We start from the raw sequence: 144,179 nt of genomic DNA, 5'->3' as shown, positions 1-144,179 counted from the left end.
TTCCTAACTCGTAAAATAGGTTTAATGGTATTATCTACCATATAAGGTTGATGTGTGTGGATTCAATGAAATATTGCATGTCAGGCACTTAGAACAAAAGTTAAAATATCTTAATAGATAGTAAAGGGAACTATAGTCAATATTTTGTAGTAACCTGTAAGGGAAAAGAATCTGAAAAACTATATATACATATATATGTATGTGTATATATATAATATATATAATATATATATTTTTTAAATACATATATATATAAAGCTGGATCCCTTTACTGTACACCTGAAACTAACACAGCATTGTAAATCAACTATACTGCTAACTAAAACATATGTACTCTTGCTCAATAAATGTTAGTTATTATGAAATTAAAAAAAAATGAGCGGAACAGAATCTGACTAGTGCCCATGAGGAAGCAGGTTTGGTCCCTAGCCTCACTCAGTGGGTTAAGGATTTGGTGTTGCCATGAGCTGTAGGCCACAGACTCAGCTCAGATCCTGCATTGCTGTGGCTGAGGCATAGGCCAGTGGCTAAAGCCCCAATTAGACCCCTAGTCTGGGAATTTCCATATGCCACAAGTGCGATCCTAAGAAAGAAAGACGGAAAGAAAGAAAGAGGGACGGAGGGAGGGAGGAAGGCAGGCAGGAAGGAAGGAAGGAAGGGAAAAGAAAAAGAAAGAAAAAAAGAAAATGAGCTGATGGAGTGGGTGGGGAGATGAAACACTCCTACGCTGTTGGTGGGACTGTAAATTGGTGCAACTAGTATGGGAAACAGTATGGAAGTTCCTCAAAAATCTAAAAATAGAATTACCATATGATTCAGCAGTCCCACTCCTGAGCATATATCTGGCCAAAACCATAATTCAAAAAGCTAAATTCACCCCAGTGTTCACTGCAGCATCATGTACATTAGCAAAGACATGGAAGCAAGCCAAATGTCCATCAACAGAGGATTGGATAAAGAAGATGTGGTACATATATATAATGGAATAATTCTCAACCATAAAAATAATGAAATATTGCCATTTTTAGCAACATGGATGACCTAGAGATTATCATAATAAGTGAAGTCAGAAAAAGACAAACACCACATGAAGTCATTACATGTGGAATATAAAAAAATATACACACACAAAAAAAAAAGAAAAGAAAAAAGGAGTTCCCGTCGTGGTGCAGTGGTTAACGAATCCGACGAGGAACCATGAGGTTGTGGGTTCGATCCCTGGCCTTGCTCAGTGGGTTAAGGATCCGGCGTTGCCGTGAGCTGTGGTGTAGGTCACAGACACGGCTTGGATCCCGAGTTGCTGTGGAAAGATACAAATGAACTTATTTACAAAAGAGAATCAGACTTACAGACTTCAAAAACAAATTTATGGTTACCGAAGTCGAAAGGTGGGAGAGGGACAGATGGGGAGTTTGGGACTGGAATCTGCACACTATTGTATGTGGAGTGAATGGTCAACAGGGACCTGCTGTGTAGCACAGGGAATTCTACTCAACATTCTGTGATAACCTATGTGGAAATGGATATGTGTATAACTGAATCACTTTGATGTACAGCAGAAATTAACACAACATTGTAAGTAACAATACTTCAGTAAAACATTTTAAAGTGAAAAAAAAAAAGCAGAAACAGACTCATAGACTTTGAAAACAAATTGATGGTTACCAAAGGGCAGAGGGGAGTGGAGGGATAAACTAGGAGTTTGGAATTAACATACATATACTACCATACATAAAAGAGATAACCAACAAGGACCAACTGTACAGCATAGGGAGCTATACCCAATATGTTTTAACAACCTGTAAGAGAAAAGAATGAAAAGGAAAAGATATGTATGACCGAATCGCTTTGTTGTACACCTGAAACTAACACAGCATTGTAAATCAACTATACTTAAATAGAATTTTTTTTCTTTTTTTTTAAACAGAATTTTTTTAAGTACAAAAAAAAAAAGAAAATGAGCTAATTTAAATCAGGATTTATCATCTTTGGTACTGCTGACATTGTAGGCCAGGTGATTCTTTGTGGGAGGCTGTGCTGTGTAGTGTAGGATGTTTTAGCAGCACCCCTGCCCTCTATCCACTAGGTGCCAGTAGCACCCAATTATGACAGATAAAAATGTCTTCAGACACTGCTAAATGTTCTAGGAGCAAAGTCATCCTTGGTCGAGAACCACTGATTTAGAGAGAAATATTAGATAAAAAATGTATTTAGATATGACAAACATATAAATGTGTAATGGGAAAACCTGAAGTTTAGGAAATAAATACTACTCTAGGACAGCATTATTTGAAATTTAATTCTAAATATCAGAAATTACCTTTTTTTTTTTTCCATTTTACAGCCACACCTGCAGCATATAGAAGTTCCTGAGATAGGGGTCACATCAGAGCTGCAGCTGCTGTCCTATGCCACAGCCACAGCTATGCTGGATCTAAGCGCATTTGTGACACGGGATCCTTAACCCACTGAGCTGCAATGGGAACTCCAGAAATTACCCATTTTTATTTTCAAGTTGATTATTACTATGTTTTAAGAGTCCTATGATAGCTAAAATTTTCAAACATTTTTAGAAGGAGGTAAGTACATGAAATTCATCTTTATTTTTGTTTGACCTCTTTTTTCTTCTCCTGCCTTCTCTTCCAGGCTGCCACCCAACACCTCCCTCTGCGTACATATCCATGAGCTGACAGGGTATCATCCAAACTTCTACGGGAACTCCCCTAAATATATTTGTAAAGGAACAAAATCATCCTCTAACCTGGCATTGGTTAATGGATCTGAGTAGGAACCATGAGGGTTTGATCCCTGGCCTCGCTCAGTGGATTAAGGGTCCTGCGCTGCCGTGAACTGTAGTGTAGGTCGCAGATGCGGCTTGGATCTGGTGTTGCTGTGGCTGTGGTGTAGGCCAGCAGCTATAGCTCTGATTAGACCCCTAACCTGGGAACCTCCATATGCTGAGGGTATGGCCCTAAACAGCAAATATATATATATATATATATATATTTAGGAATTCCCTAATGGCTCAGAGGGTTAAAGATCTAGCATTGTCACTGCTGTGGCAGTGTTCAATCCCTGACCCAGGAATTTCCATATGCTGTGGGTATGACCCACAAAAATAAATAAAATAAAGTAAAAAATTGAAAAAAATAAGGAGTTCCCACTGTGGTGTAATGGCATCGCCAGCATCTTGGGAGCTCTGGGATGGCAGATTCCATACCCAGCACAGCACAGAGGGTTAAGGGTCCTGTGTTGCCTCAGCTGCAGCTTAGGTCATGACTGTGGCTTGGATCTGATCCCTGGCCTGGCAACTCCATATGCCTCGGGGTGGCCAAAAAAAGAAAAAACAACAACAACAAAAAAAACTAGCTTCCACATATATTTTCTTAGTTGATTTTTGTTAAAATCATGTGTGGCAATCCAGGTAATGCGTTTCAGAGAGATTGAGTCACTTTCCTAAGATTATGTGACAGGATATATAAGTGGTAATAATTATATAATATTAACAAAAGTAACATTTACTCAATACCTACTATGTCCAAATGCTGAGGGTTTTTTTTGGGGGGGTGCGGGGGTGTATCCACAGCACATGGAAGTTCCCAGTCTAGGGTCTAATAGGAGTTACAGCTGCCGACCTACACCACAGCCACAGCAACATGGGATCCAAGCCCCATCTGCGACACACACCACAGCTCATGGCAAAGCCAGATCCTTAACCCACTGAGTGAGGCCAGGGATCGAACCCACATCCTCAGGGATACTGAGGATTCGTTTCCACTGCGCCATTATGGGAACTCCCTGTTTGTTTGTCTTTACACTCCCTATATCTAATGCAATCCTTTCCACCACTGTACTGTTATTATCGTGGTTACGTGGATGGAGAAAATGAAATCACCAGATAGTAAATTGTAAAGCTGAACTTGAACTATTGAAATGGAATGAGTGCCCCAAATCATTATGCTACTCTGGTAATTTTACTACAACCCCCCCCCCCGCCCCCCACTGCTCTTAATGGCCATACTTATGGCTTTGTAGAGCTTCTTTTCTTGCCATTTTCATGCATTGCCATCTTGCTGTTGCTGCTAACTCACTGTTTCTTATCTGTGCTGGAAACTAGGTGAATAAATGTATTGGTATTGTGTCTAAAATTAGGAGTTCTCTGTGGCTCAGTGGGTTAAGGACCTGGTGTTGTCACTGCAGCGGCTTGGGTCACTGCTGTGGCCTGGGTCACTGCTGTGGCCTGGGTTTGATCCTAGTATAGGCTTCAAGTCCCTTCAAGGATTTTAAACCCAAAAGCCTCTGGCCATGTCTTATTGTAATGCCCCTTCCCCCACCTTGTACAGCCTGGTAGGGAAGGAGTGTAGCCCATTCCTCACCCGCCTCTATACAACCTGTCCCCCTGCCTGAAACCAATCAGAACATCAAATATGCCCCATCCAGAGATCACACGGCACTGAGCCCTTACACACACTAGGGGGCTTGTGGGCAGGAGAAATCACATCCCCATTCAGGTTCACAGAGTGAGGAGAGAAAACAATGTTACCTATGCTCCCTCACACCTCATGAAAATGTACCTTCACTTTAATAAATTTGTAAAATGCCCACTGTTTCAGTACTCTGCTATGGCAGAACAGAGACCAAGGAAGCTGCAATTCTACCAATCCAGGCCATGGGTGCAGCCAGAAATATTTTAAAAAATTAGGAGGAGGAAATCGTTAGGTCTGCCAAGGGAGGAACATGCAAGGCCACGCTGGTAAAGCAGGAGAGATTTATTAAGGCATCAGAGGAGGACAGGCTGAGCACAAGATGATGCCAGCCGGGACCGTGAGGAGGGGCTTGGCTTATAAAGACCTGTGGTGGGAATCTGTGGCTGGAGATCATGGAAGGAACTTGTGACAGGAACAACAAAGAAGGAGGAGGGGAAGGTCAAGGGAGGAGTAGGGGGTTGAGTCTCATGATAGAGGGCAGTCAATCCTTGTAGGAGGCTAATCTATTCAAGCAGTTGTTTTCTGCAGGCCAGTGTTTCCAGCTGCCCAACCAGAGCATCCACATTCTGGGAAAGGGTGTCCACAGCAGGTCTCCAAGGTGAACAGCCACATTTGGGGGTTCGGGAGGGGTCTGTCTCCATCCTCCTGGGAACCTATCAGAAATGAATGGATGTCCATGGTTTTGGGAACTGGAGTTTGGCACTTACCATCAGCCTGTACATGAAGTAAAAGTGCTCTAGCAAAACTGGAAGAGCACGTCTTCAGACAGATATTTTTAGGGGAAGATTTTGTGAGTCCAATTCTTGCATCTCTTCATATCTAGAAAAACACTAAAATCCTTCATGATGACTGACTCTGTGGCTAGTAGTGACCTTCTTGAGACCAGCAGCAGACTTTGTAAAATGCGTGCCTGGCTGGGCACCTCCCCCTCCCCTTTATCACTTATATCTTGATATTCCCCCTTTTCACTTGGGGGCGGTATTTCAGAGCTGTCTGAAACACTGCCTCCTGGGCTGTAGTTAGTGGACAAAACAAAAGATGTCGCTGTCATCTGCAAGAACAGCCATTCCCAAGGGTGGGTGGGCATCCCTGAGGGAACTCAGGAAAGAAACAAAGACTGGACCACAGCTGAGGGGCCGCTCAAAGGAGTGATTCCTGGAAGCCCAGACCTTCACATCTTCCTATAGAAACTGGTTTTCTGTAAATCTTTTGTTCTATTTGTTGCAAAATCTCCTATATCCTAACTTCCCCCCCTTGCCTCCACCGAGCAGTTTCTCAGGGCTACCTGAGCTGCTGTCTCCAGGGCTCAAGTCCTAATTTCACTCCAAATAAAACTTAACTCTCAACTTTCAGGTCATGCCAGTTTTTCTAAGTCAACAGTTTCTAGAACATCTTCTACAAGAAAAACTTTGTTGTTCACTTCTTGATTCTCCATCATACTGTTTAGTCAAAGTCTCAGAAAAGAGCCTCTTCTCAAATTGCTTTGAGTTAATTTATGCAACTGACCTGAGCACAAGGTTCTCTAAGAAGTCAATTGTCACTTCCAGATGGAGTGAAAATCATCTGGAAGCCACAGTCTGTTTTGCAGCACTTGAGCTCATCCACCCGAAGGAGAGAGACACTGACTGGCTCAGCAAACCCACCAGAGTGTCTATACTCTAAACTGCTTCAACAGAGTTAAGTGGCTGCAATGATAAGTGGATTCACCTTGCCAAAGGAGCAGTGCTCACAGTTTCAGAAAAGCTACTAATCTTGAGAACACTTGTTAGTAATTGTCCTTTGTTAATTTATTTTTTCATTAAAGTATATTTTTCTTTACTACAACTTCTTTTCTTTTTGTCATTTTTTCTTGCATATGTGTGTAACACACACACACAGAGGCCAGAGAGCTCAAATTTGCCTACATCACCAACAGTAGATAAGAGCCCACTTTTGTATATGTACTAATTAAAACAGTATAATAACGTGTAATTACCCATGCACAGGTATTCATGTAGTGTCTTTCAGAAAAATGTTTAAGAATCTAGTATCACTCCTTCAGTTTATTTCATGCACATTACCATGTGCCCAGCACTTTCTAGGTATAAGATGGTCAGTAGTGAATAAAATTAGCATGGTTCCTACCCGTGACATCACGTCTCTCGGTGTGTGGCTTCATTATATAATCAACTTTTATTTTTAACTTATAGTAACCCAAGGTCATTATAAAATATTATCTGTATAATTTTTAATAGCAATGTGAAACTTCCTATACTCCCTCAAAACACACGGTGTCCAGATATTATCATTGGATTTTAGTGCCGAAATACATTTTAAAATAGGCATGCTTTTCTAGTGTGCCTTAAATTCCATTAGCTATTATATTAAGTTCCTATTACTGCTGTAACAAATTGCCACAAGCTTTGGCAGCCTGAAAGAAGACAAATTTAGTATTTTACAATCTGGAGGTCAGAAATCCAAAATGGGTCTCACTGGGCTAAAATCAAGTTATTAAGGCTGTGTTCCATCTGGAGCCTCTAGGAGAGAGGTCATTTCTTTGTGTTTTCTAGCTTCTAGAGGCTGCCCACATGCCTTGATGTGTAGCTTTATTTTTCCAAAGTACGATACCACTTTGTTTACTATGGTGAGATTATGGAAATTATTTTAATTTTTTCTTTTCAGTATTTTCTGATGGATCATGTTTTCTTTCTTACAATACAAAAAAAAAGAAAGAAAAGAAAAAAAGAACATTATAACAAGAAAATTCTGCTTAGAGAACACTTTAAAGCTCTGTACACCTGGAGCCTAAGTGCACTGAACAGATCAGTAGGAATTGAGGCTAATTCAGATTTGGTTGGAACCAGACCAAGACCAATTTTGTAGCCTGGATAATGAGCTGAGCTTGACATGATGAGCAGTGGAGAACTACAGGGATTTTTTAAGCAGATGATTACCAATCAAATTTGTAATTTAAAAACAAGCTATAATTTTAGGTTTTATTAAAATAAGATAAGCTTTACTACTATTTCATGACCTCCCTCCTTATTTTTTCTTTTCTTTATTTTTTTTTCTTTTTAGGGCTGTACCCATGGCATATGGAAGTTCCCAGGCTAGGGGTCCAAATCAGAGCTGTAGCCGCTGGTCTACACCACAGCCACAGAAACACCAGAGCCGAGCTGCATCTGCAACCTACACCTCAGCCCATGGCAACGCCCGATGCTTAACCCACTGAGTGAGGCCAGTGATTATTCCTGTGTCCTCATGGATACTAGTCGGGTTCATTACCTCTGAGCCACGACGGGAACCCCCCCTTTAGAGTCACAAAGTATAATTTAATTGTTTCTATTGTTAATTTAGGCCATTCCTTCAGGGTTGAGAGCAATTTTTAATTCACTTTGCTATGAAGAGGAAGCATTTGCTTTGTACTCCTGTGGATAAATAGCTGCATTGTTCATTTTTTACCTAAGACATAAGCACAGATAACGAAGGATATCTGGTTGGCATTCAAACACTACTGTTTCAGGTGAACCAGATTTTCTCAATAGACAGTGGAAATGGAGTGGGAAATTTTTTCAGATAATTTCTATTATTCATTAGCCCCGATACTCCATCGCATGATACAGTATCTCTTGGCCTTTGGCCAGGGGAAAAATAGTAGTGCTGAACTGGTAGGTTTGGTTCTTATAGGTGGAGTCTGGAGAACTGATTTTCAGAAGCACTGTTGTGGAGATCAACAGAAGCTGCTGGTGAAAGAACCCACTGGAACTGCCTCGGTCCCTAACCCCAGACACTGATGGAACCACAAAGGTAAACTCCTTGTTCACCTTTTTTTATAGTACTTGTTTTGTTTTGTGTGAGATTAATTTGAAAGAAAAGCCCTGGTTTTGAAAATCTTGGAATACACTACACTAGCCCCTTTTGTCAGGTGGCATTAGAAGCTATGGCTCTATGTTCAACTTATGAAATAACGGGTGCCCTGCTCGTGCACCTGTGGATCTACCCAGATCATCCCCTGTGTCTCTAAGGTGACAGCCTGCCAGGAGGATAAGAATTTAAAATTTCATTTCAAGAGCAAAGCAGCTATTTCAAATACTTAACCGCTAAGGGAAATTAATCAAAGATTTCTTCATTATTGCCCTAATTATCTGAATAAATATTGTCTCTTAGAAGAGGCTCATTTCTACTGAGAGCAGTTTACTGTCATGACCTAGCTCAGCAAACACGAATCATTATACTTGCTTTGAACGAAATGTATAGTTTATGGTTGCTAGTTTTAAAAATTACCCAATATGTTATATTTTCTTTAAAAAAAACCCTGAAGTATAGTTGACTTACAATGCTGTATTAGTTTCAGGTTACAACAGAATGACTTGATATTTTTATACACAATGATCACAATAAGTCTGGTTGTTGTCTGTCACCACACAAAATTATTGCTATAATGTTGACTCTACTCCCTGTGCTGTGACATTTATGGTCTAAGTGGAAATTTGTACCTCTTACTGAACTACTTCATCCATTTCATTCTTCCTCCCACCTTCCCATATTCTTTCTTGAATGTAAATAACAAAGCAAGACAAAACAAAACTGATTTATTTCTCAATTCTGACAAAAGCAGTCATCTTATCAAACAGGACATGAACAGAGAAAAGCAGATCAATTACTTTTCAATATACTAATAGAATTCTATTTACTTGCCGAAGAGTTTATTTTGTAGTTAAATCTATTCTGTATGTGAGTTTTGCTTTTTAAAAAAAATTGATCAGAGACTGTCAAGCAATAATTAACTGAGTTCTATCTACTTAGGATTAACACCCCTGAAAACTGGTCTCAAGTTTACTTTCCTAGGGAATTTTCTGGTGGCTCAGCCAGTTAAGGATCTGGCATTGTCACTGGTGAGGCTCAGGCTCAATCCCTGGCCTAGGAACTTCTGCATGCTGTGGGCACAGGCAAAAACAAAAACAGAAACAAACAAAAAGCAAGTTTACTTTTCTATAATGGCTTAGTAATCCAGTGAAAAATCTGGTCCAGAGTTAGTATTAAATATGAAACTGTCTTTAGCTACATGAATGAAGCAGCACTTTAATTTCTTTAATGAAATGGCATTGTTATCAGTTAATATCAGCTTACCTTCATGAAATCTCACATTGTACTGATAGATTACATCAACATTACTGCAACTCAAACTCTGCATTTTATTCAGGTCTGGGCAAATGAAGCCAAAAATCAAACAGAAAATTTTGCATTTCTAAAAATGCTGACATAGGAGTTTCCGTCGTGGCGCAGTGGTTAACAAATCTGACTAGGAACCATGAGGTTGCGGGTTGGATCCCTGGCCTTGCTCAGTGGGTTAACAATCCGGCGTTGCCGTGAGCTGTGGTGTAGGTCACAGACACAGTTTGGATCCTGAGTTGCTGTGGCTGTGGTGTAGGCCAGTGGCTACAGCTCCAATTAAACCCCTAGCCTTGGAACTCCATATGCTGTGGGAGTGGCCCTAGAAAAGCCTAAATAAATAAATAAATAAATAAATAAATAAATAAATAAAAATACTGACATAGCAGTCAGATGACAAAGAAGGAGGGGCAAGTGAATAAATGATAATTGCCAACATCCAAATAGGGAACTATGAATTTTCAAGCCTTTTTCATAGATATGATGCTCATAGGCACTGATTAAACTTTGCAATAATTATTATCACATTGCTCCTTGATTACATTGAAGAACAGAAAATATGAAGAGGTAAACACTGCAAAAGTATTTATGAAATTCCAAATGCATATTAAATCAGAAAGTTTAAAAGTTCTTGAAGACCTATTTTAACTATTTTCATTATCCTTCTATGCATATCCCTTTTAAGAATAAAATTACACCATGCAATACTAGAGCAATTTATATTCTGGGAAGAGAATAAAGAACACAATGCCGTTTGTTAGACTGTGCAATGGTGTAAAAAGAACTAATTTTAGGAGTTCCCGTCGTGGCGCAGTGGTTAACAAATCCGACTAGGAACCATGAGGTTGCGGGTTCGATCCCTGCCCTTGCTCAGTGGGTCAAGGTTCCGGCGTTGCTGTGGGCTGTGGTGTAGGTCGCAGACGCGGCTCGGATCCTGCGTTGCTGTGGCTCTGGCGTAGGCTGGCAGCTACAGCTTCAATTCGACCCCTAGCCCGGGAACCTCCATATGCTGAAGGAGCGGCCCAAGAAATGGCAAAAAGACAAAAAAAAAAAAAAGAACTAATTTTAGAATGAGAAATCTGGCTTAAGACCTTGCTCTATGCTACCGGCCATGGGGCTGGGCCATATCACTTAATTTCCTTGTATCTCAGTTTTCCAATTTAACGAACAGGACTAATATTTAGCTCGTGGTTTGTTGTGAGGGTAAATGCACAGTAATAATGGTAACTGTTATTATAAATATACAGACAGAGTGCTGGTTTTTTCTTTGGTTCCCCAAAGTTTCCTTTCCCAAGGTTCCCAAAGAAGTGCTTTAAAGAAAAATGTTCTCTGGGAGTTCCCTGGTGGCACATCAGGTTAAGTATCTAGCGTTGTCACTGCTGTGGTGTGGGTTTGATCTTTGGCCTGAGAACTTCCATATGCCACAGGCATGGCCAAAAAAAATAAAAAAGGAAAGAAAATGCTTTCCAATTTTCCTACTTTCTTTCTAGTTTTGATAATATTCTGAAAGTGTTCACATCTAAAAAGATGCCTATACCAACATTAAGAAGAAAAAATTCCACCTATAAAGCGTTATCTGTTGGGCAGTAAAATAAGGATTAGGGAGAGCCTGCAGAAGACAAATGAGTTTTGGAGAATGACAGAGGATTATTAGAAACCTAATCAGATAATGATTCTCACTGTAGTTGCTGTCCAGATGTGGTGTGGTTGCTAGAGCAAATAAAAATTGAGCCCTTTATATAGAAGCATTCCCTGAGGGGGATCTGTCACTCGAAAGGGAGAAGGATCATTTGGTGGATCACTTCTATCATGGGAAGAGCAGTATTTTGTTCTCAGTGGTATGGACGCTCTGCATGTAGACTTGCCTTCTCTACACGTAAAGTTGATGCCCAAACCACCATCCATGATCTTACAGAGTAGCTGACCCACTCTCATGGTACTTACATACAGCACTTCTGACGAAGGAATTTTTGTATGAAAATGAATTGTGGCAATGAGACTATGACCCCAGAATTTGCCAATCTTACCTTGCCCCTCTCTTCCTAAAGTCACTGGCGGATATAATGGTGGGATGGCTTTTGAAAAATCATTTATGGCACCAGCTATGTGGCATGTGACATAGCTTGTGCAGCTGAGGCAACATCCTCCAGAAGGCAGTATATGCTCTAAATCAGATAATAATATAGATGGTGTTCTTTCTTCATAATCAGGATTCCTGGGTCTGGAAATTACGAGAGTGAATTGAGGGATGGCTTTTTTTCATTATTCTCCATAGTGATCCACTAGCAAACTTTTGCTTCCTATTCCTGTGACTTTAGGTTCTGTAAGTGCAGTGGTCTGGGAGGAAAGCTCCCACTAGAAGAAGCAATATTAAGCTGGAAGTGAAGACTGCCCCCTGGCTGTGCTGGGCTTCTCATATTAATGAACTAGCAGGCAAAGCCGGTGATTACTGCATTTATGTGTTGATGGAAAGGGGTTACTACTGCACAGTGGGGATAAGGGAGAGTATGTCTAAATTGTGGGAGACCCTCCAAAGTAGCTCTGCCACTCCCATGTCCTGTAATTTAAGTCAAGGGAAAAACTACAACAACCCAATGTAGGGAGAACTGCTGATGACCCAGACAGTTTAGAAGTGAAGGTTTGGGTCACCATACCAGGCAAGGAACCAGGGCAAATGAACTATGAACTCAATATTGGTTATAAATATCAGCTACAGTCACATGACCAGGGGTGAAAAGGAGGTCTGTAACAGTTATAAGTATTAAACTGAGAAAACTGCTCTAGCCACATCAGTGATTACACAAACTTCCGAAATGCTTTATAGTATTTATCTATTGTTTGAGTCTACTCTGGAATTACCAATTCAGAAGGAAAATAATATTTTTTATTTTTTTCCTTTCATTTTTATTGAGGCACTACTGGCAATTATAAAGTATATATATTTCAGGTATATAACTTGATTTGATATAGGTGTATGTTGTGAAATATGCACCACAATTAAGTTTATTAACATACCCATCGCCTTTCACAGTCCCCATTCTCTCTGTCTCTCTGTAGGAAAACAATTTTTTAAAAGTCTCTATATTTTGTTAATTTTATGGCCACATCCACAGCATATGGAAGTTGCTAGGCTAGGAGTTGAATCCGAGCTGCAGCTGTGACCTGTGCCAAAGCTGCGGCAACACCAGATCTTTAACCCACTGCACCAGACTAGGGATCAAACCTGTGCCTCCACAGAGACCTGAGCCACTTGCAGTTGGATTCTTAACCCACTGCGCCACAGCAGGAACTCCTTTAAAAGTCTATGTTTAAAAGTTACCTTTAAGAGAGTTCCCCTTATGGCTCAGCAGTTAACGAATCTGACTAGTATCCATGAGGTCGCAGGTTCAATCCCTGACCTCACTCAGTAGGTTAAGGATCTGGTGTTGCTGTGAGCTGTGGTGTAGGTCGAAGATGTGGCTCAATCTGGTGTTGCTGTGGCTGTGATGTGGGCCAGCAGCTGAAGCTCTGATTTGACTCCTAGCCTGGGAACCTCCATATGCCGTGGGTGCAACCCTAAAAGGACCAAAAAAAAAAAAATTTTTACCTTTAAGCACATAATATTAAATAAACCAACTAAGTGTCTTACACCAAAGTTTTGATTTTATAGTTTATATATTCAAAATTAGCACACAAAAGCATGGCTAAGGCAGTGGTGGCTTCCTATTAGTTGCAAAGAAATTTGTGGCTATTCCTAAGCAGTATTCATACTTTACATCCTAGTTATGTGTTCACTGACACAGTTCCCAGGCTAGCCAGCAAACTCTAGACAGGGATATTTATTCTCCTTTTTATATCTAGTACCCAGCTAATATCCAGGTCCTAGAAATACGTTATCTGGGAAAAAAATTTTTTGCAGTATGTATGGCTGTACAAATGAATGCATGTATATAAATGAGTATTTCTTTTTTCTTTTTTCTTTTTTAGGGCTGAACCTGTGGCATATGGAAGTTCCCAGGCTAGGGGTCCAATTGGAGCTGCAGCTGCCAACCTATACCACAACCACAGCAACGCCAGCTCCAATCCTCATCTGTGACCTATGCTGCAGCTTGTGGCAACACCAGATCCTTAACCCACTGAGAGAAGCCAGGGATTGAACCTGCATCCTCATGGATAGTAGTTGGGTTCTTAAGCCACTGAGCCACAACAGGAACTCCTAAATGAGTATTTCTAAAGTGACTAAAAATTGGTGACTGTAAATAAACTTCCTTATAATCATTTAAGAAAGCTATAAGGAAAAGAAGTTTGGAATCAGAAAGATGGGCGTTTGCTGGCTTTGCAACTTGTTAGTTATTAAGCTCTGGGCTCCTCACTTAACCTCTCTGAGTCTGCTGTTTCCTTTTATGCAAAATAAGATAGCTTTTTTTTTTTTTTTTTAAATGACCACTTCCGCGGCATATGGAGGTTCCCAGTCTAGGGGTCTAATTGGAGCCACAGCTGCCGGCCTACACCACAGCCACAGCAATGCTGGATCTTTAACCCCACTAAGCGAGGCCAGAGATCGAACCCGAAACCTCATGGTTCCTGGTTGGATTCGTTTCTGCTGGGCCACAACAGGAACTCCAGTAAGATAGCATCTTAACATCTTGCATATTGCTATGAGAGTTAGAGATAAATCATACACCTGGTGCAATATTCAGCTCAGAGTCAGTACTTAGTAAAAGAGAGTTCTATTTTTATTTACTACATGTGTCCAGGAGTAATTGTCTTTGTATAAATTATTAAAATTTCTGAATTAACATACTGAGGACTAGAATTATTTAGAAAACAGAAAACAATGTATGACATTCTGCCTCATAGAAGGATTTTTTTTTTTTTTTAAACTTAGGGGAGTTCCTGTCGTGGCTCAGTGGTTAACGAATCTGATTAAGAACCATGAGGTTGCGGGTTCAATCCCTGACCTTAGCTCAGTGGGATAAGGATCCAGCGTAGCCATGAGCTGTGGTGTAGGTCTCAGACACTGCGCTCGGATCCCGCATTGCTGTGGCTCTGGTGTAGACCAGTGGCTACGGCTCTGATTAGACCCCTAGGCTGGGAACCTCCATATGCTGCGGGAGTGGCCCTAGAAAAGGCAAAAAGACAAAAATAAATAAATAAATAAATAAATAAAACTTAGGATACTCTTCTAAACCTTGGGAAAATTCCTCAAACTTTGAGTCTTGGGAAATCTTCACCTATAAAATTGGTATCCCAACCCCTATCCTTACCTATGTTAGAGAATTCTTAGAAGAATCAAATATGTGAATGAATTTTGTAAATTGTAAAGTGCTAAACAAATGCTAATTATCCTTCCTATATATATTTGATCTGAGTGCTTCAGCTATAACTGTCAGAACATTTTTTTTTCCTGCACTATTATAACAATGCATTTTTACCTCCTTGTCATTTTAAGAAAAAAACAGAGCTAAAACTTGCCACTTCGAAAGCTATTGTGAGCTAATGAGCTAATGTTTGACACAAATTCATAAAACCGTTGAGACAGATACTACAAAAGACAGAAGTTTTAAAGGCAAAATGTTATGTATCATTCTGTACTCATTGCCATAGTTCCCCTCATTGAAAACCTACTGTTGTTGAAGTAGCCATAGAAACTTTAAAAAAAAGTCAGGCACCAAATGTGCCATTGAGTCTCATGACCTTTCCCTTAGAAATTTAGAACAAGAGTTTTGTATGAACAAACCAAGATGGCCCTCAGCAGAAGAGGAACATTGACTTTGTGTGTTTATGAGACGACGGTCACACAGTTTGAGTTTATAAATGTGGCTTCACAGTTAGTAGTTCTTAAATTTAGCTGCATATCAGAATTGCCCAGAAATCCACGCCACATCCATGTGACAAATAGTACGAGGAGTCCTAGAAACAAAATTTTGAACACTTTCCAGGTTTTTCTTATGCAATTAAGCAAGTATCTCTGTCTATGGACCCCTGGGAACCTCAGGCTCTCTTGCCATAGAGTTGTTTTTCTCTTCTCCATTTTTAGTGCTCTTTCCTTTGCTAGTGGTTCTGTACTTTTCAGGGTTGCCAATGTCAGGATGAAATCTACCTGATATGTCACTAACATCCTAGTGTGACTTAGCTTAGTGTGCCATTTCTTCAGAAATGCTAATGGTGGGACTTGGAACTCTATGATAGCTTGGGGCGGGGGTGGTTGAGGGAGGGGAAGCTTTGCTTCCTGGCCCCCAAAATGACGTTACTTAGGGAATAGCTTCCTTGTATTACCTTCCCATAAATTCAGCCCTATATATAAATTATGCATCATTACACAGAGATGAAATTCAGGAAGAGAGTGCAAGCGAAGGCAATGGAAAATCTGGATAGCACCTAGCATCCTGGGAACAAGCCCCTACAAAGCTTCCTGTTTTTTCTTTTTAAAATGAGAGTAAATATTTGTGACCTTTCTTAGGGAATAGTGGATTGTTCTCCCTGGCGTTATTTATTTAATATGGGCTAGATCCCCACTTGGCAGGGATGTTGTAAGGGAATTCAAACACTGGGTTAGAATCTCTCAATAACTGTATCTTATTTTTTTTATTCCCAAAGACTTTACAGTCCTCTGACATTAGGAAGAATGACTCTTTTGGTCTGATATTTCCCCAGTTTGTGACAAGTGGGGATAAAGACTCTAGTTCTGCTATATGTCTGTTAGCTCCTTCAGCTTGACTTTTCTCTGGCAGCCTCTGCTCAGGGCTGCCCTAAGCCTTATAGAGGATGCTCTCAGGATAGTAAGATTGCCGTAGAGTCCAAACAGCTCTTGAAGGTGCTCTCATGACCTAAGCATTTATCTCTCCTGTGAATTATTGCATTAGCCTCCTAATTACGTCTGGTCTCTTGTCCTTCTACAATTCATCTTCCAAATTATCGCCAGATCCTAATTTCAGTGGGGACCCTGATATCTCCCAGATAAAGTTTAAGCTCCTTTCAATGCATGTATAAGGCTTTTTAATGATCTGACCTATGTGAATCTTTTCAACATTCCCACTATGTTAGTATTCTTGCCACAAGCCATTTGCAATTCCTTAGATTTCTCTACATCATATGCTTCTGGGGTTGTGTAAAAAATGCCCCCTCGGCCTAGAGCAGGTTCCTTTCATTTTGCTAATCTTTATTGGTTCCTTCAAGATCCAACTTTGGTGTCAACTCCCTTGAAATGGACTTTGATCCATAAAAGTGTGAAAATGTCCCTCTTTTGAAGTCCAATGGTATCCTGATATACCTCATTTTTGCAGTAAATGCAGTGTGTTGCAACTGATGATTTTCTTATCAATCTTCCTTACTAGATTGTGAAAGCCTTGAAAATAGGAACCACTTTCATTATATATTTCTCTGTATCCAGTACAAAAAAAAGTGTTAATAAGTATTTCTAAAATCAATGACTCTCACAAAAAAAAAAATCACTCCTAATTCCATCATCTTATCGCTCTCTGGCCTTGCTCAGTGGGTTAAGGATATGGCATTGCCATGAGCTGTGTAGGTCACAGACGTGGCTCCTGCGTTGCTGTGGCTGTGGTGTAGGCTGGCAGGTGTAGCTCCGATTCGATCCCTAGCCTGGGAACCTCCATATGACACGAATGCGGCCTTAAAAAGCAAAACAAATAAAATAAAAATAACAATAAAAATAAAAAATAACAAACAAAAACTGTAGGGGATGCCGTTGAAATACTGTCCAGCATACAAGTTCTGAATAGAGAAGAGACCTGGAAACTCAGAAAGATGTCCACGAAGTTGTAAGAAGGGAATAGGAATAGAATTCGGGGGAGGAGGAAATGTAATTACTTTGTTGAGTTTTTTCAGGGATAGTTCTTATGATGGCTTAGACTTTAACTAGCCACATTCTCACCTGAAGAAAAAAACCTAGAGAGCAGGCCTCATGGATAAGTTGACTGTTTTTTCCCCTTGAAATCTTGAGGATGAATTTGTAATTACATTAGTAGGTATAATAATTAATATTGTGTAAATGAAATATAACAAATGATCACAGTAAAATTATATACAAGGTAAGTCATTTCTGATGCTACCCTCCAAATAATAATGGTTATGTTTACTTAAGTGACCTCAACATAAATTAGGTACCACATGTGTACTTATAGCAACCTTTAGTAAGTGCTTGTTATACATATGGAGCAGAGTTCCCGTCATGGCTCAGTGGTTAACGGATCTGACTAGGAACCATGAGGTTTCGGGTTCCATCCCTGGCTTTGCTTAGTGGGTTAGGGATCCAGAGTTACCATGAGCTGAAGTGTAGGATGTAGACATGGCTCGGATCCCACATTGCTGTGGCTCTGGCTTAGGCCGAAGGCTACAGCTCCGATTGGACCCCTAGCCTGGGAACCTCCACATGTCGCGGGATCAGCCCAAGAAATGGCGAAAAGACAAAAAAAAAAAAAAGAAGAATACAAATGGAGGTCTCTTGTGGCACAGCAGGTTAAGGATATGGTACTGTCACTCTAGTGGCTTGGATCCCTGCTGTGGTGAAGGTTTGATCCCTGGCCCAGGAACTTCCACATGCCTTGGACATGGCCCCTCCCACCAAATTAAAAATACACATGAAGATTAGAAAATATATGTTCCTATATTTACTGGCAAAATGTCTTACCCAATATCCAATTTACCACTGGCTTTTTCATTTTTGTTACTTCTTGGTCAAACAGAAATATTACTTATAAAACCGGCATTATATTCCTTAACTCAGACATACATATAAAAATAGTCTACTGATTTTAACTCAATAAACATTATTGAATAGTGATTATGAACAAAAAGTTGTGTAGAACTCTGTATACATCTGTATGTTATATATATGTACACATATATACATACATAAATAGTATATATAGTACATATATATATGTAGTATAAATAGTTGTGTGGGCACATAGGCAGATAGATACAGGATCTTGTTTTTTTTCTTTTTTTAATTGATATATCATTGCTCTACATTGTTGTGCCAATGTTGTGATACAGACCCTTGTTTTACTTTTTAAAATTTTTCTTAATGTATTTACAGTGTTCCTTTGGTTTCTGCTGCACAGCAAAGGGACCCAGCCAAATATGTTCAGGCCCTGGTTTTAAATGCAGTGGGGAAAACAGACTAAAGCGCATATATAAGAAGCAGGGACCTCCAAGATCTCCTTACAGTGATGAGTCTCAGCCCCCTGCTGTCCTCTGACCAGTGGAGATATATCTGCCCTAGACCCTGGGATTTGCTTGAACAGGTCTCTTAGAGCTGAGACTTCAGCTTGGTGTTTTCTAATTCCATCGAGTTTATTCTGAAGAAAAAATTATTTTGTGGGGGACCAAGCTGCCTTAAAGCCTTGGATATGTTATTAACAAATAAATACTAATGTGGCTATATGCCAATTATATTACACCTAAAAAAATAAATACTGAGATGGAATCAGAGGGAAGAAACAGAATTAAATAAAATACAAGAGTAGCCATTTCCTTTAAACGAAGTCTAAGAAAACAGTGAAATTGCCACTTGCTAGTTTCTTTCTATGTGCCCGGTAACTCACAATTCTATGTGGTAGTTAATATTATCTCTGTTTTTTAATTTAGGAAAACACAGCTCCCGAGAGATTAAGTAATGGCCAAAGTCACATAGCTCAACAGTGACATAGCTAGGGTTTTATCAGACTGACTCTGAAGTCTTATGTTTTTCCTAAGCCAGCTATTGTTAAAGAGGAAAAAAAATTATTCTCCCAAATATCACAGCAGGTCTACTTTTCTTTCAAGTCTTCTTTCCCCAGTGTCCTTTGGTTCTTGTGACACAGGATCTCATTTGTCTACTCTGCTTCCTTTTCCTTTTGCTCTCAGTTTAGAAACAGACCGTCTTCAGAACATCCTTTCATAGCAGGTGGAAAACCAGTTAAAACCCCAGTTATAGCACTTGACATTTATTAAACACTAAGTTCAGGCATTGCCTCTTTTAAAGAGATGACTATTCAGAATAAGGCCTATTAACAAAAGATTCTAGGGTTTTTTTTTTTTTTGGTTTTGTTTTTTGCCTTTTTGAGGGCCGCTCCCACAGCATAGGGAGGTTCCCAGGTTAGGGGTTGAATCAGAGCTGTAGCCACCGGCCTATGCCAGAGCCACAGCAACGTGGGATCTGGGCCCAGTCTGCAACCTACACCACAGCTCATGGCAATGCCCGCCATGAGCAAGGCCAGGGATCGAACCCGCAACCTCATGGTTCCTAGTTGGATTCGTTAACCACTGAGTCAGGACAGGAACTCCTCTAGGGGTTTTTTGTACCTTGAGTCAATTGATGCTCAGAGCCTTGGTTCTGTTCCTACCTAGCTTTTGCCCTCCAAGGAAAAGCTTGTTGATGTGACTACTTCTGAGTAGCTGACTAGTCAAATGCACTAATACCTGATCTTTGTAAGTATGGTCAGAGGATGTCATAGGCCACCATTCCACTTTTCGGATATCCTCAATATGAGCTTTATACTCTAGTACCAACTCAGCATCCATAGAGAATTTAGTTTTGGGGCTGCCTCATATATTTGGAGTAAATCAGTTCCTTGTGATAATCGTGTTGACACGTATTCTGAGAATTCCCTCAGGCATATAGTCCACGTTTCCAATCTTGTTCATTTAAAAATATTTGCCATGGAGAAAAAAATGGACTACTCATATAAAATGATCCTTTCATTTTTAATTAAATTACTATTTCATGGAGTTCCCATTGTGGCTCAGTGGGTTATGAACCCGACTAGTATCCATGAGGATGCAGGTTTGATCCCTGGCCTTGCTCAGTGGGTTAAGGATCCAGCGTTGCTGTGGCTGTGGTGTAGGTTGCAGCTGCACCTCCTATTCGACCCCTAGCCTAAGAACTTCTGTATGCTGCAGGCACAGCCCTAAAAAGCAAAAAAAAAGAAAAAAAGAAAAAAAAACAAAAAATTACTATTTCTTGACAGTATATATATATATATATTTTTTTTTTTGTCTTTTCTAGGGCTACACCCACAGCATATGGAGGTTCCCAGGCTAGGGGTCTAATCGGAGCTGTAGCAGTCAGCCTACACCACAGCCACAGCAATGACAGATCCAAACCGCGTCTGCGACCTACACCACAGCTCATGGCAATACCAGACCCTTAACCCACTGAGCGAAACCAGGGATCAAACCCGAAACCTCATGGTTCCTAGTCAGATTCGTTAACCACTGAGCCACAATGGGAACTCCTTGACAATATATTTTAATTAAATAAATAAGCCACTCTTTCCCAGAGGCCTATTTTAACAAGCTAATATTAATAAGTGAAGAAGCTGCAGTATTTAGAGGTTTATTGGTCTGTTCTGTGTCAACATAAATATTACGATTATTATTTTTATTCCATCACAGAAGTGTTATCCAAACGCAACCTGTAGGAGAGACATAAAAATTGGTTAGCACGGACTTAATAGTGAATACAGACTGAGACAAAGCTAACCTAAGAAATGCCTCACTGCAGCAAAAACCAATCTTTGAGCTGTGCCTCCAATGGATCAATTTTTCTTGTTGGATAAAAGAATGAAGCAGAGATCATGGTGATAAAATTCACCTCTTTGTTTTTCCTTGAAAATAACTGGTAGCTCCAGTTCCTGAAGTTCTCTTGTATCTACTCAATGTAATAAACTTCTTCCTTTAATCTTGGATGATGAATAGCACCTTAATCACAGGTTACACAAATGGGCACCACTTCTTTATGGTACTTGACTTCAAATCCTTTTCCTTTTGCCACCCTAGGCTTATTGACATCCAAGGTTCATGATTTTTTGTTTCTTTCAAATGCAAAGGCAGCTGTGGGGTGGGATCCTTTGACATTAACTCGACCTCATTGCATATCAGAAGAAAAGTATGTTCAAGCTCTAAGAATTGAGGGGCACAGACAATAAAATGAGTTCCTTCATTTATTAGTAATCAGAACAATGGTCCCCTGCCAGCTCCTCTCCCAGCTCTTAATAATGTGCTCTTTAGAGCTAAGAGGGCTTCTTTTGAACATCCTTTCCCAGCAATGGGAGGGGGTTGTTCTTCTCCTTCCTTCTCCTTTCTGTCAATCAGTTTCATTCCACCAGTTTAGATAGTTCTGCCTCAGAAATTCTGGTCAGAGAAGCAGGCTGACATTCTGTCAGTGCTACTTCGTATTAAGTACTATAGGTGCTACATGATCAGACCAGAACAAGATGCTTTGTGATTCATCATAAGAAAGGTGGAGGAGTTCTCTCCTATCCCAAGCTAATCTCTGCCTCTGAGCTTCCATGCCTCTCGCTTTCACCTTTCTAGGAACCCACACATCAATTGTGCCTATTTTCTTCAGCTTTATTCAATTAAGTCTTTATCACCTGAATTCTTCCCAACATCATTTCAACGTGTTCTACTCTCACCTAATCTAATGCAAACCCTGCAAAACAACATTCACTTCTGACCTATACTTCTTTTACTACCTTATCCTTTTTTCACCTACAAAATCAAACTTCTTTTGTACTTCCATCTCCATTTCCTCACCTCTGCTTCATTCGGGTGTCTGCTATCACTACCCCAAACAATCGTGGCTAAGAATACTGAAGCCTTAGAGTTCCCGTCGTGGCGCAGTGGTTAACGAATCCGACTAGGAACCATGAGCTTGTGGGTTCGATCCTTGGCCTCCATCAGTGGGTTAAGGATCCCGCATTGCTGTGGCTCTGGAGCAGGCCGGTGGCTACAGCTCCGATTAGACCCCTAGCCTGGGAACCTCCATATGCCGTGGGAGCAGCCCTAGAAAAGGCAAAAAGACAAAAAAAAAAAAAAAGAATACTGAAGCCTTCCCGCATCGATAAATCTAAGACATATTTTCTTGTTCTCATCTTGCTTGATGAGCAAATACTGATTTTAGTAAGGGCTTGATACTGTTTGAGGCCCCCTACTTTCTTCCAGAAACATTGTTGGCTCTCCTTAATTTGCTCTTAACTTTCTTACTGCTCTTTTCTCTCCTTGCAAGTTCATTTTCTTCTGCAGGCCATTCAGTGTTGTAGGACCTCAAGCCTTTTTTTTAGGCCTTCTCTTCTCATTTAAATTTGGTTCTAGCAATCTCATTCAAACCAGCAGCTTCATTTATACTGACAACTCCCAATGAATATTTCTAGTGGGGTTGATTTGCTTATGGTATATCTAAATGACAATAAAATAACACTAAAAACTATCCCCCTTTCTAATCTTGCCTCAAATCCTGTTCATTCTGGCTGCTAGGAAAATCTCTCATATATTCCCTCTTCCTCTCCATTGTCATCGCCCTACTCAAAAAGTCACTCAATGTAATTTTTTTGGTCCATAATAAAATTTAGCACTAAAGATGGCTTATTACAGCTATTTGGGTTTAAAATAATATTTATTCATACAACTTTTAAAACTTGGTGTTCCATAAGCCATTGGCTTCAATTTACAAAATTTGCTATTCTCTTTTCTATAAAACCTAAACACATATAAATCTAAACATTATTTTACTATTTAGTCTACAAACCTATTATTACATCCCTGAATGCACAGAGCATAGCACAGTGCCTGGAACATAAAAAGCACTTAAATGTTTGTTATATGAATTAATAATTGTTCAAAGTTCATTTCTTTTCTGTCATATTCTCCCAACTTCCTCTAAATAAAAATGAAAACTTCCTGTTCCCTTGTGGTACAAGGGAAAATCTGGCATTGTCATTGCAATGGCTTGGGTGGCTGCTGTGGTATGGGTTCAATCCCTGGCCCAGGAACTTCTACATGACATGGGCAAGGCCAAAAAAAATTTAAAGCTTTTCATTTTGATAGGTGTTTCTCCTAATTATAATCTCCAAGATCTTATTCTATGTATTTAGGTTTCTAATCCATTCAGGTTTCCACAATATGGATGATGGCTTTGGTTTTTAAGATGAAGGCAAGAGTAAATATCGGCAGAATCCCTTAGATGTCTACAAACTGTGATTTGTAGCAATAATCTATTAGAAAGGGCTAAACTGTTTTCCTTCTTGAATGGGAGATTTAAGAAAAAACAATCTTTAGGATTCCTAAATCTTTCAGAGAAAGTTCCCTTTTCTTTGATATTCCAGGTCCATAGAGCCAAACCAGTCACATTTTTTTTTTTTAAATGAGGTAAGGGTTTTCTAGGGAACACTGAACTTTCCTAAATGTATTAGGCCAGAGTAAACAACTCAATTTTTTTCTTTCTTTTTTTTTCCTTTTTAGGGCAGCACCTGAGGCATATGGAGGTTCCCAGGCTAGGGATCGAATAGGAGCTGTAGCTGCCAGCCTATGCCAGAGCCACAGCAATGCCAGATCCAAGCCACGTCTGTGACCTACACACAGCTCACCGAAACGCTGGATCCTTAACCCACTGAACAAGGTCAGGGATCGAATTCATAACCTCATGGTTCCTAGTCGGATTCGCTTCCACTGTGCCATGATGGGAACGCCATAACTCAAATTTAAATGCAATAATCTTACATACTTTAAACCAACTGTTGAAAACAAGGAGACAGGTCCAAAATGGAGTCACTAATGCTAAGCCTTGCATCACCAAACCTAATTACACTTTTGGGCTTTCCCAGAAATGGAATCTTAAACTAGTCAATCAAGAATTACCTGGTCAGCAGTAGTGAGGTAATCTTCCTGATAGACCTCTACCATCCCCTAAGGGAAAGTAACCTTGACAAAACCAAGCCACTTTTTGTTAGTATGACTTCCTTAGTCCACATCTTCTGTCTATAAAAGTCTTTCATTTTGTACAGTTCCTGGGAGCGCCTTTTTACCTGTTAGATGGGACACTGCCAAATTAAAAAACTGTTGAATAAAGCCAATAAAATCCTTAAATTTCACTCGGTTGAATTTTGTTTTTTAGTGCAACTCATCTCAATGTCTTTTTTTTTTTTTGTCTTTTTCAGGGCCACACCCGAGGCACATGGAGGTTCCCAGGCTAGGGGTCAAATCGGAGTTGCAGCTGCTGACCTACGCCACAACCACAGCCACACCAGATCCGAGCCTCGTCTGAGACCTACACCACAGCTCACGGCAACACCAGATCCTTAACCCACTGAGCGAGGCCAGGGATCGAAGCTGCAACCTCGTGGCTCCTAGTTGGATTTGTTTCTGCTGAGCCACGATGAGAACCCCCATTTTTTAAAAGTCATTATCACTTTAAGATGGATACTGAAAAGGTGATTGACATGATCTTTGGGGTTTCCTTTAAAATATTCCAGTAAAGGAAAAAAATGGGGGGATGGTGGTGGTGGTGAGGACAAATGAAACCAGAATGAAAAATGTTGATAATTTCTGAAATTTATTAAAGTTAATTCATTATACTTTTCTTTGAGAATTTCCACAACAGAAAATCTAAATTTTTTAGCTTTTTCTATTTTTCAGTCTCTGAACTCTCTTTTGCCTACTAACTTGAGCCAGGTCCTCCACACATGAGGAGGGAAACTGCACAACCAGTCCTTGGACAGACCTCTGCCTGTCCACTTGTGAATACACGAAATCCTCATGGGAGGCTTTAGTCGTTGTTACACAGGTTTCACCCCCTATCTGAAAGCAGAGAGTTCCTAAGAAACCTTTTGGAGCCAAAATGGCATAAGATGAGGAAGCAGTTATCCCAGAACACAGGTTGCCAAGGAGATAAAGCACAGCTGCTCAAAAACACAGTTCAAAGCCATGGCAGGGAGACACTGAGTACAGCTTCCCAGGAGGGAGCTCGGTGGGACCACCTCAGCTTCGACCACCGCTGCTACAAAACAAACACAATGCTATTTTCAATTTTTGCCTTTCCCCATCAAAGTGAAAATCACATATTTCTTTCCAGTAGCGAAAACGGGTACTAATACGGATTTTTCATGAAGTGGTCTAGAGTGAACTTTCCAACAGCGGGAGGCTACCTTTAGATCTTATTAGCACAGAACGAGTATCTATATATTTCATTTTAAAACAAAGTTGGGAGTTCCCATCGTGGCGCAGTGGTTAACGAATCCGACTAGGAACCATGAAATTGAGGGTTCAATCCCTGCCCTTGCTCAGTGGGTTAAGGATCTGGCGTTGCAGCGAGCTGTGGTGTAGGTTGCAGACGCGGCTCGGATCCCACTCTGGTGTAGGCTGGCGGCTACAGCTCCGATTGGACCCCTAGCCTGGGAACCTCCATATGCCGCGGGAGCGGCCCAAGAAATGGCAAAAAGACAAAAAAAAACAAAAAACAAAAAACAAAGTTGGCCTTCAGCACCGCACTCAAGCTGAGGGGGGGGGGGCAGGGGGCGTTATTCAATCTTCGCCGATGTTATCAGCCCAACCTCTTTTTACAATTGGCGTACCTCAGTTCCTTCCAGAAAGAGCCCTTTCGCCCCCCCTCCCACGTCAAAGGACTGGGGGTAAATTGCGGGGCGTCGGTAGCTCCGTGTTCCAGGTTTCAGCCCGCCCAGAGCGGGAAGATTCGTCGCCTTCAGGACTGTTTCCACCAGGGGAAATACCAGCCAGGCGGTCGAGGCAGCGCCCCAGCCCCACCCGGCTCGCGGGCAGCACCGCCCCGAGGGCGGAGCCCGGGCGGAGCCGCGAGCTCTCCTCCGCCTCCTCCCGACTCGCCGCTGCCCCCGGTACCCGCGGCGCATGTGCCCGGCAACCCCTCCCCGGCCCTGGATTCCGCTTCCCCTTCGCTCGCGCTGCAGCCGCAGCCGCCTTCAGGCCCTGCGCCGCCTCCAGAGTCCATGGCCGGGACGCGCTGGGTGCTCGGGGCGCTGCTCCGGGGCTGCGGCTGCAACTGCAGTAGCTGCCGGCGCACCGGCGCCGCCTGCCTGCCCTTTTATTCGACCGCCGGCTCCTTCCCGTCGGGCGTCTCGGGCCGTCGCCGCCTGCTGTTGCTGCTCGGTGCCGCGGCGGCTGCCGCCTCGCACACGCGGGGCCTCCAGATTGGGCCTGCCCCCGCCGGGAGGCTGGCGGGGCCTCCCCCCGCGGCCGCCTCCGCCGCCGCGGCGGCTGCCGCCTCCTACCCGGCCCTGCGCGCCCCTCTACTATCGCCGTCTTTGACGGCGGCCGCGGGTCCGGCGCGGGGCTACTGCCAGGTACGTGGACGCCGAGCAGGGCCGCGCGCGGGACCCTTCCCCGGCCACGCGCACGCGCCCCGGCGCCCCCCGCGTGCGCCTCACGTGCGCGCCCGGGGATCCGCGGCACGCGCCGCACCCCCCTCCCCCCGCCCGCCCAGTCCTCCTATTGGGCCCCAGAACAAGGGACGCTCTCCCAGGCCTCGGGTGTTCTCCTTGTTTTGTTCTCTTCTCGGGTCTCTGGTCGGTTGGGCAGTGTAAGTGTGGCTGGGGGTGAATGTTGAGGCCTTGTTTCCCGCCGGCCCATGGTAGGTTTTGTGAGGCTGCTGACGTCCCCACCGCGCATCCCTGTCGCTGTGTGCCCGCTGGTTGTGAAGTTGGGAGGCTGGACCCCGCGGAGGGCTGGGACTTTGCGTGCCGCCCGAGCACCAGGCCTAGCGGCCTGGGCGAGCCTCTCGGCCCGCTGATGCTTAGGTTCACGCACATACTTGTGTGGGCTGGGTTTGTGGGGAAGGAGCCAGGTCCCCAGCGCTGTCCTCTTGCTCGTGTCCCCGGGGAAAGGCGGGCTGCCCCAATTACTGAAGGTCACCGTTGCACCTCCACTTACTCTTGACAGAAGGTCCTTTAGGACCGCGGGTCGCCGCCGCCGCTGGGAAGGACAGTTTGGGCGGCTGTGAAAATGGGGGAGGGGGACCGAGGAGAGGCGGCGTCTGGGGCAAAGGCCATGGTTTGGGGACCTGGGAGTAAGTCTACAGTATTTTTTTTAAGTCAGTGTTGTGTTTAACTACTCAGATTGCAAATATTATGGTGCCTCTTAAGAAGCTTTCTGCTTGTTACGTGGCATCTGGGAAATGTCAGGACACTTTATCAAGGTTCCTGATGCCTTGGGTCATGTTCCTCTTAATCCATTTTGTACTTATTCTTGAATTTAGGGAAACTGGGAAGCTAATCTGCATGGCTGCTGTCTGCCAGTGGCTGAGCTAATTGATTTGAATCCTGGCCCAATACTTTCTGTTGCCCTTTCCTGTAGAAGCTTGTGATGCTTATGGAATTCTGGGAAAATGGGGAATGTTAGCTTTATCAAAAAACATGCTATCTCTAATAAGCCTTTGTGAGCTGGCTATTCTCTCTCCTGGATTTTTCTTTTCTGTGAACTTGACTAGAATAATGATATCTGCTGAGCCTCTACTAGTGTTATACTGTGTTTACATTTATTATTGCTTCCATAAAATTGTGTCTTCACAGAAATGATGGAAACATACAAAGGAGTGAAGTCTCTCTCTCCTTAGCCCAGTAGAATTCAAATCACTTGAGTTAAAGCCTAAATTGTCTTCCCATATTGATAATTGTAGTGCTTGTTGCATTCTTATCAAATATGTATTAGACCCTGTTAGAGGTTTATGTTTATCATTGACTCCTTAAAATTAGATGTAAGTATTAATGTAAATGAAGCCTGGTGGAGTGCAAATCAGAGTTGTCTTCCCTGGTCATGATTGTGGTGCTTGTTGGAATCTTAGTACATTCCAGTTTTTGTGTAGCTTTGTGAAATAGAGTTCTTTGGATCTGGTTCCAGCTCCTGTTAGCTCACACTATTGCTATTGCTTTTTATGCTCTTTGCCTTATTCAACTGGTCTGATTTACCAGTTGACAGATTCATCTTTCCAAGCCTCCTGCTGACTTATTGATTTACACACTCCTAAATGCCTTTTATTAACTCCCCTTTGCCTGCTGGGTTAAGGACATACATTGAGCTTAACACTCAAGTCCTTCTGATATGTGGTACCTTTTTTTTTTTTTTTTTTGCCAGCTCATCTTCTTTGGCTCCTAATTGTACTCTACAGTGTAGCCAAATGGAATTATTGCTGTTTTGCAAATGGGCTTCTGTTCATACTGCCTCTTCCTCTCACTTCTCAAACGGGAAGCCTGTCCTTTGTATATCACTGTCAGAATTCTAGCCTTCCTCCAAGGCTCATCTCATCTCATGTCTTGATTCTTCTATTAATGCTCTGTTTTGAATTTCTATAATGTCTTGTATCTTATAGCACTTAAAAGTATTTTGCCTTATGTGATTGTCTTAGTCTAGCTGGTGAGCTTTTTGAGATGAGGCCCTCATTATGGCCTCCTGAGATTAGGCAGTATTCACATATTTGTCATATTGAAAAGACCCTGGAGTTCCTATTGTGGTGCAGTGAAAACGAATCAGACTAGGAACCCTGAGGTTGTGGGTTTGATCCTTGGCCTCGCTTAGTGGGTTAAGGATCCCGCATGAGCTGTGGTGTAGGTCACAGGCAGGGCTCAGATCCCACGTTGCTGTGGCGTAGGCTAGCAGCTGTAGCTCCAATTTGACCCCTAGCCTGGGAACCTCCATATGCCATGGGTGCAGCCCTAAAAAGCAAAAAAAAAAAAAAAAAAATTGAAGAGACCCCCTCTTGTTCTGCCTTAAGTAAAACACTATTATTAGGTGTGATTTGGGACTGATGAATTTGAAAACAAACCTGGAATAAAATGTATGCGCTGCTAAACCTTTAGGATATACCTGCTTTTTACTTGAGGATATACAATTAAAGCCCAAACAGGATGAGTTAGATTTGTGAATTTTACTTCTGAAATTGTAAAATTTCAATTGTAATAGCTTCTGAAATGCTAACTGTCTGCAACGAATAACATCCAGAGCGTTAGTTTGTAGAAATAAGCACTTTCTATATAGGTTGTTCAAGAAATATTTCTACCTTCATTTTTCTTGGAAGGAGTCCAAAACTACCTACCTGGAAGACCTGCCACCTCTCCCTGAGTATGAACTGCCTCCGTCCAAGTTAGGAGAGGAAGTGGATGATGTTTATCTCATTCGAGCTCAAGGATTACCGTGGTCGTGCACAGTGGAAGATGTGCTTAGCTTTTTCTCAGGTATATTTAATGTGTTTTAAATATGTAATTTCATCTGAGTAAAAAGTAGTCCCAAACAGTCCAAGTTAAGTGTTGGTATAGACCTCTTATTTGATAGTAGGGTATTGTCTCATTCTGGCTGGTTACCTAAGCATATTGACACCGTTATATCAATTGTCATGGAAACCAGGCTTAAAGACCTCAAATATAGGAGTTCCCGTCGTGGCGAAGCGGAAACGAATCCAACTAGGAACCATGAGGTTGCGGGTTCGGTCCCTGCCCTTGCTCAGTGGGTTAATGATCCGGCGTTGCCGTGAGCTGTGGTGTAGATTGCAGACACGGCTCGGATCCCGAGTTGCTGTGGCCCTGGTGTAGGCCGGCAGCTACAGCTCCGATTTGACCCCTAGCCTGGGAACCTCCATATGCCAAGGGTGCGGCCCTAAAAAGGCAAAAAAAAAAAAAAAAAGACCTCAAATATAGCAAAATTTTTAATGTTAAAGGTACATGGCTTAAAATAGGTTTTCTCTGAAGAGAAACCTCTTAGAAATGTGTTAGGATATAGGTTTGAGTAGCTTTTATTTTTATTTACCTTTTCCCCCCTTTTTGGCTGCTCTGTGGCATATGGAGTTTCCAGGCCAGGGATCAAATCCAAGCCAGAGCTGTGACTGACACCATAGCTACAGCAGTGCCAGATCCTTAACCCGCTGTGCTGGGCTGGGATTGAACTGACGTCCCTCTGCTATAGAGACACCATTGGTCATGTGCCACAGTGGAACTTCTGAATAGCTGTTGATGTAATGCATACCTTTAGAATACTAGATCACCTAGTAGCAAGTGATACCATTCTCTTTGTAACATGTTTGGAAGGTTTGTGTATCTGTGGTTAGTTTTAAGTTTCCATATCTGCCTATAATTTTTAATTTTCCTCTCTGCTAAGAGGCTTTGTTTGTTTGTTTTGGCTGTATCCCAGCATGTGGAACTTCCTGGGCCAGAATCCTCAACGCAGTTGCGGCCTCTGCTATAACTGCAGCAGTTGGGCTCCTTAACACATGAGAAGTTCCTTAAGAGGCTTTTAGAACATGCTGCCTTAAGTGTTAGGAAACTATGTTAACACTGTATTAAGTACCTTAATGTGCATTGTGTGGATCAAATAGTTTATAAAGCCACTTAACATCTTGGGCTTGCTCCCCGTCTAAGAGGTGTGCAGTGTGGGGATGTCTTTCTTTGGTAATGAAAAGGGAGAAAATTCTGTTGCAGGATTATTCTTGTAGAAGATGTATTGGAGTTCTTTTGCTTATGATTATAACCAAAGAAGACACTTGTGTGTAAACCTAACCATATTTTAATTTGAGACTGATTGTAGACGTGTTTGGGAGGACATACTGCATTTGTGTAGAGCCTGGCCTGATAAGCCACTTAATGATCAGAAGTCATAAGCTTATGTGCTCAAGTTTGCATATCTTTTCTTTTTTCTTTTTTTTTTAAGGGTCACACTCACAGCATATGGAAATTCCCAGGCAAGGGGTCAAATCAGAGCTATAGCTCCTGCCTACGCCACAGCCACAGCAACGCTGGATCCTTAATCCTCTGAGCAAGGCCAGAGATTGAACCTGTGTCCATGAGGATACAAGTTGGGTTCATTACTGCTGAGCCACAATGGGAGCTGCTGCTTATCTTTTCCACATGGAACATTTTATTTCATTTTAATTTTTTTGGGGGGGCTACACCCTTGGCATGTGAAAGTTCCTAGGTCAGGCATCAAAACTGTGCCACTGCAGTGACAACACCAGATCCTTAATCCTCTGACCCACCAGGGAACTCCCACATTTTAAAGACTACCACCTTGTTGGCATTTGGATGGCTTCAGAGATGGGTGTTCTTGTAAGGAAAATGACAGGCATTTTGGATCCTACTTTGTTTTGTTGTTGGGAGATTGCTCTTCTAGTGACTTGAATAATTGAGCTAAAACTTTGGTTTCTGGTTTTGATTGCTTCTACTCACTTTCAGACTGCAGAATTCGAAATGGCGAGAATGGAATCCACTTCCTTTTAAATAGAGATGGGAAACGAAGAGGTGATGCCTTAATTGAAATGGAGTCAGAGCAGGATGTGCAAAAAGCCTTAGAAAAACACCGTATGTACATGGGACAGCGGTATGTGGAAGGTATGTTAAGTCATGTTCTAGCTTTTAAGGATCATTACATTATGCTTTCCAAGGCAGTTTAATTTGCTCCTAGGTTAGACATTAATTGTAAGGTAGTTAGTTATTATGAATACACCCTTTTCCAGGGTGTGTAACGAAGCAGACAGAGAGAATCTCAGTTTATTATCCATAAAATGAGGATGTTGACCGAAAAAATTGTGATGTTACCCCTGAACATTTGATGATCGTCATTATTAGTTCCTCCAGATAAGTATATAAGGATTAAAAATACTACTTTTTAGATTCTAATCCACCCAGTGTGATTATTTTTTTAATGGCTTTTTCCTTTGTTATGTAAGTTTTGAATGCCTTGTGTGGTCTTTTTCTTAGTATATGAGATAAATAATGAAGATGTGGATGCCTTAATGAAGAACCTGCATGTCAAATCTACACCCGTGGTGAATGATGGTGTGGTTCGTTTGAGAGGACTTCCTTATAGTTGCAATGAAAAAGATATTGTAGACTTCTTCGCAGGTACTTGGCAGTTACATCTTGTTTGGGGCCTCGTGTCTGACACCCCACCCCCACCATTGTCACCTTCTTATCTTAGGTGAACCTTTTCCTTGGTTGCTTAGGGGAGAACTCTTCACTTTAGATTTTCAATATTTATAGATTATATGAATGTTTTGACCTATCATGCTCATCTTTGGGGGGGGTCAGATTTCAAAATGATTTCATGTGGGTTTATTTTACTATTGAAGAAAATGTCTTCTTTTACAAGTTACTCTATGGATCTAAGACAATAGTGATTTATATGATTTAGAAGCATTATCATCTAATTCTTAGCTGTAAAATATGTGCCGGTAGTGATGTTAGTTTAAATCTCTTTTTCCCCTACCATACAATTAACGACAAAAAAAAGAATTCTGTGTTTTAGATGAACTGCTTGGACCCTAAACATTCTGGGAATCTGTGGGTGTTGTTAGATTTTGGCTGCATAATAATTTTCTTCCCATTATACATGTACTCGGCTTTGGGACTAGCAAAGGAGCCTCACAATTTTACTAATAAAATTTTAAAAATTCTTAATATGTGAATGAATGTGTTCATTTTAGGAATAGAAAAGCTCTTATTAGTGGCACTAATTTGTAATGACTTTCGGACATCCTAGGGCTGCATATAGTAGACATTACGTTTGTCATGGATTACAGAGGGAGAAGAAAAACAGGAGAAGCCTACGTGCAGTTTGAAGAACCAGAAATGGCCAACCAAGCCCTGTTGAAACACAGGGAAGAAATTGGTAACCGGTGAGTGAAGCAGATCAGAGGGAAGATCAGACATTGGGTCACTTTGATGAATGCACTGGAACGTGACTAAAGTATCTAAACACAGAAAAAGTAGAGATCGTAGTGTGGTGAGCTGTCAAATACCTGTCACTTAGGTGAACAGATTACCATGTGTTATATTTGCTGCATCTGTTTTTTCAGTATGCATCTTTAAAAAACTTTTACATGATCCCAGTATTATCACATTTAACAAGATTAGCAATAATTTATTATCTAATGCCAGTCAGTCCATAATCATATTTTACACCTGAAATTTTTTTTCCAGTAGCTTATTTTTTTTACATCACAAGATAGACATGGCGCACATATTCCTTTTGATTGTTATGCCTCCACTTCTCTTAAATTAGAGCAAACCTCATTTTCCTGTATTTTTAAAAATTTCTCCTTCCTCTTTTATCCCCCCCTTTATCTTTATTATTTTTATTTAAAAAAAATTTTTTTTTTCTTTTTGCCATTTCTTGGGCTGCTCCCGCAGCGTATGGAGGCTAGGGGTTGAATTGGAACTGTGGCCACTGGCCTACGCCAGAGCCATAGTAACGCGGGATCCGAGCCGCGTCTGCCACCTACACTACAGCTCACGGCAATGCTGGAGCCTTAACCCACTGAGCAAGGCCAGGGATCGAACCTACAACCTCATGGTTCCTAGTCGGATTCATTAACCACTGAGCCATGATGGGAACGCCTATTAAAAAAATTTTTTCTTTGCTACACCCATGGCATGCAAAAGTTCCTGAGCCGGGGATTAAATCCATGCTGCGGCAGCGACCCAAACCACTACGGTGACATATTTTCCTCCTTTTAAAATGCAATTGGGGAGTTCCCGTCGTGGCGCAGTGGTTAACGAATCATACTAGAAACCATGAGCTTGCGGGTTCAATCCCTGGCCTCCATCAGTGGGTTAAGGATTCAGCATTGCCGTGAGCTGTGGTGTAGGTTGCAGACGCGGCTTGGATCCCGAGTTGCTGTGGCTCCGGTGTAGGCTGGCGGCTATGGCTCCTATTTGACCCCTAGCCTGGGAACCTCCATATACCATGGGAGCAGCTCTAGAAAAGGCAAAAAGACAAAAAAAAATGCAATTGCCTTTTGAGAAAACATAAAAATAAAAAAATAAAGACACTGCAGTATGGGTCATGTGGCTTGGATCCAGTGTTGCTGTGGCCTAGGCTGCAGCTGCAGCCCCCATTTCACCCGGTGCAGGTATGGCCATAAAAAGAAAAATAAATTGCAATTGGCTTTTGAAGAAATGGAGTCAGTTGTCCTGTACAGTGCGTTAAGTTTTACATTTATCCTTTTGCATCATCATGGGTTCATGGTTCTTTGTAGTCTCTGTTCTTGAAAATAGGAAGTTAAGCTAAAGTCTTGGATTGATTTGGGTTAACATTTTGATGTGGATCCTCTGTCGGTGATAGTGTCCACTGCCCAGCGCATCGCATTAGGACACACGTAGTGATAGGTTGGGTTAATTTTTTGTTGTTGTTGTTGTCTTTTCTAGGGCTGCTTCCCGCGGCATATGGAGGTTCCCAGGCTAGGGGTCCAATCAGAGCTGTAGCCGCCGGCCTATGCCAGAGCCACAGCAACGCAGGATCCAAGCTGCGTCTGCAACCTACACCACAGCTCACGGCAACGCCAGATCTTTAACCCACAGAGCAAGGGCAGGGATCGAACCCACAACCTCAAAGTTCCTAGTCGGATTCGTTAACCACTGCGCCACGACGGGAACTCCAGCCTCATGGTTCCTACCTAGTTGGATTCATTAACCAGTGTGCCACAACTGGAACTCCAGGTTGGGTTAATTTGTCTTTTAACTTTAGAGTAATACTCAAAAGTAGCAAGTTTTAATTAATTGTTTTGTTGCTTTCTGGCCTTTTTACTTCTTTGCAGTTTAATATATATTTTTTAGGAGTTCCCATTGTGGCTCACGGGTAACAAACCCAACTAATAACCATAAGGATGCAGGTTCGAACCATGGCCTCACTCAATGGGTTAAAGTTCCAGTGTTGCTGTGAGCTGTGGTGTAGTTCAGAAATGCGGTTTTGGTCTGGCATGGCTATGGCTGTGGCTGTAGCGCAGGCTGGCAGCTGTAGCTCCGATTTGACCCCCATCTGGGAACTTCGGTATTTCTCGGGTTCTGCCCTAAAAAAAGAAAAAAAGTTTTTTTTAAAGCCATTCAAAATCATTGTCTTTCAGGATGTACTTACAGAATTGGTTCAAAGGTCATTATTAAAAATCTTTTTAAAGAAGAAAGCTTATACAAAGCTTATACAAAGAAAGCTTAATTTTCTTTCAGTATTCTTTATAGAATTTTCTTATAACTTGGAATACATCAGTATTATATTTTTATGTGGGAACATTAAGACAGTGTACAGATCTCTTCAATAAGTAAGTTAAGAAATGTTGCCCATCTAGTCTTTATGGTATGTAAATGCAAGTGGTTTTTATAGTTCAAGCTTAGTGGTCTAATTTGGAAGGGCAGTGAAAATGAAAACTGGTTCCAGAAGCTTAGATTTAATAGATAGTTCCACAGCCAAACAGGTAGCAAGACAGAACTGACATTTAGTTAGTGAGTTCTCATTAGCCTCTTAGTGAAGGCCTGGGGGAAGTTGGCTCCTCATATGCTGTGACTTTTAATATCTTAAGCAGATATGATTAATTTTCACAGAATTAAGTTGTAAGGCTTTAAGAGATTGTTAGTCACTTGTACACAGTTAATCTTTGCACATACTTATCCTTGTGAAGCAAAATAGGATAGAAAACATTGTTAAAATTTATATGAAGAAAACTGTCATCTTGAGGTGGAATTAATCAGTGATGTGGGAGTTCCTTGGTAATGAGGGGGTTAGAATCTGGCATCACTGCTGTGTGGCACAGGTTCAGTCCCTGGCCTGGGATTTTATGCATGCTGTGGGTGTGGCCAAAAAAGGGAAACAAAACAAACAAAAAAAAGTGCCCTGTTCTGTTGAGAGTACTTTTTCATGGGCTTGAATCTATATCCATTCTTACTTTTTGCCCCACCTGTTATATCTTTGGACACTTGTGTGTGTTAGCTGTTGGAAATGTTATATATGCATATTATATTTATATTATATACTCTTAGAGTTCAGTATAAAGTTACTTCGTCCCTTTGTGCCTGTTCACTCTTGCTTTGACATAGATATATAGAGATATTTCCAAGCAGAAGGAATGAAGTTCGAACACATGTTGGTTCTCATAAGGGAAAGAAAATGGCCTCTTCTCCCACTGCTAAGTACATAACTGAGCCAGAAATGGCCTTTGAAGAAAATGAAGTAAATGAGGATGTCCGACCCATGACAGCTTTTGAAAGTGAAAAGGAAATAGGTAAGGACTTGCCTCTTATTGAGACTCCTTGAGTCTGCCTTGGCTTTGATACTTGTTAAAAACATTTTTTATGACTATGTTGTAGGAAATTGTTAGATTATAGGACAAGGGGATTGAGTTCAATATTTACTGTCTTTGAGTGTAATATGTACTATGAGTACAGTCGTCCCTCGGTATCCCCAAGGCGTTGGTTCTAGGACCTGCCACGGATTCCAGAATCCATGAATACCCATGTTCCACAGTCAGCCCTCCATAGTCATGAGCTCCACGTTCACAGATACGGAGGGTTGACTGTGTATGCAGAAGGGCTCAATTATTATTTATACTTATTTTATAGGCTTTTTAGTATAATTTTTTGTAGATTCTATGTCCAAAAGCTGGGTGGAACATATATACCAAAAAGAAGTAAAATGTCAACATTTAAACCTAAGGTGGGATTTCAGATGTGTAGGGAAGAGGGATGTTGACAAAAGAAATTGTTCTTTCTTTTTTTGTGTGTGTGGCCGCATCCATGGTATTTGGGAGTTCCCTGCCCAAGGGATTGAATCCAAGCTGCAGCCACAATGTATGCTTCAGCTGTGACCACACTGGATCCTCTAACCTATTGTGCCACAGGGGTAACTCCAAAGCAGCTTTTTTTTTTGTCTTCTTGCCATTCTTTGGGCCGCTCCTGCGGCATATGGAGGTTCCCAGGCTAGGGGTCAAATTGGAGCTGTAGCCACTGGCCTACATCAGGGCCACAGCAGCATGGGATCTGAGCCGTGTCTGCAATGCTGGATCCTTAACCCACTGAGCAAGGCCAGGGATCGAACCCACAACCTCATGGTTCCTAGTCGGATTTGTTAACCACTGAGCCACGATGGAAACTCCTTTTTTTAACCTCTGTATTAATTACTCTTTGGATTCCTAATCCTAAAGCAACATTTGGAATCTCTGAAGTTTGATAAAGCCCTTTTTTAAGTTTGTGCCCTACAGTTAACCGGTTAGCAAATTTCTTTCTTTCTTTTTTCTTTAGAGACTGTAACCTGGAAAGTTTCTCTTTCCTTTATTTTTTCATTCAAAATCATTTTTCCTTCTCTCTGTTGTTACAGAAAGATACTTTCTTTTATAATCTGGTAATTTGAGACACTAAATCCTTGAGTATTCAGGTGGTATTTGTTAGGCGGCAGGAATTTCCGATCAATTTGGCTGTTAATTGAGGATTTTGACATAACGGTCAGACCTAATTATAATTTGCTAATAACTCTTGAAGCTTTTTATGTTCTTGACAGTGCTTTTTTGTTCCACTTCTCAGAATTGCCTAAGGAGATGTCAGAAAAGCTTCCAGAGGCTGTTGATTTTGGAACTACATCTTCATTACATTTTGTCCACATGAGAGGATTGCCTTTCCAAGCCAATGCCCAAGACATTATAAATGTGTGTGGCAGTAAGATGTCCAGTTTCAGTAGCTTTGAACAAAAAGCTCTAAAGTTTTGAACTTTATTAATTTGGGGAAGGGAGAGAAGAAAAATAGAGTACTTTTGTAGACTCTCTGCATGGTAAGATGGCATCTCCAACGTGGTGGAGGCTTGCTTTATTTTCTTTGGCTGAGAAGTATGGGTTTTATTACATTTTAAGGTCAGTGTATAATGGATAAGAGGATTTTATTTATTTTTTTGCTTTTTAGGGCTGTGTCTGTGGCATATGGAGGTTCCCAGGCTCGGGGTCCAGTCGGAGGTGTAGCTGATGGCCTGCACCACAGCCACAGCAACGTCAGATCTGAGTTGCATCTGCGACCAACACCATCGCCCAAGGCAACACCAGATCCCCAAACCACTGAGCAAGGCCAGGGATCGAACCTGTGTCCTCATGTGTTTTTTTGTTTGTTTGTTTTTTTGAGGACTTTTTAGATGAAAAATAATATGGTGTAGGTTTAATTTTAAAAAGCTTGGTTTTTCTCTAAATTCAACTATTTTTTTTTTTTGGCTGGTCCCACGGCCTGCGGATGCTCCTGAGCCAGGCATTGACCCCGAACCACAGCAGCACCCAGAGCCACTGAAGTGACAATGCTGTATCCTTAACCCACTGAGCCAGTCGGGAACTCCCACCCATTCATTTCTGAGTTAAGAAAATGAGACTGAGAGAGCATTTGTCATATAGCAGTTATATACTAGATGTGGGTCTAGTATTCCTAAATGCCTGGAGCTTTCACTAAACCATGTAACCTTCTTCCATCTAGTTTCCTTGATTTCTGAGAAAAGAATTTTTAAAATATTTTGATTTTATGGTAGATACTGTTTGAAATGAAAAGATAAAATAACAACACCCTTATTGACTTCCTGAACTTGATGTTTGCTTAAGGTAGATCTAGACCTAGAGTCTTCAGTTACTAATGGCCTTAGAATTGTCTTCATTATTTCAGAGAGTCTAATAGGAATTATATCTTTACCCAAATGAAGGTTGTACAGTGCTCATGAAAGAATTGCTTTCTGTTGCTTTGGCTTGGAATATTAACCACGTAGTGTGGTAGCTGTTTAGCTGCTGCTGCTAAGAAACATTACCCAAATACATGTCTAATTGAAAAAGGTTTTAAAAGGAATTATTATTAAGAAATTAAGTGTGTTCGATGAACAGTTTTTAGAAACGGGAGGATATGTGGGGGGAGAAGAGTAAAAGTGGTCGTTATTGGTAAGAATAAGAAGTTTGAGAACTCTGTATAGTATTGTATTTTATAGTTTAAGTTCTCTGTGAATAAATCTGAAATGTAACTTTGAGTTCTAAGAAAATTAGAAAAGCCAGAAGAGATGGTAGGTGCGTGATGATGTTGTCGCTTAAAGAGATTTCCTAAAAGTAAGTTTATCAGGTGTATGAATCAATGTCTGAAAGGAAAATGCAGAGCCACTAGACTTCTAGAAATTGAACCTAGTACCATTGTGTTCCTTTTGGCTTTCTTTGTTGTTTAGTTTTTTGCTCCACTGAAGCCTGTTAGAATCACCATGGAATATAGCTCCAGTGGGAAGGCCACTGGAGAAGCTGATGTGCACTTCGAGACCCATGAGGATGCTGTGGCAGCTATGCTCAAGGATCGGTCCCATGTTCGTAAGTGCTGCCCATAGTTTTCGTGGTCAGTTTTGATGTCTGTCTTTGTTTACAGATGCCTTTCTCTATTTTAGAGTTGGCCTACAGTTATTCCTTGGAGAAATTGTACTCTGTTAATCCTACTAAATAAATGTAAACTATATTATAATGAAAAGCATTTATTTGTTTATTATTCTGCATATTTCTATCCTTAGGGTTTTGAGGGTTTGGTTTCTTTGTTTTGTTTTGTTTTAATTTTTAATTAGGGAAAAGATAGAGGAACGTGTTCGAGTTGCTGTCTGAACTATGAGAAAAATGGCTACAATATTCTACCTTTTAAATTATTTCTTTTCTTTTTTTTTGTTTTTTTTTTTTAGGGCTGCACCCACAGCATATGGAGGTTCCCAGGCTAGGGGTCCAATTGAAGCTGTAGCTGCTGGCCTATACCAAAGCCACAGCAACGCTGGATCCTTAACCCACTGAGTGAGGCCAGTGATCGAACCTGCGTGGTTTGCTAACTGCTGAGCCACAACAGGAACTCCTACCTTTTTAACTTTTTAAAATGCATCCTTTTTTGTCATTCTCAGACCATAGGTATATTGAATTGTTCCTGAATTCATGTCCAAAAGGAAAATAAGACTTACAGGGATTCCAGATAATAAGGTAAATTTAAGAGGAGTAATTGTGGAATAAATTAATAATTAATTGAGTCGATAAGTTAATTAATAATTGAGTTGATAAATTAATCATTAACTCACTGATTTGTAATATGGTTGAACCCATTCTCTTTAATAAAGATCAGAGTAATCATGATGATTGAAGCATCACAATAAGGAATGAAATTCTCCTGGGAAATAGAATTCATTATGTTTGAACAATGACTTTGAGTATTTTCCCATTAGAATCTTTTTGCATCATTTGCAGCATTTGTCATGCTGTGTGCCCAAAAAGAACTTTTCACCTCTAGTAGCTGTGTATCATAACACATGGAAGCTGCACCTTGTATTGGGTTGTTTTCCTGTGACCTTTGCACACGTCTCCTCAGTGCTAGTATTGTTAAGATGTTTTAAGTGATGCATTTGAAATCAGGGATATATATATTTAAAGCACTACTGCTTCTTTTCCTGAAGTGATATCATGAAAATGTACTTCCTAGGAAGCACATAGAGTTCAGAGTTACCTTAGCTGTGACAAAGCAGCTAAATATGTCTTGATGACCCTTCCCTGACTCAATGCTATATGGTGTCTTTTTCCCCCATAAAATCTTTTAATGTATTTAATAATTTTTCTACATGGAGTGGTGCATTCCTTTGAGACACTTAACTAATAACGATTCTTGAAAACACATGGGGCATTTTCTAACTGTAGATGTCAGGGGCTATTTTGGGATATAAAGTCCCACAATCTTGTGATGTTAAAGATTTACATTAGCTAAAATCTATGTAAAATATATTCTGTCCTCAACTCTGAAAATCTGCTATCTTTATACCAAGCTGCAAACACTAACTCCTAATTAATTAATTTTCTTCACCTTAACTTGATTGGTTCGTCAGATAACTTGTACTAAATCAGAAAGAAAGTTATTGAATATGTCATTTTAACTGGTATGGGAACATGTACAACATTTTTTCATTTTGAATAAATCTGCGACATTTTTTGTTTTGTTTTCAGGATGAAGCAAGAAGCATTTCATTTGCACATCTTTCTTGGACATGGGATATTATTATAAAGTTCCGGTTTTTCAGCAGCAACTGCTAGAGAAACGATTTGGGGGTTTTGAGTTAATTGCTTATAAGAAAAATTCCATAGTGGACTGTTTAGAAAGCAAAAGAAAAGATTCAGTTTGGGATTATGAAATAAACCACAAATTTAATTTTTTTGTTTATAAACTGTCCAGGATCTGATTTAAAAAAAAATCTAGTCTTTATTTTATATGATTAAACAGTTTGTTTTCATAGAGCATATGTGACCCAGTGTAAAGACTGCATATTTTTATTCAGCACTGTCCTTTAAAATCTTTCTCCCATTTTAAAAATGATCTGTTTGAGATTTTGTTTTGCCTGTGAATTAAGAGCTCTGATGTAAAACCTCTCATGGAATAAAAATTCTGATGTATTTTAACCAAATACTCACCAAAGCAAGGAAAGATTTCAGACCTTTGAACCATTATGGTTTGGTAGAGTAGTTTTAATTTTAGGTGTATTCCATTATTTAGATAGAGGTAGGAATTTTAAAAAAACAATCAAAAATAAATACCACAAGTTAGTGAGTGCAAATGACAACAGTTTGGCAGTTTTATGTCTTTAGAGATGTTTTGCCTTTCTAAGCCTTGTGCTAAAGGCATTTAACATTAGTGCCTGCATAATTAAGGAGGGAATTATATATAATCTCAACTTAAAAGTTGTCTGAACACCCTCCCCCATCACCTTTTTCTGATTTTTAGGTAAACCTTAAGGTGCGTGCTTAGTCTCCAAACTGTGAAGTGACAGGTCGTGACAGCCTTGACCAGTAGGGATATTAATGGCTTCACTTGAATTTAAACCAGCTCTCGATAGGAAAGAATCTAAGTCTCCTCATCTGCTTTTTCAGTGGGGTAGCACATCCCATATTTTAGAACAAGTAGGGGTGCCTTGCTTAAATTAAATAGCATTTAATGTATAATCGTGTGAAGGGTTTATGGAAAAGCTGTATTTCTGTCACATTGTGGCAGTACCTTCTGCTTTAATATTAAACAGCTTGTTATTTAAACATTGGATCAAAATGGCTGGCTTCAAAATGTAGTCCTTAATAAACTAATTTTATGTGCACCTGTGTAGAAGAATCAAAGTCCTGTATACTTTCTTTGCCTCTTCCTGTTCTCAAGGTGACAATTGTCATGTGGTTACCAGGAGATGCAATTCTAGTTCTTAAAATTGAATTAGCCCAGATATCTGAGAGGTGATGTCTGGAGGAGAGATTATGTCTTCTCTCACTTAATGCATAACCATCTTTGATTACCAACTAAGATACGAAATCACCGTACCATAAGTAGTCAATAAATGAAGATGGGTTTCAGGCTGAAGATTACCTAAGAGTATTTATTTTGAATCAACCTAATGTGATTTTTTGTATTAAGTCCTGGTATAACAGTATAAGAAGAAATGGTTAATTTTTAGTTGCGTTTGTTTTTATCATCCTGTAAGGACATGATTTAATCAATCAGCTTGTCATCTTCCATATTGCTCCCTAGATAAAAATATATTTTCAAAGGTAGTTGAGTGTACTGAGCAATGAGAACTGGTGTCTGTAGCTGTATGAGCTATTAGAATGCGATCTTTTCTTTCTCTCTCCTTAGCACTAGGTTGGTTTCTAATTTGCTGTGGAAAAAAATCTGCAGGGTCCTTTGGGATTGGGGTTAGTGAGGAATTAATTCACTAGCAGTTAACTCTATTTTATTATTATTACTTTTTTAATAGTTATTTTAAAGCTAATGAGTTTCACTTGTACATCTGGAAATGCATGAGAACAAATGCAGTAAGATGTGTGGTGGGTAAGTTTGAAGAGTATCTTTTTGTCACACCATGGCTGAGTTCTCAGTACAGTAGGTGGGCTTTTTGGAAAGGCATCTAATGAATTCATATACTTTCCTATATCCCCTTTAATTTGGAATATTGCTCATAATTTAGGCTAGTAAATGAATAATTGCCGACAAGGCAAATGTACTAACTGGAAAGGAAAGAAAAGCACATAAAAGACTAAAAGTAATCTTTTATTTCTATCCAATCAAAAGAAATACTTCTCTCTCTCGCAATTGGACAGAACTGAGTTGTGCATCATTTGCTATTGAAAGAAATAATGACAGTGAAATTTTGCTCTTCTGTTTGGGTCCTTTATGTCTTTATAAGCCCCTTTGTGGTAGAGCTATCAAGAACAGTCACTCATATCCTGCTTTGGCTAGCTTGAAAGAATTGCAGGAGAGGACATTCCTAAGGAGCATGTAGACGCTAAGAAAATTGGCTGAAGGTCGTGACCTAATCTGTTGTTCTCACTGATACCAGAAAGGGAAGCAGAACCATTTTTGTTTGTCCGTCTCTTCTTGCATGAATGAGGCTTCTGCCAGGTGGGAAGGGAGACCGAGTCTGCTATGGAGCAGAAGGCTCTAAATCCTTCTCACAACTCCTGAAGTATGGAGAGAAGCCAGAGGAAACCACTTCCATCTCAGTGACGTTTTTTGAGGCAGCGACCCTGCTCATTATTAGTTAACTTGCTTTCTTGGCATCTTCTGCCCTTAGCAGTCCTTTAGCAGATTCTCATTTGGTGATTTTTCTCTGAGTAACATCCTATTCATTTTATAATTTAAAACATTGCATTATTTTCAGAGTGTCCCCCAAATTCTGTGAAAGCATTCACATTCAATTGGTAGGACCTGTATTAGAGAGTAGAAAGGTGTATCTCAGGAGTAAAGTGCCTAAGTTCTAGAGGTTTGGGGGGAGAAATTGCTGTAAATGTTGTATGGAGACATTTTTCCTGCCTGGATTTAGCAGATTAGAAAATAAATCTCTGGAGTTTGTATGAAGAGATTAAAGCTGCTATAAATGTTGTGTGTAGCTTTTTGTGTATACATAAGATTTCAGCTCATTTGGGTAAATAACCAAGAAGTGTGCTTGCTGGATCATATGGTGAGACTATGTTTAGTTTTGTAAGAACGTGCCAGACTGTCTTCCAACGTGGCTGTACCATTTTGCATTTCTAACAGCAATGAAGGAGAGTTCCTGTCTTAACTCATCCTTGCTAGCATTTGGTGTCATCAGTGTTTTTTAATTTTAGCTATTCCAATAGGTGTGTGGTGATAATCTAGTTTTAATTTGCAGTTCCATGATTACATAAGATGTTGATATCTTTTTGTATATTTATTTGCATCTGCATAGTTTCTTTGGTGAGGTGTCTCTTCAGATCTTTTGCCCAGGTTTTTAGTTGTTTTCTATTGAATTTTAGGAAGGGGATATAGGAGGGTTTAATTTGGTTCTTAAGCCTTGATGATATGAAAATAAATAGGATAATTTTTTGTTTATATTTTTTGAAGGAAATAAAATTCAAGGGATAAGAAGGAGAGTACAGTGAACAGTCTTATCATCCTATACTTCAGCATATTTCCCCTTCTTAAGCAACCTTATCATCAGTTTCTAATGTAAACTTCCAGTGATTTTACTGTAGGGATAGCAAATATTAATGGGCATTTTCATTTATTTTAAAAATATAAATTGTAGTGTACTATGCATCCTCTTCTGTACCTTTTTTCCCATTTAGTACATCCTAAATATAAGTATATAAAATCCTTTCTCACATTTTTTAAACAATTTTACAGTATGGATGTACATAATTTAACCTGTCATTACTAATGAACATGTACATTATTTCCAATCTTTTGTTATGTAATGCTGAAATGAATTACCTTCTATAAATTTGTTGTTTTGTACATACATAAACTTCTCTGTAGGATACATGGTCAAAGTATGTGCAGCTGTAATTTATATCTAAAATTAAATTTATATCCATAATTTATTTTTTCTTAGTTTGCACCTGCAATGCAAATGCCTATTTCCTGTAGCCTCCCAGCACAGTTTTTTAGCAATCTTTTCTTTGCCAATCTGCCAAGGTTAAAAAAAACCGGGAGTTTCCTAGTGGCACAGTGGGGTAAGGATCCATCATTGTCACTGCTGTGGTGTGGGTTTGATCCTTGGCCCAGAACTTCTGCATGCTGTGGGCATGGCCAAAAACCAAATGCGCAGTGGTATGTTATTCTCCTGTAATGTAGCATTTCTTCACATTAAGTAAGAGCTTTTGAATTTCATTTTCTATGAATTTGTTTTCATATCCTCTCTCCATTTTTTTTCTTACAATCTCCATCTATTTATCCTCATTAATTTTAAAGCAAATTCAAGACAGTATCATTTTATCTGGATGTATTTCAATATACATCTTTTTTAAAAAGGACTTTAAAAATACTTTCTTACCAAATATCTATATGAAATGTCAGTGTTTTTTTGATGTTTTTGTGTTTTTTGCCACCTGGGTCATGTGGAAGTTTCCTGGCCAGGGACTAAGCCCATGCCACAGCAGTGACAATGCCCGCTGCTTAACCTGCTGAGCCACCGGAAACCCCCCAGAGTTTATATTCTTGAAGCAGGATCTGAACAACAGTCACACATTGCAATGGTTATTATGTCTCTTTTTCCCCTGCAATATTTTAATAAAAAAACTCAAGTATTTGAAAACATTGAATTAAAAACATGCCTATATCTACCACATCGATTTTACAAGTAACATTTTGCCATATTTTCTTCATCATGTATCTGTGCAGCCATCAGTCTATCTTTATTTCTTTATGTTAAAGTCATAGACATCTGTACTTGATTCTTAAGCTTTTAGCATCCGTATTATTAAGCAGACTCCTTGTTCTTGAAGTAAAATGTACAGTGAAAGTGAACAAATGTAAAGTGTACCACTTGATGAATTTTGATATCCAGCTGTGTAACCCAAGCTATGGAACATTTGACACATCAGAAGATTTCTTTAGTAATTCTTGCACCTCTCCCATCCCTTCTTGTTAGGATTTTGTTTTCACCATAGGTTAGCTTGGCCTATTCTAGAACTTTGTATAAATGGAATCAGTATGTGTTCTTGTATAAATTTGTACTCAGCATGTATTGAGATTCATCTATGTGTTTAAGCTCTTTGTTCCTTTTCATTGCTGAGTAGTACTCCATTGTGTCGGTAGGCCACAGTTTACTCTTTCACTTGTTGGGTGAACAACTGATGGGCACTGGGCTGTTCCAGTTTTTGGCTATTATGAATAAAGTTGCTATGACTCTTGTGCAAGGCTTGTTGTGGACCTACTTTTAATTTCTTTTGGGCAAGTACTTGGTAGAAAATCCTGAGTGGCAGAGTTAGTATATTTTAAATTTTACAGAAACTGACATACCCCTTTCCAAGGTGGTTGTCCTGTTTACATACCCACAAACAATATAAGCGTTCCAGTTGGTCCACATCCTCACCATTTGATATTTTCAGCCTGTAATTTATCTGTACAAATATCTTCAGTGAAACTAAAGTGGTTGTTTCTTCTTTTAATCTATGTTTCCCCTTCCATTTCTTTTTCCTTCTTATTTGTTGAAGAAATGTGCTTAATCTTTAGAGGGTTTCAGTCTTTTTTTTTTTTTTTTTTTAAATCAAACCCTTGAGAGGGTTTCAGTCTTAACTTCACTGATGGCCTTCCAATGTTGTTAATTGACCACAGTTTTCTATTGTGTTTGGTCTAGTTCTTAGTTAACTGGCAGGGGCCCTTCTTGCAATAAGCTAGCTTTATTTTTTTATTTTTTATTTTTTGCTTTTTAGGGCTGCACCCGCAGCATATGGAGGGTTCCAAGCTATGGGTTAAATTGGAGCTAGAGCTGCCAGCCTGCACCACAGTCAGAACACCACCAGATCCAAGTGGTGTCGGCAAACCACCACAGCTCATGGCAACATAGGATCCTAAACCCACCGAGCAAGGCCAGGGATCGAACCTGCATCCTCATGGATACTAATATGATTTGTTTCTGCCACACCACAACAGGAACGCCTGTGATAAGCTAGCTTTAAATAGCTCACCTGCTTTGTCACCTTGTTTGCATATCATGGCAGAAACTATTTCATGTGATGGATTTCCTAGATCTCCCCTTTTATGGCTTCTAGGTTCTGTGTCAGAATTAGGACATGCCAGTGAAATGATTTTGAAAACCCCTGGTGATAAAACGTGAAGGTATGTAGCCATATGGACAGTGAAACTCATAAGGATTACCAAGGTATATTTAAGAATGAGCTTTTCAAATGATCCAGACGAAAACTGCGAAATTTCACAAGTATATTCAAGACTTGTGACTCCCAAAACATAGCTGGTTCTAATGGAAGTAAAGAGACTCTCAGTCTCTCTCTCTCTGCCACTTGATAGGCTTTGAGCCCAAGAGCTACCGAGAAAGTAAGTTACTCAGGGTTTCTGATTGGCTGTAATTCCATCCATTTCTGCCCCCTCCAGGGATCAGGGCAGGGAGTTTGAGGCTATTTTTTAACTTGTTCTAACAAGAATAAACTATTTGTGATAGATAGATCTTGTAATTGACTATGATACTGTTGTGCTGGAAAGCAGCCCCCCAGGTGGCATGGCAGCATTGCCACCTGGAGATGTGTGCTGTGTTTTTCTACCCTACCTGCCCAGTAGGGGCCAGAGGCCTTTCTCTTAGTTACAAACTCAGGAATTTGACATCCTCAGCAATGCTTACAGCTGGTCCCTGCTTTGATTTTTAACTAGGTTTACATTGCAAAATGATATGCTGTCTGTGAATAAAGCTTGTCTTTTATTTTTATTTTTTATTTTTATGGCCGCACCTGAGGTATATATATGGAAGTTCCTGGGCTAGCGATCGAATCTGAGCTACAGCTGCCCGGCAGTGCCACAGCCATAGCAACGCAGGATCTGAGCCACCTCTGAGACCTACACCACAGCTCATGACAATGGCAAATCCCTGACCCACTGAGTGAAGGCAGGGCTTGAACCTGTATCCTCATGGATACTAGTTGGATTCTTTTCCACTGTGCTGCAAAGGGAACTCCCTGAATAAAGCTTGTCTTTTATTCTAGGTGTAGAGATTGTGCTTGTCAGATATTTGATTTGGTAGAGTAACACGCTTACAAAACTTTTTATACATAAGTAATTAAGGTGTCTACCACAAAATCAGCTGTCCTCAGGAATGTTGAGAGTAAAACAGAGGACCTTAATAATTAACCATCTCCGAGCCAACAAACATCTAAGAATCCTTAAGATTTCACTTGGGAGGACATTTTGGGGATGATTAGGTTAAATTATTAGAAAGATGCTTTACTATAAATCAAAACATACCACTTACTTCTGAAATACATTTTTTTTTAAAAGGCCTAGTGATCTGTTGGACAAAGCTGAAATGAGGCTGTAATATAAACAGTGGCCCTGAAAGTTATTTCAAAATCGCAAGGCTATATACCTGGAGTCCTTTCATAGAATGGTAGAATTCCCTTTGGGGGAATTTTATGTACATCATACATTTGGTATAAATAAATTGACTAAATAATGAATGTACCAAGGACCTTGTGATGAGCTATAAATCTGATTTAAAATCCCTAAGCTGAGAAAAAATCCTCAGATTCTATTTGGAAATCAACAACCCTTAGGGAGTTGAGTCAAATTCTGTTAGGTTAGATCTATAGTTGCTTTGAGTGTGAAAACACAATTTTTCAAATTTAAATAAATTTGGGAGTTCCTCTGTGGCTCAGCAGGTTAAGAACCCAGCATTTTCATTGCTGTGGCTTGGGTTACTGCTAGGGCGGGTACAGTCCCTAGCCTGGGAACTTCCATATGACACAGGCACAGCCAAAGGGAAAAAAGGATTGAAATAAACTATTTTGGAAGAGTTTGAAATACAAAGAAATGTTGTAGAAATAGTAGAATTCCTGCCTGATTTCCCTGTTGTTTACATCTTACATCTTATTTGTCACAACTAATGTAAGTAACCCATTAACTAAATTCCATACTTCTTTCAGATTTTTAGCCTTTTCCCTTTTTCTTTCATTCCAGTATGCCAAGTTACGTTTGGTCATTGTGTCTGCTTAACCTCAGTTTTTTTGATTTTTGATGACCCTGACAGTTTTAAGGAGCACTGGTCAGGTATTTTATTGGCGTCCCTCGTTGGAGTTTTCCGAGGTTTCTGTCATGGTTAGACTGGGCTTACTGTTTTGGGGGGGAGGAAGAACACAGGTGTCATTCTCACTCTGTTCATCTTATCAAGGATTTATGTTAACATGCCTCACCACTGACCATGTGGGTTTTGATCACCTGGCCAAAATAGTGTTTCCTAGGGTACTCTAAAGTTCCTTTTATCGGAGTTCCTGTCGTGGCTCAGTGGTTAACGAATCCAACTAGAAACCATGAGGGTGCGGGCCTAAAAGGACAAAAGATGAAAGAAGAAAAGAAAAGAAAAGAGAAGAGAAGAGAAGAGAAAAGAAAAGAAAAAGAAAAAAATGAAAGAAAGAAAAAATCCTTTGGCCATATATGTGAGTTTATTTTTATGTTCCTAATTCTAGTCAATTGGTCAATGTGTATTTATGCTAGTACCATACTATTTAGGTCACTGTTGCCTTTTTTTTTGGCTTGTTTTTTCATTACCTTCACCTGTTTCTTTTTCTTTACCTTTTTTCTTTTTTGGCCACCCTGAGGTTTATGGAGTTCCCTGGCCAGGGATCAGATCTGAGCTACAGTTTCAACCTGTGCCATAGCTGCAGCAATGCCAGATCCTTTAACCCACTGTGCTGGGCCTGGGATCGAACCTGTATCCTGGTGCTTCAGAGACACTGCAGATTACGTTGTGCCACAGTGGTAACTCTGATCACTGTAGCTTTGTAATAGGTTTTGAAATCAGAATAGACATTCAACTTTGTTCTTTTTCAATATTGTTTCAGCTATTTAGGCATCCCTTTTAAGTTCCACATGAATACTTCTACTTAGGCACAATATATTGGGATTTTTGAGAGATTACATTGATTCCGTAGATGGTTTTTGGTAGTAGTGACTTTTTTTTTTTTTTTTGTCTTTTGTCTTTATAGGACCGCACCCTTGGCATATGGAGGTTCTCAGGCTAGGGGTCTAATTGGAGCTGTAGCCATCGGCCTATGCCAGGGCCACAGCAGAATGGGATCCGAGCTGCGTCTGAGACCTACACCACAGCTCACGGCAATGCCGGATCCTTAACCCACTGAACAAGGCCAGGGATTGAACCCGCAACCTCATGGTTCCTAGTCTGATTCGTTTCCGTTGAGACACAATGGGAACTCTGTAGTGACCTTTTAAAGGTAATAATAAGTCTAACAATTCATGAAGTGTCTTTCCATGTATTGGTATCTTTAGTTTCTTTTGGCAGTGTTTCATCATTTTCAGTGTACAAGTCTTTTGCTTCTGTGGTTACATTTATTCCTAAGTATGTTATTCTTGGTGACGCAATTTTAAATGGTAGAAAGCACGATTTTTAAGGATGAAAGGCTTAACATTAAGTCAAGGTATTCACGACTTGGTCTCCTTGCTTTTGTGGACAGCTGCACTAATAACAGATCTTTGGAATTCTGGTTTTAAAAGAAAAAATGGCAAATAGCTTGTGTGCACCTCAAAATCAAATCTCAAGTGGCTAAGTAGTTACTCCTCCTTACATTCCATGTGCAGAGCAGCCTCTCTTCAATTTAATTCAAAATGAATTATAAAATAACTTGCTAATTTAGGATAATTCCCCACATTATCTCTAGTACCTAGAATAGTGCTGGCATATTACATTTGGTCAGTGATGAGAATGAAAAATCACAAAATAAATACTTAAAGGGAAAAAAAGACAATCAACAAAAGAGGTGAGAATTATTAGGATTTTATTTTTCTGTAGACTCTTAAAACTCAGTTTCACCAAGTAACAACTCTTTAAACTCAGCTCACCAAGTAATGTCAGACTTCAGAAATAACAAGTCTTTTCTGGACTGTAACCCTTTTAGAGAATTTATCAAAAACCACAGAGTTCCAGGATGTCTCCACTCATAATTCTAAACCAGTTACAGAATTCTATCTTCTTAGGTCTTAACTGGAATCAAACAATCTAGACACATGTAACATAATCAGAAGAGCAGGTACCATTTTCTTCTTTCCCCAGCCGAATGAACTCTCCTACCTCCCACCCCCGCTCAGGGTTTGTTACTAAGAGATGCTTGAGTATCTTACTTTCCAAGACACCTGCCTATCAGTTCTGATTCTTAGCTTGGATTAAGGGAGCTCTTAGTCACAAAAGAATTTGATAAATATTCCGAGTGAATTATTCTCAGCTGTGGACAAATTACATTTCTTTTTCCTTTACAGCTGACATAGTTTTGCTTCAATACTCCCTGTGTGCAGAAGCCAAACCTTTTGTTAAAACCCCTTATAATTTCCATGATGATTCAGAGGAGGGGAGGACAAGTGAAGAGAGTTGGCTTGTTCTGTAGAAGGTTCTGAAAAGGGCAGGTGACTTTTGAAGTCATCAAGTGGAGAAACCGCAAATGTTCCTCCTCCTTATTCTGATAATGAAAACACTTGTAGGCCAGAACTAGAAAGTTCTGGTTCTGAAATTATAATATATTATAATATTAAGTACATTCAGAATTTATATTACTCTGTAATTTCTTTTCCCTGAGTTTGGGTTCACAGTTTGGTAGATATTTAAAGAAGAGGTAGTTAGTGGGGGTAAAGAGGAAACAATGTTTATGTCAAGCAGCACCTGGGAAAATATGTAACATCTGTCATTTCAATCTCAGTTACCAATTATCATCCCCCCTTAATCTGCAAATGTAATAGAAGGATGGTCACTTTCCTTTTTATTCTTATCTACTAAGGACCTTCTCTCCTGTAACATCCACCCCAGTCTTAGGACTATTCATAAAAATGAACAGCCCTTCCAAAGACATACTACGAAATAAAAGCTTCAAAGTGGGGTCGTTTAGATTTAGCAGAGAGAGGCTCAACTGAGTAACTTTTATTCATAAAGTCGTTAGAGAAAGCGAGCAAAATTTGCAGCATCACCAGCCACTGCCTTTTCTCCCTGGACCTGGTTTATTTAAATCATTCCTATCAACTCTTGAGTTGACTCTAAAGTCTTGGCTCTAGGGGATCTGAGACAGCTAACACGGGTAGAGACATTTTGGTCCAAATCTTGGCCTCCAGTCTTACGATGGGCTGGTGGAATACTGTTTCATCAGATGCTCATGACAGGGATTGCAGACTCGCTCAGGCTTGATACTTGAGGGAAGAGGCAGCTGGTTTGTTGAGCAGGCATCACAGAAGGTACCTCTGCAGTTCTTACACACATGCTACAAGGAGAAGGGGAGCTCAGGTGGGGAACAGAAGAGCAGGGCTTAAGGATGTATGGGATACAAGAGGCTGAGTATGACAGATGCTCAGTGTCTAATCAAGTAATGACTGACTGCTGTGTGCTACACAGTATCTGACCGATCTGTCTGTAAGGAAGGGTACAACCTAGTTCTTAGATCTTAAATGAGAAGCATTTCCACAGAAATTATTTATCTTTAGATACTTTCATTTACTATATTCACTTTTACGGGGGCTATTTCTAATATTAATTTGCTATTATCTAAGCACAGTCCAAATAAGATGGGCAGTGACCTAGCCATGGATTGGGTAGCTAGCCCAAGATTAAAAAATTTGCAAAAAAAAAAGGAGTTCCCATCATGACTCAGTGGTTAACAAATCCGACTAGGTGTGGGTTCGATCCCTGGCCTTGCTCAGTGGGTTAAGGCTCTGGCGTTGCCATGCGCTGTGGTGTAGGTCGCAGACACGGCTCAGATCCCGCGTTGATGTGGCTCTGGCGTAGGCTGGTGGCTACAGCTCCCATCTGACCCCTAGCCCAGAAACCTCCATGTGCCACGGGAGCAGCCCTAGAAAAGGCAAAAAGACCAAAAAAAAAAAAAAAATTTGCTGAGCAGTGAGCTGAATGCATAATTTCTAATACACTGATGTGCTCACTGCTTTCTTGTGATGCTCTACAAGCACATCCTTTGGGATTTCAGTGCAGCAGGTGCACAGCTTCCTGCATCCTTTTTATTGGGAAATCAGTCTCTTATTAAGCATTTTGAGTGTAGTGGCCAAACTAGGAGAGCATGTGGGTCACTCTGGCAGTGTCACTAGTAAAGCTGTGACAGGGTGGTGCACACACAGCTCCAAAGCTCCCTAGAGAAAGGCTGTGAAGAATAGCTTCCCCATAAATAATGCTACTTCTCCCCAAACAACTCATCCTCCTGAGGGTGCAGTGGAGGTAAAGGGTCACTTTTATTTGAAAGCCTGGGAGGAATTTTCCTCTGACATACTGCAGTTACTCTGCAGGGCTCAGAAAAGCCAGACTTGGATTAGCAGCTTTTGTTTTGGAACGTATTTCTCTAATTACAACTTCCAAGGCTATAACGGCAAGGTCACCTCTATCTGATTCTGCTAATTCAAGACTGGATCATTCGACAATTTTGCTTGTTAAAATTTAGCATGATTGCAAATGACGGCACACGGGTTGTAACCCAGAATTTGGGCATATTTCCTTGTCTTCTAAGCACTTGTTCCTAACACTTATTTGAGCACCTGCTAAGAAGTGGACAGCCACATTCAATGCTGGGGGATCCCACTGTGAGCAATGCGGCCGTCAAAGAGAAGTACTCTTCCTCAGGGTTTCCCTCCGCTCTGCTGACTTGGGTAACACGCTGGGAGGGAGTGCAAAGCAGAGACGCTTGAGGATCCGAGGGGAAAACAAGTGGTCTAGTAGAGAGCTCTCAGGCTGTGTCCCCAGATAATTCAAAGAACCCCGCCCCCAACTCATCTTCTCTGTTCTAAGCAGGATGGAGTGCTGGAAGGAGTGTAGACCATGGAGCCACAGTCAGGTTGCACCTGGGCTTTGGGTAACCAGGAGATGTCTTAACACCTGGGTTCTTTATAAAATGATGCAAAGGATGCAAGCTTGACAAGAGCAGGACGGGTCTGCACTTTGTGCATTATCTTTCTCCAGTACATTCCACAGAGTGGGCACTTAACAGTTATTTACAGATTCTTGTTTGTTTTAAACTATATATCTTATATTTATTTTATTTTATTTTATTTTTTTGTCTTTTTGCTATTTCTTTGGGCCGCTCCTGTGGCATATGGAGGTTCCCAAGCTAGGGGTCGAATCGGAGCTGCAGCCCCCGGCCTACACCAGAGCCACAGCAACGCAGGATCCGAGCTGCATCTGCAACCTACACCACAGCTTATATTTATTTTAATGGGAATTTACTGACATGGCTTAAGAGGCCTGGAAAAAAAGCTTGCTCCTTTTGCGTTTCTCTGCACTCTGTACAGAGTCCCTCTTACTGGAAGGGCAGTGGTGTCATGGGCGTCCCTGTGGGGAACCTGCTCGTTCCTCACCACCGTTACCTTTGTTAGGCTGCAATCTTCCCGGCACAGCTGACACATCTGGGACTTTTCAGAGAGCAGCGGCTGATCCTAAAGCACATAGTGAGCCAGTCAGTTTCCCTTAGCCCCAGAAATATCAGTATTTTTAGAATATGCATTTTTTAGTTATAAAGTTAATATAATCACACTACAGACTATCTGGAAACTAGAGAAACAAATTACATACAGTCTCACCACCTTAATACAACTCTGATGATCCTATCATTACCCTTGGAGCTCTTTTAATTTTTATAATAAATGTGATTTCATTTTATTTTACTTTTTGTCTTTTTAGGGCTGCACCTGCAGCAAATGGGAGTTTCCAGGCTAGAGGTTGAATCAGAGCTGCAGCCATCAGCCTAAGCAACAGCCACAGCAACACCAGATCCTTAACCCACAGAGTGAGGCCAGGGATCGGACCCGTATCCTCATGGTTACTAGTCGGGTTCATACCTGCTGAGCCACAGTGGGAACCCCCATGTGATTTTATTTATAAAAAGAATATGCAAGTATATTAGGTGTAAAAAGTTAAAAAAAAAAAACCTATCAACACGAGTGGAAAGCGGAAGGCTTCATTTTACATGTTAATAGAAAATGACAGGGGTGACTAGCATTTATCATAGACACAGCAGCGCTTATCATCTTTCTCACGGGGTCGTCATATATCGCTGAATATTTAAGGTATCTTTCCAGTGCTTCCTTCCTTTGCTTTTCTAAGTGATTAAGAAATATGTCTTCTGTCCATTTTCTATAAGGGAAAGCCAGGAGAAAGGGAGGTGCGGGGAGCTCCCTTAGGTCTCATGGCTTGTCAGAGAGACTCTCAGATGGGAAGTGACAGCTGCTGTTTGCTTAGTGAACTGCTTAAGGCTGTGCTACTTCTTGTGACAGTTTTCAGGCAAAATGCACGTCCCTTTAGGACACTATTAAGGATGGACACAGAGGCCTGGATGCATTCATCTACCTCCCAGCTGCCTTGTCTACAGCCAGGCATGGTCCAGCCAACTGTGTCATTTATACGGGATGTCTCAGCACAGGAGACTACGTACCTGCTCATCCACAGGGTGAGACTGCAGCCTACAATGCAAAGTAAAAGCAGTAACTAAGAGTAACTCATCTTTCCTTTTTTATCACTTCAAAAGCACAGAAAAACCAGTATCATGGCTCTTTTATGCTCTTGGGACCAATGCAGTTACTAATGTTGACCTTCCCAAGGAGAGGAAGTTTTGTGTTAAAGCTATTACCGGAATGTAATCCTTGACCTACATTCTAGTTCCTGTTTAAAAATAGACGGGAGTAGACTGGAGTGAGATTATATATATATGTTTTCTGTCTTTTAGGGCCACACCTGCAGCATGTGGGGGTTCCCAGGATAGGGGTTGAATTAGAGCTTCGGCTGCTGGTCTATACCCACAGCCAGAGCCACACCAGATCCAAGCCGAGTCTGTGGCCTACACCACCACTCACAGCAAGGCCAGATCCCCGACCCACTGAATGAGGCCAGGGATTGAACCTGCAACCGCATGGATACTATTCGGGTTCATTACCACTGAGCTACAACAGCGACTCCCTGGACTCATATTTTATGTTTCCTTTTTACTACCAAGAAAATAGTGTGTATGTTTCCCAACCTGCAAAACTCCAGTGACCAAGACCATACCTTTAAAGCCTTTTTTCCTATCCAATATTATGGAAACCCACCCATTATCTTCTGTCATGTATTAGTTCCTCCTCCCAAGTATTCTTAAATGTGAACTGTAGCAAATTAATCAGAGAAAAGGAAATGAATGAGACTGTCACATGAGTACCCATCCAGGTTGAAATGTTTCTTCATGATAGCCAGCTGAGCTAACCTTGATTTTTCCACCTTGGAATAGAACTTATACAAGAGGAGAAGCAAAGCCAACTCTCAGTTCTGGGGAGCATGCACCACAGCTCTACAGTGGCTCCAAGTCTCTGCCGCTGAGTGACAGCGTGACCACCAGCGTGACCAGGTTTTCAGCTGCTCCTTGGACCACAATCCCAGGACACCTGGGTATGTTTTAAGATTGCAGTTCTGGCCAGGACAGGCCCTGGAAGCAGCTGCTATGGATGCAGAGACAAAGGACTTAAAAAGAGAGGGCATGATAAGGAGAGGCAACTTGGGCCTTTCTGTGTACCTCAGTTTTCTCATCTCTAAAGTAGGAAAAAAGTTTAGATGATTAAACTTTTGTAAGGAGACGTACATTTTAAGGAGATGATGAATGTGACACACTTTTTAAGGTGCAGAGCACAACACAGATAGAAGGTGGTACACTCATGCTCTGTCCTAGCGTTCCACATCCAGGTTGAATCCTCAGATGCACAACCCACAGATACAGAGAGCCCATCATATTCGTTATACCAGGCCATTTTATATAAAGGAATTGAGCATCCATGGATTTTCCTATTTGTGGGGGCTCCTGGCATCTTACATACACCGCAGCCACAGCAATGCGGGATCTGACCCACGTCTTCGACCTACACCACAGCTCACGGCAACGCCGGATCCTTAACCCAATGAGCGAGGCCAGGGATCGAACCTTCGTCCTCATGGATGCTGGTTGTGTTCGTTACCACTGAGCCATGATGGGAACTCCTAGAAATAATCTTTTAAGTGATCATTTGAGTTTGGGGATTAACTAGGGAAGAATCAGAGGAAAGCTTGATCACCTTTCTTTCTTCTGAAATGGCCTAAATGGGTCTGGTTTAATAATGTGTTATCTGATCTATTCTTTATTCACTCCCTCTTCAAAATATCTTTCTGGAATAGTAATATTATAAGTCAGTGTCTGACTTGTATATCAAAAGGGCTCTCCTTCCCACCACCCCAAAACAGCTTTGTATCTTAGTTACTATTTTATTAATAATCACCTGTGGCTTTCTTCCAGGGGCTTTACTGGTTGCACATTTTCCTCTTGAGCTCTGCGCCTCCCATCCTGCCAAAAGAAAACAGCCCATTAATTACTCAGACTGATTAACAACTGCTGCTGCTGCTGCAGACATGTTCTTCTGTATTGTCTTAGCTTCAGTATAAAACTAAGCAGCTTTTTTTTTTTTTTTTTTAATTAGGAAAGGAATTTAACTTTGAAGATATTTTCCCTCATTCTTTGTTCCAAGTAGTTTTTTGTTTGTTTTTTTCTTTTTTAGCCACCCTATGACATATGGAGTTCCCAGACCAGGGATCAGATCCCACCTAAGCCCCAGCTGTGGCAACACCAGATCCTTAACCTACTGTGCCCAGCTGGGACTGAACCTGCATCCCACTGCTCCCAAGATGCCAATCCTATTGTGCCACAGCAGGAACTCTCCAAGCAGTTTCTTTCTTTCGTCGTCTTCTTTTTTTTTTTTTTTTTGTCTTTTTAGAGCCACACCCTGTGGCATATAGAAGTTCCCAGGTTAGGGGTTAAATCAGAGCTGCAGCTACCGGCCTATACCAGAGCCACAGCAACACGGGATCCGAGCCGTGTCTGTGACCTACACCACAGCTCATGGCAACGCCAGAACCTTATCCTACTGAGAGAGGCCAGGAATCAAACCCACAACCTCATGGATACTATTTGGGTTCCTTTCTGCTGAGCCACAATGGGAACTCCTCCCCGAGTAGTTTCTTAACAAATTATGCTGATAGACTTTGCAACAAATGATTTTCAGAGTATATTATTTACTTTAATTCTTGAGATTCAATGAAATTTTGAATGTGTCCTATTTATTTACAAAGTGGGGTCAAGACATCAGTTACTTCTTAGGAGAAAAAATTAAACACACACACATGCACACACATCATCTGAGCTCTGGAAAACTAGTGAAACCAAGCACGGCCATAGCCAGCAGACTGTGTAATCCTCTGGACAGTTAAGTAGTTGCCTCGATGTCATGACAACTACAGCCTATATAACCAGAGGAGTTTTCTACTCTGAAGAATCAAACTGCATTTCTACCAGTGCTCTTAAGCCCTGCCTCAGCAGTTTCGGGGGACACATTCTTTCTGTGGCACAGTGCGGTCTCCCTGAAATGCTTGCCCAATGGCCTCCAAAAGTAGAATGTATGTTCTCAGACCACTCCTGGAAAGCCCTGTCCTGCAGGGTGATTCAGGATCAAGACATCTAAGGCCACATTGGAAAAACAGGATAAGATAGACCAGATTTTAGGTGAACCTCTGTTAAGCCCTTACTGGTAGATCTCACACTTGCTAAACTAAACTAATAAAGAAAGCATGCTACAGAGAGAATGCTACTTTGCACACGTTAAATTAATGGTAATAAGTACTATGGAATAAATTTCCATTTACCACTTTTGTACTCTCCAGCAAATTAGCAGCTCACTCTCTAGAAATTTTAAGTGAGAAGCTTATAAATTTGTCCTGCTTTGTTATGTGTAATATTTACAAAGAAGGTCGTTTTCCCCTGTGCTTGTCTTTGACAGAAAATGTCACGCCTTCCTAATTTTATCCTTTAAAGAGAGCGGCTATTTCCTGGGTCCCAGAGATGCTCTTAATCCAATTTCAGCTCCGTCACTGCGGGTGCTGGAGGTCTCTTTCCTGACACTGTCCTGTACAAGCTTCCACTCCTGCTCTTTCAAACATGCTGCGTTACGTTCCCTTCCCCAAGCCTAGTTCCCTCATTTTCTAGTTTTCCTAGGAGAAGTACATTGAGTGATGAGAAGTACATTGAGTTAAAACTGAAATGTTCATGATTTGAAAAGGGTGTTCACACGCAAATCCAGATGGAAGACAATTCTGTTAAAGGGGAGCTCAGGGTTGGGGAGGGATTACTACTGTATTATTAAAAATATTAGATGCCAAAATAACATTACCTAACTGAAAGGAATAAGACTGTCACTGGAAAGCATGGGTATGAACTCCCTTTTCCAAATGAAATCAAGTCAGAGGGCACGTCCTGAAGGCAGACGCAGAGTCGAGCCTCCTCGCGCTCCCTCCAGCGCCCGCCTGCCTTCCACACACTCAAGGCCACAGCAGGGAAGCACATGTTCTGACCCATCAAGGCAGCCTCTCAAAATCAAGTCAATGAACCAGGAATAACAAATATTACCGTTTTGGTTTCTGGCTTCTGGGAACCCTTTCCTGGGATGCTCCTGCTGTTTTGTGATCTTCCTTCTCTTTCCTGCTTTAATTCTAACTCAAGCCGGTTTCTGAGATAGGGAGGAGAGAAAATAATGAAAATGTGGATTTCTGAACTCATGTTTTCTAAAGAATGACAAACCCTTAAGAGTTCAGGAATTAAATTTTAATACTTGATTAATAAAAAGTGTATATATATATATGGACGACCAGGTTTTAAAGTACTAAAATGCAATATAATAAAACCAGTAACACTAAAATACATTCAACATATTTAATCTTCCTTGGATGATTAAGGTACTTCATCATCTCCCAATGCCTGAGAGGTCAGCACAAATAACAACAAATACCAACATTTAATGCTAAGTCTTGTTTTTCCCCCACACCTGTAGCAAGTGGAAATTCTCAGGCCAGAGACTGAACCCCTGCCACAAGCAGGGACCTGAGCCACAGCAATGACAACACTGGGTCCTTAACCTTCTGAGCTACCAGGGAACTCCAATACTAACTCTTAATGAGGAGTTGTGGTCAACTCAATGACTAGTAGGATTTACTGTAACTGAAAAGCAGTATTTATAAATTTTCATCAGGATATAGTATGGAAGCAGCAACACTATAGTCCTGTTGCATATTAATTAGCTAGTGTCTCTTGACAATTATGCAGTCCTTCCCCAATTACACCCTTGACCACGAGTATCCCTGGTAGCTCTGTACTTTCATATCCAATAGCAAAGTTCTGTTTGTTTGAAGTCAGTGCTTTAGGCACAGAGTCAAGTCTCATTTGAGAGAGTGTGTGGAGGAATAGTTAAGGGCTTGGAGTTAGAGAAATAGGCTTTTAAATTAGAGTGTTGCTACTTATTAGCTTAACTGTGAAATGTGGACAACTTAACCCCTCTTAGCTTCAATTTCATCTGAAAGGGGTGGGGGATGAGATCACCTACAAATAGGGTTGATGGGAAGCTCTTGGGAGAGATTGCATGTGAAGTGCTTAGGAAAGTATTGGGCACGGTGCAAGCCCCCAACATAAATCCATGGTGAATTCAGAAAATCCTAACTGTTAGTATTATGCTAGCTATTAATTCTCTTCGCCACCCTATTTATCTGGAATCTTGGGTTGTAATTTCCTAATTCTTCGATGGCACAGGATGTTGACGAGATGTGGGGAGTGCCGATGTAGGGGCAGCTTTTTGAATTCTAGTTCTGGAGAAGGGACATGGGAGAGACAGAACAGACACGGCTGAATCGGGAGACCCCCCCCCCCCCCTGATGTCTGGCCTCCGCACATCCCACGACCACCCTGTCCGCTAAAGCCGCCCTTCCTTCACCGCTGCCTGGTGAGCTCCTCCACTTCCAGCTGTAGACTGTTGATCTTGTCTCCGAAGTCCTGCTTGAAGAGTCGGTTGTCCAACTCAGCAGACTGGCGGTCTCGCTCAGCCTGGCGCAATCTGGATGTGGGCCATATGAACTTGTGATAAAAAACAAAAGCCATGGTGGGGAGGAAGACCAAGTTCACAACACAAAATAAAACAACCCAAGGAAGAAGGAATGGAGAGACAGAGGCAGGAAAAAAACTTTGCAGGACATGGGAAGAAATTATGAGGGAAAAAAGATGGAGAAGGAACAAACTCTAAAAAAAAGCAAGGTGAAGGTGAACCAGGCAGAGGAAAAGTTGATTTTCCATTTTTTTTTTATTCTAGTACTACAGTTTACAGCCATTAGATGATAAACAATAAAACATCACTTTTTAGAAAGTCCATATCCAAAGCCAACCTCAAGTACACAGTAATTAAAGTTAAATCCACTTTTTTTATTTCCTAATAGGTTTGGTACTTTATATTCCTGTTTTACACTCATAACTGGAACTTGCAAATGGGCAACTACCTTCTTCTATGTGGAGTTAGAACATTTTCCTGGTTCCTTCCCTAAACCACAAGTTATATTAAATCACTGGACACTATACATCAACCTTACTCAAGCTTTGGGTTTTAACATAATGAAAAGCCTTTGTCAGAGACGGGCCGTCTCTTTCCTCTTCCATTTCTACCAAGTGGATTATGACTAAGTAGACAAACAATTCAGCACTGGGCCCACATAAGATTCCTGACCATATTCTCTGGAAGATTCTTATGAATATTTTCTCCTACATATCCTATAACTTTGCACCAATAAAGAAGCATGTTGTTAGGTGAAACAGCTAACAAGCTAAATTGTTCCAAATTTAATAGAATTTGGAAGCATGCTGTGTCATCTTTAAAATGTTCTGTTTTGGTGTTTGAGCACTCCTTCTAAATGCTCACAGAAAAGGCAGCTCATCACCACAAAATACTGAAGAATAGAAGAATAGGTGCAAAACTATATATATATAAGAATGAAACTAAGTTTAAAAGCACAGGATCTTCCATGAATTTGGTCATACGCTCTTTGACTTGACTTCGGTTCAAGTCTGAAAGGCCCTATAAAAACATACACGAAATCTATCTTACTCTTTTAATTCGGATTTCTCCAAGAGGATGGAAAAGAATGTCAAGAGCTGGAAGCAAAGAGGTTATCTTTGTCTCCACCTAAGCAGCTGAAATGCTGCAAATCCTATCAGAATGAGAAAAAAACAAAAATTTTGCCAAGACGTTTTGAAGGAGTAAAGGCTTATGTGATGCCTGTCCCCCCAAATCAAAAGTCATTAAAAAAAAATCCAAGTGCTTATAGGATTATTATAATATAAAGCCTAGAAAGGGTTAGATCTGTGATCACTTAGAAAAAGAAGCCCTGCTAATTATTGTTTGTGGGTACCTACTGGGAATCTTTATTTTTAGACTGAATAATAATAACGAATATAAGTTTATCACTTATCTATTTCCTACTTGGAAATGGTTTTTTAAATAATTAGATTGTTATTTTCCTAGAAACTCTAGCAAATCCCCATCTGAAAAAAAGTAACAGAAACTCTTAAGTCAATGTTGCTGGCAGGGCATGAGACGCAGGAAAGCATCGCTCCTGTCTACACCTTGCCGTCTTTACTCCAAAAAGAAAAGCAGGATAGATTGAAAAATGTGTAGCAATTTTTTTTTTTAATAGGAGAGGAGTGTTTTTATGAAAACTGTTTTCTCTGAGCTACCTAAATAGGAAGTAGAATTGCAGGAAAATGGCAGAGGTAGAAGGTGACATTATTAGGAGGGTTTTTCCCAAGCGTCCACATTATTATGTTATCATAAGTTACCTAATCACTAACTTTATCTCTATGATTTTAAAGAAATGTAAGGATTCCATTCCCCCCTCCCCCCCCCCACTTCCCCGAAAGTCACTAAGGCAAAAAAGTTACAAGCAATCTTGGTTACTGAGAATAGAACTGTAGTGAAATACTAAGTACTTATCCTTGGCTTGGGGATTAAACCTAGATAATAAAAGTGAAAGGGGGTCATGGCCTAAGAGACACAGAACTACTTTAGAAGGGTCCAAGACCACGTGGTAGTCACCTCTAGTTCATTACATCGCAATGGCAGAACAGGCTCACTGACACAGACACCGAACCTAGAAACCCATACTGTCGGGGACTGGCTGGTAAAGGCATTGATCATATATGTACAGAGCTTTGATTCCCTAGAATTCTTTTTTTATGGTGTGTTTATGTATTGGTCAACTCAGAAGTAATTTCTAAAAGTTTATTTTGCATTTTTAAGAACTTGTACTAAATTTTCTAACTCTGGGAAGAAAATAAAGAAGAAGAAAAAAACACAGCCTATGTATCAAACTTTTTTTTTTTTTTTAAGTCCAGCAAATTCAAAGTCAATTTTTGGTGACATTTTATATAGAATCAGAGCATAAATGCAATAACTTTCAGATTTCTTCCTTCTATAATTAAGCTGTGATATCCAACTTGAGAGGTGACCAGCTCCAAATTGCCTAATGATGTTTTGGGATCAGTTTATTTGCTGCACTATTTAAGGTCTTTGCCTGTTTCACCAAATCCTTTTCACTAAATTAATAAAATAAAAATAAAAATGGAGTGAAAGGGGAATGAGAAAATGAATAAATAGGAAAGACAAAAATAGCAAGAGAATAAGTCAGCTTAATAACTCAAAGAGATGTCATTACTTTAGTTCTGTCTGCTTGAAATGTCAAGATAAAAATCTCTTGAAAAATTTAACACATTTTAAAAACACAATTTACGAATACTAAATCTGAATTGTTAAATCATAAACAACTGCTAAGAGCAAGCGCTTAGATAACTTCCTAGATAGATCAATACTTTTTTTTTTTTCCTTTTACAGGGCCGCACTCGAGGCAGATGGAGGTTCCCAGGCTAGGGGTCCAATCGGAGCTATAAGCTGCCGGCCTATACCACAGCCACAGCTACGCCAGATCTGAACTTCGTATGGAACCTAAACTACAGCTCACGGCAACGCCGGATCCATAACCTACTGAGTGAGGCCAGGGATCCAAACTGCAACCTCATGGTTCCTAGTTGGGGTCATTTCCACTGCACCACAACAAGAACTCCTAGACCGATACTTTGTAATGTAAAATCAGTCAAACCAGAGGTTTCAAGCTTATTTAGAAACTTGCAATTAACTTTTGATTTAACAATAATATCCAGTGACGTTCAGGACCCAGCCTGGTCAAGAACTATCTGAATAAAAGAAGCCATCCATTCACTCATTCATTCGTGCATCTCCTAAATGAAGGCCTTGGACATTCAAGGCACTGTGACAGATCCGAAGAGGTGGAACTTAAAGGATTGTTGTTAAATAAATAACTGACCTCAACGAACCCAGAAGATAAAATACATGTATAAAGGCTGTGTAAGGTAAGGCAGAAAGTGAGAAGTGCTAGAAGCAGTATGGATGGGTATGGATTGAAGGCTATGCGAATTTTGACAAGGAAAAACTAGCGGTTTATTTTTAGCTGGGAAAAACATATTGGAGGAAGCTTTGGGTAGGTCGCATTTGAGTCTGAACATAAAAAATATATATATCTGAAGAATAAGGGAGTGGAAAAAGCAAAGCATTTCTTTTATTTATTTATTTTTTTGTCTTTTTAGGGCTGCACACGTGGCCTATGGAGGTTCCCAGGCTAGGGGTCCAAGTGGAGCTGCAGCTGCTGGCCTACACCACAACCATAGCAAAGCAGGATCTGAGCCAAGTCTGCGACCTACACCACAGCTCATGACAACACCGGACCCTTTACCCACCGAGTGAGGCCAGGGATGGAACCTGCATCCTCATGAATGCTAGTCAGATTCACTTCCACTGAACTACGACGGGAACTCCAGAAAGAAATTTCTTATTGGTGAGACTATTAGGGAAGACATGGATAGGGACAACAGGAAGCATGTCTGGGAACCAGTAAGTATTTTAGTTTTGCAAGAAGGGAGATGAGTGGGTGCTACAGGCAGCAACAAGGCTGGCAACATTTAATGGCCGCGGGTGCCATGGCTCATTCAATCTTAAAGTCTTAGCCATTTCTCAGGGCAGCTGAGTCACCAGGAAGTCCCCGGTGGTTCCAGACAGACAGAGATGAGAGCAACACAGAGAGAAGATGAACTTTGGGCGGACTGAACTGTACGTTGTGGTGGGGAATAGCAGGTGAGGGGTGAAAGTGCAAGACTGCTCTCCAGCTGGGGGACAGAGTTGGAGACCAAAAGATTTAAGAGTTGTGGGCAGGAGGTGATAGCGGAAGCTATAGGCCTATTCAGGAGGAAGTAGAGAGAAAAAGGAAATGAGGGGTTGCAGTTATGAGAAGGGCCCTCAGAACCCCTCCATCACCTATCACCAAAGTCTTCAAAGGCCTGAGTAATGAACAATAAAAATCACAGAATCAGAAACAGATTTTTTTTTTTTTTTTTAAGGGCTGCACCTGTGACATATGGAAGTTCCCAGGCTAGGGACTGCACTGGAACTGCAGCTGCCAGCCTCCGTCACGGCCACAGCACTGAGCCACATCTGCAACCTACACCACAGCTCATGGCAACAATGGATCCTTAGCCCACTAAGCAGGGCCAGGGATCGAACCTGCATCTTCATGGATACTAGTCAGGTTCGTTACTGCTGAGCCACAATAGGAACATCACTAATATATTTAAAAGGCCTTCCATCCTCATAAGAATCCCTCCTCTAACACATGACACTGAAGATATTTTTAATGACATCTTGAAAAACAGAATTTAACTGGCTTTCTTTCTACCAGCGTGCCTGGCGTTCAGTTGGAAGAATTCCATACACTCTGTTGGCCAAAATGCAAAACACATTTTTTCACTTCCAGGACTGAGTGCCCCAATGTTTCACTAAAGAAACGGCACTTTTACCTTTGTTCGAGTTGTTTAATGGTAGCAGCCATCTGATTAGTCTTCTCTTCCAAGCGACTGTTCAGTTCACTTTTCTGTTTTACTCCTAAGTCTGAACTCTGTCACAGAAAAGAATTATGAGTGAATCACACATGCCTTTTGAACCTAATGATAAGTGGGAAATAGAGAAATAGAAATGCTCAGTTATTTCCCAAATGGAGAAAAAACAAGAAGCAGTACTTAAAATTAGTATTGTTGTATGCAGTTTTCTCTGAAAAATCAATGATAGAAAGTTCCTCAATTTATGGTATTCCAGTGTAAAAGCTGACGGGGCTATATAACTCAGCTGGCAGGTTAGGATAGAGACTATAAATTACCTTACAGGATAAAAGAGAACCCCCCCCCACACACACACCATCGCCCGCCCCATCATCACCATGTGAAAAGTGGCCATGGTGCCCCAGAAGAGCAATGCGGGATTCTACCATGGTCCCATTCCTTAGGTGGTTTACTGGCAGCTAGCCTCAAAGTGAGATGTGACTCTTTCCTCCTGTATTTAAAGTGTGATTCAAGGGAACAAGCAGGGCAGGGCGGCGGGGGGTGGGGAGCCCTAGGATTTAACAGAGCCAGAGAGCCTATTCCTCACACTTCCTGTACCTGCAGCTTAAAGGCAAGTTCATGCTTCAGAGCCCTGAGGTCATCCAACTGCTGCCGCAGAGACACCAGAGCGTCCTGCTTCTCACAGACATCCTTCTCCAGCATCTTCATCGCCAGCTCCATCTCCTGTCTCATGCTGATCTGGATCTCCAGTTCTTTTTCAACATCCTGCACCCCAAGGGAAACAAATGACATACTTATTCTCTTGTTCCTAAAACTCCACAGGAAAAGGCAGACCAAGACTCTCAGGTCTAAAGTCTGGCAAAGTAGCCAGAAGCTATCATTCAACACAGAAACTTTAACAATAAGAATAATAATTAGGATCACTATAGTGACATTTACCTAACCAATTACAAATCTGAAAACCTTGGTAGGTGAAAGATAGTGTGCTATTTAATACGTCCGAAACACACGCATACTTGAGGTGCTTCATAAAGACACTTAGACAACTGATGTCATATCCTATTATAGAAATACAAAGAAAATGTTACAGCGGCCAGCACAAAGTGGAACAGCTGGAATTCTCTTCCATTGAGAGGTTGCTGACATTTTCAAGATCCCAAGAAACCCAAAAGATACTCTGGGTCCCCAAGGTGGCATCTCAATTACTGGGCATGGTCAGTACAGCTAACTGAATTTTTATATTTGCTTAACATGAGACCCGTTTTAGTTTCTACCATTATTACTACAGCATTATTTGGATGATCAGAGGTACAAGGACCTGAGGTTCTTCTGCATCCACACTATGCTCAGGGCACATCCAGAACCTTGTCTACTTGCTTGGTTTCTTATCTTTTTTTTTTTTTTTTTAAATCTTTTTGACTTTTTAGGGCCACACCTGCAGTTTATGGAGGTTCCCAGGCTAGGGTTCCAATCAGAGGTGTTGCTGCCAGCCTACACCACAGCCACAACAACCCCAGACCCAAGCTGTGTCTGTGACCCACGCCACAGCTCACTGGCAACGCTGGATCCTTAACCCACTGAGCGAGGCCTGGGATTGAACCCGCAGTCTCATGGTTTCTAGTCAGATCTGTTTCTGTTGCACCACGAGGGGAGCTCTGAAAATTTTCTGTAAAATGTTTTCACTTGCCACTTAACTGAGGCACATCTTTGTGCATAGTAGGCATGATAGAAAACAAAGCAGACTGTTTCTTTTCCTTTATTCTTTTCTTTTTTTTTTTTAGGGCTGCACCTGTGGCATATCGAGGTTCCCAGGCTAGGGGTCGACCTACACCACAGCCACAGCACTGCCAGATCCCAGCCGTGTCTGCAACCGACACCACAGCTAGCCCTCAAGTGGACAGGTAGGTTTTAATGTTTTTGTGAACCATCAGAACATAGGCAAGGTTTACCAGTCGTAGTTGTGTCTCCTCCTTTAAGTGCTTTCTTGCTTCACTCAGTGCCTGCCCTTCGGAGGTTCTGTCTGGTTTAGGAGCCTTGAAGACATAAAACAGTACATGTTTAAGAACTTAAAGCACCTATACAGTTAGTAGACACTAACACTGCTATTCAATAAGGAAAATGGTCACACCTAAGCACACAGAACAATGAATGAAGACAACAAGAAACAGCAGTTTAGTAAATAAAAAATTCCTCAGCTGAATTGGGGGTTTCTTGTCATTTTATTTAAAGTCCTAAGGTAGTTGACCAAACCAAGTGGTAGAAGTCTTCAAAATCAGCCTCTATAAACAAAATAGCATTATTCACTGTAAACTATAAATGGGGTGAAATGTACAAGATCCTGTATGTGGTCCTCTAGAGACCTTACCTCTGGGGTCTCCAACCAACCATGAGACCACAGGTAAAAATGAGTAGTTCATCAGAAAACGCTGAATAGGTGCAGTTGTTTTCACAGAGTTCATGCTTTAAAGTCAAATATCTTACTCATGTTGGTACCCACAGCCTAGTTACTTACTCTTTTTTTTTAGGGCCTCATCCGTGGGATACGCAAGTTCCCAGGCTAGGGGTCGAATCAGAGCTGCAGCTGCCAGCCTACGCCACAGGTACAGCAACACCAGATCCAAACCATGTCTGTGACCTGCATCATAGCCACAACTATGCCAAAGCGAGGCCAGGGAGGATCGAACTCACATCCTTACAGAAACTAGTCAGGTTTTCAACCTACTGAGCCTTGATGGGAACTCCAGGGAGACTTTTCTAGAGAAAATAATGCTAATAGCAGTAGGAAGTAAGAGATGCCAAATAAAAGGCAGAAAAAAACACCCATAGTAATCTGGGAATATTTAAGTAAAGGTGCTAGAAACTATCAATTTCAAAAGCTCCCTAAAGTAGCACCATTATAACTTAGTACAGAATTGCCAATGTTGATGATTATGAACTTCGGTCATCACAAAGGGTGAAGTGTATTAAATGACATCCTCTGCTTAAGAAGGCTTAGAGTTGTGCAACACATGACAGGTTTGCCAAATATCTGTGTAGACCTAAGTGAAAGTTTGGTACTTTAAGGGACTGAGTTATCTAGAAAGTTCATGTATATGGTAACGATTTCCCAGGGATATAAGAGAAACACTTCCCACAAATAAGTAACGTGGTCTAAAAATAACGGTGTATTTCCTATGATCAAACATTTAAATAGAGTACAAATCACTAGTATATAAAAAGAAGAAACTGAATTTGGCTGTTTCTTAAAGTGTCTAAAAAGATGTAGGTGGGGATGAAGCCAAGAAGCATCACAGAAGAGCCATCACTCTCCCAGAACCTTCATCATTCCATTCACTCAGTTCCGAAGAGTCTTAGGGAAAACAGCACACATGACATATGCAAATGCTTGCTGCTTCCACACAGTCCTCCAGAGGCTCTCCCGACTGCTAACACACTGATATGCTCCAGGAATATTTATAAAACCAGTGAAAGTAACCTTCCGATTGGATTCCATTATGTAGGAGCTTTCCTCTTTAACGCGTTCCATTTCTTCTTGCAAGGTAATAATCCTGTTGTTTGCAACTGCAAGCTGTTGATGCAATTTTAAAAATAATCTTTTATTTTCTTTTATTAACACAGGATAAGAAAACACATGATCTGCTAAGACATGATTTTCAGGCTCAGGTATTCTTAGAAGGAAAGAAAGCTATCGATAATCCCATAAAAATGTTCTTATAGGAAACTTGGGAGAAATATCTTCAAATATCTTTAAAGATAAAAATAAAAAGTATCTCCTATTGCTGCTTTTTGTGTTAACTTTTTTTGCAGTACCAAAATATTAACTTGTAACAATTATAATTGTTTACCTCAAGGGTTCTCATGGAAAACGTATAATTATGTTATAGCACCCGTTTCTAAAATGTTTTAAGAGGTCAATTCATGCCTTGGGACCTATCTTACAAACCACAAACCCTCTGTAAAACCTTTTACATATACATTTCAATAATTAATTTATTTTTTGTCTTTTTAGGGCCACACCCGAGGCATATGGAGGTTCCCAGGCTAGTGGTTGAATCGGAGCTGTAGCCACTGGCCTGCACTATAGCCATGGCAACACTAGATCCGAGCCTCGTCTGCAACCTACACCACAACTCACAGCAATGCGGACCCTTAACCCACTGAGTGAGGCCAGGGATGGAACCCACATCCTCATGGATACTAATCGGGTTGGTTACTGCTGAACTCCCTGCTTCATTTTTCAGATTCCACTTTCCATACGTAGACAACATACAGTATTTGTCTTTCTCTGTCTGACTTATTTCACTAAGGACCTCCAGGTCCTTCTATGCTGTTGTATTTATCTCACTGTCTACCACAGGATAGTTATAATTTTCAAAAGAGAAGATAAGGTCTTTGCTACCTGAAAAATTTTCTTTATGGTTTTTCATAGAAACATTGAATGCTTTTGAAGAAAAAAAGTATGCAGGCGAGCCTTTGGTAAGTTAGGGAAAAATACATTAATCAGAAGTAAAACATGAGGTTATTTTTCTATTCTTATTTTAGGGACTTTACTGAGAGTTTTCAGATCCATATTGTAAACTGACCTTCAAGGTAACTATGAGGCAAGAGGGGAAGAACAAACACCCTAATTAACCAGGGAGGGAACGAGGCCTCTTAGAGGTCAAGTGACTTATTTGCTCAGAGCACATGACACATAAGCAGCACGACATGTAAGCAGGATTTACTGGTCTTCTGACAGCGTTCTTTAGGTTATCCACCCCAACTCCCCAAGGAGAAAATAAAACCTGCGAAGCTGGGGAGCTTGACAATCTGGCACACATGTAAATCAATGCCTAGCAGACATTAAATCTTTGTCTAGCTCTGGCACATAGGTGGTACCCAAAATATGTGTTGAATGAATAAATGATGAATATCATGCTATCTTTCTAAACATTAACTCTAGGCTAGCGCAGACAAAACATTCACACAAAGTAAAGCAAAATATTTGAGCAGTCCAGATTCTGTGCCTACACAGTCTAGGTGGATGACTGAGAACCCTGAGATAAGCCAGCTGGCCATTCTAGGTCAAAACAAGGAGTCCTATGGTGGATATTATCAGAAGAATCAAGTTCTTTCTTTCCAAGTCTCCAGAGAAATTATTTTCCACTAATACTCATTACTAAATTCTATAAATCAATCAAAGAACTTTCAAACCCTTACCTCCTCTGTCAGTTTAGTGTTGGATTTTTCTAATGCATCCACTTTTGCCTGAAGGTTGTTTACAGTAGCACTATCAAGAGGGGAAGAAAAAATGATCTCTTTTGAGAAACAGACCATACCTTGTAATTTCTTTTAAAACATCCATCATACTTATCATTCATTGTTCACTGTCCACACTTTTTTTTTTTCATTTTTTTTTTGGGCCATGCCTCCAGCATGTGGAAGTTCCTGGGCCAGAGATGGAACCTGAGCCACAGCAGTGACACTGCCAAGGCCTTCACTGAGAGGCCACCAGGGAACTCTGACTGTCTATAATTCTTTTTTTGTGTGTCTATAATTTTTTTTACACCACAACCACAGCAATGTGGGATCTGAGCCACGTCTGCCACCTACACCACAGTTCACAGCAATGCCGAATCCTTAACTCACTGAGCGAGGCCAGGGACTGAACCCACATCCTCAGGGATACTAGTTGGGTTCGTTACCACTGAGCCATGATGGGAACTCCCGCAGGTCTTGATGGACTTGCAGGCTCTCAGACAGCTTACAAGAGGGTAAGTTAACACTACTGATTCGATGTATGAGAAATGCAAGGGACCGAGATATGATTAATCTGAAGGTACTAAAGTGATGAGTGGTTTAGTCCTGAAATACGTGGCTGGATCTACTGAAGACCTCCAATTTCAACTACGTCACAAATTGAAGAATCCTTTTTTTTTTTTTCCCTTTGGCTACCCCATGGCATATGGAATTCCCAGGCCAAGGATCAGATCCAACCTACACAGCACTGGGCCAAGGATTGAACCTGTATCCTGGTGCCACAGAGACGTCACTGATCCTACTGCCCCAGAACAAGAGGGAACTCCCCAAATCAAAGAGTTCTTAACTGAGTATATTTACATAATCACTACAGTTCTAATTACATTGAATTTTATACTGCCTTTCATTAAAGCTTAAATGCCACATAGCCAGTACCTAGCCCAGTGCCTGGCAAGCAGGAATTCTATATATACTTGTTGAGTATTATATGAATTTATCCTAACTGCTCATCAGTTTACCCTCCCCCCCCCACCAACCCCCCAACTAAAGTAATAGTATTTATTCATTCTTTACTTCAGATGTCTGTTGAGTTCTTCTACATAGTTCTTCTGATCCAGAATTGCAGTAATCTGGCCATCTCTGAGGGGAAAAGATAAAAAATAGAAATGTAAGCAACATTAGACATATCAAGACCCCTTCTTTTGCCCCTAATATTTTCATACAACACAGAAAGGGAACTATACACACACTGACTCAGAATACAGACCTGATGTATAACTGCCTTGACATCTCAAGAAGAAAGACTGGGAAGTTTAAACTGAAACCTCCCTACATATTAATAAAGCCCCTATTACAGCTTATGCATCTTAATAACATACGTTGCAGGTGTACTATGCAATCTATTAGAGGCATTTAAATAATTAAAGTTTTCTTCTCACAGCTGATAGATTTTTTTCAGCACTGCTAGCATATTTATGATAACAGTTTTCCATTTGTCACAGGAATGGAATTAAGCTTACTCAGGTTTAATAATAATTGTTCTTAAAGGCTATATATTTGCCTTTAAATGCTATTTGAATTTCAAAATGAATGGTACAAAAGGTTTTCAAAAGATCAAGTGTTTATTATTACATGAGAAAATTAAGTGTATAAAAGCCACTAATCTAGAACAGGCAAAAGTTACAAAGACAGATTTTTCAACAAACCAAGGCCACATACATCTACTACTACTTGAAGAACAAATACTACGTAATCCTAGCTCAGTGCACAAGGTTAAAAATTTCAGACTAAGCTTCCAACTGCTAAATTTATAAAGCATGGAATATGAGCTTCTGATCTCTAATCTCCAAGTACCATATGAATTTTCTTTTTTTCAGCTGTACCCATGGCATGTGGAAGTTCCTGGGCCAGGGACTGACCCCAAGCTGCTGCAGTGATAATGCAGGATCCTTAACCTGCTGTGCCACAAGGGAACCCCTGAATATTTTTACAACTGTGAATTTTGAAATAATTTTAGGTTTACAGAAGTTGTAAAAGTAGTGCCAAATTCCCATATATTATTCATTCAGCTCCCTCCAACTTTAACATTTTATATAACCCATGATGCACATGTAATAGTGCAAAATTAAGCAAACTGAGAGTGCAATCCTCAATCCTTCCGGCCAAGAAGATCATGTTCTCAAACACTAAGAGATAGAGCACTGGGTTCCTTTTAATTTTTTTTTTTTTTTTTTGGTCTTTTTGCTATCTCTTGGGCCGCTCCCTCGGCATATGGCTAGGGGTCCAATCGGAGCTGTAGCCACCAGCCTACATCAGAGCCACAGCAACGCGGGATCCAAGCTGCATCTGCAACCTACACCGCAGCTCACGGCAATGCCAACACCGGATTGTTAACCCAATGAGCAAGGGCAGGGACCGAACCTACAACCTCATGGTTCCTAGTCGGATTCATTAACCACTGTGCCATGATGGGAACTCCTGGGTTCCTTTTATAAAAATTTTTTTATTTTGCTTGTTGCTGAATCACATAGCAGGAAAATCCATTTAACTAAAAGAACTGTGATTAGCAGGCTTTTTATTGTTTTAATCTAACAATAATTAGATTTTTTTTTTTTTTAATGGCTGCGCTTGTGGCATATGGAAGTTCCTGGGCCAGGGATTGAATCCAAGCTTCAGCTGTGACCACACCAGATCCTTAACCCACCACATTGGGCCGGATATCAAACCCATACATCCACAGTGACCAGAGCCAACTGCAGTCAGATTCTTTTTCTTTTTTTTTTTTTTTTTGCTTTTTAGGGCCACCCCCTCAGCATATGGAAGTTCCCAGGCTAGGGGCAAGGTCAGATCCCTGACCCACTAAGTGAGGCCAGGGATCAAATCCGAATCCTTATGGATACTAGCTGGATTTGTTTCTGCTGAGCCACAATGGGAACTCCTGCAGTAGGATTCTTGGACCACTGTGCCACAGTAGGAACTCCAATAGTTAGATATTTTTGACAAGATTCTGTTAAAGCTGTATCATCAGAAATTCTTTCAGCACATCTGTTAAAGCAGTCCTATTATAAACTTTAAATACTATCAAAGAACATTAAAGAAAGAAGAAAACTAATTTTCTTTGTACATACCCTTCACTACCTTTACTGCTGTTTCCATCTTTGAGATACATTGAAAAATCTATAACTCCAACCTACAGAGAGAATTTTCAGAATTTAGCATGAAATTAGATACTTTCCCCAAGGCATACATAATATAATGTCTCTTTCTAGGCAACTCTAAATAGTATTAGAGTCATGACAATTACTAGAAATTTTTAATACAGACTGAATGTTGATTATAATAAAAAATTAACAAGGGTTGTAAGTAAAGAACCAAGATCAAGTTAGTAGGACCACAACTAAGAAAGTCAACAGACTACTTCATACAACTTAAAGGCTTAACACTTCTTTCTCTTTTGTTTATTTCAAGTATTCTGCTACTGAACCCATGTGTGTGTGGGTGTGGGTGTGGGTATATATATATTTTTCACCGCACTTGTGGCATGTGGAAGTTCGTGGGTCAGAGATTGTACCCGTGGTGCAGTTACAACCTGCGCCACAGCTGCAGCAATGCACTGCGCCACAGGGGAACTGAACTCACTGTCTACATATTTTAGCTTCTACAAATACATATAGATAGATACATTTTCTAGCCTGTATAAAATATGTTTAATGGGAATCATAGTTAAGACAGATATTTGAAAAAACATTCATTATGCATAAATAAAACAGGTTGGAAGGTTAAACAAATTTTTTAATATTCCTACTAAAACTAAAGAAAATCCAATTTATGGCTCATAGAATTTTCCCCAATTTGGTTGGCATAATCCGAGCCAACAAAACTCAGAATGACACATCAGGTAACCCAGTATCTTTCTCATACCTGAGAGTCCAAATCTTCTCCTTTCATACAGAAATTGGCATCGATGACATTGAGACCCACCAACAGACCAGCAATTATGGCTCCCTCTTCTTCCATCATGAGGGCATTGGGTTCATAGAATTCACTGTAAGAGAAATTTAGGGAATGTTTATGGTACTAAAACCTCAAGAACCCAATGATGTAGTCATGAGACAAGGGGAAAAGTGTGTGCCTCCTGGGTGAATATTGTGATCTGTGAGAACAGCAAAAAAGCAAAAACATGGCTACGTAACAAGCATGTGAAACAGACTGAAGGTGATTTAAAATGTTTAAGAGATCTTTAACTGCTCAATACAGTTAGTTTCATTACAAAAAAAGTAAGCGAACACACACACACACACACAAAATCCTGTAATTCTACCCACCAATGACCTGTTAAGATCTTGATATAGGAATTTTCAGATCACTTATGAAGACACATACATATTTTTGAGGGATACTAAAAAGACATTATATCATTAAAATTATCTCGAATTAATTTTTTTGGCTTAATAACACTGTGACTACATTTCTATTTCAATAGATGGTTTTCTGCACCCTCATTTATACTGGTTTTATAACATCCCACTCTATGATGGTGGCATAAACACATTTGGCCAAAAATGTCCTTTTCTTTATCCACGCCCCCTCTCATGAACAGTTAGGCTATTTTTAGCTTTTTACCCTAACGAATCCCATGGCCAGGCATAATAGCCTTGAAATGATAGAAATAAAAAAGCAAAAGAGAAAGTACATTCAGAATAATTCTGACTGGGTAAAATTCTAAAAAACCCAGATGATTAAATACTGCTTCATGATGCACCTAAATTATCAATATACAGAGACCAAGTGGCTTGAAATATTCATTTTCAACCACTTTGACATCTTAACTGAAGCATCACTATAATTACTTGTTTTCAACAAGGTCACTCAGGATTGCTCAGAGTCAACCTCAATTATTGGTAACAATGCAATTCACTGATAAGAGCTTTCTCTTTTTTGATTCTCTATGAAACACATTAACAAATGGTTAAATAGTTCAAAAACAGCACATGAATGATCTGTAAATTATCATCTCACTGTAACTACCCACATGTTATTTTTGTTCTTTGATCACCTGTGAAGGAAACGGAATATAATTAGAATGAACAAGGTTCTTTCAAAGCCATATAGTACACACTATTTTGTGTTTGGCTTCCTTTGTACAATACCTTAATTCTGAGACACATATTGTAGTGGACTGTATGCAATGGTAGTTCATTATATATTCATATTGTATTGGATTGTATGCAATGATAGTTCATTGTATATTCATATTGTATTGGATTGTATGCAGTGGATAATTCATTGTGTACCCTATTGTATTGGACTGTATGTAAGGGTAGTTCATTCGTCTCACTCCTGGACAGTATTCCACGGTAGGAATACACCACAATGGATCCATTCAATTTGCTGTTTCAGTTACACAGGCTACAGTGCTTTTCTTTTCTTTCCTCCCTTTCTGTCTTTTTTTCAGGGCTGCACCTGCGGCATATGTAAGGTCCCAGGCTAGGGGTCGAATTGGAACTGCAGCTGCTGGTCTACACCACAGCCACAGGAACACAGGATCCAAATGGCATCTGTGACCTATACCACAGCTCATGGCAACACCAGATCCTTAACCCACTGAGTGAGGCCAGGGATCGAACCTGAGTCTTCATGGATACTAGTCAGATCTGTTTCCACTGAGCCACGACGGGAAGTCCTACAGTGCTTTTCCAAACACTACCACACATGGTTTTTGGTACATATACTTATGTGTTTCTGTTAGACATACCTAGGTGGTGAAATTGCTGGGTCAAAGCAAGTGAAAATATGTATAAACAAGTGTTCTGTAAAGTGTCTATCAACAGATGAATGAACAAAGAAGACATGGTACGTATGTGTGTGCACATGCGCGTGTGCACACACATACATACACAATGGAACACTGCTCAGCCATTGAAAAGAATGATATTTTGCAATTTGTAACAGCATGGATGGACTTGGAGGGTATTATGCTAAGTGAAATTACTCAAAGACAAATACTGTATGATATCATATACCTGTAGAATCTAAAATACAGAACAGTGAGCGTAACAAAAAAGCAGACTCTGTGTACACAGAGAACAAACTAGCAGTTACAGTAGGGAGGCACAAGATAGGGCTAGAGGAATGAGAGGTATAAACTATTATATATAAAATAAGCTATAAGGATATACTATACAGCCTAGGGAATATAGTCAATATTTTACAAGAACTATAAATGGGAGTATAACCCTTAAAATTTTGAATCGCTACGTTGTACACCTGTAACTTATATAATATTGTACATCAACTTCAATTGAAAAAAAAAAAAAAAAAAGGCAGTGTTCTGTCTAGTTCACAAGACTGAACCCAGTCATTCTGGTGCTCTGCTGGACAAAGGGCTAATTCTTCAGACCCTAATTTGAGTCATATAATTTTTTTTTTTTTCCTTTTCTAGGGCAACTCCCTCAGCATATGCAGGTTCCCAGGCTAGGGGTCTAATTGGAACTGCAGCTGCCAGCCTAAGCCAGAGCCACAGCAATGCGGGCTCCAAGCCGCATCTGTGACCTACACCACAGCTCACGGCAATGCGGGATCCTTAACCCACTGAGCAAGGCCAGGGATTGAACCTGCAACCTCATGGTTCCTCGTCGGATTCGTTAACCACTGAGCCACGACAGGAACTCCTGAGTCATATAATTTTGATCAGAGACACTCCCCTGTATCTATCTACAGCTTGAACACTAGGTCCTACACCACTTCAAGGCTTTACCCTTGGAAAGTTGAGCTTTCCCTTTGTAGAAATAAATAAGCTCTCCCGAATAGTTCCTGTTTCTCTTTCTCCTGATTGATTTGATTTTCTTAGGAAAGATAACAGCAATCAGCAGCATACATAGCTGTGGCAACATTAAAACAAAGCTCCATCTTAGGATCTGCAGTGCCAATTTCTTGTAAAAGCTAGGTGCTTGAAAAAAATCCAGCCCTGGCTTTAAATCCTCTCTGACTTGTTTTTCTTACATTATTACTCAGAGGCAATCTAATATATTTGAATTTCTTTTGGTAAATATAATGACCTATAAGGTGTACACAGAAAAATACTCAAATCATACAATGTAATTGGATGCATTTTCATAAAGAGGATATACTTGCGTAACCAGCACCATATTAAAAAACTGTATTAGCGGACCTCCAAAGCCACTTTGCGTCCCCGGCTACTCCCTGCTTACTCCCCCTGCCTTGACTATGCCAGCCCTTCCCGACTTCTATCATGAAACACGAGTTGTATATGTTTCTGAACTTTATATAAGTGGACTAATAATACGCCTGTATCTTTCCTGTCTGGTTTTGTTTGCACAACATTATACTTGTAAGAGTAAACCATATGGCTGTGTGTAGGTGCTCAATGGTATTTCATGGTATGAATATACAATAATTTATTCATCCTACTGTGAATAGACACTTAGGGTCTATTACAAACATATGGGGCTATTATAAACATTGTAGTAGCTACGGACCTTCTTGTTCACATCTTCTGCTAAACATAACTTTGCATTTTTAAAAAACTGAAGTTTAGTTTATTTACAATATTGTGGTAGTTTTAGGTATACAGCAAAGTGATTTAATAACTATACTTTTTTTAGATATAACTAGAAGTGGGACCATTGGTCATAAGGTATGCTTATGATCAGCTTTAATAGACAATGACAATCAGTTTTCATACATTTCCTAAGTTTCTCTCATCAGCAGGACATTAACGTTACTTTACATCCTCACCGACTCCTGGCCTACACCAGGAGGGTTCACCTGTCTTTTTCCTTTTCGCCTTTCTGGGGGTTGGTGAGGTAATCACACTAATTTTAATTTGTATTTATAAGATGGCTAGTGAAGTTAGGTATTTTTTTAAATATGTTTCTGGCCATTTTGATTTCTTCTTTCATGAAATGCCTGTTCAAGTTCATGCCCTATATTTCAATTTAATGTTATGTGTCAACTTTCTGTCTTATTGAGCCTGGGTACATGCTAAGGTCAAAAGCTTTTCTTGTTTTCTGGAGGTGTTAAATTTTGGCCTGCCCTGCAAAGGACCATATATATGCCACAGAGAGACAGCGTGAACACACATTTTACATATATATATATATACACACACACATATATATATAAACCCCCCCCCCTTTTCTTTTCTTTTGGCTGCCTTGTGGCATATGGCATTCCCAGGCCAGGGATCAGATCTGAGATGCAATTGCGACCTATGCTTGCTGCAGCTGAGGCAGTGCTTGATCCTCTTTTTTTTTTTTTTTTTGTCTTTTTGCCTCTTCTAGGGCCACAGCAACGTGGGATCCAAGCCGCGTCTGCAACCTACACCACAGCTCACGACAACGCCAGATCCTTAACCCACTGAGTGAGGCCAGGAATCGAACCCGCAACCTCATGGTTCCTAGTTGGATTGGTTAACCACTGCGCACAATGCGAACTCCTGTGCTTGATCCTTTAACTCACTGTACCAGGCTGAGGATCAAACCTGTGTCCTGGTACTGCAGAGACACCACCAATCCCGTTGCACCACAGCAGGATCTCCTATTCTTGAGTATGTATGTGTGAGATGTGGGAGAAGGTATTAGTTGAATTATGTGGAAGTGTCATCAATCAACTGTTTCTGATCTACAAAAACAGCAAATATATCTGATTCGACCTCAAATGATGAAGAACAGAGCAGGAAAAAAACAAAGTTCAACACGAAGATCGTCATACCTGAGAAGTTCCTTTTTATTGATCAAAGCTTTCATATATTCTGAAAGTTTCTTTTGCATTAAGGCCAAACGAAGCCAGGCTCTTCCTCTGCCTACCGGTGTCCTACAAAAACACAGAAAGCAAACAACTAAAAGCAGCAGAGACAGGAGCCATAGAGGGACAGGTTCATGGACTTTTGCTGAGGGTTCCCTAGTATAACAGGCACAACAGGTGCTGCCCACAGCCTCTCTCCCCACAGCCTGTGTGAGGGATCCGGTATGGGCTGGTGGGAGCTGGAGTGTTTGGGACAAAAGCTCTGTGAGGAATTTATTACTGAATGAGATGACAATGTGAAGACAGGACCTCTGGGAGGCCAAACTGCAAATGTTTCATCAGATTAGTTTTGGTAAATCCTTATAAAGTTAGTGTGGATCATGTTTAAGTACCCATATAACAATAGTGAGGATACAGGCCGCTCAGACCTCTACTTGATTAAAACTAGACCAATCTAATTTGGAAGGTGATTATTCTTCTTTCTCAAGTTCCAAGGCAGGTTCCCAGCGTCAGTTCCTGAGGTTCACTTGACAACTGTTTAAAATCCATCACACACATTGTTTGTCTTAAATCAAGTCCAACAAGCCACCCTGCTAGATCTAGTTTCTTGAGACTCACTAGCTGATATTCACAAGCGCTAAAACAAATAAGAACATATTTGGTATTGTAACATGAAGACAACCTCTCTTAGATTTTTTTTTTTGCTTTTTTAGGGCTGTGCCCACGGCATATGGAGGTTCTCAAGCCAGGGGTCGAATCGGAGCTACAGCTGCCGTCCTGCGTCACAGCCACATGGGACCTGAGCCGCCTCTGTGACCTACACCACAGCTACGGCAATGCCGGATCCTTAACCCACTGAGCGAGGCCAGGGATTGAACCTGCAACCTCATGGTTCCTAGTCGGATTTGCTTCTGCTGGGCCATGATGGGAACCCCCAAGCTCTCTTAGATTAACAATCATTATCCTTCATACTTCTCAATGTTATACTTACTTCTACTGCAACCCGCCCATTTATAACAACATTATACATTTTGGATTGTTATGAAATAAATTATTATGGTCATCATTGACTTGAGTTTCACTGCTAAAGGAAGCAGCTAAGAAGAATGTTTTCCCTGGCAAACAGAATTCGTCCTTAAACTTACTTAAGTCCTGGAAGATCTTTAACACTTGCTGTTATCTCTGCAGCTTCTGGAACAAGCTTTTCTACCAGTTCAAGAGGTCCCCAGAAGGATTTATTTTGTCCGAGAAAAGTTTTCTTAGCTAAGGCGATAAAAACAAAGCAATATTTTAATATTTTTTACAACATAAACACAACCTCAAAACACACACAAACACACACACTCTTCCATCTATACAGTGTGCTTTTCAGGGAATCAATCCCAGATCATCAGACAGTTCTAAAATTATTCATGCTTTCAGAATAGATAAGGCTTCATAAAAATCAAAAATCCCCTACCTCCCAAGATTCAGTCCTTCCTCTTTCAGGAAGAATTTATGGACTAGCTGTATAATACAATAAAGTATTTTAACAATATCGTGCTTAAAGCCATGCCGTATTAGTGGAGAAAACAGTCCGGTGGAAAAGAAGATGTGATCTAGGAGCAGGCTATCAAAGACTGGGGAGGGAGCAGGAAGAGAAGCAAAGGTGAAAAGACCAGTCCTGCCTAGAAAGCTGACAGTTAAGTGGGAAGAACAAGGAAGCAGAGTCAGGAGACATGAGTCCAGCAATTACTCTGTCCCCGCTTACTGTGTGATCCTGGGCATGCCACGCCCCATTGAAGATCTATTTCGGAGTTCCCCTCATGGCCCCAGCAGAAACAAATCCGACTAGGAGCCATGAGGTTTTGGGCTCGATCCCTGGCCTCGCTTGGTGGGTTAAGGATCCGGCATTGCTGTGAGCTGTGGTGTAGGTCGAAGACGTGGCTTGGATCCTGCATTGCTGTCGCTCTGGCGTAGGCCGGTGGCTATGGCTCCGATTAGACCCCTAGCCTGGGAACCTCCATATGCCAAGAGTGCTGCCCTAAAAAGCCAAATAAATAAATAAATATAATTTAATAAAAAAATTAAAATTAAACAAAAGATCTATTTCTACTTGGGAAACACAACTGCCATGCTGGACTGGATGCTTGTAACAGCGCTTCCAGCTCTGTGCTTTTCGGGCCCTTACGTCCTTTAAGTCAATATAGCCCTGCACCCATATAGACTGCATCCCAATGGATTAATATTATCATTCCAAGCCTCTCAGTCTTTTGCTCCACCAGGAATGTTTCTCTTGAGTTTTCACAGCTAGGAAACAGGTGAACGCACATTTGCATTTTGAGCCCAAGTCCTACCTTTCAAGCCGTGTTTCAGGCAGTGCTCCATCACCACAAAGAACTGCTGAAGAGGGGCGTAGTCAGAGTCCAGTGTTCTCCCCAGGTTCAGAGCAGATTCAATCAAGCCTTTGATACTCAGCTTGGCCATGTTCATGAGGTTCATGCGTTCGTTAGCCATGAGATAATTAGGATCTACAGTCGAAGGGGGAAAGGATGAAGCCTGATTACTGGAAATGTCGCATTTAAAAATTCAGTATAGGAGTTTCTGATGTGGCTCAACAGTAGCGAATCCAACTAGAATCCTTGAGGATGAGGGTTCGATCCCTGGCCTCACTCAGTGGGGAAAGGACCTGGCGTTGCCATGAGCTGTGGTGTAGGTCACAGGCGTGGATGGGATCTGGTGTTGCTGTGGCTGTGCTGTAGATCTGCAGCTGTGGCTCCAAGTCGACCCCTAGCCTGGGAACTTCCATATGCTGTAGATATGGCCCTAAAAAGCAAAAAATAAAAAAAAGTTTTTAAAAGTTTGGTATAATTTCAATGGGTTGATATTTGCCTTGATGGCACAAAAGCAATGGTTGGGTAAGACTGTTGGTGTCTTGGCAAGAATCAAGGTGATGGCACCAAAGTATACTATTAGTTGTTGTATTCTGCAGGGCTTTGATGTTAAAAAGAAAAATGTTGGTTTCTTTTAGGAATATTCTTTTTTTTTAAATTGCTTTCAATGTTTAATTGTAAAATTGAACACCTGTATACCAATATAACAGAAAATCCACTCAAAGGTATATGCTAAAAAGAATATTTGCAACATGTAAACAGGAGACAGGTAACATAAATTCATAGCATCATTGTTCCTCCCACGTAAAAATAAACCCCTGGAAACTTCAAATGATCTTAGGAATATTCTTGGTAAAATAGTAAAAAATACATTTTTTAATCAAATTTTGAGCCTTGAGTAGAGTCTTTGGATATTCTCAGCACTGACACTGCCCCCTCCCCCCTAACCTGGGCCTGTCACAGCTCAAGACAGCACAGCCTTCACACTGGTCTGCTGCCACCCTGCCCCACCCCGCTCATCATCTACAGCCTGTGAAGTGCTCTAAAAAGTAAAGCCAACATGGAAAAAAGGGACAAAGTGCTTCAACTTCATTCCAAATTCGCTAGCTGCATTATTACTGTTCATACTAGTTAACATCATTATTTAAACTAAGCATTATTAAGTGAACTTACAATAATTAATATTATTAGTATAATGCAGTATTGGAACTTAATCAGGAATTTCCTCAGTGGCGCAGCAGGTTAAGGATCCAACATTGTGTCTATGGCGGTGTGGGTTCGATCCCGCCTCCACCAGTGCAGTGGGTTAAGGATCCAGCGTTGCCACAGCTGTGGCTCAGATTCCATCCCTGGGCTGGGAACTTTCATATGACACGGGTGTGGCCATAAAAAAAATTAATCAACTTCTAAATTTTTAAAGACTTAACAGAGCGTGTGGTTCTCATCAGCCAAATAAACTGAGGAAAGGGACTAAGTACCACATTTTATCTGACAAAATTCAGAACAATGTAGGCACTCACTACCTTTTTTTTTTTTTTTTGCTTTTTAGGGCTGCACCTGTGGCATATGGAGGTTCCCAGGTTGGGGATCAGCTCATGGCAACGCCAGGTCCTTAACCCACCAAGCGAGGCCAGGGATCGAACCTGCAACCCCTTGGTTCCTAGTCAGATTTGTTTCTGCTGCATGATGACGGGAACTCCTAGGTACTCGCTACCTTGGTTTACTGGGGTGTGTCCTGTTTGGTACTGTGGGTTCTTACAATTATGATCTCAATCTCTCCTTACTGCATGTTGTGAGACAGTGATACCATGAGTACCAACTTAAAAGAGAAGGAAAATCAGGCTTAGAGAATGAAGGAGCTGACTACAGGCACAGCCAGAACTACCAGACAGAGCCAGCGTCCATACTGTCTGACTCCAAACCCTGGCTCCCAACCATTATCATCCACTACCACTTGCATCAGTGACTCCAAATAACACTCATCCTTCCCTCCTGCTGACCATTCTTTTACACGATTATCTGATTTAATTTCTGCAACTCTGTCATTTAAGTGCGGCCCCTTTTCAGGTGGTAAAGCTGACCCATGATGACTGAGAGATCCAAGGGCAAAGAGTTCCTAGCGGTACAATGTGGACCTGGGTGCAACATGAAAATGATCGTGGGGACACGAGCATCCTCCCAAATGTTAAATACGCTAAATTTCTATACAAATTGAAAAAGGCCTAGAGATCTGTGAAGTATTTTCTCTCTCTCTTTTTTTGGTCTTTTTAGGGCTGCACCCATGGCATATGGAGGCTCCCAGGCTAGACGTCAAATTGGAGCTGTAGTCACTGGCCCACACCACAGCCACAGCAACATGGGATCCTTTAATCCACTGAGCGAGCCCAGGGATCAACCAGCATCCTCATGGATACTAGCTGGGTTCTTAACCTGCTGAGCCACAACAGGAGCTCCTGAAATATTTTATCATTTTAGGAGGACTAAAAATAGTACTAATAAAAGCCATGCTCCCGTAATAGAAACAAGCTATAGCACAAAACAGATTATTTTATTTAGATTGTCCCAAGTGATCTTCTTCACACAATGTTCTCATTTATGTCTGCTTTCACAGTTAAATGAGCAGAATCAAATGGCCAAATTCTAAGCTAATCTTCTTCTCCATTAAGTTTAACGACTTGTAGGTTTACAGAACCAGCTTTACAAATCTTGGTTTGTTGTACTTTTCTCTAAGGTAATATTTTTAGAGGATACTTTATTAGGAAAGTCAGAATTGGTATATGTTGCCCCTAATTCTTTCTTGTATACCAACAAGGGTTTTAGGGCCATGGCCTCAAATCTGGCTCTCTTTGTTCACTGTAGGTCAATTTGTTAAGAATGGAATAAACTCACAGGGGACACTAAAATAATAATAATAAAACAACTACCCCCTGACAAACAGCTGTGAAGAACAACTATCAGATATTGATTTCCAACATTATTATGAGCACTTACGTGCACAGCATAGTTTCTGACCTTCCAAAATCACTGGGAAAAAGGAACAGGGCAGGAGTGAGTGGGCACAAGTATCTGTGGAGAGCAATTGGATTCCCCATTTAATGCAAGAACATGTGTTTGGAGTTGGACAGATGGCAGAGTCCACAAGGTACGTTCCCTCTGCCTCAAGTCTGCAGACCACTAATTCAGAGGGAGAATAACAAAATTCAATGATGCTGCACGTCAAAGTACACAATCTAATACTAAGCTGGTGAGAACCAGTCAGGGAGAGCTGGATTTGGAGTGTGAACAAAATACCACACTCTGAGACAAGTTTCCAGAAACACTGATCCCAGCCCTTCTACATGGCCTCGTCTCATTCTTGTAACCAGCAGCAGAATGCTGACATCTGGCTAGAGTCTGGGGTGCATAAACTACAGACAGGTGAACTAGTGCCCAGGGAAATTAAATTCCTAATACCCTGGACCCCATTAGTACCTGGAGGGCCTGTCCTGTGAATCAACTGCAACCCAGGCCTCCACCCACTAGATGTCAGTAGCACCCTTCAGTCACCACAACCCTAACTACCTCCAGATCCTACCCAAGTCCCCTCAAAGGCAACTGTGGGGAACTACTCCTCTAACAAGTGAAAGAAAGTCAAACAGACATCAGGGCAACTTGACAAACAGACATAAGAGCTCAAAAGAATTTACTGTTCATTATTGTTTAAACATGATTATTTAATGTCTATTTTTATCAATATTTTATGTTGAGTATTATATACATAAGGGTATGGTGATTACAAATAATTTTGTCTCCTGGTTATGGTTAGTACTAAATTAAATCACTGAAAATAATTAGTACCTAAAATTAATTTTTCCCCATTTTGAAATGTTGGCTACTAATAATGAAGACTAAATCATGAGCTTGATTTGTTACAGAATAAGAAATTCTCTCTTCAGTCAATTTGTTATTGTCATGAATGGTACTCAAGTATAAAATGATTTTATGAAATTAATATATGCCATTAAAAAGGCCTTCAATGACCAGAGGGAGCATGGAGGGACCTCTGAGGGACAGGTGAAATTCTGCTTTTTATATGGTAGTGTTAGTTTTGTGAAACTGGTGAGTATGTGAAAATTCATTGAGCTGAATACTTATGTGATCTTTTCTGACTCTCTCTCTCTTTTTTTTTTTTTTTGTCTTTCTGGCTTTTCTAGGGCCGCACCCAAGGCATATGGAGGTTCCCAGGCTAGGGGTCGAATCAGAGCTGTAGCTGCCAGTCTACGCCAGAGCCACAGCAACACCAGATCCAAGCTGCGTCTGTGACCACCACAGCTCACAGCAACACCAGATCCTGGCCAGGGATGGATCCTGCAACCTCATGTTCCTACGGATTCGTTAACCACTGAGCCATGATGGGAACTCCTTTTTCTCTAAATTTTATAATCTTAACCGCAAAAAACTGAAAAGTTTTGTTTTCTTATATAGATCAGAAAATGATTTTAAAATGCATGATTTTCACGATGTTGTTAGTTATACTTTTTCTATGAGAAAAAATAAACAACATTTAAATTTTTCACAATACTAACATTTAACACCATTTTTCCAAAACTGAACTATTTTTCATTCATTCATTTTCTTCCAATAAATATTGAACATCTACTGGGTATTAGACACTGTATTTAATGCTGGGACCCAGAGATAAAAGACCTAGTCCCTGATATCAAAGTGCTTAATATTTATCAAATGTGGGTAATACAGATATCTGAAGGAAAAAATAGGGTGTAAACAGAGAATGCTTGAAATTTTAGGATAAACATTATCATCTTTTACAAAGATTAATTTTATTCCAGGACAAATAAATTAAAATGTCTTTATGTTAAACTATATATACCAGTCTATGGAATCAAATATAAATTTTATACATCTTTAAGGCTAAGATTATAGATGTGATATTTAATGTAGGATTTCAGGCAAACTGTGAGTCTAATACAATTTCCTCTGTCACTGGATGTATCCAGTGGAAAAGTTTACGAAATATCCATTACCCATAGCTATTACTTAGCATTGTACCAATGGTGGCAGACCAATACAATCAGAGAAGATAAAAAAAAAAAAATTGGAAAAAAAAATTAAAAAAAAATTACAGTGAGATCCTTTGGTGTAGCATTAAGAACTATGTCTGGATACTTATATCACAACACAACAATGGGAGGAAAAAGTATGTATACATGTATGTGTAACTTGGTCCCCATGCTTTACAGTGGGAAAAAAATAAATTAAAAAGAAATTGGAGGAGTTCCCGTCGTGGCGCAGTGGTTAACAAATCTGACTAGGAACCATGAGGTTGCGGGTTTGATACCTGCCCTTGCTCAGTGGGTTAATGATCTGGCGTTGCCATGAGCTGTGGTGTAGGTCACAGACGCGGCTCGGATCCGGCGTTGCTGTGGCTCTGGCGTAGGCCGGTGGCTATAGCTCCGATTCGACCCCTAGCCTGGGAACCTCCATATGCCGCGGGAGCGGCCCAAGAAATAGCAACAACAACAACAACAAAAGAAAAAAAAAAAAAAGAAATAGCAAAAAGACAAAAAAAGAAAAAAAAAGAGTTAAAAAAAAATTGGAGACATAAAGTGTAAAAGAGTGGATCATATATTACTGCTCTCATACAATCTAACACTACACCCAGAAAATCAAACAAAATAAACTAAAATTTTTACAATATAAATAATTCATAGAGAGAGTACAAAATTAATATATAGATATCACTAGGTGCCACATATAGAGGATGAGACTTTTGAGTTCAATATGAAGGGACAAAGAGAAATAAGGCAAGGAAGGATTAGGAGTAGAGCTATGAAGGGAATAGGATGGAAGGACAGCTGGGGTGAAGGCAGAAATATGACGGAACATGGCATACTAAGGAAAATAAAACTGAAAAAATGCCATAAGTTTATGATGCATATAAGTAAGAGTTGTCAGACGAGATAAAGGAAATAGGTAAGGGAGAGATTGTCAAGGACCTTGTTTATGTTAAAGTCAGCAAAGATTTTCATATGAGATGTAATGCCATAGGTTTGAATGTTAGAGAAGCCATTCTAACAGCCTCGTGGAAGACGGATCAGAAGGGAATAAGAACTCAAAGCTGTAAACCAGTTATAATGGAAAAAATAAAAATCATTATAAATGAAACAAACAAACAAAAGAACTCAAAGTGGAGGAACACATAAAGGTCTACTGCAAAAGTTGAGGCGGGTCAATTCTAACAAGGGATGGAACTAGAGCAGTGGGTGCTGTGTGGAGAAGAGGGAGTTAGCTTTGAGAGACAGTCTAGTGGTAGAACGACAGGATTTCAGGACCTGATGGCCACTTGGATTGAGGGAAAAGGAGAAAGAATGGAGAGCAAATTTGATGTTTTAGTTTTGGTGATTATTTGACTGTCTCTAGATATGGATGGTGGTCCAAGTCACTTTGGTGAGAAACGCAGCAGGAGCAGCAGACAAGAGAAGTCCTGGAGAAATGACTATAGTCTCAATAATAAATTACACTGGTTTTCAAATCAAAGTCCTTTTAAGAGCATATGGGTCTTCATTATACCTCTTCAAGGCTGCTACTTACCATATGAGGAAATTTTACAGAGTCATGTGGCTCATTTAGTCAACAGTGATGACAAAAATGGACCCAAAGTCATAGAGCTAAGAATGACCATGAGTCACACTGCTCTGCAAACCAATCATCTCACCAAGACCCTACTTTTTCTCCTTACAGTGCAATGATTAATGTTCATACAGAGAAATACTGAAATGTTTCATGAATAATTGAAGGAAAATTAAGTTATATTTAATATTATGATAATATTAAATGTGTTATACCCAATTCTTGGTAAAGTGGGAATAATTCATATGTAGCACAACAGTAGCTTTTACCTTAAATGTGGAACAAAAGAGCTATCGATTAGAAACTTCCCGATGATACCTAAAAGCATTAATATGAAGTTTAAAATGACAAACTAAGATATTGAAAGCAAAGTCCACTTGACATTCAGAATGACTGAATACCAATAATTCCTAAATAAATCTATTATGAACTTTTGCTGTGATAGTTCTTTTTAATTTTTTTTTTGTCTTTTTGTCTTTTAGGGCCGTACCTGCAACATATGGAGGTTCCTAGGCTAGGGGTCTAATCAGAGCTACAGCTCCCGGCCCACGCCAGAGACATAACAACGCCAGATCCAAGCTGAGTCTGAGACCTACACCACAGCTCACAGCAACGCCATATCCTTAATCCACTGATAGAGGCCAGGGATTGAACTTGCAACCTCATGGTTCCTAGTCGGATTTGTTTCCACTGCACCATGACGGGAACTCCCTGTAATAGTTCTTAAAGTACAAAATTAAGCATAAAATGTGCTGTCCATGATAGTGAATGAAATTCACTGAAAAGGTCTTATAATAAAAACCATTTAACTAGTCTGATGACACATTTGTACAAGAGAATTATGAACTTTTACTTGATTCTCATTTAAAAATAAGAAAAAGCCTTGGACCCTTAGATTATCTATGTATTTACATCTGCATCTATTCTCCTTCAGTATCATTTCAGACATCATATAAGCATCTCCTCAAGAGTGATAAAGAGGAAATTCACTCAAGTAACATTTTCTCTTGAGATGAAATCTGTTAAAGGAGTCAAGAAAATTTAACCACAAATTTATCCTCCTTGCTACCTTTTCTTACTAATAGCATAATTAAAGATGTACTCTGCTAAAATTAAGCCTTACCATCAGAAAGATCTTATCCACCCATCAATCTTAATCTGTCTGATATGAATCATTTGGGGGGGGGGCTCGATTTCCTCATCTGTAAAATGAGAAGTTAAATTTGTTCAGTAATTCTTTTTTCTAATAGAGACAACACATACCCATGTCAATCATAAAGACTAATCCTGGCACTAATTCTCAAGGAAGGGAGACACATTAATGTCCCTTAAATGGGGAGAAGTAACATGGTTTGGAAAAACCCAAACAATGACTCTGATACCAAATGAACCAGATGCTTGCCACTCCCAAGTGTGGTCCTGGAATAAAAACACCGGCATCACCTGGAAGCTTTTAGAAATGGGAAAACTTGGGCTCCAATGGTACTACTGAATCATATCCTGCACTTCAACCAGAACGTAAGGCAACCTGTATGTGCATTAAAGTTTGCAAAGCGCTGACCTAGCTCCTCTAGCTCTAGCATATCATAATTCCATGATTTCACAGATGATTCCTCAAGGGCAATCAGTAAATACATTTATCAGTAGAAAGCCTCCAGAAGGAAGGAATAATAAAGATTAGAGCACAAGTCTATAGCAAATAAACCACTGAGAGAAATCAGTGAAACCCAGAGTTGGTTCTTTGAAAAGATCAACAACATTGACAAATATTTAGACTGACAAATAAACATAGACAAAAAAATAGACTGACCAAGAGAAAAAGAGAAAAGTCTCAAATTACTAAAATTAGAAATGAATAGGAATATTACTATTGATCTTACAGAAAAAGAAAGAATTATAAGGGAATACTACAGGCAATTGTATGCCAGCATATTAGACAACCTAGATAAAAAGGATAATTTCTAAGAAAGATTAACTAAACTGACTCAAGAAGAAATAGAAAAATAAAAAAAGAGGCAAAAAGGGAGTTCTCTGGTGGCTCAGTGGGTTAAGGATCTGGCACTGTCAATGATGTGGCGTGAGTTCAATTCCTGGCCCAGGAATTTTTGCGTGTTGTGGGCATGGCCAACATTTAAAAAGAGAGAGAGAAATAAAAAATATGAATGGAACTGAGTAAAAACATTAAATTCATAATAAAAACCACATCCCACAAGGACAAGGCCAGGACCAGATCCCTTCAGTAGTGAAATTTACCAAACATTTAAGGAATTAATACCAATTCTTCACAAACAATTCCAAACAAACAGAAGAAGAGGAAACACTTTCCAGTACGTCCTATGAGACCAATATTACCAGCATTGCCATGAGCTGCAGTGTTGGCTGCAGATGTGGTTTGGATCTGGTGTTGCCATGGCTGTGGTACAGACTGCAGCTGCACCGCTGATTCAAGCCCTAGTCTGGGAACTTCCCTATGCCAAAGTGTGGCTGTAGAAAGAAAAAAAAAAGTGGCCACCCTCATGGTATGTGAACCACACCTCAATTAAACTCTAATTTAAAAAAGGAAAAGAAACAAGAGACAAAATAAAATATTTTTTATGGATTATTTTAAAAAGCAATTGACAAGCAGACTTTGAAAACAGGCTGAATATTAGATACCATTAAGAAACTATTGTTAATTTTGCTAGGTGTGATACTGAAGCATTTACAGGTGATATAATGTTTAGAGTTTGCTTTAAAATACTCCAGAAAAATGTGTTTTGGGGGGGGGTAACAGATGAAATAAGATCATCAAATATTGATAATTATTGAAGTTGGGGTGATGGAAATGTTAGGATTTCTTATACTACTCTCTCTACTTCATGTACTTGAAACTTTCCATAATTAAAAAGAGGTCTGCTTTCTCTTGCTTCAGGTAAAGGTTTAACTGCTAGCCTCCAATAAGAATCCAGTGCTGTTTTCTTCTACCCCTGAACATAACCAAAAAACCCTTTCACAGGCACATAGCCTTGAAATGAGTGAGCTTATTTGGTTATTCACCATTTCAAAACCATTCGTCTATATACGCCCACTCGTTCTTAGTTAGGTACTGTGAAATAATAGATTTATCTATCTACTTATCTATCTATCCATCCATCTTTATCACCATCTATCTTTATCAGCCCTCAGTTCCTAAAAAAGAGCTTCCTAAAAACCTAGTAATTTTCCAAGTGATAAGAGCCATGGGCGCATCTTTTGTTATACTTGGGTTTTGTTTCTAGTTCCTAAAATACCCCTAGCATCAAAGGTAAAAGAAGCATCTTTGTTACTCCTAACAGTCCCTTTCCATCACAGAGTTTATGTTAATGAGGTAGATTTTAGAGAGCCCCTAAGGATGGGCGGCTGGTTGCCAGGGGAACCAGCAGTGTGCTAAAAGGGTTGGAACTTTCAGTCATCCCTCCCACCTCTGAATCCAGGGAGAGCAGAAGGGCTGGAGATAGAGCTCAGTCATCAACAGTCATGATTTAATCAATCATGCCCTCATAATGAGACCTCCATCAAAGGTTCAGAGAGCTTCTGGTTAGTGAACACTCTGAGGTGCTGGGAGAAGGTATGGAAGTTTCATACTCCTTTTCACGGACTTGGCCCTAGGCATCTCTTCCACCTGGCTGTTCTTGTGTTCTTTTATAATATACCTGTAATCTAGCAAGTAAACTCTTCGCTGAATTGTGTGAAGCAGTCTAGCAAATTATCCAACTTGAGGGAGTCCTGGAAACCTGATTTATAGCTGGTTGGTCAGAAGCACAGGTGACAGCCTGAACTTGTCACTGGCATCTAAAGTAAGGGGGCATCTAGTGGAGTCTGTGTTAACTCCAGGTAGATATGTTAGAATTGAACTGGTATTGGAAAATTGGTGGGTGTGGGAAACCCCCCCCCCATTTACTGTCAGAAGTGTTGTGAGCAACAGAGGAAAAAATTGTTTCCCTTTAGGTATTCATTTCGCTAATCTTTAAAAGATGTCCCTTTCTAATTCAGCTTGTCCAAAAGTTCCCTATGTAAACTACACTGTTCTCTTCTACACTGGGCTCCCACATCATAATCAATTTTAGTTTGGGAAAATGCCTCGAACTTCTTCAAGCACCTTTACATGAAGAATCCCACACCACAGAATAAGCAGAAGATTTCTGGGGACATCTACAAGTTGGAACAATATTTGGTTTTCTTCGTTTTAATGCAGCGTAAGAAGTTTAAGTGATAAATACAAATTGAAGAGTTCCTTGCTCTGCTTAATTTATTCCATAGAAATAATTTAACTGCTAGAGAGCAACACTGTAACCTAGAACAGTTAGATCTAGAAGAGTTAGACCTGTCTTTTATCATATTCTCTTAGTGATATTAGGGAAATTTCTAATTTTTTTTTTCTTTATAGGGCTGCACCTGAGGCGTATGGAGGTTCCCAGGCTAGGGGTCGAATCAGAACTGTAGCCACTGGCCTACACCACAGCTCATGGCAATGCCAGATCCTTAACCCACTGAGTGAGGCCAGGGATCGAACCCACATCCTCATGGATACTAGTGGAGTTCTTAATTTGCTAAGCCGCGATGGGAACTCCTCTTTTTTTTTTTTTTTTTTTTTTTTTTTTGGCCAGGGCATGCGGCTTGACAGGGATCTCAGCTCCTAGACCAGGGACTGAATCGGGCCACAGTGGTGAAAGTGTTGAGTCCTAACCACTAAACCACCAGGAACTTCCTCTGATTTCTTTACATCTAACCTGTAAAATACTGAGAGAGACAATTTTCCTTGGCCTTTTTACAACACTACATGTCTTTATGGGTTGGAGCAAGACTGCAAGGCCCTGAATGCTCTTAGGGTTGGTGTTTATGCAACAGATGGCCATGAGACATGAGGCTTTCCTCTCCCTTCCTATAAAAGCATTGCTTCCCCAAACTCAGCTCAACACAAACCACCTGCTTAGCATCTAGCTGGGCCTGGAGCAGTGTGTTCAGGAGCAACTCAGGGGCGAGAGGAACTGACACAAATGTATTGATGCTCAGGCTGCTTGCAGGGTTAAGGGTAATAAAGTCTCTTGTCTCTGAGGAGGAGTCATTTCTTTTGCCAGTATCCAAGACACAGTAATAGGCTCATTTTTTAGTTTGGAGGTAGCGTAAACCCCAACTTTGACAAAACCAAATGAGACAAAACAGGAATAGGGAATCCTGTTGGGGCTTAGTTGCTTAAAAATCTGACATAGTGTCCCATGAGGACACGGGTTCGATCCCTGGCCCCGCTCAGTGGGTAAAGGATCCAGCGTTGCCATGAGTTGTGGTGTAAGTCATAGATACAGTTTGGAGTTGCTGTGGCTGTGGTGTAGGCCGCCAGCTACAGCTCTGATTTGACCCCTAGCCTGAGAACTTCCATATGCTGCGGAATGGCCCTAAACAAACAAATAAAAAACAGGAATAATCTCTACCCTTAATTTAACTCCCTGCTCCAAATAAGAAAACTCCTAAAGCAATATGGGTAAAAGCAAGCTAAGTTCCAGCACAAGGATTTGAGGCAAACCCTAAATATGAAAACATGGACGAGATCATTCAGGTGGGGCATCGGTATGTGAAGGAAGTTAAGACTGGAGTAGCGAGTTCTTCCTAGGGGGAAACGGAAAACTTAGGAAGGCCAGAGTCAAATGCCAAATCTCTAAACTAGACCTGCAAATCCAGGAAGCAGGCAATGGGAACCACCACAGGTTCTGAGCAGGGAAATCATATGCTTAAAACTTTGAGGATGATTAGTCTGAAAAGGTTATGCAAAGTGAAATTTGAAAAATTTGGGGTAGAGGATCAAAACTGCTTACCTTGAGGAAATGTAGCTGTTAAGGAAACAGAAATCAAAAGTAACCTAATTTTTGCCCTGTGAGACTGGGATACTGTGCTTAAAAGGGAAGTGAAGAAAACTAAATAACTGTTTTGGAAGTAAGGGGTAAAAGCAGCTTGGTTTTGGATATAGTAAAGCATCCAATGATGGAGAAGCATTCTCAACATAGTTTTCATAATATAATTGTAGATACAAGTTAAAGTTCAGGTTGGATAATCACTAGCACATAGACAGTAGTAGTGATTATTGGAAAGAAGATCTTGGAGTTCCTGCTGTGGCACTGTGGGTAAAGGAGGGTTAAGGGTGCAGCAGTGTGGTTGCTGCGGTGGCGTGGGTTCGATATCCAGCCCTGTGCAATGGGTTAAAGGATCCCGGTTGCTGCGGCATAAGTCACAGCTGTGACGGGATTCAATCCTTGATGTAGGAACTTCCACATGCCTCAGGTGTGGGAAACGGAGGGAGGGAGGGAGATGCTTTGATCAGAGAAGGTAGTGTAAAGAGAAATAGAAGGCGGCCCAGCCTTTAGAGGGCGCCAACAATAGCAGGCTGGGAACAGAAAACAGCATAGTGACACTGCAGGAAGAACTCTTGGTGGCTAGAGCTGAAATGGACATATACCAGAGGGGCAGTACAGGATACTGGACTATCTTTCAAACTAAAGGTCACATCCGCTTAGTGGAATGTGAAATTGATTGTGTCCCACAGAGTAAGGGAGTATATTGCTTCCAGAAACGTTTTTTTTAATGGCTACACCCGCAGTATACGGAATTCCCAGGCCAGGGACTGAATCCGAACCACAGCTGCAACCTACACCACAGCTGTGCCAACACCAGATCCTTTTACCCACTGCGCTGGGCCCAGGATTGAATCTGGCCTCCACAGGGACCCGAGCCACTGCAGTTGTTCTTTTTTTTTTTCCTCTTTTTGCCATTTTCTTGGGCCGCTCCCGCAGCATATGGAGGTTCCCAGGCTAGGGGTCGAATCGGAGCTGTAGCCGCCGGCCTATGCCAGAGCCACAGCAACGCGGGATCCGAGCCACAGCTCATGGCAATGCCGGATCCTTAACCCACTGAGCAAGGCCAGGGATTGAACCTGCAACCTTATGGTTCCTAGTCGGATTCATTAACCACTGAGCTACGACGGGAACTCCAGGCAGTTGAATTCTTAACCCATTGCATCACGGCAGGAACTCCCATGAAACATTTGTTCCAGATATTTACAAATAAATGGTCTGTGCATGGTGGTTTGATGAAAAAGTATTCTTGAGGGACAACTTGGTTTGAACATTGGTGTGGCGGTTAAGAGCAGGAGCTCTGGAGCTGGTCTGTTGGAGCTGGAACTCTACCTGAACGCTTCCCCAAACTGTGTAACCCTATGTACGTTTCTCTTTTCTTTTTATGCTTTTTGAGACAGTTGTAGATTCACATGCTGTTGTAAGCAATAATAGATAGTGTGTACTCACCCTACTCGCCCCAAAAGTAACATCTTACAAAACTAGAGTAACTCATATATATATATATATATATTTTTTTTTTTTGTCTTTTTAGGGCTGCACCCATGGCATGTGGAGGTTCCCAGGGGTCGAATCGGAGCTGTAGTCACTGGCCGCCTATGCCACAGCCACAGCCACAGCCACAGCCATGCAAGATCCAAGCCGCATCTGCAACCTATACCACAGCTCACGGGCAACGCTGGATCCCTAACACTGATCAAGGCCAGGGACTGAACCTGCAACCTCATGGTTCCTAGTTGGATTTGTTTCCGCTGCGCCATGAGGGGAACTCCACTAGGAAAATTTCTTAACTTTGTAGGCTTTACTTTCTTTATCCATAAAATGATGATAGGGTTTTGAAGATCAAACAAGATCACATGTTAAAGTATTTAGAAATGCTTGGTATGTACTAAGAATAAAAAATTGTTAGCTATTAAAATTATTATAGTCCTCCATAAATAGCTTTAACATTTTTACATAATTGAAAATAAACCTTTATTTAATGTCTGTGCGACACAGTGAAAGATCTAAGTACATTTCTTAGATGTGTTCCTTCCATTTTTCAAAATGGCAGACATTAAGTGTGACCTTGCAAAATGTATCAAGGGATGAGTAAATAACCTTGATCAGGTAATAGTTCACACAGGAATATTATTTCCCTAATTCCAATAGCGTCCCAGGCGCCCCAGTGCTCAGCGAGACGGGCAGCAATCTAGGCAGCTGCGGACTCACAGAGTCTGTTTAAAAGGCTTGTAATGAGTACATACAGGAATCCAACGTTTATTGAGAAACTAAAGATAGTAAACCATGTGCCTTTTTATATTTCATTTAATCGTCACAATTTTCTAGTGAGTTTCAAAACTTTTAGTCCCAAATTAACAGCTATCCTTGAGATGAGATGTGAGATAATGGATCAGTATTGTAAGCATGGTACGATTCCACCCTAGGAAAACATTTCATATTTTCTTTTTCTACTAAAAGGAATATACAGACGCTGAGTATAAAACCAACCAACGATCAGTGTAAGAAATCAGTTCACCAGAAAAACCCATCTTGCTAAAATCGAAACAAAACAAAAACCAAACCCCGAATCTGTGACCTCCTAGAGTTTCTTTTTTTTTTTTTTCAGTGTCAACTCTGCTGCTTAGAGTTTCTGATTTTAAAAGGCAGTTTTGCAGGAGGTTAGAAGTCAGTGTAACACTCGGCCTATTAAAAGGCCAACTCTTATGACACATCCACATCAACAGATAAGAAACAAATTAAAACAGCTCAGCAGTGAAGGTCTCCTGAGATGATCTGAGTCTACATATATCATCAGCTTTCTCCAGTCTGACTCAGGTGCCTCCCCAGATGCTGAGCTGCTATGGGCACTGTGTGGGTAACACTCCACAACTCATGTTCATTCTTTTTTTTTTTTTAATTTTAATTTCTTAACTTTCCATTTTAGTTTGACTTCCCCCCTTTTTAAAAATTCTATGGTTGATTTTCATGTTCATTCCTGTTAAAAGTACTCATTTACACAAACTCTAAGTTATGTAAACAGTAAAATTCTAGCATTTCATATAACTGAAAAGAGACGAGATGCAGAAAATTACATAAAGAAGACAGGATGAAATGACTCAAAAAAATTTAACAAGTAAAAGCCATTTTCCTTCCCCTACTCTGATTTTCTTTTTTTTTTGAACTACATTCCAGAGAGACTTTCCTGTAAACAGGTTTTTGGCCCACATCACCATACACCACTTGACTGGTAATCTACTAAGGTCACCAAAGTAATACAATTCACACCTTCTAGATTTTCCCTTTTTTATTTCCCCTATGGTAATAATTCACAAAAATTCCAGCAAAAAGAAATGAAAAAGAGGAGGCTGACTCTCATAGTAAGCATGATTCTTGCAGTAGTACCTCATATCAAAGAAATGCCATTTTGCAAGGGCTAAGTCATATGGAATAAGTCTCTAAGACGAGCACAGATTTGTTGGCCTTTTTATGCAACATTTTTCTTTAGAACCTAGTCTATTAAAGGAATCAAAACCTTAAACCTGTCTGGTGCCTGGTTAAAATAATAATAACAGCGAACATAGTAAATAGTATTCCTTGAATGAATCACACCATCCTCTTTTTTGTCTTGTCTCTGAACTGTCCATCAACTAGACAATATTGATTTTCTTCATTGAAATATATATAACTAATTGTATTAAATGTAGAATCAAAGATGGACTATGAAGATAGTTTGACTATGGGGAGTGAGATGAAATTCAGGATAATTAGTCATTCAAAGTAAAGTGCGGAAGAAGAAACTACTGGGCATCAGTGGAGAGAGAAAACTGCCTTGGTTTTTTTTTGCCTAGAGTGACCAACTACCGAAGACAACACTGTCCCAAGTCTGATAACAGATACTAAGAGTTTAGGGCAATATCTGCTCTCAAGGCTATTACACTTTAATTAGGAATATTATTAATTAGGATATTCTCTAATATCACGAGAATTAGAGAACAAGCAAAAAGCCGTAAACTCCGAGTTCTGCGGGACTTGAGTGAGTGGAGAAATGAATGTGGGCTGAAGCTGTGAGGGGGGCTTCATGGAGCTGAAGGGGGTGCAGGGCAGGGGGGAGGCTGAGGGCAGCTCCTCGTCCGTGAAAAGGCCAGTGTGGGCAGAGTGGCGGTGGGAGGTGTGCTAGGAGAGTGTCCTTGGAAGCTGGGAGATGGTTAGCTGCCTAGCCCAAGTGGGAGACTGAAAATGATAAAGTGCAGCCAAACTGCAGTTTATCCATTTTTATTATAAAATGTGTAAATCACCTTGAGCTCCCTAAAGTTAGGTGCCAATCACAGAAGAAATAATTATGGGTTTAAGGAATCTTCTTACATCAGAACATATGTGCTGATGCTATTCCACCAGAAAGGAATGCTATTAAATGACAAAGCTCAAAATGACTTCACGTAATGGGAATCTACAAATCAGAGCACATTTCAGACCAAATACTTGAAGTCCCTGGGATCTCTGTTTTCAAACTGTTTGTGGAATTCATAGAAATATGTATAATATATATTTTTCAGGAGTGATTAAAAAACTTACATCTTCCCTCTAACAAGCAAATGAAAAAACAGCCATAGAAAAATGATGTAATCGTGAAATAAAATCCCCTTTGAACATGTTATTTCACAAATATCCCAAAAGAACAACATAAACATGTATTAATGCCACTTTACTTGGAACTATAAAGATTTCAAATACAAGGCTCTGAAAACCCTAATCTTGCAAGAAATACCTGCATGGAAAATCTGGCAAATTTGCTTACTGCTCCAGTTACTGTCATGGGAAATAAAACCTAAAGCGGACACTTCCTCTTATGGAAAACAATCAAAAAGTGGTTAGAAAATTTAAAAAAAAGAAAGAAAGCAAAAGGAAAAAAGAAAGAAAGGGAACAAAAGCTGAAAGATGTTGGCGAGGCACGCACCTTCTGTATCATCGCGCATTTGCTCCACCAAATCTGTCAAATCCTCCCAAGAGTCTTTGCAAACGGCAAAAAGAAAGGAAAAGAAAGATAAAATGTCATGCAAGCCAAGAAAGAAAAGTATTATTAAAAACAAGGTTTCAAAAGGGATAACTGAAAGGGAGATTTCTAGAACTCTTTGGGCTTAACCCAGAGATTAGCAGTGAAAAGCGCTGGGAACACACCCATGGAAGAATCTGACACTAACCAAGCAGAGGTAACAACTATTGTGTCTCAAAGCTACGACTAATAATTTCAAACCTTCTAATAAAGTGGGACAAAGATTGATATCCCACAAAAACGTAACATTTTTCCCCCATTAAAAACCAAGTTTAGGTTCTTTGTATTCTAAGTGCACACAATATTGACCTCATTTAATACTTATTTTGATCCCTTCAGTGAAGCTGAAAAACACATGAAATGTTTTTTTCAGACTCAGGCCAAACAGCATGATGCAAAACTAGTGATTTAAAGCAATGAAAGAAAAATCTAAAAACCCTTCCTGATGCCTTCCACCCTGACAGCTCTTTTCCCCAAAACAAAGAGAAAGGAAAAGAAGTTTTTCGAAGACAGACAAAATAAACCACTTATAATTCAATAAAAACAGACGATTATTCAAAGTATAGTATTCTCTCCTCTTACTATAAATTCTGTGTTCTTGTACACAGAATAGTACATGTGAAGCAAAAGGACAACGTCAAGATTACAAATATAACAGATACTGATATTATAGTGGCTTCTAATGTTGTCTTAAAGCTGTAAGATCATTATTTGTTCTGAAATAAATTTTGAGAACCTATAGAAATTTTTAAAAATGTATTAACTTCATCTTTTGGTAACTCTGAAAACATTATATTACAAACCACTGCAATACTCATACTTAAGCTCACAAAATCATGTGACTTTTATATGTGTAAATACATAGCTAATAAAGGTAAATTCTCAGAGCATGAAGCATGACAAAAATGAGAAAATGGGCAAAGAATACTTTGCCCATGATAAGCCCTCTTTCTTGAAAAATTTATCATTGGAAGCCAACATAGGGTCTGAAGCAATAACTTGGAATAATCACCTAGAAAAAGAACTTACCATTTGTCCTATTCTCACTAGTTCATTAAATCATCACGGTAATTAAATTGGTTAAGTTTAGTTCTCATGTTGCAGTGATTTTCCAGTGGACTGGAACGTTACATTCTGGTGTCAAATAAATGGTCAGTTAGTCTACAAAGATGTGTAAAAAAAAATACAAATATATAGAAAGTTGAAATTTAAATTTAAATTGAGAAAACAGGGATGCTGATGGGGATCTGGTAAGGCAACATGTGATTAAAATGGAACTTTTTGAAAACTACATACATCAAGATTATTGGTTAGGTCAGACACAAAGAGAGGTAATATAAAAAGAAGGCAAATTTTGGAGTTCCCTGTGGTGCAGCAAGTTAAGGATCCAGCACTGTCACTGTAGTAGCTCGGGTAGCTGCTGTGGCACAGTTTCTTGCATTGTTTTGTTTTTTAATTAAAATTTTTTTTTGGATTTTAAAAATTTTTAAATGATTTTAATTTTTTCCATTATAGCTGGTTTACAGTGTTCTGTCAATTTTCTACTGTACAGCAAAGCAACCCAGTCATACATACATGTATACATTCTTGTGGCACAGTTTCAATCCCTGGTCCTTGGAACTTATATATGCTGTGGGTGCGGCCAAAAAAACCCAAAAAACAAACAAACAAAAAAAAGAATGCAAGTATCTACACACTATTACACTTGTACTACCTCCCAATTCAAAAGTCTAGAAATTAGTGATTTAGAAAAACAAGCACAAGAGTACAGCTTAGAGAACTAGGAATAAATTCCTAGTTTCCATCAACATCCCAGGTAAGTACTTTATAAACAGAAGTAGGAGAATACAATGGCTCAGAGAACAGAACCAAGAGTGGAACACCTGGGCTCATGTTCCAGTACCTGCTCCACGCCTCATGGGCTGGATGACCTTAGTTCAGATACTTATCTCTTTTTCCTCAGTCAGTTTCCTATAAAACAGGGCAAAGAACGGTACCTATCACTACAGAACTGTTGCAAGGAGTGAAAGAGTAAACGTTGGTTCAAAACCTTTTATTGGAATATTTTCTGGCCAAAAATATTTTGAAGTTCAGAATTTTTAAAAATTTTATTTTATTTCATTTTTTTTTTTAGGGCAACACAAGGCATATGGAAGTTCCCAGGCTGGGGGTTGAATCAGAGCTGCAGCTTCTGGCCTACAACACAGCCACAGCAACTAGGGATCTGAGCCTTGTCTGCGACCTACATCACAGCTCATGGCAATACCAGATGCTTAACCCATTGATAGAGGCCAGGGATCAAACCCCCATCCTCATGGATACTAGTTGGGTCCATTACCACTGAGCCAGGATGGGAACTCCAAATTTTAGAAAGGTACAATGGTACATACTGAGGCCCACCAACAAGCAGAACTAGCAGCGCCTGGGGTAGCATTTCACAATCGAGCACCTTAGTAATTCTGCAGGAAATAAATGCATATTCACATTAAACAGGATGAATAAAGACTTACAAATAGCCTCAAGTAAATTGAGGTCATGTTTTAGCATGCAATGAGTTCAGGCAAATTTATGAAAAATGCTTTTGGTTTTCAGAGTTTTTTGGATTTTACAATTGTGGATCTGGGGGAGCTCCCATCGTGGCTCAGCGGAAATGAATCTGACTGGCATCCATGAGGACACAGGTTCAATCCCTGGCCTTGCTCAGTGGGTTAAGGATCAGGTGTTGCCAGGACTTGTGATGTAGACTGCAGACATGGATTGGATCCTGAGTTGCTGTGGCTGTGGTGTAGGCCAGCAGCTATAGCTCCGATTCAACCCCTAGCCTGGGAACCTCCAAATGCCAGGCGTGCATTGCTAAAAACAAACAAACAAACAAACAAAAATGTGGCTCTGTATGCTGTAGAGCACTTAGAAAGTGTTTCATACAGAAAAAAAAAAAAAACGCAATAAGGGGCAGCTATTATTTCATAGTGAATTAGTATTAAAATACATCATATATATTTACATAAATGATTTTCAAGAATAATCTGATGATGATGTAATATGCTACAGGTTTATATTATGTAGGATTATGGACTCACAGGATCTACTCTTTTAACCGTCAATTTAGTCTGCTCTATACCTATAGGCTTGCTATATGACTTTGTGAAAATCAATAAGGTGACTTCCTATTTTACTCTTTCTTTTTTTTTTCTTTCTTTTTTAGGGCCACACACACACGGCATATAGAGGTTCCCAGGCTAGGGGCTGAATCAGAGCTGTAGCTTCTGGCCTATGCCATAGCAACATGGGATTTTAGCCGCATCTGTGACCTACATCACAGCTCACAGAAACAACGGATACTTAAACCCACTGAGCAAGGCCAGGGACTGAACCTGCATCTTCATGGATACTAGTGGGGTTCAAAACCTGCTGAGCCACAAAAGGAACTCAATTTCTTTAACTAGAAACTGTATTTGTCACCTAGTAAAATAAAATCTACTTGTTAAAACAAAATATAAAGAACCTCCAAGTCTTGAGCAGGAGCTCTGGAAAGGAATTTCTGGGTAGAAATGGATGACGAGTATGAGGAATCCCTCTGACTTTCTCCTGGGCATGTCCCATCTATAGAGCACTTTTCTGTTCCAACAAGACATATTTTGTGTTTCGTTTTTAACACAAAATTTAAAATGATGAGTGCCAGAGTGATGGAATTAATGTAAAACAGCCCTCTTCTCCTGCTCCTCTGGAAGGTAAGAGGTATGCTTTTTCCTTCTCAAGTTGTTCTCTACTTCGCCTTGGCATGCTTGGGATTTTATTGTAATAAAGAATGGACTCCATCATCTTCCTTAATAATCCCCAGAGAAGGATTTACAAAAGGTTTTTTTTTTTTTAATTGTGCCCTCTGGAATACGTTGTAATTATTAAAACAACAATAACAAAAGAATCTAATGCATGAATCAAAGAGGTGGGTAGCAGGCAGCATGGCCAATTCTTGTCTCTTTCCCAGAACATTTCATCTTTCTAGGGACAATACTTTGCGGCCTTAAGCATGTTTCACCTGGTCTAAAAGCTGTATTAACTTTAATTTGTATCATAATACATATTCATAAATTGCAAAGAAGAATAACCTAAAGCCTGGCTGGTTGATACAGAAGACAGGTCTGGATTAAAATTTTGCTATAGATAATACATAATTCAGAGTTAGCAATCGGAATTGTCCCAGATGTGCCCTATAAATGTTAAAGCCAGGGTAATGGGGAACCTCCAAAGTTACTCTGGCTAAAGAGACAGCCTCAGTTCCCATTCAAAACACTTACGGGAAAGGACTGCACAGCTTAGAAATGCCAAGTTGCAATGCATTGGCATCATAGTGTGTGATGCCATGAGACTGGTGATGCAACATCAGGACCATGACTCCACTCTAAACACCTGCATTAAAAATGCTGCTCCTAACAGACTCTATCATCTTATTTTTAAGATGCATACGAACAAAAACATTTTTAAAGTCAGGAGATAAGAGAGAGAGGCTGGAAGTGTACAAAGGCCCCATTAGGAAGAATGGCTTTGAGGTTCACTGAACTATTTTCCCAGCTACTATCCTGTTTGAGTCTAAGAATGAATACATGAGCAGATTAATTTAGTTAGTTCTGGAACTAATTTAACTAGATGGTACAGTAAAACAGTTGCTTTTATGGTACACAGTGACTCAATGATGACGTAGTGTGGTCTATAGAAGGGGCCTTGGCTTTGACATTGGGCCCTGCGTGGTTACCTTTTTTTCTCTGGACAAGGGAACTGGCTGAAGTGCCTTCCCTTCTGAGAAGCACTTGAATGGACTCAAAGTGCCTCTCCATCCTTTATGTGCCCATGCTTGTGAGATCGCTCTTGTTAGTATATTCACTTTTCAGGTGTGTTATTACTATAGACGAGCCAAGTTACAGTCAAGTTTAAAGACAAAAATAACCAAGTTACACTGTCTCCTTGGGGCTAGGTGTCTTTGATTTAGAGTGCTACTTTTTTTTTTTTTTTTTGGTCTTTTTGCCATTTCTTGGGCAAGAAGGAGGAGGTTCCCAGGCCAGGGGTCTAATCAGAGCTGTAGCCGCTAGCCTATGCCAGAGCCACAGCAATGCGGGATCCGAGCTGCGTCTGCAACCTACACCAAGCTCACGGCAACGCCGGATCGTTAACCCACTGAGCAAGGGCAGGGATCGAACCCGAAACCTCACGGTTCCTAGTCAGATTCGTTAACCACTGTGCCACGATGGGAACTCCTAGACTGCTACTTTTTAAAAGTTTATTACAGTTTCTTGGAGGAAAGTCTTTTTGAAGCCCCACTTAACTGATCAAATAACTCTTTGAAGGACTGTTGTGAAAATAAAAGTTAGTTTAAGAGAAGTACTCTGCACCTCACAGTCAACTTTATAAGAAAACAGTCAATTTTATAAGAAACCAGTGTGTGCCCTATATTCCGATTTGGCTGCAAACTGGAGCCCTCTAAGTTTATGTGCCACAATTACTCAAAGGAAATAGAGGGAATGGGATTGGGAAAAAAAAAAAAAAAAAACGGAGTTCCTGTCATGGCGCAGTGGTTAACGAGCCTGACTAGGAACCGTGAGGTTGCGGGTTCGATCCCTGCCCTTGCTCAGTGGGTTAACAGTCTGGCATTGCCATGAGCTGTGGTGTAGGTTGCAGATGCGGCTTGGATCCCGCGTTGCTGTGGCTCTGGTGTAGGCCGGTGGCTACAGCTCCGATTAGACCCCTGGCCTGGGAACCTCCATATGCCACTGGAGTGACCCTAGAAAAGACAAAACAAACAAACAAAACAAACAAACAAAAAACCCACTAAATATTAAAAAGACGGAAAAAAATAAGTCAATGTAAATAGACCATGTGGCAAATTTAACAGCTGAGGTGCTATTAAACTAACAATAATATAATTATGTTGGTAACATAAACATTAGCAAATGAACTGTCAAGCTAATTTTTAAAAATGCTAACAAGTCCTGTTCTAATAAACCAGTAATTTAGGCCAACATCTATCTTCTCCCCAAATTATAGTAAAAAACAAAAATATCAGCAAAAAAATACAAATGGTCCTGGAAAAACTAATATTAAGTGACTGTGATATTGCGATTTATAACAAGAAATGTATTTTCATCCCTAGTCCCTGACATGGGGTTCCTGAAACCCTGTGAATTCCTAAGTGCTAAGAAACTAGGAGCATCTTTTGCTCTAATGAGGTGACTCTGGGTGGGCTCCTGGATGGAAGCTTGCCCCCAGAAAGCCCAAGCCATCATTAGAAGCTTGGAATTATCAGCTTCCCTCTACTCCTCTGGAGAGATCGGGGCTGAAAATGGAGCTAAGAATTGGTCTTGTCCATGTGAAGAAGCCTCCTTAAAATCCCAATAGCATGAGCTTTGAACACTTCCAGGTTAGTGACCACATTCACATACCGGGAGGGTGACGTATCCCAAATGGACAGGGACAGAGGTGGCTCTTGCACCCTGAACCCCCCAGACCTCACCTTATTTGTCTCTTCAGCTGGCTGTATATCTTCATCCTATATCATGTCCTTTGATAAACTGGCAAATGGAAGTAAGTGTTTCCCTGAGTTCTGTGAGATGTTTAGCAAATAATCAAATTCAAGGGAGAGGAGGTTATGGAAACCTCCAATCTACAGCCCAGTCAGATAGACGTTGTACTACATACAATTGGCAGGTGCAGTGGGGGTGAGGGTGGCGGCCATCCCGTGGGACTGTGCCCTTCACTTGTGGGATCTGATGCTACCCAGGCAGATAGAGTCAGAACTGTCATCCAGCTGGTGTCGCAGATTTGCTTGGTATTGGAAAAACTCTCCCACATTTAATGACTGGAAGTGTCAGAAGTGAAGCATTATGCGTGAAAGTAAAAGAGATATACAGGAGGAGAAATGCAGGTTTCCCCTCTATAGTTATCAACATTCGAGTTATTTACTAAGGCAGTTAGCACAGTACAAGAGATACGAGGATGAAATATCCAGAGACACTGCCCTGGAGGAGAATGAAGTAACAATGACATGAGGTAAAAATCAATTGGTATTAGAGATAAGAGAAGATAAAGCAGATTCCTAAGTTGGGTGAGCAGTTGGGTGGCACAGGGCCTGAAGGGGAGAGAGGGTGAGGAAAAGGAGCATCCCTCACACCAGAAGACCCGTTGCCCTCTTGCAGGAATGGCTGCAATGGCAACAAATCACATCTCTTGTTCACTGGACTTGAACTGAGTGGCTGCTGCCCAGAGAACAGGACTCCGTGAAATTCTCAGATAAGATGCAGTATATGTCACGTGCACCCTAAGTCTTGCAGCTCTAGGAGAAAGAAAAAAAAAATTCCAGCCGCCTTTTCATCCCAGAAAGCAAACTTCAGCAATCTCAGGAAAGAGTGAAACATCTCACTGCACAGTCAACAGTAAAACTCATTCTCTGCTACTTAAAACATCATTAGTTTTTTTTTTTTCCTTTGTCTTTTTGCCTTTTCTAGGGCCGCACCCACGGCACATGGAGGTTCCCAGGCTAGGAGTCGAATCAGAGCTATAGCTGCCAGCCTACCCCACAGCCACAGGAATGTGGGATTCTCGCCTACATCACAGCTCATGGCAACACCCGATCCTTAACCCACTGAGCGAGGCCAGGGATTGAACCCACAACTTCATGGTTCCTAGTCGGATTCATTAACCACTGAGCCATGACAGGAACTCCCGTCATTAGCTTTTAAAGAAAAAAAAAAAAAAAAAAAGATAAAACATTATCATCACTTTACAGCTGCTAAATCAACTGTCCTAAAAAACCACAACTGTTTCCTTTGAAAGTTAAGATTTTAATGCAGTGTGAGAAACCACAACCAGCTCCAGCAGTAAAAGATAAAAATGCATGCAAAGAGGTAGCCAATACGAAAATTCATGATCCCAGTTTTTACGGCAGTTTGGAAATACGTATTAAAAAATTAAAATACATTAATATCTGACCCAGAAATTCCACTTCTAAAAATGGAAATTGTTCAAATGAAAAGTGTTAAAGTTATAAACATAATGATGTACCAAAACTATCTTTGCTAGCCTAATTTAGAAATAACCTAAACGTCTAAAATAAGGGAGTTAGAGAAATCACAGCACATCTAGATATTAAAGACATTAAATGGGGTGATACAGACTTCTATTTACTGATGTAAAAAGATGCTGAAGAGAAAAAGGCAGGTCACACAACACAGGTGAGAGATGATCTTACATGTATAAAGTTGTGTGAGCTTGTAAATGAACTTCATGAGTATATATTAAAAAGAGAATCTGAAGGAAACCATTAAAAAGAACAAAAATAGAGAAAATGAGAAAAAAATCTTTGCCAATGATACAACAGACAAGGGTCTAATATCCAAAATATACAAACAACTCATGCAACTCAACACCAAAAAAACCAAACAACCCAATTGAAAAATGGGCAGAAGACCTAAACAGACATTTCTCCAAAGAAGACATATGGATGGCCAACAGGCACATGAAAAAATGCTCAATATCACTATTAGAGAAATGCAAATCAAAACTACAGTGAGGTACCACCTCACACCAGTCAGAATGGCCTTCATTAACAAGTCAACAAATAACAAATGCTGGAGAGGGTGTGGAGAAAAAGGTACCCTCCTCACTGCTGGTGGGAATGTAAACTGATACAACCACTGTGAAAACAGTATGGAGGTACCTCAGGAAACTAAATACAGAGCTACCATGTGATCCAACAATTCCATTGCTGGGCATATATCCAGACACAACTTTCACTGAAAAAGATACATGCACCCCTATGTTCCTAGCAGCACTATTCACTATGGCCAAGTGTCAGACACAACCTAAATGTCCATCGACATATGAATGGACTAAGATGTGATACACAATATACTACTCAGCCATAAAAAGACTAATGCCATTTGTAGCAACATGGTGAAGCTAGAGACTCTCATACTAAGTGAAGTAAGCCAGAAAGAAAAAGACGAACACCATATATTTATTTGTGGAATCTAAAATATGGAACAGATGATTCTATCTAAAAATAACAAACAAACAAAAAACAGAAACAGAGCATGACTAAGAAGAGCAGACTTGGGGTTCCCGGGCAGGGGTGGGGGAAGTGGAGGGAGTGGGAGGGATAGGCATTTGGGGGGTTTTGCTGATGCAAACTGTCATATCTGGAATGGATGGGCAGTAGGATCCTACTGTATAGCATAGAGAAATGTGTATGATTGGGTCACTTTGTTGTACAACAGAATTTGACGAAACATTGTAAATTAACTATACTTTAATAATAATAATGAAAAAAAAGAATCTGGTTACTAAATCTTACCAATGGTCATTGACAGGTGCTAAAATTTTAGGTGAATTCTATTATTTCCTATCTTTTACTTTTCTGTATTCTGGGACTCTTAAATGCATACATATTTTTTTATAACTAGATGAAGTTGTTTTCACTAGAATACATATATACATAGTAATACTAAATAGATTTTCTAAAATAATTCCATTATTTTCTTTTTTTATTTTTCTTTTTTGGTCTGTACCTGCAGCATATGGAAGTTCCCAGGCTAGGGGTTGAATTGGGGCTGCAGCTGCTGGTGTATACCGCAGCCACAGCAACACGGGACCTAAGCCACATCTACAACCTATACCACTACTTGTAGCCAATGCCAGACCCTTAACCCACTGAGAGAGAAATTTAATTATAATGAAAAAGAAATACTTACTTAGGGGCCATTTGGCAATAAGTCTGTTTCAATGTCCATCTATACATGTACTTGTAACCTCATCAGAGTCTTCTATTGGTTCTCTGGCAAAGTTCAAATATGAAAATTGCAAGGGATTGAATTTTAGTATTTATTCCCCTATATTCAAAAGAACTTCGCAGCAGTCCCAGTGGATTGGCGGCAGTTGGAGGAACCACAATGGAAAATCATGCCCCATTACACTTTCCACCTCCCCCAGGGAAAAGAGGCATCACCAAAACCCACGTAATAATCCAGAACCACAAATGAAGAGCAGAGAATGCTGTGGGTGCTCTCACTGACAGCCCTGCTCTCTTCCCAGTCAGGGTTCCCAGGTTCCCAGGTTGGGAATCCAGCAACTTGAACTCCAACCTGAGCTCCATCACTGAGTGGTAGTTATCTAATCTGGTACAACATTTACCTCTGGAAGATGATAAAGATGTCCATGATTAGTTTAGGACAAATGACCTCCTGGCCTGGAAGCTGATAAACCAAAGAAGAGTTCATGTGAACAACATTAAGAAAGGCACAAATTAAAAACTCCACTCAAAAAAATCCAGGATTATCACAACACTGTCAATCAACTATACTTCATAAAACTTTAAAGAATGAAGCCAAAAAACCAAAAACAAAAGACGTCCAGGAAAAGCTCACCACTGGGGATGAAAAGCAGTAGTAAAACACTGTAGTTAATGACGGTGCCCTAAAGTGGACTCCAGTGGCAGAAGAACTAAGGGGTCGTGAAGAAACAAAGCTGACCTGAAATGGGAAGGAGAAAGCTGCTTTTAAGGAGAGCACGCTTCGTCCGCTCAGAGGCAGCATATCGGTCGTCTATGGTTTAATTATGGACTGGGGTGCAAATGGAACTCTGCTGGTACTTCTCCCCCAGGTAGGTAGGTGGGTAAAACTTACCTAGCAAAGAGTGACTAGCCAGCCTATTCCCAGAGCAGAGCAGTAAGAAAGGATGAAGCTTGTCCCAAGAACTTAGTCTGGTAGGCTCCTGAGAGGGCAATAAAAGCTCTAATCTCTTCACTCGAGACATTCGCAAAGACTGCCTTGTGCGCAGTAATGACAACTTGAGAACCTGACCATGTAAATTTGAGGTTAACGGGGCTGGTGTCAACAAACGTTCCAGTAGTTTCACTGAGGGCAGATAAATTACAAAAGGAGGAGTGCCAGAACGAAAGCAAAGAATAACACAGTTCTGTAAAGAGAGATAATCCTGACTCCAGTTTTATTTTCTGAGTTCAGGAAAGGAATGAATCAAATGCTGGTCCAAGTACACCTAGGTCTAAGTATGGGGGTCACCCTGGCAGCCTGATGCAGCACCTAGACAGCTGTGAGAACAAAGCATGCGACCTGGAGAAATTCAGTGTCTACCAAAAAGAGATACTAGAAAATTACACCAGAAATTGAATCCAAAGCAGGAGCTCTGCTTTTAGGCTACGGTTCCCATTTAGGGATGTGGAAAACTCTATCACAAAGTCACTTAACTCTAAATTAGAAGGATCACTCTACATTTATAGTTTTCATAAAGCTTTTTTCTTTAAAGAAAAAAATCGTTTTTTCCTGGTCATAGCAATAGATCCTCTTTCAGAGAGGGAGACATGAAGAAGTATGAAGAACATACAAAACCATCTGTAATTCTGCTATCCAGAGAAAACCTCTTTTGACATTTTTGGTACATTTCCTTTCACTGTGTGTACATGTACCTCTTTTTAAAACAAGTTGTGGAGTTCCCGTCGTGGTGCAGTGGTTAACGAATCCGACTAGGAACCATGAGGTTGCGGGTTCGATCCCTGGCCTTGCTCAGTGGGTTAAGGACCCGGCGTTGCTGTGAGCTGTGGTGAAGGTTGCAGACGTGGCTCGGATCCCGTGTTGCTGTGGCTCTGGCGTAGGCCGGTGGCTACAGCTCCGATTGGACCCCTAGCCTGGGAACCTCCATATACTGCAGGAAGCGGCCCTAGAAAAGGCAAAATAAATAAATAAAATAAAACAAGTTGTGACTATGTGTATATGTGACTTGGGTGACAGCATTTAAATCTTATTATATTCTAAACAATACCCTATGCCATTAATATTCTCCCACAGGACCATTATTAGTGCTTGTTGCATTGATGTCCTACAATTATTTGAACAATTTTCCTGTTAGGCTATTAAAAGTTGCATTTAAAGTAGCATTTTGCGGAGTTCCCGTCGTGGCGCAGTGGTTAACGAATCCGACTAGAAACCATGAGGTTGCGGTTCGGTCCCTGCCCTTGCTCAGTGGGTTAATGATCCGGCATTGCCGTGAGCTGTGGTGTAGGTTGCAGACGCGGCTCGGATCCCGCGTTGCTGTGGCTCTGGTGTAGGCCGGTGGCTACAGCTCTGATTCAACCCCTAGCCTGGGAACCTCCATATGCCGCGTGAGCGGCCCAAGAAATAGCAACAACAACAACAAAAAAGACAAAAGACAAAAAGAAGTAGCATTTTGCTACTATAAATCATAATAATATGATAAATACATATACCTGTATGTTTTGCCTGTATCTCTAATTACTCACTTAGGATAGATGTCTGGTGTAATCAAGGCTCCTGATTCACACACATAAAGTGGTTTCCAGAAAGGCCGAAGCAACGTATATACTACTAGCAGAGCCTTGCCATACTTTTCATCAGCACTGAGTATTATTCATGGATATATTAAATGACAACAAACTATTTACTACTTTAAATTTCTGTTTCTAAAATAAGATGGAGTGAGTCTGAAATAAGAGATAAAATGAATTTTTAAAAATTTAAAATGCCCAGAAATCATAGGTTGTGTGTAATGGAGGGAAGGTATTTCAGTGACTTTTTCTTTGAAAAGTGATTATTTTCTGGAGTTATGGGGAATTAATGAGTTCACCTAAAGCGTGGTGGATAGCAACCATAAACAGTGCACAGCACAAGGAGGCATTCTGAAGGATGCAAAAGAAAAGTTTTGCCCTAAAGAACTTTCTGGACAGCTTCCTAAAGTAGGAATCACATCAGTTAAAATCAATCACTGGAGAAAGCTTGTAAATGCCTTCGATCAAGGGATGCAGACAGTACCCAACGACTCAGGAGATGAAGGGTGCTGAATTTGTTAAAGAAGGCTCAAGGAGTGAAGGGTCCTTCCCCTTTTCTAATTCAACATCAGTGGGAAGACTCTAAAACAGGAACAGTATCAGAATAAGAATTATCAGGGTTTTGATGAAGTATGGAATCAGAGCCTGGTTCAAACAGGTAAGCATTGAAAAGGAGTTTGAAAATACATTTGATAAGTAAATTACCCAAAGAAGGGCACAGGAATCCTTGGCTAAAGAGTAAGGATTCAAGGTAGTTACTGTTTCACACAGTCCATAATCATGTGCTTTACTGCTACCACAGATGGCTGTGCACAGCATTTTGCACATCCACTGGAGAAACGTTAAATTTAGCACATATGGGTATGCTTTTGGTCTCCTCTGGATGCTCACTGGATATAGCTGGTCAATGCTGTGTCCAGTTCTGTACAAAGCTGCTGGAAATACACCACCAGAGACTGGGAAGATGTCCCTTATTACAAGCAGGTCTATTGCTGGACCTACACTCACTGAATCCTCGTAGAGGACAGCTGCGTGCAGGCTGAACCGTGGCCTCTTCCAATTGAATCCTGCTTCTACCACTTACTACCTCTCTGAATTTGTCAGTCTGTGATATGAGGATCAGAGCAGTACCAGGCTCAGAGGGTTGTTGTAAGGATTAAGTGAGATAATATATAGGGGTATATTACTAAGAGGAAACTGTTTTGCACAAAGTTCTGCAGGATGCCTCCTCCACTACACCCCCATCAGGACCACCACTTCAGGAATATTCTATGTTCCATATCGAGGCTGCATGAAATAGGCTCTTGTATCTGAAATGAATGAAAAGTTTACTGCCATGGAGGCTCACTTGGCAATTTTATAAAGAAAGAATCAGTACAAGAAGAGAAATGGTTTGGGAAAAAAGCTGAAAGTAGGTATAGGAATCTGGATATGACATAATTAGATGCTGATAGTTGTGGAAATGAAAATGAAAGACAAAATTAAGCCTTTGTGAGCAGATAGAGCCTTCTTTTAGGCCCCAATACATATAACACTATTTGCTCACTTAATCATAACAAAACTGTAATAGCCACATGATTTAAATCAGGTTTACATAATTTCATACATACGTGTGTGTGGATATAGGTGTTGCATTAAATGCAGAAAGACCCTTTACATAGAGTTATGTGATACTTTGGATGCCATTAACATGTTTACTTATTAAAATAATTATAGCCTTGATTTTTCATCGACTTCAGTTAAAGTGGTTTCATTTAAGCATCTTTGAGCATTGCTAGCTTGTGATTTTCCTAGTAAAAGAAATACATACTCATAAAAAACATAAGGGAAGGTTCACACATAAATAAGTGAAAACAGAAAGTCTCATCAGAAATTTGCATGTTGCTGGTATTCAATACTAAGAGTAGTAGTTGTTTTATTGTTCTATTAACTGGGAGAAATATTTCTTTTTTTAAATCCTTTTTTCTTTTTTAGCTGCACTTGTGGCAACTGGAAGTTCATGGGCTAGGGGTCGAATAGGAGCTGCAGCTGCCGGCCTACACCACAGTCATAGCAATGAGGGGTATGAGCCACGTCTGCGGCCTACACCACAGCTCACAGCAACGCTGGACTCTTAACCCGCTGAATGAGATCAGGGATCAAACCTGCATCCTCATGGATACTAGTCGGGTTTGTTTCTGCTGAGCCACAATGGGAACTCCCCCTTTAGGTCTTAATTCAAACATTACTTCAACTGGAAATTTTCCCTAGAACTCCCTGAGAAAATATTTTGGCTCTTTTAACACTGAACTGCAATGACTGGCATTTTACTCACTGAAGTACCCCCCACGCTTCACTTGCCAATAAGCTCAGAAAATACAAAGGAGCAGGCATGTTCACTGTGCTGTACCTTAGGATTAGCATAGTGTGGAGAATAAGTTTTAAGTGGGAAACTCATATGTGTGTTGAATGAAGGGCTAAGAGTCTGATCTTATGACAAAAACTGCATGTTTTTTAAACACTGATTTTTTTCTTTGGGGGATCGAATGAACCCTAAGGATCTTCCCTCCAGAAAAAAAAATTCACAGGTATAAAATTTTATAATTTTTTGGATCACAGATCCCAGTTTAGAAGCCCTGCACTAAGCTGTACAGAGTTCATGCTATGAAGATTCTTGGTAAACAGCCATTTGGCTCTGCCAAAATACCTACTGAGACACTCATCTTTGTCATTAAAACAGGCAACTCCCAGGCAGGACAGGGTTTTCCTGGTGTGCAGTGATATTAACGAGTAAAACCGTGTCAGTAAAAGCCAATGGACTTGCCACAGGTGACTCTCCAGATACTTTCACAGTCACCGAAAAACACTTTCCATTTAATCTTCAGGGGATTTTTTCCTTGCTTATTATAGCAGTAGAGTATTCCCTACTGAATGAAAAAACCTGATTCCTAAGCAACACTCATACCCTCCTTTGGGAAGTGTAGTCACTCTTAAGTGTTATCTGACTTTGAATTCCAGGTCCAGTTCCTGAGAAACAGGACTGTCCTTTAGTCACTAACTCATTCACGCTTGCTTTACAGCAGCTTCTAACATCTTTGCTTCATTGATTTACCTTGACTGTGAATCCATGGAGGGCAAGGGGGCTGATTTCTTAGTCTGTAGAACTGGACTTTGTATCAAGGGATGCCCAATAAATATTTCTGACCAGCTGACACACTAACATACACTCCTTGCAGGTGGTGCATACCACTGCTACACGCACAGACGTTCTGTGTAAGCTGTCTCTTTATACATTACAGTATAAGTGCCAGATACTCTAAATGAACTCTAAAGCAAAATGCAACTGCTGGGGAGAAGGGGGGTGGTTATGCCTGAAGCCTGTCATCACGTACAGTTCTCTACAGGAACCTTAAAGCCAAAGCCTCGAGCAAAGGTTCTCTCCTCAATGTGTCTGTCCAATGTATCATTTCTTCATAGTCTACCTCTTATTATCTGTATTTGAGAAAGACATTTTCTCAGTCAAAAAAGTGATCCAAGGCTTAAGGTTGTCTGTAACCAAATGGTATATTTTATTGTATTGCACTAAACCAATCATCTATCACCCCTCAATGTTGGATTCCTCATTTTTTTTTCCCCCCCGGGCTGCACCCCGCAGCATATAAAAGTTCTCAGGCTAGGGGTCAAACTGGAGCTGCAGCTGCCGGCCTACACCACAACCATAGCAACTCGGGATCCAAGCTGCATCTGTAACCTACATCACAGCTCACGGCAACACTGGATCCTTAACCCACTGAGCAGGGCCAGGGATTGAACCTGTGTCCTCATGGATACCAGTCAGGTTGGTTGCTGCTGAACCACAAAAGGAACTTTGGATTCCTCATCTTTAGAAGAGAGTTGATAGGAAAGCAAGTATTACTTGAGAATTGTGTTTTATTTTTAACCAGTTATTTTCTTGTTTATAAAGGCCCAAGAAAGGACAATGCTAAAATACTGACTTAAGCTACTGATGTTCACCTTTAGTCTGTCTGGTAAACAACTAGTTTAGATTATTCCAGATGGTTAGGTATGAAAACAGAAATAGACACTAAAATGGCAATTGATTTAAGAATGCGGCTGAAATTGTTGCAGCTCAAACTACTGCTCCATGAATAAGTCTTATCCAAATAACTAACATTTATAAGGTGTTTTACATTAATTATCTCACTTACCCCTAACCTATCATGTGTCAGGTACCACTGCTAACAACCTGCTACTGCCCAGCTCTGCCAGCTTATTGTGTGTTATATGCAAAGTTCCCCCCAGCCCCAAGCCAGTCTCTGCCTGGTGATCTCTTGGTATCATACCAGGTCCACCCTAGCCTAAGTGTGACTTACTAGATGAAGCCTTTCCTGAACCTTCTCCTTACCATCAAAGCTTTGTAGATTTGCTGCAGTTTTTTTTTTAAGTGTATTAAAAAAAAAATGAGATCACCTCTTGACCACCAAAATGAGCACTGAAATAATGAAGTGAGTTTTTATGCCCATGTGTTTAAGGGTTAAGCTAGGCAGAAACTCTGGGTCCAGGCCTACACTGTGGGCTGCATGGTGACAGACAAAAACTCCTTTCAGAAAACAAATTGGAAAACACAAAACTTCTACTGCTGAGGCACAGACCATCCGTATTATCGTTTTAAAAGGGTACATTATGCTTTTGCCCATTTTCTTTCGTGGGAGTCAGGGGGCCCCAAGGCAGGATTCGTGAGGTCAAATGTCTTTCCTTCTACACATCAGCTGGGAAGTATTCTGTGAACACTCCTGTGCGTCTGGAACACCAGGTGCTCTATTTTGTTGACACGGTAAGATTATTAGTGGCCTGGTGATCGCCACTTAAATCCTGATCGCTAAATTAAACTTAACAATGGTCACCAGCATTAATATTAGAGCATTAGTATTTCTTGGCTCCAAATGGCTGTTTAGACATCCAGAGTGAGCCAGTGAAGCAAGGAAATAAAAGCCCTGAATAGCACCACCTGGTTTCCTAAGTCATTAAAACTACAGGTGTTTTCTTAGGCCAGGACTTTCTTTTATTACTTCTAGTTCTAACCATTTGAAATTGCTGTTTCTTGTGCCCAATTTAAGGCAAAATTCATCGTTGGCACTTCTCTATCTTCCTCCAGATCCTCCAGAGTGGATTCTAGGGTCCTAGGAACTTCTTGTCTGTTTCCCTTAATCTAAGGATGTGCCACTTAAGCTTCAGTTGCAACCTTTATACATTTTTCATCACAGATTTATCAATAAAGAATTAAAATAGCACCACTACAATGCTTACATGAAACAGCTCACTTTCACTCACTCACAGGAATCTTGCTCAAAAAACAAATATATATTCAAATTACTGAGTTTGTTAAAAATTATTTTGAGACACTGACACACTGAGTTTTATAAGGAAGGGAATATTTCATATTGCATGACTTTCAAAATAAATATTTTTAAAGCAAAATATGCAAACTGAGGCATTTGCTAAAAGACTTTTGGTAGTCCTCTAAAAATGTACTTTTCTAAAGATTTTTAAAGCTCTGAGGCTGTTTTAAACAGTAGTGGCATTGTATGGAATTCCAGTTCCTGTCTTCAAACCCTTGTGCACTTTCTGAAACTTAGAGCCAAAGGAAGCTGTTCAACTGACAAACCAATTGGTAAAAGATGCAAAGGGCCCTAAAAAATGCCTTAAACATTGCCCTTAAAGACACACCCAAACAGGGCTGCTTTGTGTTGTGATGTTTAATCCTAAGACTGTCTAACTAGGAAAATAAAACCCTTTTCAGACACAAAGAGTGACATCTGAGTCATGATAAGATTGCAATGCTAGGTCAAGGGCAAGGAATCACTTTTCCTAACCCAGCTGCTGGGCGCAGTTCATCTTATGCCCTCTGTCCTGCAGATATGCCTAAACATTAGGCAGACTTTACGGAGAATTTATATGTAAATTTTTATATGTAAGCATTTCTGTCTTCATTATTTTAAGGGTAGAGAATAAACACTAGCTGAGAGGCCACCACATAAAAACACAAAACAATTTGACTCAAATTATGACTCAAATCAATTCTTCCTTATGGTACTGAGTTAAGAGAAGTTAGGGGTAGAAGATGAAAACCTCTCACAATTTAGAAAAGATTCTGGGAGAAAGTCACAAGTCAAGAGATCACAAATGTCTCAAAGGTAGTGACAATGGAAATTTCAAATAGGTCATCATAGTTAAACCAAATAACTTATAAAAAGCCAAGGCCAATAGGTTCCATATGTAGGAATTACCTTATGTTTAACCTTTTTAAGGCATTATGCTTTTTTAAGAGTCCATATTCATTAAATTAGCACTGAATGTAAAACTGCTTTCTCATCTAACCTTATAATCTATATTACTAAAAAAAGATGTTTGATCAAATATTTTCCAGCTATCATAGCCTGTTTAACATTATCTGCTGATGATAGGATACCCTTCATGAGTGTTTCAACTGTATCATGTACAACCCTATAATTACAGTCGTGCTATTTTACCTTACTCTAATTAAGCATCACCGCAATTTCTATAATATTTTAGCATCTAATCAGAATTAGTAGCGTATTCATTATTGGCTAGGGTCAGAGGTGATGACTGACCTCAAATGTTCTCTGTACAGGCTTCAAGACAAAGAACTCTAAACAAGCACCAGCATCTTTTAAAAGGACACCTCTGGGGGAAGGGAAAAAATATTTTTTTCCCAGTAGAGAAGAGGAGTTGGTGGTAGGTAAGGATGAAAGGTTTTCAGGGTTGTTAATAGTTCAGAGTATGGGTTCTTCCTGCCTCTCCCTGACCCTCCCAGCCCAGGTAACAATGAGGATGCTGCTGAGACACTAGTGGACGGGTTCTGACCATACCTTCATGGGTAGGCTCTGGGTCAGGTGTAAGTGAGATGTCATCCAGCTCTCGCAGGCAGAGCCATTCTCCGTCCATTGACACTCGGAATTTGCAAAGGTAGATGGTCTCCATGGCAGCCTGTGTGATCTTGTCAGTGGTGGGGGTTGGCATATCGGTTGGAGGCGTCAGAGCAGACATGATGACTCAGCTGGGACCACAACACACACACAAACACACACACCCCACAAAAATAAATAAACCCTCCTCAACAAAAAACCCCCAATTTAAAGCTCTACAACAAAGCTCTCAAGAAAAGGCTGGGGGGGGGGGGTCGGAAGGGAGGTTAAAAAACAACAACAAGAAGGAAAAACACCTTATGGTATAAGAACCAGCTGTTAAGATAAACAATTCTATGCTAGCTTTTCTCATAGACAGTTCCTACCACAAAGCAAAATAAGATGATGCTTGTCTTCTAGCTTCTCTCCTGCTATCGTCCCTTCCCCACCCCCTTCTTTTTCAGCTGAGCCAGAGGCTTGAAAGACTGCACAGCCGATGCCACCCTAGCTGGCTTAAAAAAAAAAAACACATACACACACACAAAAACTGGCCTGTGTATGAGGAAGTGAAAAATCCTCCTTCTTTGTGCAGAAAAAGAAAAAACATAAAAGAAAAAAATGAACAAAAAATAAACCAGTATTTTCTATTTAGCTTTAAAAATCCTGAATTGCAGAAATCACTTCCAGGATCTGCCCAGGAGCCGGGATGCTCAGTTCTAATAGGATTGGTTGTGCGCAGTAAGCAGGGTGTTGACCAAAATGGCTGACTAATGAACTGAACTGAAAATTCAGGCCCATGTGACCGGCTGCTCTGAACGTAGGGCGAGCAATTCCCAGGATGCTTTATAGATGCTGCTGATGCAGGGAGAGCAATTAGGCGCTTGCTCTCATCCTGCACAACCCACTTCCAGACTGTGCTAGTCAAACTGTGATCAGACATAACACAATGCACATGTCCTCATCAATTCTCCTCACTGTGGGGTAAGAGGGCTGGGAACACTGGGTAATACTACACAGCAAAGATGGCAAAAGAGGGGGTTAGCTTCATTTAACAGGCACATATTTCACCTTTTTTCTCCTTATATACACAGCTATTAAAATTCTCTGCTCTGCTAAAGGTGGTGTTTTCAGAAAAACTAAAGCAAGATTTTCAATTTAATTATCATACTCTGAGGCATTTATTATTTCCTTCCCCGAAGTACAAAGACCAAACTTTTTAGACTGGACAGAAGTGCAAGAAAAAAGCCTTGAAGTTAAAAAAGTAAAATGCTTCCTGATTAGAGGCAAACTCCCCTACCCTCGATGTGGCTGTATTTACCAAGTTTCCATTATGCGAGGATAAAACCATTACATCTCAAAATATTCTCCCATCCCGCAACATCCTAAGAGCACATTATCATACTCTCTTCAGTCAATCAATCGGCTGACCCATCTGCCCTCCCACATGTCTGTATTACCCAATGAGCCCATTATGCCTGGATAGTAAAAGTGAGGCACTTGCTTTCAGAGCTTCACAAGTAACAAGGACATAGGGGATAATAAAGATTTTCTTTGAAAATGTTTTCTGGATGACTGAAAACAAGTTTTCAGCTTATTTTCCATTTAAGGATCTGGTTTTAAAGAGGAAAATACAATTGCAAGAACCATGTCCCAAGATAAGTTATTCTGTTCTAGGGTTTGTCATAGAGATAGCCGAAAACTGAATAAAAATTCCTAGAGTATTATTATTACAATTTCATAAATGATATCTATGACATAACCGAATATCTTTGCTGCATACCTGAAGCCAACACAATACTGTAAATCACCTGTACGTCAATAAAAAAATTTAAAGTAAATGAAAAAGAAAAGCACAATGGAATAAAGTATTTACAGTAAACATAAAAATTTTTCATAAATGCTTCCATCATAATTTGAGCTCAAAGAAAAATGCTAAGAACCAGATTCCGCAGGTAAATAGGGCATTTTCACATTGTTACAGGGGAGACAAACGGGTACAATGTAAGAATACATATACATATATGCTTAGTTATAATTAGGAACAAAGTCAGCAAGTTATTAAGGAAAAGAAAATGTTTCAGGTAGGTCTATTCATTGCTATTTAAATCTCTTCCAACATTATCCTACATCTGGACTGGAGCTCTTCATTCACTCATTCATTCATTCCAGTAAGTATCCACTGAGAGTACTCCACATGCACATGGAGCAGTAAGACAAGATCACTTTTTCAAGGAAGCAGAATTTACACATCCAAATACTGACTATAAGCCTTGATTTAACATATTCTTATTTAATTACAGTACAATTCCTTTCTAGCCAGACATATTTCCATCTTTATATATTTAAACTTAATGGGGGATAGTTTACAGTTTCACTTTAAGCCATGCAATAGGTCAAAACACTAGTTAAGCAGTCATCAAGATATTTAAAGTTACACTGAATAGTACTGGAACCACAACACTAGAGTCCTGGCTATCTGTACATATGACATCAGAGTCTCTAGGTAGCTGATACATCCCTGACATATAGAACAGTGAATATGTGAATTAATCTGAGTGCTCTGGGACTGCCCATGTCCACTAATACCTGAATTCAGGCTGTCACAAACCATGATGAACAATCTTCCCACCAACCCAAAGATGAACATTTATCTAACCCTACATGGGAGATGTGGACTGATTACAACGCATCCGGACGGCAAGAATGTCTAGTTCAATGAGCAGGGAACTTCCAGGCAGAGGACTCAGCAAGAGAAGCCCAAAGCAACTGAAACTTCTGCCAAGGAGAGAAAAACCTGCCCACACTGGTTACTCTTGAGTTTCCCATTCACTATCAGTTTGAAGAGGTGTTGGCAATATTTTTAGAAATAAGAACTGTGTGGTGGGCTGGAAAACCTGTACTCCTACTAAGTCATACCTGTTTGCAGGTAAACACCCTTAACTCCTCAACATGAACAGTTATTCACTGTTCACAAGCAATGAATTCACTTATGAAAACATGCACTATTTATTTTCCCATCTTTTTGCCTATTCTAGGGCCACTCCCGCGGCATATGGAGGTTCCCAGGCTAGGGGTCCAATTGGAGCTGTAGCCACCGGCCTACACCAGAGCCACAGCAATGCGGGATCCTTAGCCCACTGAGCAAGGCCAGGGATCCAACCTGCAACCTCATGGTTCCTAGTCAGATTCCTTAACTACTGCACCAGGATGGGAACTCCAAAACATGCACTATTTATAGAAAACTAATAATTTTATGTTATTTTTTTAAATTTTAGTTGATTTACAATGTTGAGCCAATTTCTGCTGTACAGCAAAGTGACCCAGTCATATATATTCTTCTTATATTATCTTGCATCATGTTCTATCCCAAGAGATCAGATATAGTTCCCTGTGCTATACAGTAAGACCTCATTGCTTATCCATTCTAAATGTAATAGTTTGCATCTACTAACCCCAAACTCCCATCCCACTCCCTTAAAATAACTTTTTTTTTTTTTTGGTCTTTTTGCCTTTTCTAGGGCCGCTCCTGCGGCATATAGAGGTTCCCGGGCTAGGAGTCCAATCGGAGCTGTTGTTGCTGGCCTACGCCAGAGCCACAGCAACGTGGGATCCGAGGTGCATCTTTGACCTACACCACAGCTCACGGCAATGCTGGATCCTTAACCCACTGGGCGAGGCCAGGGATTGACGCGCAACCTCATGGTTCCTAGTCGGATTTGTTAACCAGTGAGCCATGACAGGAACTTCAGTTCTATTTTTTTTTTATTTGTCTTTTTGTCTTTCTAGGGCTGCACCTGCAGCATATGGAGGTTCCCAGGCTAGGGGTCTAATCAGAGCTGTAGCTGCCAGCCTATGCCACAGCCATAGCCACACCAGATCCGAGCCACATCTGTGACCTACACCACAGCTCATGGCAACGCTGGATTCTTAACCCAATGAGCGAGGCCAGGGATTGAACCGGCATCCTCGTGGATGCTAGTTGACTTCATTAACTGCTGGGCCATGACAGGAACTCCAAAATAATCTTAAATACTACTTAGTAATGTCTTTACACTTGGGTCTTTTCTATGTAAACATATTAGCTGAGAATATAAAGGTAACATTAAGTAATCGGTAAGACATAAAAAACTTTTTTCTCAATCTTATTTTTCTCACAAACACTTTAATTATAAGCTGTACTGAATTATTTTCTCATTTGATTCCAGTTGTGAATAACAGCATGTATTTGTAGGGAAGGCTACACTACCATCTGTGTGTGACTCTAACAGAATTAACAAGTGTATATGAAGTTCAAATCCAAGATAATAATCTGAATAATACTATATTCTAGCTGCTTACACAGCACAAATTTTCTGTATTATTGACTGATTCAAAGTAACAAAGATTCACATTCCAAAGTTAATAGTGACATTCCTTTAAAGTATATTTGCTCAGCTACTGTTATACAAGACAAAGACTGATTGGTCACACCCAACACCCCGGTTATACAATGTGGAAAATTTATTACTACTTGAGGTAGGTATCGTTTATTGAATTTCTATTTTCTGTAAGGTGCTTTATAAATATCATATCAAATCCTTATAGGAATTCTGCAAGGTAGATATGGATATTCCCTCTTTACAAGGAAACCAAAGTTGAGCCACCTAACTGGCCCAAGATCACACAATTTACAAGTGGCAGAGCTGGGATTCCCAGCTGCTTCTACAATTCCCCTAAAGTCCATGCTTTCTCCAATACTTTGCAATTTCAGCACTTCATCCCAAGGATTAAATTTTACTCAGGGAAAAGAAAACAAAACAAAAGCAAAAGTAAAGTAATACAGGCAAGGTCCTCATGAAATTTCCTCAACATAAATTTCAACTAAGTTGAAACTTTCCACAGAAAGAAAATCATGGACATGGAGAACAGACTTATGGTTGCCAAGGGGGAGGGGGAGGGAGTGGGATGGATTGGGAATTTGGGGTTAACAGATGCAAAGTATTGCCTTTGGAATGGATAAGCAATGAGATCCTGCTGTATAGCACTGAGCACTATATCTAGTCACTTACGATGGAGCATGATAATACGAGAAAAAAGAATGTATATATGTATGTGTGACTGGATCACCTTGCTGTACAGTAGAAAACTGTCAGAACACTGTAAACCAGCTGTAATGAAAAAAAGAATAAAAACCATTAAAAGAAAAAAAATTGTCAACCAAGATTTTTTTTTTTTTTTTGCTTTTTAGGGCCGCACCTATGGCATATGGAGGTTCCCAGGCTAAGGGTCTAATTGGAGCTACAGCTGCCAGCCTACACCACAGCTCACGGCAATGCCAGATCCTTAACCCACCGAGAGAGGCCAGGGATCGAACCTGCAACCTCATGGTTCCTAGTCGGATTCGTTTCCACTGTGCCATGACAGGAACTCCTTAATTAAGATTTGAAGGAGAAAAGAAATTTATCAGCTTTTACACCTTAATGATTCACAATCCATATATTCCACTTAGTCATTCTTATACATTTACTTCAGGCTTTTAATAAGTAGGCATTTTCTGAGAAGCTGAGAGCCCAGCATGGATCTTTCTGCTTGTGCTGGCAAAGGGTAAACCAAATGCTTCTGACCATCGTGAAGGATATCACTTGCTTACTATATCACCTCTCTCAGGAGAGAGCTGAAAAAAACATCTGAGCCAGTTCCCACTACATTGACTTGCTCAAGTGGACATAGTAAGAACACTTGATGCATTCAAAAGTGAAGAAGATAAATGGGGCGGTTGTTATTTTCTAAAATGACTCATTCCAGAACTTCTTTAAATGACAAGCTTCAATGCATAATTTTAATTCTTAAAAAAAAAAACACCAATATCCATGAAAACATTGCCCAATGGAGAAAGAGACTAATGACTTACATCTAACATGTTCCTTCTCTCTTCTGAATTCCTGCCTCCCCTTGTGAGTAGTTATACTGCGAGTCACAGGGAAGTCCGTGTCTCCTCTTTTGAAACAATTTCTTCCAAATTCTGTGTAAATCATCACCTTATTTTAAAAATATTATTATAAATATATGGATGCCTAGATAATACTTTAGCTTTAGTTTTATTAAACTCTACTGAAAAGCACTGTACATAACCTTCTAAGCCTTTTGCTCAATATTGCATTTTCTAACTCATCCACATTGTAGTGTGTAGCTGTACCACTGTAGTGTGGGCTGCTATGTCATAAAGTAATAAACCACTGTATGCATAAGCAATTTTCTGATCCATTTTCACACTGGTGAGCATTTGGGTTATTTCTAACTTTTTCCTTTTAAATGATATTATTTAGATACTTTTCAAAAACAGATTTCTGGCAGGTATGTCAATCCTTCTTTAACAGGTTTGAGGATAAGGGACCACATCTTTCTTTCTTTTTTTTTTTTTTTTTTTTTTTGGTCTTTTTAGGGTTGTACCTGCAGCATATGGAAGTTCCCAGGCTGGGGTCAAAATCGGAGCTGTAGCCACTGGCCTATACCACAGCCACAGCAACTCAGGATCCGAGCCACGTCTGTTACATACACCGTAGCTCAAGGCAATGCCAGATCCTTAACCCATTGAGCTGAGGCCAGGGATCAAACCCGCCTCCTCATGGACGCTATACTAGTCCAGTTCATTACCACTGAGCCACAATGGCAACTCTGACCTCACTCATTTCTTTTATAGTTAGCTGACTCTTCCTATCCCCTAGTTCCTATTATGCACACAACAGTGCTTCTTAAAACTTGTCAACTTGTGCAAATCAGTTTGTAAAGCTCACAAGTTCTGTTTTCCAAGGCTTCCTAGGTTACAGTTTTATAATTTAAGAAGTCTCATTCCCTCCCCTCAATTTCACTAGTTGCTGTTAAAACAAAGGGTTTCCTTGATAAATTATCATGATGACATCTGGAAAAACCCAGATATTTCTGCTAAATTATAAGATTATTCAATTGAATGATCATGACTTTGTCACATGCCTAGCCCTCCCTCCTACTTGCTTCCCTCTCTCGAAGATTTATTATTTCTTGGGAATTCCCCTCATGGCTCAGCAGTTAATGAACCCAACTAGTATCCATGAGGATGTGGTTTTGATCTCTGGCCTCGCTCACTGGGTTAAGGACTGGCGTTGCCGTGAGCTGTGGTATAGGTCACAGAGGCGGCTCAGATCCCATGTTCTGTGGTTGTGGCTATGGTGTAGGCCAGCAGCTGTAGCTCTGATTCGATCCCTAGCCTAGGAACTTCCATCATATGCTGTGCTGCAGGTTCAGCCCTAAAAAAAAAAAAAAAAAAAAAAAGATCTACTATATCTATCTCTACTGTTGAGATTTCTACAAGTTTAGGTTTAGGCATTTGGCAGGCTCAGTTCTACTTTGTAGATACTAACCAAGCATGATAAAATACACTTTAAAATGAGTATCCCCAAGAAGGTGAGCTATTATTTTGTTGGAAAAAAAACAGGACTATTACAATGCATAATCTTTCTACTTGTTAAAATTAACCAGCATAAGACTGGAAATAAATACCTTAAGAAGGTACTAATTATTCATTACTAAAACAGATTTCATGGGTAAGTGGCAGTAGGTAATGATTTACAGATATAAAACAACCAACTATTTTATAAATGATCTCGGGCAATTTATCCTCCTCTGGTGTCAATTTACCCAGCTATACAAAATAGAACTAAATAACCAGCTTCGCAAAGATCACAGGTTCCGTGAGAATTCTGCGTGCTTTGCTCACCACTACGCATCTGCTTAAAATGGTACCTACCAAATACCAGACTCTCAATAGATACTTGTTGGTTTAGCTATGTAACTCTAGAGCAATGGTGTATTTCCACCCTCTTGTTTCACTTCAACTATGAAAACCCTCAAGGTCTAGAAAATCAAGCTATATTTACGCCCTGACAAACATTCATTCTAACACAGGCTTTATTTATTTATACATAACAGATGCAATCACTTAAGATGTAGAAGACACAGAAGGCACCTACACCTGCTAGCCAGCATGGACATGAAGGAAGATCAAAGCAATAGGCAAGAAAAAGAAAATTACAGGTGTGTAAGAAATTCCTGAGTCCTTGACACACAGATGGCTATTTAGTGTTGCTTATGTACATAACTATTTTCTCTACCATATTGATGGCCTGTGAATTTCACATTCATTCATTCATTTTTAGCAAACACAGCTGGTGGGTAGAGCAAGGAACCAGAGGCTACTGCTGCTTAAAAGGGAGCCTCCAGCTCAGCATGTGGTTCCAGTTATGGGAGGCGATGATGGAGGCCAAGAGCATGTGGACTCAAGTCAAAATGACCACAGCGAACCCTAGGTCCACCACTTAGAAGCTTAGCAACCTTGACAAAGGACTTATTACTGCACCTGCTTTTTCACGGACAAAATGGGGGTGCTCACATGAACTACTTCAGAGTGAGCTGATGTAGTGGAACGCTCAGCGTGGCACTTTGCACATGGCCCTCGGTAAGCTGGCACTAAACAGCAGCCTTTACTGTCATTTTAATAAGTGATTCTGGGAGTTCCCATCGTGGCTCAGTGGTTAATGAATCTGACTGGGAACCATGAGGTTGTGGGTTCAATCCCTGACCCTCAGTGGGTTGAGGATCCGGTGTTGCTGTGGCTCTGGCTCGACCCCTAGCCTGGGAGCCTCCGTATGCCGTGGGAGTGGCACTAGAAAGGGCAAAAAGACAAAAAAAAAAAAGTGATTTTTGCCTTCAAGAACTCTGGAAGAAAAAAAAAAACTCCAAAAGTAAAAGTCAGTAAGGATGGATGTTCATGGGGCTAAGGTAGATGAAAGTAAAAAGGTGATCTGAGCAAAAGCTGTGCTGGGGATATCGTGGGCCCAAGGGAGAAAGAGGAGAGAGGGCTCACAATTTTACCAAGCCTTCACATCAGGTGACCGGATTTCCGAAGTTCGTAAGAAAGGCAGGAAAAGCAGATAAATGTCTGTGGGGAGGCCCTAAACGATTCTAAAATTAGAGAGAGGAACCATATTCTAAAAGGAAACATACGGAAACAAGTTCTCCTGCTTTCTACATGCCTCTTGCCCTCAGTCTGCCAATCTCTCCTTTCCTTATGGATTATGAGGTTTCAAGACTTTCCCGCCTCTGCCCCCCCTCCCCCAAACTGCTCCCTCTGACACATGCTGAGCGTCATGTCCATTCTGTAAAGAGCAAGTCTAGAACGACACAGTCACTAAGACGGGCTCTGCAAAGAGGATCACCACCTTGGCTCAGTAGCCCTCAATTCCTGATCTGTTATGTTTTAGGAGGACTATGAACTTTTCACAATTATTCAAACACAACTAGAGGGCATGACCATATAGATACATACCTTCTCAAGGACCACTGCTTTATAACTCTAAAAGCATTTCTTTTCACATCATGCAAAACAATTCTTTAACGTTTATGGTATACTACTAACTTCCCCCCCAATTTTTTTTGCTTTTTAGGGCCGCATCCACGGCTTAGGGAGACTCCCAGGCTAGGGGTTGAATTAGAGCTGTAGCTGTCGGCCTACACCACAGCCACAACAACGCATGAGGGAATCTGAGCTATGTCTGTGACCTATACAACTCACAGTAACAGTGGATCCTTAACCTGCTGAGCAAGGCCAGGGATCAAACCAGCACCCTCATGGTTACTAGCTGGGTTCATAACCTGCTGAGCCACAACAGGAACTCCCCCATAAATTTTAAAGCTCATACTTAGCCACTCTGCACTGCAGGAAGACATTATAATGTTAAAAAGGTTGTGCAGAAATGTAACAGCTCTGATGTCCTGCAAAATTAATTACAGTGGAATTCTACTTTTATTTATGATGGCTACAGGTGATTTATTGTGCAATGACAGAGAAGCAGCACAGCTTATAGGTAACTCTTTCAACTATTTAAGGAATTTTCAAAAGTACTAGCCAATAAGGAAATGTTATTATTTCATCCAGTTAATTCTGCTACTCTCTCATCATCATCCACCTAGGCTTTTTACTACCAAAACCTACACTAAAAAAATATGTTCTCTTAGCTTCTTAACCTCTTTACTTCTTTAACACAGGGTTTCTGCTAAAAGTCAAACAAAAAGGGAAAAGATGCAAGACAAAATACAGTCAGGTGAATATGTTTTGAAGCCAATACTATTCTTTTAGTCTGAAAGTTGCTTTCTTTGCCACTTTTCCTCTGTTCTCTCTCCCACCCAGCAACTTTTTGACTGCGCCCTACCTAAACTGGTGTCTTTAAGGCCTAGGTGAGAAAGCATACAGTGATTAATAACATGAATTTTGGGCTCAGACTATTCAGGAATATGAATTCATTCTCCAACCTTCGGTTAAAAAAAAAGCAACATATACAAATACTGAATCATTATGTTGTATACTTGAAATTAATGTATCAATTATACCTAGAGTAAAAACAAACAAACAAACAAAACAAACAAAAACCATTTCTGGGGATAGGGCCAGAAATCTGTGTTAACAAGACCTCCAGGTGATTCTGATGTGTGCTAAAATTTAAGACCTTTTGTAGGAGTTCCTGTTGTGGCTCAGTGGTAATGACCCTGACTAGGATCCATGAGGACACAGGTTTGATCCCTGGCCTTGCTCAGTGGCCTTGCTGTTAGTTGTGCTGTAGGTCACAGAGGAGGCTCGGATCCTGCATTGCTGTGGCTGTGGTGTAGGCCAGCAGCAACAGCTCTGATTGGACCCCTAGTCTGGGAACCTCCACATGCTGCACATGTGGCTCTCAAAAGACCCCCCAAAAAAAGGCCTTTCCTAAAACCAAAGAATCTGTATCTCCAGAATAATCTACATCTAAGGTTACGCTATCAGAATTTTTTTATTTTATAATACTTTGAATAAGTCCCTTAAAAACTTAATCAAATACTTTGACGAAAAACATATGTTGCACGCATCTACCTATATGAATTCTATATGGACTACTCCTCCCCATTTTTTCTTTTCAGCTTGCACTGTTGAGTAGATTTATGTAAAATGGCTCTTCTATCTATTGAAACCTTAAGAAATATGTCATAAATATAACCCGCTAAATTGATAAATACTGATACATGTGATGTTTTTGCCTCTCTGGCTGGCACATAAAAATATTCTATAAATATTTTAGCTACTAAGTACCATTATTATTTTACCAGTCACATTCTTTATTTGTAATTGTTTGGATTACAGCACTATAGCAAAACTTTTGTGATCTAATGAGGAGCCTTTCATGATTCTCTAGTATTCAGAATTAAGCTAAGATCAGAACTAAGATAAAAGAGGACCCTGAAGGAATGAAACCATGATTATCAATAGCAGAGCAGCCAAAAAAAGTCAAAGATTCAAAGATTACATCTAATGTTCTGAAACTGTTGCTCTGCCGATCAGAAGCATGATAGGACTTTTTGATAATCCCAGGCCAGAAGAATAGGTAAAACAAAAGAAAGGAGGCAGAGGAGAAGGGGAGATGTTGGCTGGGAAGATGAACTTTGACAGTTAGGTGGTAAAAGCAAAATCAGGAAGGTGAGCAGGAGATGTCTGGTTTTGTCACAAGGCAGGAACTGGGAACATGACCCAGCTGCCAGTCCCTTAGATGCTCAGGATGTGCCAGGTTATTGCAGCTGTGTATGCAAAGGACCTACCTGCATTTAGATGCTCTTAAGGGCCAAAGTACAGGTCTCTGGTAGTCAATAATCTACAGCTACACACTGAAGGTCCACCCCAGCATATGAAAGTCCTGGGCCAGGAACTGAATCTGAGCTGCAGCAACACTGGAGACTAGCCCACCGGGTGGGGCCCGGGATCGAACCCCGGCCTTTGCAGCAACCCCGGCTGCTGCAGTTGGATTCTTAACCACTGAGCTACAGTGGGAACTCCTTTCCACCCCCTCTTTTAAGTGCCCTTTTTGACAGGCACTTATATCTGCCATTTGACAAGGCAGCATTTAATGGATCAGAAAGTGGCTCTCTGCATTCTGAAAATGGGTTGGAAAAGAGTTAATGGCTAATAGATTTGTGAAGCACAGTATTGTAAATGAAGGTACTGCCTTACAATAATAACAAAAAGCTGTCTTAAAAAGTCACAAATCAGAGTTCCTGTCATGGATCAGTGGTTAATGAATCCGACTAGGTAGCATGAGGTTTCGGATTCTATCCCTGGCTTTGCTCAGTGGGTTAAGGATCCGGTGTTGCCGTGAGCTGTGGTGGGGTCGCAGACACGGCTAAGATTCCACGTTGCTGTGGCTATGGTGTAGGCCGGTGGCTACAGCTCTGATTCGACCCCTAGCCCGGGAACCTCCATATGCAGCAGGAGTGGCCAAGGAAATGGCAAAAAAGACAAAAAAAAAAAAAGTCACAAATCAAGCAAAAACCTACTAATATGAGGTGACTGCTCAAGACTTTGGGATTCTGATGATTCGCCCCTTCCCCTGCATACCTCCCAGTTTGGGGCAAATGCCTCTATATTTACAAAACCCAAAAAAAGTACTTTCGTCTTTTCAAAGTTTAAAAAGCATACAGCAGATGAACTGATTAGATATAATGTTTTCTGGGGTACTACATAATGAAAAAAGAAGAGACATAATAATAGAAATATCCATGGTGAATAAACTAAAATCAATGAATAATATAAATATGCACACACACAAAATGTATATACACACACATATATCTTTATATTGTATGTATGTGTATGAAACTATGAACATAAAATTGATTTTCTCCCCTTAAATACACATTCCTGAGTTTATATGTAAATGAGAAAGGTCCTTCCCCACAGCATGGACTCTTAAAATGAATTGGTGAGAAACAGTTGAATACTTCCAGAAGCCTCATTCTCTGCACTTTCCAGGGCTCCACCAAGGCATTCACTGTTAGGTATACTTAGCTTTGAAGTGAGTAGTCATAGTAACGCTGCCAGGCCTTCCCAAAGCTTTTTTTTTGCCTCCTTTCTATCCCTTTCCCAGGCTTCCTCCCATCTCAAAACAGCACATACAAATACAGAAAGAAAGCTGCTTCTTTGTGTGACTTTTTCTTGGTACACTGTTGTATTCGGGAGAGCAAAGACAAGAACAGAAATGTGGGCTATTCGCATGGCACTGCCTTAAACATCAAGGTGGCAGCTCTGGGAGTTGAAAGAGGAAAAGAACTGACAACAGAAGCTGATAACCATGCAAATGGCAGGGGGGGGGGTCTCTTCTCTCCAACACCAAGGAGAAGCCATCTCTTGTTTGTCTTGTCCACCCACAACATGACTTCTAAAATTAGGATGGAAAAGGAAGGCATGAAAAGTGTTACTGAGCAAGGGTTGGTGTGCCCTTGGCACATAAAGCCAAACTGATAGAAGGTGTTTGCAGTAAGTTAAGGGTTTGTTTGCAGGGTGCCAAGCAAGTAGAATGGGTAGCTCATGTTCAAAAAGACCCGAATTCTGGTGGCTTTCAGGTAAGGGTTTTTAAAGATGATGTTGGGGAGAGGGTTGTAGGATGCGTGATCAGCTCATGGACCTTCTTCTGACTGGCTGGTGGTGAGGAAACAGCTGATGTTTCAAGAATCTCAACCTTCTGGTTCTGACCAGTCTAGGGTCTGTGTGCTTGTGGTCAGCAATGTAGTGGCCATCCTCCACCTGGATGGGGGGCTTAGTTTTTACAGAACAACTTGAGGATAAGCATCAGATTGTTATCTATGTCCCTTCAGGAGGAACTAGGAATCCTGTGACTCCACTGTCCTAATCATTTACTGCTGGAGTCTGCCCTTCGGAATTCAGGGAAGGCCTAGGACTTTAAAGCCTTTTTTTTTTTTTTTTCTACAAGCAAGAAATGGGGGGACTTCCCATTGTGGCTGAGCGGTAATAAACCTGAGTAGTATCCATGAGAACGCAGGTTCGATCCCTGGCCTCGCTCAGTGGGTTAAGGATCTGGCGTTGCTGTGAGCTGTGGTGTAGGTCGCAGACATGGCTCAGATCCCTTGCTGCTGTGGCTGTGGCGTAGGCAGGCGGCTGCAGCTCCAATTCAACCTCTCACCTGGGAACTTCCATATGTCCTAGGTGTGGCCCTAACACGTCCCTCCCCCAAGAAAAAGAAAAAGAAAGAAGAAATGGGGGCATGGAGAGGCTTTTTTTTGTACCTGGAAAGGCCCCTTAGGGTCCTGCTTGGTTTCAATCTCCCCTTTCCTAATTCTCAATCCTGAGGGGAATAGGTGTGGGACAAGAAAAGGAATAAAGTTTTGGACAGAAAGGTTAATCATAAATCTGGCAGGGGAACTTGGTTTTGGGGGACTGGGTTTCAAAAGTACTGGGCCATGGCAGGTAAGTAAGTAGCTCCTTTTCATAGAGTTGATGAGAAACTGGAATGGAAGGTCCTACACCAAGGGGAAAAGACCCATGTGATATGAACACACTCATCTCTGTGAATGCATGCAAAAGTTCTGGAGGAAAACTCGCCCAACTCCAAAGTGGTGTTCTCTGATAATAAACTGTGGCGGTGAAGGGGATGGGAGGGAAGGGCTTGAGGGCCCACAAAGAGCAAAGCTCACTTTGTGCTCAATGCACTTTTGTACTGGAAAACATTTAAACTATAAGAAGAGATCCATGTGTAATTTTTACAAATCAAAAATTTTTAAAAAAGGCATGGTAGAAATTTGAGATTTAAAAGCTAGAAGCATAAAAATTTAGCCAGATTACCAGCACGCAGAGTCAAGAAAGTAACATATTCCAACAAGGCATATCAGAAACCTTTCACACTGCATTTAAGCTGAGTATCTTATGGACATTATATCTTGCAAAATTTTACACGCAAACCTTACATGTCATGAACTGTGAAAAGTTTAGGCTATCTCCCCTGCACACATTTTTGCTAATTCTTCATTAGTGTCATTTAAAACAAAGCTTCTGAAATCAAACATGAAGGTTAGTTTTTAAAATCTCTGAGTACTGTAAAGATTTTGAAAATGAAGAGATAATACTGCCTTAATGTATAGTCTATTAACTGTACAATATATCAATTATTATATAGTTTAAACTTTTGGCAAATCCATTAGTAAGAGTTAAAAATTGGGTGTTGAGGCTGAGTCTAACTACTGCCCTGCTAATTGAGATGAATCTTTTTAAAACTGTTGGTCTCGGAGTTCCCGTCGTAGTGCAGAGGAAAGGAATCCTACTGGGAACCATAAGGTTGTGGGTTCGATCCCTGGCCTCACTCAGTGGGTTAAGGATCCGGCGTTACCATGAGCTGTGGTGTAGGTTGCAGACGCGGCTCGGATCTGGCGTAGGTTGGTGGCTACAGCTCCAATTTGACCCCTAGCCTGGGAACCTCCATATCCTGCAGGTGTGATACTAAAAAAAAAACAAAAAACAAAAAACCTGTCGGTCTCAAGTGGCTCAAATGAGGAGTCAGGACACCCCAAGTTCTGACATCCTGGTACAACATAGAAAGCAATATGATGTATTTCAGAGCAGCAGCAAGAACGTATTTTTATTAATATCCATGATATTCCTTTTCTCAAGTATGTGTGTTCTAAAAAGTACAGATAAAAATAACAGGTGAAAATAAAAATAGTAGAAAACAAGAACTGTATGTCAATTTTATAGCTGAATAAAATAGTGATCTTCTGCAATAGGAAATGTCCTCAGTCACCAGTCTTCAACAATGTGAGACACATCTTCCCAGTAATTTTTCTGAGTGCTTACACACCAATAAACTATTTCAGAAATTAAAGACCAGGAGGGACTATTCCATGCTAACAAATCATGCCAGACATCTCCTACTATTATAAGGTAGAGACCAAGGAGTCAGTTATGAAACTTTAGCTTTAAGTCCTCCGCTGTTGATCATAACCATGCTAAGGCCCCAATTTTAGGACAATACTTGAAAAAATAAAGTCAACCCTTAATAAGAAGAAATCAAATAAATCAACTGCAATTCATATAATCCCCATAACTGATACTAGCCAACAGTTTAAAAATTCTTCCACACTTTCTATCACAACTGTTACAAAGAGTTATAAAGAACTGAGAGGAAGGTTTTCTTCATTCTACAATGACTGGTTAATAAACAGATTATACAAAAATAAAAATTTTTAGAAAGAAAAAGAGAGGTTGTGCTTAAAGCACAAAATAGAAAGCAGATTCCTTAGAAAATAAAAAGTACTGTTGAGAATATTTTTATCTTCTCTGCTTATAAAAAGACTCATGTCCGACCTTAGACATTCCTATTAGGAGATTAGTAGATTAGTAGCAACACACAAACTATGGTTTTACTCAGACTCTTAGTCAATGGTCAGTGTTGGCCCCCATTCTAGGCAAGTAATCAAGAGAAGATAACAAAGGACTCCCTAGAGCTGAATCCAAAGGACCCTAATCAAGGTAAGAACTATCCAATCACCGTTTTGGACGTCTAGTATTCACTTAAAGAGCGTAGACTCCTTAGGCAAGGAATTTGTCAATTTCATCCCTTCTTTCACACTGTACATAACTTCGGACAAATTACTGAATCCACACACATGCTCAGCCGCCTCACCTAAAAATGTGGCGCATTTGGCTCACAGAGATGAGAGCTGAACTATGAAAATCACAACACATGCACTTAGGAAATATTCAGCTAACATTACTCTTTTTCTAGTGGATGGATCTGGGGCAGAAAAGTCAAAGTCAGGATTTCTTGGCAGTGCAGAAGTCAACAGGTTTGCTTTGGTGCTAAAAAAGAAATCTCTAGCTCTCTCTGAGAGAGAGAGAGAGAGAGAGAGAGAGAGACAGACAGACAGACAGACAGAGATTAACTGATTCCCTCTTCACCTAGGCAAGCTTCTCTCCCTTTTCAGAACTCATACAGCAAAGTATTGGGCATATATATTACAAATTGTATCTTGAATCATTTTCATACTCTAAGATCGTGTCTTTTTAAACCAGACTTAACACTCCTCCAAGAGTCTTTTAACACATTGTCTACTCTAAGGCCCCGCTCACTACAAGCAGCAACGGACATTTACTGACTGAAACAGGACCAAGTGGGGTCCTCCACATTCAGAGGGCTCCGGTGACAGTGGTTTTAAAAGGTGGAGGCCTCTTGCTGTCAAACCATATCATCCTGGAAAGTGTCCTCTCAAAGCCATACTTTTTCCCCTTCTCGTCATCGCACGCACTGTTTCCTGATTTCTCTTCCCATCCTGGGGGATGGATCTGTGATCTTTACGGGTGTGGAATGAATGCTCGTAAAAAATTGAGTGGTCCAACCGAGGCCACGCGGGCGGTGGCGGCACAGCAGCCACACCCACTCGGCCGCCGCTGCGCTGGGAACCCGCAGAAGGCGGGCGGGCAGGGCTGCCGGGGCTGCCGGGGACGCCCCTTCCCCGACCGCTCCGGGGAAGGCTCCCAGCAGAGACTCGGGGCTGGGAGCCCGCAAGCACGTGGGAGGCTGGCAAGGACAAGCGCCCGGCCCGGGAAGGGCGGGGAGGAGAGGCCGGGCGGGCGCCTGCGGCCTGGGGAGACTCGGAGGTAAACAGTTCCGCGCCCGGACGCCGCCCCCAGCTGCGCCCCGGGCCCGGAGCTTTCCGAGAGCCGCCCCCAGCGCCCCCTCCTCTCCGCCGACCCGGCTCCGTTCCTGGGACCCAGCGGGAGGCGGAGCTCCGCGGAGCCGGGCTGGCCCTTCCCAGCCCAGGCCCCCCCTTCCCCGCCCGCTTCCCCCTGTCCGGCGGCCACTCACGGTGTTTGCCGCCGCCGCCGCCGCTGCCGCCGCCGCCGCCGCCGCTCGGGTAGCTCAGCAACAGGAAGGGCAGCGGGGAGCCCGGCGACGGCGGAGTCCTCCAGGCGCGCTGTTGCTGCTGCGGCGGCGGGCGCGCTACGAAGCCGGCACCTCCATCGCCCGGGTAGAGCAGGAAGAAGGGGGCGGCTACCGGCGAGCCGGGCTCCGAGGGCCCCGGGGGGGAGGCCAGCGGCGGCCCCGCCTTGTCCTCCCGGTCCGCGCCCCCGGCGGGAGCACGGCGCCGCTCCTCCTGCCGCTGCTTCCCGCCCCTCTCCGGCTCCTCGCTGCAACTTTCCGCGCCGGTGGCGGGCGGCGGCGAGGTCTCAGCCATGCTCGCTTCTTCCTTCGCCGCCGCCTCGGAGTGGCGCCCGGGCTTGGGCGAGGGAGCAGAGGGTCACGGCGGTGAGCCGCCGCCCCGTCCCGTCCGCACCGCCGCCACCTTCCTCCTTGGCTACGGGCCGGCGTCTGGGCTCCGCCGCTCGGTCTACAGCTCGCCCCGCCGGGGTTTGAGCCAGCTGGAGGGCCCGCCCCGCCCGACGGCGCGGTCTCCCTACCGGCCGCCTCCTCCCGACTGCCCCTCCCGCTCGGGCCCCCAAGCCTGCGGCGCGGCTCCCCTAGGGGGCGGCCTCCGCCGCTTCCCACTGCCCACCTTCCTCTGGGCTCCCGCGGCGCTGGGGGGGAGGAGACGGCGCCCGGTGCCTGGGCCTTCCCCGCCCCCGGAACGGCCCTCCTAGGCGGTCAGGTGTGTTTGCCCCCGGTGCTTGTATGGTGTGAGGCCTGGAGAAAATCTAGCGGCGCTGCTGTGTGTAACCACCTAACTTCATCGCCAGCCCAGAGGCACAAAGATCTGGGTTGAAGAAAGGGCGAAAGCCAATTTTGAAAAGGAACCTGCCCGCCCCCTCCCCCCCCGCCCGGCGTTAAACTGTGCCATTTGCTTGGCACACATTGTAACTTTAACCGTTGAGTCGCAGTTTTGATTCGTGAGCTTTTTAATGTGAGAAACTGGAGGTGGGTATCTTCCTTCTCCCACGTCTTTTGTTCCTGGTCATGTGCGCTGTGTAGAAATCTTGTATTTGCTTTGACTTTCACTCCCTGGTTTTCCGGTGTTCTGGATGCGCATGAATGCGTCTTAAACCGAACAGCTTAGAATTTATACGACAAGCCTCTATTACAGGTCGACAGCTTTCACTTTCATAGTGCCTGTGTCTAGCTAGTAATTGGCTGCTGTTGCTTTATTTTCACTATTAGAATCAACGATTAGTGATCCAGTCATTCCCATAAGTAAACATTTCCTTCTTTAATGCAGACAATTTGCGGTTACTGTTATTTTTTACGCTGGATTCCACGAACGTGACCCCGTAGTTTCTAGCTGGTTTTGTGTTCGGGGTGGAAGATGCTGGCAGAGAATCCATGTTGACTCATAATTAAAAATCACTGTTGTGTAACATTTGCTCCACCTGCTTTTCCTCCTTTCTCTGGTCTGTCTTGCCATTTGTAGAGGAAATTATGCTTTTCTGAAAGGAAAAGTAAATCTTTTAATTTTTGTTCTCTGAAAATAACTCTTGAAATTACAAGAAATTACCTTGAGATTTCTAATACTGTCTTTCACCAAATCTTTTAAACAAAACATATGTTTACAAGAAGCTAATTTCAAGCAGTCAGAAAATCTCTTAGTAGTCTTAGTTTCTGGTATTTCCCTGACCTGTTGATTTCAGTGCTAGTGCCTGCTCGAGTAAGGCATTCCTCTCGGAGCCTGGATTCCTATTCTGGCAAAGGGAAAATTAATTATTATTAGCTGTGTATTTTTATTTTAGTAAAACAGCACGCGACTTACAATAATAAAAACAAAATTGAGGGGGAGAAAAGCTTTTTCATCATATCTTTAGCACTTGGAATTTGTTGGATCTTTTCATTTCAGTCTTGGTGAGGGTAGGTGTCTTGATAAAAACAATAATTGCCGGAGTTCCCTTCATGGCTCAGCAGTAACAGTCCATGAGGACCCAGTTTCAATCTCTGGCCTCAGTCAGTGGGTTAAGGATTCCACCTGCGGTTAGCTGTGATGTAGGTCCCAGACATGGCTTGGATCTGGCGTTGCTGTGGTATAGGCCAGCAGCTAGAGCTCCCATTTGACCCCTGGCTTGGGAACTTCCATCTGCCTGGGGTGCAGCCCTAAAAAGCAAAAAAGATTAAAATAAATAAAATAAAACGTAATTGCCTTTTAGGAATTACAAACGTTTCTTCAAGGTATAATACCTTGAGGAGAACTAAAAGATTCCAGGTGTATTATATAGGTTTAATACCCATCCTTAACTGGATCTTTTACCTTGTTTTTGCATGCAGAAATTTCTAAGTATTGTATTCCTGTCAGCTCCCTTCTCAAAGATGTTTTGCAATTTTTCAGTAAAATTTTGACCAGAATATACATTCATCCCATTGTGGATAGAAGAAAAGACAGCAGAGAGTTCCCTTCATGGCTCAGGAGTTAACAACCCCGACTAGGATCCATGGGGATGGGGGTTCGACCCCTGGCCTTGCTTCATGGGTTAAGGATCTGGTGTTGCTGTGGCGATGGTGTAGGCCGGCAGCTGTAGCTTGATTTGACCCCTAGCCTGGGAGCTTTAGGGTGCAGCCCTAAAGAAAGAGAAAAAAAAGAAGAAAAGACAGCAGATTCCTCACAAATCACTCTTGAGAAAGGCTAATGATTAGCCAAGGGAGTCACCAAGTAACCCAAGTATGAAACTCTATCTAGTCTAAATTACCAGCTTTCTCCTTTCTGGTTAGTAGAGGTTACATGTAGGTATTAGAAATATTGACCTGCTGTGGAATCTTGCAGTATATTGATTTTTGTTTTGTTTTGTTTTTTTTGGTGCCTCTTTAATTTTAAAAATAGTTCTATTTATGCCTTATATCATTAATTAAGTGGCAGTGCAATGAATATAGAAAATCAGCTGAAATATGAATTCTTTAAAATTTATAGGCAAGGCTATTTATGGACGTTTTCTTTAAAGGTAGATGGTACTCCAAGTTTCTAGTTTCTTATGCTTTTAGCTTTTGGATCAATACTATAATCACAGCTCTATATAAGCTTTAGTGACAAAAACGGCTGATTCAGCTGCTACACAACATTTAGGGAAGCTAAGCTTATAAAAACAAGCCTAAACTGGTTGTTCCTTTTTGTAAAACCACAGAACATTTTCCTACACTGTTTTAAAGTGACAAAATCCAAGCCATTGTAAGAATCAAGCTCTATTGATTTTCCTGTAAAGTGAAGCAAGAGGAACTTTTCAACTTTAGTTAAAAAGTTGAATTTTATTTTTAGTTATTTGTTTGGTTTGTTTGTTTTTTTTTTTTTGAGCCCCTTTATTGTTCTCAAGGATGTTGTTCTAAGGACAACTTAGAATATGTTACAAACTTTATAAAGATCAATGTCATGGATATACTTTTAGCATAAGCTTCTTAAGAGCTATGATTAGAGAAAAGATACCACTTGGGAAGGAATGATACTCTTTTTCAGATTCCAGTTATAAAATTTATTGAAAAAACAAGCAAAACAAAAGGGAGTTCATATCGTTGCTCAGAGGAAACAAATCTGACTAGTATCCATGAGGACGCAGGTTCAATCCTTGACCTCTCTCAGTGGGTTTAGGAACCTGTGTTGCCATGGGCTGTGATGTAGGTCATAGATGCGGCTTGGATCTGGCATTGCTGTTGCTGTGGTGTAGGCTGGTGGCTACAGCTCCGACTTGACACCTAGCCTGGGAACTTCCATATGAGGCATGTTCCCCCCTAAAAATAAAATAAAACAAAAGTAAATTGATTGAGACTTGTTTTATGGGATAGCATGTCATCTGTCCTAGAGAGTGTTACATGTGCCCTTGAAAAGAATGTGTATTCTGTTCTTTTTGTATGGAATATTCAATAAATTGCTAAGTTCATCTGATCTAATGTGTCATTCAGGCTAGTGTTTCCTTATTGATTTTCTGTCTAGGTGATCTGTCCACTGATATAAGTGGGGTGTTAAAGTCCCCTACTATTGTTGTATTACTGTCAATTTCCCCCTTTATGTTTGTTGCTATTTGCCTTATATACCCAGGTGCTCCTATATTGCCTGCATGTATAGATTTACAATTGTTACATCTTCTTGTCAGATTGATCCCTATATCATTACATAACGTCCTTCTTTGTCTCTTGTTAGTGTTTGTTTTAAAGTCTATTTTCTCTGATAAGTACTGTTAATTTCTCTTCATTTTCATTTGAATGGAATATCTTTTCCATTCCGCTGCTTTCGATCTCATGCGTGAGATATTTCCTTTTATTATTTTCATATTTCTAGTAGTAGCCTTTTCTTTTTTGCTTAGAAAAAAAAAGTCCTTTTAATATTTTTTCTTTTTTTTTCTTTCTTTCTTTTCTTCTTTTCTTTTCTTTTTTTATTTGCCTGTACCCGCTGCATGTGGAAGTTTCTAGGCCAGGGATGGAATTTGTATCTCAGCAGTGACTAAAGCTGATGCTATGACAGTGCTGGATCCTTAACCCACTGCACCACAAGAAAACTTTTAACGTATCTGATAAACCTGGTTTAGTGGTGCTGAACTCTAAGCTGCTGCTTGCTTATCTGTTAAATTCTAGCTCTCCTTCAAATCAGAGTATCTTTTCATCAATGCGAGGAATGGATGCAGTTTGAAGAAAATCACACTTAATATTGGGACTTTATAGACTTCTGGTTCTGATGTCAGGTCCTTGTTCCCCAAACAGTATTCTAGCTTGCATGGGTGTTGCATTGACTTTAATTTATTGAAAAATACAATTTTTTGTAAATATCAGATCAGTCGTACTGGTGTTAGTGTTGTAATCAGATTAAACCCACTTCCATTAAACTTGACAGGATTATAGAAGGACAATATTTTTTAGTTCATGAATTCTACTTTTCAAGTATATGAAAGCTGCAGGTGGGATAAAAATCTCATACATGGATTTTTGGCATCCACTGTCTCGTGTACTTTTGTACTTAACCTTGTACAGTTATTTTTATCTCGAAACATGAAAGAAATGTTAATATAGATGTTCTTTAGAAGATCTGGCCATTTGGTACATAATCCAGCACAAATAAACTGGGTGGTGATGATAATAAAAATGATTTTCTCAAAAAAAAAAAAGAATATCTTTGCTGGAGAGTATTCTTGGTTGTAGGTTTTTTTTTTTTTTTAGGGATACACCTGCAGCATGTGGAGGTTCCTGGTCTAGGGGTCCAATCGCAGCTGTAGCCGCCAGCCTATACCACAGCCACAGCAATGTGGAATCTGAGCGAAGTCTGTGACTACACCACAGCTCACGGCAACGCTGGATCCTAAACCCACTCATTGAGGCCAGGGATCAAACCCACATCTTCATGGATGCTAGTCAGGTTCGTTAACTGCTGAGCCACGATGGGAACTCCCTGTAGGGTTCTCCCCCACCCCCCACCATTATTTTGAATATATTGGGTCTGTGGCTTGCAAAGTTTTTTTGAGAGGTCAGTTTACCGCCTGATGGAATTTCCCTTGTGTGTAACTAGTTGCTTGTCTCTTGAAGCTTTTAGGTTTCTCTCTAAACCTAAAATTTTTGCCATTTTAATTTTAATGTGCCTTCACTAAAGGTATGGACTTCTTTGGGGTCATCTTTTTTGGGACTGGGTACTTCCTGGACCCAAATACCTGTTTGCTTCCCCAGGTTAGTGTTGTTTTTAGCTATTATTTCTTCAAGTAAGTTCTCTGCCCCTTTCTCTTTCTCTCTTCCTTCTAGGATCCCTACAATGCAAATTTGGTATGCTTATCCCAGAGGTCTCTTAAATTATTCTCGTTTTTTTTTTTTTTTTTTATTCTTTTTTCTGTTTGGTTTGGGTGATTTCTACTATCCTGTGGTCCAGATCCCTGATCCATTCCTCTCTATGATCTAATCTACTGTCGATTCCTTCTAGTGTGTTTTTTTATTTTGGTTATTGTACTCTTCAGCTCTCTTTGGTTCTTCTTTGTGTTTTTAACTCGTTGTTGAAGCTCTCCGTGTGTTCTTCCATTCTCCTCCCCAGTTCAATGAGCATCTTTATGTCTTACTGTGAACTCTATCAGGTTGATTGTTTGTCTCTGCTTCATTTAGTTCTTTTTCTGAGGTTATGCCCCTGTGTTTGGAACACATTCCTCTATCTCCTCATTTTCCTTAATTCTCTTGTGTTCATTTCTGTCAGATGGGTCAGCTATGTTTCCTGATCTTAGAGAAATGGCTTTATGTACAAGAAGTCCTATGGGGCTCAGCAGCATGCTCCTCTCTGTCAGCTATATACTCTAGGGGTGCCTTTCCCCTAAGGTGGGCCGTGGGCTAGGTGTGCCTTTCTTTTGTGGTAGGGCTGACTACAGTGGGTGTGCTGGTTGGAGGGACTGGCCCCCTGGCACATTTGGCTGCAAGGCTGTGCCTGTGCTCTGGCTGCTGTGGCATTCTGTGGGGCCACACTGGCTCCCGGGTGTTAATAAGACAGAGGGAGGATTCCAAAGTGGAACTTACTGACAGTGATGTTATCATGGTAGAATGAGCTCCTGAAAATGGCTACTGCCAAAGTCTCTATCTCCAAGAAATCCCCAGTTGCCCCCTTCCTCTCTAGGAGGCTCTCTAAGATAACGAACTGGGTTTGATCTAGGCTCATTTCAAACTATTACTTCTGTACTAGGACTTGGAACATGTGAGACTTTCCAAAGTGCCCTTTAAGAGTCAAGTCTGTTTCCTATAGCCTTTGGCTTTCTGAACATAAGCTCTGCTGGCTTTCAAAGCCAGAAGTACTAGCGGTTTGTTTTCCTGGTGCATGACCACCAGGCTGGGGCACTCAATGTGGTGCTCAGAGCTCTCACTCTTTGGGGTGATTTCTATGATTAAAATGTTCCTCTTGTTTGTGAGTCGCCACATCTGGGAGTGTAGGTCTTGACTATACTTCATCTTTACCCTTCCTACTGATTTTGCTGTGGTTCCTTCTTCATGATTTTAGTTGTGGAAAATCTTTTCTGCTGGTTTTCAGGTTCTTCTCATCAGTTGCTCCTCTGTAACTAGTTGTACTTTTGGTATGCTTGTTGGAGGAGATCAGGGTTTTCCTACTTTTACCATCTGACCCCTTCTCCTAAAAGCACTGCTCTTTCTTCTCTCTCTCTCCCTCCTCTCCCCTCCCCTCCGCTACAGCTGCATCATATGGGCATATGGAAGTTCCTGGGCTAGGGGTCACTTTGGAGCTGTAGCTACTGGCCTACACCACAGCCACAGCAATGCCCCATCTGCAACCTGTGTAGCAGACTGCAGCAACCCACTGAGTGAGGCCAGGGATGGAATACGCATCCTCATAGTAGTTGAGTTCTTTTTT

At 40.8% G+C, this 144,179-nt stretch overlaps 2 protein-coding genes across 11 annotated transcripts; one reads left to right on the top strand and one right to left on the bottom strand.

The window, feature by feature from the left end:
* Positions 1–26,275: 26,275 nt before the first annotated feature.
* On the top strand, positions 26,276–46,320 carry GRSF1 (G-rich RNA sequence binding factor 1). Of its 3 annotated transcripts, none has more exons than XM_047798499.1 (10): positions 26,276–26,719; positions 29,446–29,602; positions 31,589–31,744; positions 32,114–32,257; positions 32,895–33,030; positions 36,221–36,405; positions 37,700–37,821; positions 39,348–39,483; positions 40,050–40,125; positions 41,134–46,320. In XM_047798499.1, the coding sequence occupies exons 1-9, from the start codon at positions 26,366–26,368 to the stop codon at positions 40,097–40,099; spliced, it is 1,440 nt and encodes a 479-aa protein (XP_047654455.1). In that variant the 5' UTR covers positions 26,276–26,365; the 3' UTR covers positions 40,100–40,125; positions 41,134–46,320. The 3 variants fall into 3 exon arrangements, with proteins under 3 accessions (XP_047654455.1, XP_047654457.1, XP_047654456.1); XM_047798501.1 differs by lacking the exon at positions 26,276–26,719 and adding an exon at positions 26,724–26,955; XM_047798500.1 differs by lacking the exon at positions 26,276–26,719 and adding an exon at positions 26,867–27,006.
* A 4,582-nt stretch (positions 46,321–50,902) lies between these two features.
* RUFY3 (RUN and FYVE domain containing 3) lies at positions 50,903–137,477 on the bottom strand. 8 transcript variants are annotated; one of them, XM_047751722.1, is made up of 19 exons: positions 119,049–119,918; positions 99,738–99,791; positions 82,275–82,448; positions 81,084–81,201; positions 79,906–80,007; positions 75,094–75,217; positions 74,301–74,362; positions 72,247–72,312; positions 71,134–71,203; positions 69,410–69,502; positions 67,884–67,967; positions 66,532–66,699; positions 65,896–65,993; positions 60,923–61,042; positions 59,569–59,668; positions 57,392–57,456; positions 55,549–55,576; positions 54,485–54,553; positions 50,903–52,383 (listed from the first exon to the last, which is right to left on the bottom strand). In XM_047751722.1, exons 1-19 carry the CDS (start codon positions 119,224–119,226, stop codon positions 52,240–52,242), a joined length of 1,917 nt encoding a protein of 638 aa, XP_047607678.1. In that variant the 5' UTR covers positions 119,227–119,918; the 3' UTR covers positions 50,903–52,239. The 8 variants fall into 8 exon arrangements, 7 of the variants coding, with proteins under 7 accessions (XP_047607678.1, XP_047607684.1, XP_047607679.1 ...); XM_047751724.1 differs by having other exon boundaries at positions 52,248–52,401; positions 119,049–119,941; XM_047751728.1 differs by lacking the exons at positions 99,738–99,791; positions 119,049–119,918 and adding an exon at positions 137,457–137,477.
* Positions 137,478–144,179: the final 6,702 nt, after the last annotated feature.

Source organism: Phacochoerus africanus, chromosome 10, assembly GCF_016906955.1.
Source record: "Phacochoerus africanus isolate WHEZ1 chromosome 10, ROS_Pafr_v1, whole genome shotgun sequence".
NCBI classification, from domain to species: Eukaryota; Metazoa; Chordata; class Mammalia; order Artiodactyla; family Suidae; genus Phacochoerus; species Phacochoerus africanus.
Note: the sequence above shows the minus strand (reverse complement) of the source record. Positions and strands in the feature narration are given on the sequence as shown.

What these genes read in the sequence shown, in the direction of transcription:
- GRSF1 (XM_047798499.1), top strand. Translation starts at nt 26,366, where the DNA reads ATGGCCGGGACGCGCTGGGTGCTCGGGGCGCTGCTCCGGGGCTGCGGC. An exon ending in AGGGAAGAAATTGGTAACCG is followed by an intron (nt 33,031 to 36,220) that starts GTGAGTGAAGCA and finishes GCTTTGACATAG; the next exon opens with ATATATAGAGATATTTCCAA. An exon ending in ATGCCCAAGACATTATAAAT is followed by an intron (nt 37,822 to 39,347) that starts GTGTGTGGCAGT and finishes TTTGTTGTTTAG; the next exon opens with TTTTTTGCTCCACTGAAGCC.
- RUFY3 (XM_047751722.1), bottom strand. Translation starts at nt 119,226, where the DNA reads ATGTCTGCTCTGACGCCTCCAACCGATATGCCAACCCCCACCACTGAC. An exon ending in CCTGAAACACGGCTTGAAAG is followed by an intron (nt 81,202 to 82,274) that starts GTAGGACTTGGG and finishes TTATCGCCTTAG; the next exon opens with CTAAGAAAACTTTTCTCGGA. An exon ending in ACACTAAACTGACAGAGGAG is followed by an intron (nt 69,503 to 71,133) that starts GTAAGGGTTTGA and finishes TTGCATCAACAG; the next exon opens with CTTGCAGTTGCAAACAACAG.